Source organism: Triticum urartu, chromosome 2A (assembly GCF_056163025.1).
Source record: "Triticum urartu cultivar PI428250 chromosome 2A, HENAU_Tu73, whole genome shotgun sequence".
NCBI classification, from domain to species: domain Eukaryota; kingdom Viridiplantae; phylum Streptophyta; class Magnoliopsida; order Poales; family Poaceae; genus Triticum; species Triticum urartu.
In genome coordinates, this window is record NC_141874.1 from 503,899,645 (window position 1) to 504,043,823 (window position 144,179).

At 45.7% G+C, this 144,179-nt stretch overlaps 1 protein-coding gene across 1 annotated transcript; it reads right to left on the minus strand.

The window, feature by feature from the left end:
* Window positions 1-84,477: 84,477 nt before the first annotated feature.
* LOC125538242 (cellulose synthase-like protein H1) lies at window positions 84,478-87,813 on the minus strand. The gene is made up of 9 exons (XM_048701518.2): window positions 87,484-87,813; window positions 87,052-87,382; window positions 86,831-86,956; window positions 86,612-86,731; window positions 86,249-86,461; window positions 86,039-86,159; window positions 85,742-85,926; window positions 85,281-85,631; window positions 84,478-85,206 (listed from the first exon to the last, which is right to left on the minus strand). The coding sequence occupies exons 1-9, from the start codon at window positions 87,732-87,734 to the stop codon at window positions 84,646-84,648; spliced, it is 2,259 nt and encodes a 752-aa protein (XP_048557475.1). The 5' UTR covers window positions 87,735-87,813; the 3' UTR covers window positions 84,478-84,645.
* Window positions 87,814-144,179: the final 56,366 nt, after the last annotated feature.

Below are 144,179 nucleotides of genomic sequence, written 5' to 3' on the forward strand. Positions count from 1 at the left end.
CCCTGAACCAGGCTTCAATGACGACGAGTCCGGCGCGTAGATTGTCTTCGGCATTGCAAGGCGGGTTCCTCCTCCAAATTCTTCATAAAAGTTTGTAAACACCAAGAGTAGTGTCCGGCTCTGCAAAATAAGTTTCCACGTATTGCCACAGAGAGAATAATATTAACACAAATCTAATCTGCTGACGTATTCCGCAGCGCGTCATCACACTACGGCCAAGCCTTTATTCGAATCGTTTTCACTTTTCCACCTCAGCGTGTTTTGCGAGGCTGTTTGGCACGTCTTGTCAAAACAGAGATCGTGTCCCCCATTTACGGGATTCCCATCAATACGGACGTGGGTAACCTAACCGTGCCATTTATCACGGTGCTTGGGAGGCAAGCGAGTTTTACTAGGCTGGTGGGGACACATAGTCGCATCCGCTCATATAAGGGGATAAGGATCCACCTTTTTACCTACGCCTTCTTCCTCCTTTGCCTATCCATCTTCTGCCCACCCGAGCTCTAGCGCCCAAGCCCGCACTTCCTACCTCAACCTTCTCCAACAATGTCCGGAGCGGGAGGCAAGTGGATGGTCTCCTCCGTCACGGAGGGCCATGTCAAAAGGCTAAGGAAGGCCGGATACCTGTCCAAAGACATCGCGCACGGGCTTCCTGAGGAGGGGCAACTTCTCCCCACCCCAAGGCCCCATGAGAGGGTAGTATTTCTTCCCCACTTCCTCCGCGGATAGGGTTTTCCTCTCCACCCATTTGTCCGCGGGCTCATGTTCTACTATGGCCTAGATTTCCACAATCTGGCCCCGAACTTCATCCTCAATATCTCGGCGTTTATCATCGTGTGCGAGGCTTTCCTCTGCATCCGCCCCCATTTCGGCCTCTGGCTCAAGACTTTCAACGTCAAGCCAAAGGTGGTGCGCGGCAACCAGGCGGAGTGCGGAGGTGCCATGGCGGATGGTAACAGGAGGCAAGGGACACGATGTTTTACCCAGGTTCGGGCCCTCTTGATGGAGGTAAAACCCTACGTCCTGCTTGATTTATTCTTGATGATATGAGTATTACAAGAGTTGATCTACCACGAGATCGGAGAGGCTAAACCCTAGAAGCTAGCCTATGGTATGATTGTATGTTATTGTGTCCTACGAACTAAAACCCTCTGGTTTATATAGACACCGGAGAGGGTTAGGGTTACACAAGGTCGGTTACAAAGGAGGAGATATACATATCCGTATTGCCTAGCTTGCCTTCCACGCCAAGTAGAGTCCCATCCGGACACGAGACGAAGTCTTCAATCTTGTATCTTCATAGTCTAACAGTCCGACCAAAGGATATAGCCCGACTGTTCGGAGACCCCCTAATACAGGACTCCCTCAGTAGCCCCTGAACCAGGCTTCAATGACGATGAGTCTGGCGCGCAGTATTGTCTTCGGCATTGCAAGGCGGGTTCCTCCTCCGAATACACCATGGGAAAATTTGAATACAAGGATAGTGTCCGACCCTGCAAAATAAGTTCTACATTCCACCGTAGAGAGAATAATATTTTCACAAATCTAAGCTACTGACACGTTTTGGCAACATGACATTATGCCATGGCCCGATAATTGTTCGAACCGTTTCCTTTAACTAGCCCCGCACATAACGCGAGGCAGATCCTTGACACGTCTTGTCAAAGCAGAGATCGTGTTCCCCTTATTACGAGATTCTCATCAATACGGGCGTGGGTAACCCAACCGCGCCATCGATTACGGCGCTTGGGGGATAAGTGAGTTTTACCAGGCTAGTGGGGGCGCATAGTTTCGGCCGCCCATATAAAGGGATAAGGATTCACCTTTTCATCCACGCCTTCTTCCTTCTTTGCTCATCCATTTTCGCACACTCGAGCTCCAGCGCCCAAGTCCGCATTTCCCACCTCGACCTTCTCCAACCATGTTTGGAGCGGGAGGCAGGTGGATGGTCTCCTCTGTCACGGAGGGACACATCAAGAAGCTGAGGAGAGCCGGATACCTGCCCGACGACATCGCGCACCGGCTACCAGAGGAGGGGCAGCTCATCCCCACGCCCAGGCCCCATGAGAGGGTAGTGTTCCTTACCCATTTCCTCCGTGGAGTGGGATTCCCTCTCCACCCATTCGTCCGGGGGCTCATGTTCTACTACGGCCTGGATTTCCATGATCTGGCCCCGAACTTCATCCTCAACATCTTGGCGTTTATCGTCGTGTGCGAGGCCTTCCTCCGCATCAAGCCCCACTTCGGCTTATGGCTGAAGACCTTCAATGTCAAGCCGAAGGTAGTGAGCGGCCGCTAGGCGGAGTGCGGAGGCGCCATGGTGGTCAAGATGCCCAACGTCACATGGCTCGAGGGCTCCTTCGTGGAGACCATAAAGGGGTGGCAATCGGGGTGGTTCTACATCACCGAGCCGCGTGACCCTAAATGGGCAGCGGCCCCCGAGTTCCGATCTGGCATCCCCACGCAGCTCACCTCCTGGCAAGAGAAGGGCCTGTCCTGGGGTAGTTCGGGAGAGCTGACCGGACTCCAAACATGTATTCAAAACATGGTGAACAAGAAGCTCAAACTCGTCAACGTAGTCCAGGTCATGCTCATCCGCCGGATCCTCCCGTGCCAACAACGGGCTTTCAACTTGTGGGAGTTCGACCCGGCCCAGCACTGAACTCTGAACAGGCTCTTCGACACAACTCACGAGGATGCCTGGAAGGTGCTATTCAAGGGTGCCGAGGTTCCCCCTCCCACTACCGAGGATCGCGGATTCTGCGCGAAGCGCCAAGCCAGCGCGGTAAGCTGTTTTACCTCTCACAGGATACTTGTTTTTCATAGTTTGACTCTATGCGGGATCTAAGCTCCCGTACCTTTGACAGGATTGGCAAGAGACGGCCGGATAGATCGACTGTCCGGCTCCTTTGCCCGAAGGCCCAGCAGACGCTCTCCTGACGAAGATGCTGACTCCGGCCCCTTATAAGGTGCTGGAGAAGACCAAGAAGGCCAAGGGAACCCGAAAGAGTTCCCGACGCCAGGCGTCATCAGACTCATCGTCCGATAACTCTGCGACACACTCCCCCCTGAAGACGAGGAGGAAGAAGAAGATGCTCCCCCTTCAGTTGGGGGAGACAAGAAAAGGAAAGCCGCCCCAACCGGGGGGGGGGGGTGAAGGGTCCAAGAAGGGAAGGACTCTCCTTCCGGACAGTTCCACCACCGCCATCGAAGGCGAAGATGAGTGGCTGCTCAGGGCCAAGCCCCTGGGGAAGTCGTAAGTATTCGGATACCAGAGTAACTCATAGCATTCCTTTGTCGCACTGCTTCCCCTAACGCCGAATATGATTATGCATGCCTCCACGAGCCCGTATTGATGTATCGTCGGACGGCTCCCTGGGCTATTCAGATATGGATAGCAATCCACTTCCGACCGCCACCTCCCCTTGCCCTGCGGACGACGCCAAGGTATTGTCTCAAGAGGCACCGGGTCGAGGGGAGACAGTCTCGGAGGCACCTCAAGGCAACCTTCCGGACTCTGGGAGCAGAGGGAACAAGGCCCCTGAGGGCTCCGAGTTTGGCCCTCAGCCGAACACCGCGCCGGAGCCTCCAGTGGTTCCGGACTCGGGCAGGCGGCCTCCTTCCAAGAGGGGCAAGACGCCTGTGCCGGTGACCTCTGTCCATCCAGAGGCGCCAGACAATCTGCTGGGAGCGCTTCACAGTACTTCCATCGACGAGGAGCACCGTACTATTATGAGTGCGGTGGTCCAGAAGGTTCAATCCGCCAAGAGCGGACTGACTGAAGCCTGTGCCAGCCTTCTAACAGGCTTTGAGGTTAGTGTTTAAAATATAGGAAAAATATTACCTGATAGACAGTAGCCCCTGATGCTCTGTTCGGTGTTCACAAAGAAAAGCCGAACAGAGGATCAAACAATATCGCAGGAGTCTAATATAAGTATGTCTATATGTGTATGCAGGCTTCGCTGCTGGCCTCAGCCGCACTGACTGCGGAGGTCACCACACTGAAGCAGGACCTCGAGGGGTCCAAGAAAGAGCTCGGCCTTGCCAAGGGGCAGCTCGAGGAGAACAAGGGTAAGTAATACCCTGTCTATAGATATGTATATATAAAAGAAGACACAATTGCAAAATGACAGGATCATCTTATATTTGCCAGGGGCCACGACCAAGGTGGCGACCCTAAAGCAAATGCTATTCGAGGCCGAAGACAAAGCGGCCAAGGAGCGCACCGAGCGGGAAAGGCAAGAGGCACGGGTGGGCGAGGTGCAGCAAGAGCTCCAAGCTCTCGTGTCGAAGCATGAGGCGTTGGAGCGTGACTCGAAGACGCAAGAGTCCGAGCTTGCCGCGGCCCTCGAAAGCGCGAAAAATGCCAAGGCTGAAGCCCAGAAGGCCCTCCAGGAGATTGATGCGATGAAGAAGATAGCGGCGGGTAAGGCATTCTATATGCAAAGCAAGCATGTAAAAGTAAATTACCTGTTACTTACCCGAATCCGGAGCTCTCCAGGAGCGTTTGCAGATTTGCCCCGCAGCGTGTCAGATGCCGCAACTTTTTACCAGGCTGAGGAGGGAAGCTCAACGGAGAAGTTGTTCTGGGCCCAATATACTGGGACCGAACACCCGGTGCCGATGAGCGACCAGCTAAAGCAGCTGGTCGAGCTACACAAGGCGGCCGAACAGGCCATGAAGGGCTTTATAGTCCGGCTGTGGCCTGGCGACGCCCTTCTGAACAGCTACTTCAGCTTGGTGAGGCGGCTTGTGGATGCCTGCCCACGGCTGGAAGTCATCAAGCAGTCCGTCTGCATCGAAGGTGCACGCCGGGCTTTCGCCCGTGTGAAGGTGCAATGGGCCAAGCTAGACGCCGTGAAGCTGATCAAGGAAGGACCGCCGCAGGGCAAGGAGCATCGCACCCCCGAAATTTATTATGAGGGTGTCCTGAAGGGTGCCCGTCTTGTAGCGGACGAATGTCCAAAGGATGTAATGTTTGAGTAAACTTGCTCGTGTGATCCTGTATGATGAAAACTTGTTTCATATGCGCTATGCAACGCTTGTTTGAATTTAAAATATTACCTTCTGTTTGGCTGTTTATCCAATCTGAGAGATGGCTAGTCCTCGGCTTCTGCCCCCATGCCGCGAGTGCTGGGGTGTTCGGGATAAACCTGAGCACTCTTGTTCCCATTTTTGGGTCCTTCGAGGGAGGTGCTCAGCACAGCGAACAAGGCAACCGGACTAATAATGCTTTATCACTCTCACTTAGCCATAAATTCTATAATTTTAAATTTCGGCGAAGCCCCTGGTATTCGGAAGGCCGAATTCGGGGCGCGATACATGCCTTTAAGCCGGACAGGACCGGCTCCTCGCTCTAAGCGGCATAAGTCTTTAGGGACTCGAAACCTCGCCGAACAGCGACCAGTCTCTCACCTTATCATGACAGTCAGTTTTAGCTTTCTCTACTGAGGTGCTTAGCCCAGCAGAACCGGGGCACAATCGCAGTAGTTCTCCTAGTGCTACCTTAGCCGATAGAGCGGAACGTAAGGTACCAAAACATAGGAGCCTGGCAAACCCAACATTTGACCAAAGACATGATTCGGAGCTGATGCATATAATGCTATAAGTTTGGGGTGCCGCACTTGTGAAAGTGTTTGGACTTCTCACACCATATTGTGGGGTACTTAAGCCCCTGGTGTGTTGGCCGTACCAAAGTGTACGGTTGCAAGGCGTCATTAATGAACCCATATATATATATAAAAGAAGAATGCAATAATATTCTTAATGCTATGCATTATTTATTCAAAAAACGTACGTTAAAGCAGAATGATACAGGCAGTGCGATGAGCAAAAAGTAGGACTATGTCCCCTCCAAGGGCAAGCTGAGGAATAGTATTAAAGTATGTATTTCACTCGTTATCGTAATCCACCTAGGAGTTTCGTGGTGTGACGTAGCTTTCTGCCTCCTTGGTTGCTGCGTCATGTGTTCGGAAATCATGCTGCCGGTGAGGGTTTCCAGAGATTAAAGTCCTGAAAAGAGAAAGATAACAAAGCGGGAAGCCCCTAGTGCGGTTTAAGCCGCGTCTTGGGGCGTGCCGTAGTTGTGCCCCCCTCCCCACCTGTGCCCATGGTATTTTTAATGCGTAATTATGTACACGTGGCACGAATTTCGCCGTTTGGCTTGGGCCGGGATGGGGGCCGCATTGCTATGCGAGCTCGGGACGTGCCAGGCGGTCCAGTTGCCGATTACTCCGGGCGCGCTTGAAGGTGTTCGGGTCCTTGAACGCCGAACTAGTGGATTGCCTTAAGAGGCTGCTTTGCACTTCCGCTGTGAGGGCCGCAGTGTACTCCTCCGTTCGGAGAGAGCGCTCTGTGTTTCCATTAACTGTAATGACCCCCTGAGGTCCTGGCATCTTGAGCTTGAGGTATGCATAATGTGGTACCGCATTGAATCTCGCAAATGCGGTTCGCCCGAGCAGTGCATGATAACCACTGCGGAACGGGACTATATCGAAGATTAACTCTTCGCTTCGGAAGTTATCCGGGGATCCGAAGACCACTTCTAGTGCGACTGAGCCTGTGCAATGGGCTTCTACACCTGGTATGACGCCTTTAAAGGTCGTTTTTGTGGGTTTGATCCTTGAGGGGTTTATACCCATTTTGCGCACTGTGTCCTGATAAAGCAGGTTCAGGCTGCTGCCGCCATCCATAAGGACTCGAGTGAGGTGAAATCCGTCAATAATTGGGTCTAGGACCAGTGCGGCGAATCCGCCGTGACAGATACTAGTGGGGTGGTCCCTGCGATTGAAGGTGATCGGACAGGAGGACCATGGGTTGAACTTTGGGGCGACTGGCTCCAACGCATATACGCCCCTGAGCGCACACTTCCGCTCCCTCTTGGGGATGTGGGTTGCGTATATCATGTTCACCGTCCGCACTTGTGGGGGGAACCTCTTCTGTCCTCCGGTATTCGGCTGCTGGGGCTCCTCCTCGTCATCGCTATGTGGCCCCTTATCTTTGTTTTCGGCAATTAACTTGCCGGCCTGCTTGAACACCCAACAATCCCTGTTGGTGTGGTTGGCTGGCTTGTCGGGGGTGCCGTGTATTTGACACGAGCGATCGAGTATACGGTCCAAACTGGACGGGCCCGGAGTGCTTCTTTTGAATGCCTTTTTCCGCTGGCCGGGTTTAGAGCCTTTGAATCCAGCATTGACTGCCGTATCCTCGGTATTGTCGCTGTTAATGCGGCGATTATGTTTGTTGCGACGTGACCTGCTATTGCCGTCCTTGGTATCCAAAGTACCATGGTTTTTTGATATGTTATTACTGCGAGCCAGCCAGCTGTCCTCTCCCGCACAGAAGTGGTTCATGAGTGTCGTGAGGGCTGCCATAGATTTCAGCTTTTCCTGACCAAGGTGCCGGGCTAGCCACTCGTCGCGGATGTTGTGTTTAAAAGCTACTAGGGCCTCTGCATCCGGACAGTCGACGATTTGATTTTTATTTGTTAGGAACCGTGTCCAGAATTGCCTGGCCGATTCCTCTGGCTGCTGAATTATGTGGCTCAAGTCATCGGCATCTGGTGGTCGCACATAAGTGCCCTGAAAATTGTCGAGGAATGCGGCCTCCAGATCTTCCCAACAGCTAATGGACTCTGCTGGCAAGCTGCTAAGCCAATGCCGCGCTGGTCCTTTGAGCTTTAGTGGGAGGTATTAGATGGTGTGTAAGTCATCACCGCAGGCCATGTGGATGTGGAGGAGGAAATCATTGATCCATACCGCATGATCTGTTGTGCCGTCGTATGATTCAATATTTACGGGTTTGAAACCCTCTGGGATTTGATGATCAATTACTTCGTCTGTGAAGCATAGGGGCTGTGCGGCGCCTCTGTATTGGGCTATATCGCGACGCAGCTCGAATGGGTCTTGCCCGCTGTGTTCGGCCCGACCGGATTTACTTTTACTGTATCCGGCGTGACATTTATCGTCTCGCATAGTGGTGTGCCCTCGTGATCCGTAGATCGATCTTGCATGCTTTGCTTTGTCCTCCAGTACGTATCGTAGGTCTAGCGTATTTCCCCATGCCTTTTTATTTGAATGGCGTCGGGGTGCAGGTTGAGCTTTTGGCTGGAATGCCTCTCTATCGCGGCCGCGGGGTGGCCGATCAGCCGCATCATACGCTTCTTCCTCCAGTCGGGGTAGCAACCTGCATTTTGGGTAACTCTTGGAGGGGCATTCGAGTTTATATTCCTCGACCTCCAGGACTTCAGTCCATCTGTCAGCTAGCAGATCTTGATCAGCTTGAAGCTGCTGCTGCTTCTTCTTAAGGCTATTTGCTGTGGCTATAAGCTGGCGCTTGAAGCGCTCTTGTTCGACGGGATCCTCTGGCATGACAAATTCGTCATCGTCGAGGTTTGCCTCGTCTTTGGAGGGAGGCATGTAATTGTCATCCTCCTCCTTTGCCGCTCTCTCAGGAGGGCTGGCCTCTCCATCCTCCTGCCCTAAATCGTGCTGGAGGGGATTATTGACATCTTCGGCACTATCCGAAGTGCTATTATCTCCTGTGCCGGTATCACCGCTTTTGCTTTGGCGGGACTAAGAGCGGCACCGCTGACGTCAGCGCTTAGGTTGCTTCTTGGAGGGGTCAACCTCCGTTGTCTCGTCGCCATTGCCTTCTTTGGGTGTGTCCACCATGTATATATCGTATGATGAGGTGGCTGTCCAGTGCCCTGTGGGCAGTGGTTCCTCTTCGTCTCCTGCATCGTCGTCCATACCGTCGATGTCTTCGGAGTCGAAGTCGAGCATGTCGGTTAAGTCGTCGACAGTGGCCACTAAGTGGGTGGTGGGTGGGCAGCGAATTTCTTCGTCATCCGCATCCCAATCCTGCCGGACATAGTTCGGCCGGGATCCTCCTGACAAGGAGAGAGACCTTAATGAGTTCAGTATGTCGCCAAAGGGCGAGTGCTGAAAAATATCCGCGAAGGTAAACTCCATGATCGGCGCCCAATCGGATTCGCTAGGAACGGGCGCAGGCGGTTCGGAGTCCGTGGCCGGAGAAGGATCCGGCAGTCTGACAACACAGCTCTCGTGCAGGGTAAGGTCGATGTTCGGCTCGATCACCGCTGAGGGTAAGGCCTCCGTGGTGGGGTCCATCCACCCGTCCATGGACGACGCAACAGGCTCTGAATTGTGGGTCGGAGCGGCTGCCGGTGCGATCTCCTGAACACTGTCTGATGGTAGAGCTAAATCGTACTCATCGTGAGGCTCGAATCCATCGAAGATCAAGTCTCCATGGATATTGGCCATGTAGTTTAAGCTTCCAAACCTGACCTGGTGGCCAGGGGCGTTGTCGGTGTCAAAACCGGCGGATCTTGGGTAGGGGGTCCCGAACTGTGCGTCAAGGCCGGATGGTAACAGGAGACAAGGGACACGATGTTTTTTACCCAGGTTCGGGCCCTCTCGATGGAGGTAATACCCTACTCCTGCTTGATTAATATTGATGATATGGGTAGTACAAGAGTAGATCTACCACGAGATCAAGGAGGCTAAACCCTAGAAGCTAGCCTATGGTATGATTGTTGTATATGGAGTTGATTCCCTACGGACTACAACCCTCCGGTTTATATAGACACCGGATAGGGTTAGGGTTACATAGAGTCGGTTACAATGGTAGGAGATCTTGAATATCCGCATCACCAAGCTTGCCTTCCACGCCAAGGAAAGTCCCATCTGGACACGGGACGAAGTCTTCAATCTTGTATCTTCATAGTCCTGGAGTCCGGCTGAAGGTATAGTCCGGCTACCCGAACACCCCCTAATCCAGGACTCCCTCAGTAGCCCCCGAACCAGGCTTCAATGACGATGAGTCCGGCGCGCAGATTGTTCGGCATTGCAAGGCGGGTTCTTCTCCAAATCTTGTGTACCTGTAGGAATAATGTCCGATTTTTGTAATGTAGTGTTCCTCGGCTTCCACGCCCAATAATGGCCGTCTTCCACGTGTCAAACGAATGCGAAAAGCCAGGGCGTTTTTACATCCACACCCCTAGCCGTATAATCGAGCCGCCTATTTAACGGGATGGGGATTTAGGTCGAAACCACATCTTCTCCTCTCCGCAAGTTATCATCAGAGCGCTTCCAACAAAGGTCCATTCCAACATGACCAGCCGTCGCAGCTCCTCCCCTCGCCCCTCCGGTCCCAAACCCGGGGACTGGGAGAGTTGCACCATCCCGCATAGCGAGTTAGCGTCACTTCAGGCCAAGGGATTTCTCCCTCAGGCATACATGGTCCCGGTCCGAGCCGGCCTCGCCACCTACAATGGCGGAAAACAAGCGGAGAGCACCCCCAATCCTTATAAAGGAGAGCGGGTGTGCCTCGTCCCCTATCTAATAAGGGGACTGGGATTTCCAATTCATCCATTTCTCCGTGGGCTTCTGGAGTTCTACGGCCTCCAGCTGCACAATCTCACGCCCGCCTCCGTATTGCATATTGCGGGTTTCGTCGCCCTTTGCGAGCTATTTTTAGGCGTTGAGGCTCATTTCGCGCTGTGGAAGAGGTTATTCTGCCTGGTGCCCCGTTCTCAAAAGGGGTCTATATATCAAGTGGGCGGAGCCGAAGTATGGCGCATCGCCGGGACCGGATACCTATCCGGAACCCCAAAGAAGGCGTCCGAGGACTGGCCTTCGGAATGGTTTTATATAGATGACGTCCCGCTACCGGACCCTATCCGGGTCGGTCTCCCTGAGTTCAACAGTGCTCCATTGAAGAAACGCTTGAGCTGGCGTCCGCGGAGCTCTCAGAGAGAAAGCGACAGAGACGTCCTTTACCTGATGGGCCGGATAAGACTGTTGGCTCATTCCGGACTAACCATGATTGGAGTCAGGCCGCATGCATTATGCGGGGGGTGCAGCCGCTTCAATATAGAGGCCACCCCATGTGGGATTTCAACGGGGAGGATGACGCCACACGTTACGGTCGTAAGGGGCCGGCCTCACCGCCGCCTTAGTAAAGATCTTATCCTCTTTGTATAAGGGAGAAAAGGAGGAATTCCTCTGCGTCAATCCGCAGGCCAGATTTACTATGTACGATCCTCCAAGTTGGGTAAGTGAACAACTGCGCTTGCCCGTTTGTTTTATACTCCCACGGTTAGATATGTAGTCTAACGACTTCAATGCAGGAACTGCGACAGGTGGTAAAGGATATAAGCAGCCGCCCTCCACAGCCCGAGGACCCAGAACGGTCCCTCGATCCGGACTCCGAAGAGGATCCGGACATATCGGTGGAGCTTATCGACGGGGTGTTCCATCAGCTAAGCAAGGACAATACCTTGGTAGCCATCACGGCTGATTACCCAGGGTTAATTCCGGCCTCCCAGGTGATAGAAACCAGAGTCTCATTCCCTTGAGAGAGATTCCACTCTCACGTATTCCGGTGTTTCTGACGACAACCGTGTTTTGCAGGGGAGATTTCCGAGGCAGGAGGCCGAACCTGCGGCGGCTAGCCAACGAGGGGCCGCAGGGCCCCATGGGGCAAAAAGGAATGTAGTCCAGACTGAGATGCCGGCGCAAAGGTATAGCGCACCCTCTGTTTCCCTGGTGTTATTCTATCAGGGCATATTAACGTTCGTGCTATCTTCAGAATGAAGAGACCTCGCCGGACTACATCCGGAGAGGTTGCCAATCGCGCCTCCACCAGCCAGGCTCCAACGTCTGGCCAGGAAGCGGAGGCGAGCACAAGGCGCGCACCGGACGCTCCTCCGACAGAGGATGCGGACATGCTGTCTGCCACAAATTCTGAAGTGGAGAGTGCCATGAACCACAGGCGTCGCCGGACAGTTCTACGTGACGCTTGTTTCTCCCAAGAGGCTTTAGATGCCTTTAATTCGGGAGATGCGTACCTCCGTGCCGCTCAAAATGGTTTAGCCAGAGCCACGGAGCAGTATGTAAAAGACATACGGGTAAGAAAATTTTGGTCAAATATATATATACCAGTAGCCCCCGAGACTTGAAACAGTTAGAGCAACTGATTTAAGGATCATTTAATATGCAGGTTCTTACAGAGAAGAATACTGTACTGTCCCAGGAGCTGGAAAAGTGCAAGGCCCAACTAGAGGCCGCACTAGCCGCAGCAGGGGAGCCCAAAGAGACCCCCTCAGGTAAGATACACTTCGAAAGATTAGTATTGTGCGGTGTGGGTGCAAATCTGACAAATCATGTTGCAGATGGCGCCGGACTCGATCCGGAAAAGCAACAACTCTTACGCCGGCTAAAGGCCGGTGAGAGTACGTTGACAAAGGTGAGGCGAGAGAAGAATGATCTTCAGGATGCCAACACTAGGCTGGACGTCGAACTTAAAGATGTTCATGGCCAGCTGTCGGACTCCACGAAGGAGAATCAGCGGCTTCGACGCGGCATATTTAGTAAGTGCTTGAACGAACTTTGAAAAAAGAGTTCGGCAAGGAAGTCGACTAACAGAGTAATGTCTGTAGGTATGCTCACAGGTCGTCCTGCAGAGGAGATGCCCGGTTCTACGGGTGACCTTCTTCCCGAACTCATGCAACTGCATGAGCGAATTCGGCAGGCGATGCGAGGCGTTGCCCAAGCCTTATGGCCTGCCCACTCCATGCCCGAGGGCCTTGGAGAGCTTGCGGAGAAGCTGAAGGGAGCTCGGTGGCGCTTCCGGTTGTGGAAGATATCGGCCTGCCGACAAGGTGCTAGGGAAGCCTGGGCCATGGTGAAGACCCGTTTTATGAAGTCTGACCCAAACCACATGGCCGAGGTCGGACCAGTGGGGCCTGACGGGAAGGAGATCCCTGTGAGCTTAGTATACGGCCAAGTAGAGTTGGCCGCGAAGTATTCCCAGCAGGACTGTAAATTAGACAGCCTGTTAGATGGTATAGAAGAGGAATACAATCAGTCAGAATGACTATGTAATTTTGAATTGACATGTGTAATGCCTTCTAGCCGGATTGTAGATCGTTTGTTGTTGCCGACCTTTTCGCTTCAACCTCGGGACCTGACGGTCCGGAGTGTGTCCGAATACCATAGCGGTTATATAAGAACCGTGGTACGCGTGGAGACCAGGCGTAGGGGTCATTAGTGCTTTATCAGACAAGTGCCCAACTAGTTATGTTATATTACATGGTTAGTAAGAAACATCTTCCAGAGAGAATAGTTCCGTTAGGGGTTCCTTTCGCTGGGAGGCATGCCCTAAAGTGCATGTCCGGACTGTGTAAAAAGACGCAGAAAAAAGCATCTGGGGGCGCATAAAATGAGTAAAAAGATCATCTTTTATCTCACCGACCGAATATTCCCTTAAGAACACTAGCTTTCGGCTTCACCCAGTCTGAGGTACACATCCGGCTGACCCAGCAGTAACAATCGCAGAGGTGCTCCCTTTATCGCCTAGTCGAACAATCGGGAACGTAGGGGTAAGCACAAGAGCCAGGCAACCCAGCTTGGCCAAAACTTAAGTCATATCGATGCATATAATGGTGAAGAAAAAGGTACATGCGGAAGTTTGACGCATGTGTTGGGCGTGAAGCCCGTATAAATAAGCTTATGTTAAAGAAGCCCCCAGGTTTAATGAGCGCGAGTGGCGCGTCACTAGATGAGCCTTTAAGGGCTATAAAAGAAAAGAGGGGAAGGAGAGAAATGTAAGACAGAAAAATGCAAAAAATGGACAGAGGAAGGAGACGAACACAGAGTCCGGCGCTAGGCATAGAATCTTCGGAGACGGGTGGCGTTCCACGGGTTCGGCTCGAGTCGGTTATCCGACGCATCTCGCAGGCGGTACGCCCCGCCAGTCAGGACTTGGTCGATTATGAATGGACCTTCCCACTTGGGCTTGAGTTTGTCCTTTTTCTTATCCGGCAGGCGTAGAACTAGTTCGCCAACATTGTAACTTTTGTCCCGTACTTCTTTGCTTTGATATCTTCGGGCCTGCTGTTGATAAAATGCGGAACGGGCTTTTGCCCCATCACGCTCCTCCTCCAGGGCGTCCAAGTTGTCCTGCCGATCGAGCTCGGCTTCTCTTTCTTCGTACATGCGCACTCTAGGTGAGTCATGAATTATGTCGCAGGGCAGAACTGCCTCTGCGCCGTACACCATAAAAAATGGTGTGTATCCGGTGGTGCGATTTGGCGTGGTCCGCAGCCCCCATAGCACGGAGTCGAGCTCCTCTACCCAGTGCGTGTTAGATTCCTTGAGGGAACGCACCAGTCTGGGTTTAATGCCGCTCATGATAAGACCATTTGCACGTTCAACCTGGCCGTTTGTTTGTGGGTGATAGATGGAAGCATAATCGAGCTTGATGCCCATGTTTTTGCACCAGAGTTTTACCTCGTCGGCGGTAAAGTTTGTACCGTTATCGGTTATGATGCTGTGGGGGACGCCATAACAGTGTACAACCCCGGATATGAAGTCTATCACAGGTCCGGATTCGGCCGTTTTAACAGGCTTGGCTTCTATCCATTTGGTGAACTTATCCACCATGACCAGTAAGTATTTTTTCCTATCGGTCCCACCTTTAAGGGGTCCGACCATGTCAAGCGCCCAGACCGCAAAAGGCCAGGTGATGGGTATAGTTTGGAGTGCGGTGGGTGGCATATGGCTTTGGTTGGCAAAAACTTGGCAACCAGCGCATCGTTGGACTAGGTCCTGAGCGTCTGCCCGGGCCGTCGGCCAATAAAAGCCTGTACGGAAAGTCTTGCTAACAAGGGACTGAGCAGCGGCGTGGTGACCACCGAGTCCGGCATGAATTTCAGCCAGAAGGTTCCTCCCTTCCTCTTCGGAGATGCACCTTTGAAGGACTCCGGTAGTGCTTTTCTTATAAAGCTCTCCCTCATGGACTCTATAGGCTTTGGATCGCCGCACTATGCAGCGGGCCTCGTTTTGGTCCTCCGGGAGTTCCTGCCTAGTAAGGTAGGCTAGGAACGATTCTGTCCACGGGGCAATGACCGCCATTATTACATGGGATGAAGGTGTAATTTCATTGGCAGAGCCTCCAATTGTGTCAGATTGTTCGGCATCGAGTGGTGCGGCTGGGTCCGGGCTGTTATTTGCGGGTTCCCCCTCCCATGCTACGGATGGCTTGAACAATCTTTCCAAAAAGATGTTGGGGGGGACTGCATCGCGTTTTGCTCCGATGCGTGCCAGGACGTCCGCTGCTTGATTGTTTTCTCGGGCTATATGGTGAAACTCCAGCCCTTCGAACCGAGCTGACATTTTTAGGACGGCGTTGCGGTAAGCTGCCATTTTTGGGTCCTTGGCGTCGAAGTCTCCATTTATTTGGGATATCGCGAGGTTTGAATCCCCACGTTCCTCTAGGCGCTGGATACCCATGGATACTGCTATCCGGAGACCATGTAGGAGGGCCTCATATTCGGCTGTATTGTTGGAATCCATGTACATGATCTGGAGCACATATTGGACTGTGTCTCCTGTGGGGGACGTCAGGACGACGCCAGCCCCCAGTCCGGCCAACATTTTGGAGCCGTCGAAATGCATAATCCTGTTTGAATATGTCCCGTACTCTTTAGGGAGCTCGGCCTCCGTCCATTCTGCGACGAAGTCGGCCAAAACTTGTGATTTAATAGCTCATCGTGGCTTATAGGTTATATCGAATGGGAGAAGCTCGATGGCCCATTTTGCAATCCGGCCCGTTGCATCGCGGTTGTTGATAATATCGTTTAGTGGCACTTCCGAGGCTACTGTTATGGAACACTCTTGAAAGTAGTGTCGTAGCTTCCGGGATGCCATGAATACCGCGTATGCAATCTTTTGATAATGTGGGTACCGTGATTTGCATGGAGTGAGGACAGTGGACACGTAGTAGACCGGCCTTTGAAGGGGGAATTTGTGTCCGTCCGTTTCCCGCTCCACAACGAGCACTGCGCTGACAACTTGGTGTGTTGCTGCAATGTACAATAACATTGGTTCACCGGTGATTGGCGCGGCCAGGACTGGGTTTGTTGCCAATATGGCTTTTATTTCATCAAGTCCGGCCGTGGCGGCATCCATCCACTCAAAGTGTTCGGTGCGCCGAAGGAGGCGATAAAGGGGTGGTGCCTTTTCTCCCAAGCGGGAGATGAAGCGGCTTAAAGCCATCACGCACCCGGTTAATTTTTGTATTTGTTTAAGGTCCTTTGGGACATCCAATTGTGACAAAGCTCGGATCTTGGCTGGGTTTGCTTCAATTCCTCTACCGGATACAATGAAGCCCAAGAGCTTTCCGGCTGGAACGCCGAAGACGCATTTTTCTGGGTTGAGCTTGATGTCATATTGTCGGAGGTTATCGAATGTAAGCCTCAAGTCGTTTACTAGGGATTCGACATGTCTTGATTTGATGACCACATCATCCACATACGCCTCCACTGTTTTGCCGATCTGGTTTGCCAGACATGTCTGGATCATGCACTGATATGTTGCGCCGGCGTTTTTTAGCCCGAAGGGCATTGTGTTGAAGCAGAATGGGCCGTATGGTGTGATGAATGCTGTTGCAGCTTGGTCTGATTCTGCCATCTTGATTTGATGGTAACCGGAGTATGCGTCGAGGAAACACAACAAATCGTGTCCTGCGGTGGCATCGATAATTTGATCGATGCGGGGGAGGGGGAAGGGATCCTTTGGGCAAGCCTTGTTAAGGTCTTTAAAATCGACACACAGGCGCCAGGATTTGTCCTTCTTTGGTACCATCACCAGGTTTGCTAGCCAGTCCGGATGTTTTATGTCTCTGATGAATCCGGCCTCTAATAGCTTGGCTAGCTCCTCTCCCATAGCCTGTCTCTTGGGTTCGGAAAAACGCCGAAGGGCTTGTTTGACAGGTTTAAATCCTTTTAGGATATTTAAGCTGTGTTCGGCCAGCCTGCGTGGGATCCCTGGCATGTCTGAAGGGTGCCAGGCGAAGATGTCCCAGTTCTCTCGTAGGAATTCTCGCAGTGCGGCGTCTGCATCAGGGTTCAGTCGTGCCCCGATTGAAGCTGTTTTGTTGGGGTCCGTTGGATGGACCTGGAATTTGACTATTTCGTCAGCTGGCTTGAAGGATGTGGATTTGGATCTCTTGTCGAGTATCACATCATCCCTGTTAACCGTGGAGCGCAGCGTAGTCAGTTCCTCGGCCGCTAAGGCTTCGGATAGTGCCTCAAGGGCTAATGCGGCCGTCTTGTTTTCGGCGCGGAGTGCTATGTCCGGATCACTAGCTAGAGTGATAATTCCATTCGGCCCGGGCATCTTAAGCTTCATGTACCCGTAATGGGGTATTGCTTGGAAGATTGTGAATGCTTCCCACCCTAGTAAAGCGTGATGTCCGCTTTTAAACAGGGCCACCTGAAACGTGACTTCTTCGGACCTATAATTATCCGGCGTGCCGAACACCACATCTAGTGTGATTTTTCCTGTGCAGCGCGCTTCCCGATTGGGGATTATTCCTCTAAAGGTTGTGCTGCTTCGCTCGATGCGGTTCCAGTCTATTTCCATTTTTTGAAGGGTTTCCTCATAAATGAGGTTCAGTCCGCTGCCTCCATCCATGAGCACCTTGGTGAGGCGAAAGCCGTCCACTATGGGACTGAGGACCAATGCGGCTGGTGCTCGAGCTGTTCGGAATCTAGGTTCATCACTTGCGTTGAAGGTAATAGCAGTGTCGCTCCATGGATTTATTGTTGCAACTTGATAGACTTCGGCGAGGCTGCAGAGTGTTCTTTTTCGCATATTGTTTGATGTGAAAGTCTCGAAGACTGTGAGAACGGTACTGGTGTCCTCGGGCTGGCTTTCTGCGGCCTCCAGGATTAAGAGGTCCTCGCCAATTTTGGCCACCTGCCGGAGTATCCAACATGCTCTAAGGCTGTGAGTTAGTGTGGCTTCCTCTGTACTGTGAATTCTACAGGGTCCATCAAGCCACCTTTCCAGTACGGTTCCATGCCCTGTAGAGGGTTTTGGCTTTTTGGTGTTTATCCCGGGTGTCCTATGATGATGCACCCTCTTAGTTCGGACGAGATTACTATTCAAGGCCGGATTATCCCAAAATTTTATTTCGGTTTTCCAGGCGCTTTCCATCGCACAGTATTTTTGTACTATGGACGCCAAGTTAGCGAAGCGTGTAATATCACGACGACTTACGGCGTTAAGGATTCCCTCGTCCGTGCAATTACTACAGAAAATAGAGATTGCGTCTCCCTCGCGGCAATCCTTTATCCTGTTCATAACCAGGAGGAATTTGGCCCAGTAATGATGTACTGTTTCCTCGGGCCTCTGCCTGATTTGGGAGAGATCGCTTATGTTCGGGTGGGCGGGTGTCGTTGAATCTGAAACCTCACCAAATCCAAGATTCGGAGGCCGAAGAGTTTCCGAACTCTAAAGTTCGGATTCTTGGACGTTGTCCAACGAATCTAGCCCGTTGCCTGATCCTAAGCTCAGGTCTTGAGTTACATCCTCCTCTCCGCGGGTATTTGGCTTGGAGGAGTCAGGAATTCGGACGTAGCTAGTCCTTAAAATAGATGAAGGGTCGCCGCACCGCGCCTCTACCACGGCAACGCGGTGGGTGACTTGGGGAGAGTTAATTTCTCTTAGATCGGGTTTAAGCCCAACCTGGTCGTAATCCGTAGCGACCCCCAGGGTGGCGATGCGATCCAAGAGCTCGTTTACGGAAGAGAGCTCCATTGGATCTAGCTGCTCGACGAGCTCCGAGCTGACGTGTAGGTTGCTTTTGATGACCCGAGAGGTCACCGTCGGCGCAACAGCCGAACAGGCGGTCATGACAAAACCACCTAGCCGGAGGGTTTGGCCGACAGCCAAGGCTCCCTTAGCAACGACGCCATCTTTAAAGACGGGAGGAGGCATCCTTCCTGATTGTGACGGCACAGAGGAACTCTCAATGAAAGCACCAATGTCGGTGTCAAAACCGGCGGATCTCGGGTAGGGGGTCCCGAACTGTGCGTCAAGGCCGGATGGTAACAGGAGACAAGGGACACGATGTTTTTTACCCAGGTTCGGGCCCTCTCGATGGAGGTAATACCCTACTCCTTCTTGATTAATATTGATGATATGGGTAGTACAAGAGTAGATCTACCACGAGATCAAGGAGGCTAAACCCTAGAAGCTAGCCTATGGTATGATTGTTGTATATGGAGTTGATTCCCTACGGACTACAACCCTCCGATTTATATAGACACTGGATAGGGTTAGGGTTACATAGAGTCGGTTACACTGGTAGGAGATCTTGAACATCCGCATCGCCAAGCTTGCCTTCCACGCCAAGGAAAGTTCCATCCGGACACGGGACGAAGTCTTCAATCTTGTATCTTCATAGTCCTGGAGTCCGGCTGAAGGTATAGTCCGGCTACCCGAACACCCCCTAATCCAGGAGTCCCTCAGGCCTAACTTTCGATCTGCTCTAGATGGCCAAGCAAGTTGGCCCGCAGTGCGAAGCCGCTGAACACAAAGATCTGTCCGGGGAGAAAAGTCTCACCCTGGACTGCATCGCTATCGATGATCGTAGGAGCCATCAAGCCTAAGGGCGACGACACAGAGGAACTCTCAATGAAAGCACCAATGTCGGTGTCAAAACCGGCGGATCTCGGGTAGGGGGTCCCGAACTGTGCGTCTAAGGCGGATGGTAACAGGAGGCAGGGGACATGATGTTTTACCTAGGTTCGGGCCCTCTTGATGGAGGTAAAACCCTACGTCCTGCTTGATTTATTCTTGATGATATGAGTATTACAAGAGTTGATCTACCACGAGATCGGAGAGGCTAAACCCTAGAAGCTAGCCTATGGTATGATTGTATGTTATTATGTCCTACGGACTAAAACCCTCCGGTTTATATAGACACCGGAGAGGGTTAGGGTTACACAAGGTCGGTTACAAAGGAGGAGATATACATATCCGTATTGCCTAGCTTGCCTTCCACGCCAAGTAGAGTCCCATCTGGACACGAGACGAAGTCTTCAATCTTGTATCTTCATAGTCTAATAGTCCGGCCAAAGGATATAGTCCGGCTGTCCGGAGACCCCCTAATCCCGGACTCCCTCAGACACATTGAAAACCTCCATGACGACCGAGGTTGAAAGCATGTTTAATAAATTTCCCCCTCCGGCAGGGTGCCGGAACGGGTCTAGATTGGTTTTCGGTGGCTACGGAGGCTTCTGGCGGCGGAACTCCCGATCTATTGTGCTCTTCGATAGTTTTAGGGTATATGGATATATATAGGCGGAAGAAATACATCAGGGGAGCCACAAGGGGCCCACAAGGGTGGAGGGCGCGCCCCCTGCCTCGTTCTCTCCTCGTTGATCCCCTGACGCGCACTCCAAGTTTCCTGTATTGCTTTCTTTCCAAAAATAACTTTTTCGAAGGTTTCATTCCGTTTGGACTCCGTTTGATATTCCTTTTCTGTGAAACACCGAAACAAGGGAAAAACAGAAACTGGCACTGGGCTCTGGGTTAATAGGTTAGTCCAAAAAATCATATAAAGTAGCATATAAATGCATATAAAACATCCAAGGTTGATAATATAATAGCATGGAACAATAAAAAATTATAGATACGTTGGAGACGTATCAGCATCCCCAAGCTTAATTCCTGCTCGTCTTCGAGTAGGTAAATGATAAAAACAGAATTTTTGATGTGGAATGCTACCTAACATATTTATCCATGTAATTCTCTTTATTGTGGCAAGAATATTCAGATCCATAGGATTTAAGACAAAAGTTCAATATTGACATTGAAATAATAATACTTCAAGCATACCAACTAAGCAATTATGTCTTCTCAAAATAACATGGCCAAAGGAAGTTATCCCTAAAAAATCATATAGTCTGGCTATGCTCCATCTTCACCACACAAAATATTCACATCATGCACAACCCCGATGACAAGCCAAGCAATTGTTTCATACTTTTGATGTTCTCAAACTTTTTCAATCTTCACGCAATACATGAGCGTGAGCCATGGACATAGCACTAAAGGTGGAATAGAATGGTGGTTGTGGAAAAGACAAAAAGGAGAAGATAGTCTCACATCAACTAGGCGTATCAACGGGCTATGGAGATGCCCATTAATAGATATCAATGTGAGTGAGTAGGGATTGCCATGCAACGGATGCACTAGAGCTATGTTGTATGAAAGCTCAACAAAAGAAGCTAAGTGGGTGTGCATCCAACTTGCTTGCTCATGAAGACCTAGGGCATTTGAGGAAGCCCATTGTTGGAATATACAAGCCAAGTTCTATAATGAAAATTTCCCACTAGTATATGAAAGTGACAAAACAAGAGACTCTCTATCATGAAGATCATGGTGCTACTTTGAAGCACAAGTGTGGAAAAAAGGATAGTAGCATTGTCCCTTTTATTTTTTATTTTTTTATTTGGCCTTTCTTTTTTTGGCCTTTCCCTTTTTTTATTTGGCCTTTACCTTTTTTATTTGGCCTTTTTTTGGGACAATGCTCTATTAATGATGATCATCACACTATTTATTTACAACTCAAAAATTACAACCCGATACTAGAACAAAGTATGACTCTATATGAATGCCTCTGGCGGTGTACCGGGATGTGCAATGACTCATGAGTGACATGTATGAAAGAATTATGAACGGTGGCTTTGCCACAAATACAATGTCAACTACATGATCATGCATAGCAATATGACAATGATGGAGCGTGTCATAATAAACGGAACGATGGAAGGTTACATGGCAATATATCTCGGAATGGCTATGGAAATGCCATGATAGGTAGGTATGGTGGGTGTTTTGAGGAAGGTAAATGGTGGGTTTAAGGTACCGGCGAAAGTTGCGCGGTACTAGAGAGGCTAGCAATGGAGGAAGGGTGAGAGTGCGTATAATCCATGGACTCAACATTAGTCATAAAGGACTCACATACTTATTGCAAAAATCTATTAGTTATCGAAACAAAGTACTACGCTCATGCTCCTAGGGGGGATAGATTGGTAGTAAAAGACCATCGCTCGTCCCCGATCGCCACTCATAAGGAGGACAATCAATAAACAAATCATGCTCCGACTTCGTCACATAACGGTTCACCATACGTGCATGCTACGGGAATCACAAACTTCAACACAAGTATTTCTCAAATTCACAACTACTCAACTAGCATGACTCTAATATCACCATCTTCATATCTCAAAACAATCATCAAGTATCAAACTTCCCATAGTATTCAATGCACTTTATATGAAAGTTTTTATTATATCCCTCTTGGATGCCCATCATATTAGGACTAAATTCATAACCAAAGGAAATTACCATCCTATTTAGGACTCTCGAAATAATATAAGTGACGCATGAGAGTTCATCTATTTCTATAAAATAAAACCACCACCGTGCTCTAAAAAGATATAAGTGAAGCACTAGAGCAAATGACAAACTACTCCAAAAGATATAAGTGAAGATCAATGAGTAGTTGAATAATTATGCAACTATGTGAAGACTCTCTAACATTTAATAATTTCAGATCTTGGTATTTTATTCAAACGGAAAGCAAATCCTAACAAAATAAATTGACGCTCTAAGCAAAACACATATCATGTGGTAAATAAAAATATAGCTCCAAGTAAAGTTACCGATGAACGAAGACGAAAGAGGGGATGCCTTCCGGGGCATACTCAAGCTTAGGCTCTTGGTTGTCCTTGAATTTTACCTTGGGGTGCCATGGGCATCCCCAATCTTAGGCTCTTGACACTCCTTGTTCCATAATCCATCAAAACTTAACCCAAAACTTGAAAACTTCACAACACAAAACTCAAAATAAAAAATCTCGTGAGCTCCGTTAGCGAAAGAAAACAAAACACCACTTCAAGGTGCTGTAATGAACTCATTCTTGATTTATATTGGTGTTAAAACTACTTTATTCCAACTTCTCTATGGTTTATAAACTATTTTACTAGCCATAGATTCATCAAAATAAGCAAACAACACATAGAAAACAGAATCTGTCAAAAACAGAACAGTGTGTAGTAATCTGTAACTAACGCAAACTTCTGGAACCCCAAAAATTGTAAAATAAATTTCTTGGCGTGAGGAATTTATCTATTAATCATATTCAAAAAGAATTAACTAAATAGCACTCTCCAATAAAAATGGCAGCAATTCTCGTGAGCGCTAAAGTTTCTGTTTTTTTTACAGCATGATCGCAAAGACTTTCCCCAAGTCTTCCCAACGGTTCTACTTGGCACAAACACTAATTAAAACATAAAAACTCAATCATAAAATAGTCTAGATAAATTATTTATTACTAAACATGAACAAAAAGCAAGGAACAAAAATAAAATTGGGTTGCCTCCCAACAAGCGCTATCGTTTAACGCCCCTAGCTAGGCATGATGATTTCAATGATGCTCACATAAAGGATAAGAATTGAAACATAAAGGGAGCATCATGAAGAATATGACTAGCACATTTAAATCTAACCCACTTCCTATGCATAGGGATTTTGTCAGCAAACAACTTGTGGGAACAAGAATCAACTTGCATAGGAAGGTAAAACAAGCATAACTTCAAAACTTTAAGCACATAGAGAGGAAACTTGATATTATTGCCATTCCTACAAGCATAAGTTCCTGCCTCATAATAATTTTCAGTAGCATCATGAATGAATTCAAGAATATAACCAACACCTAAAGCATTATTTTCATGATCTACAAGCATAGAAAATTTACTACTCTCCACATAAGCAAGATTCTTCTCATTCGGAATAGTGGAAGTATCATAAGAAACTCAAATAATATAAATTGTTTCCACATTAAAAGATTAATGTTCAGAAAAAAGGTAATCATAATCATGACAAGTTCTATAAATATAATCATCACTACTTTTTATAGCATAAGTGTCATCACAATAATCATCATAGGTAGCAACTTTGTTCTCATCATAATCGATTGAAACCTCTTCCAAGATAGTGGAATTATTACTAAAAGTCATGACCTCTCCAAATCCACTTTCATAATTATCACAATGAGATTCAACATCCTCCAAAATAGTGGGATTACTACTTCCTAAAGTTGACACTCTTCCAAACCCACTTTCATCAATATAATCATCATAAGTAGGAGGCATGCTATCATCATAACAAATTTGCATATCAAAACTTAGGAGGCTAAAAGTATCATCTTCATTAAACATAGCATCCCCAAGCTTGGGCCTTTTCATATCATAAGCATAATCACTCTCATCATTAATAGTATGGATAGCACCAATAGTATAGCAATTATCATATTCTCCCAAGCAAGTGCCAAAAAGATTTTCAAGATCATAAGAAGTATCATTATCTTCCACATTTATATTTTCATGAGGCACAACAGTAATAGGAGCAACATTATTTGGGAGAGATATCTTTTTACCTCTCTTCCTTTTTCTTTTCTTCTTCTTCACCACACCATGTGTGGGATCAATCCTCTTTTTGGAGCTCCTTATTAATGAGATTGTTTGAATAGGAGGCTCCTCCTCGTTACCTGATTCATCATAAGAAATAATAGGAGGGTATTGGGAAGTCTCTTCCCTTTCGTTAGTATTCTCTCCATCTTCTATTTGTTTTCTTTTCTTTATATAATTGGCAATATAAGGATTTTCAATACAATTCACTGCACAATACATATAAATTTCCTCTAGATCAAAATCAAGAAATTTATTGAGATTAAATTTTGGAATACCCTCAGTTATACATTTCATTTCTTCATAACCCAAAATAAGACTAATCTCTTTATGATGCTCAAGGGTAATCAAGTTATCACAATTTTTGGACACGACTTGATCATGAAACAAATAGCATTGGAGCTTTGAACGACCATGTTCATTGCAAAGTTCACAAGGATGGCGATAAATATTGGATCTTTCAACACAAACATCTAGCCTTTCTTGCAACAATTTAGTTTCTAAATGCTTATGTCTCTTGCAATATCTATCTTCCCTATTTGGTGTGTACTTGCAAACCCAATGCACGCCACAAAAACTGACATGTTTATAGGAGACATTTTCATCATAACTAGTGTAATCATCATTAGTACTATGGATATTCAAGGAGTTCATACTAACAACATTGCAATCATGCTCATCATTCAAAGATTTAGTGCCAAACATTTTAACGCATTCTTCTTCTAACACTTTGGCACAATTTTCCTTTCCATCATACTCACGAAAGATATTAAAAAGATGAAGCATATGAGGCAAACTCAATTCCATATTTTTTTGTAATTTTATTTTATAAACTAAACTAGTGATACAAGAAACTAAAAGACTCGATTGCAAGATCTAAAGATATACCTTCAAGCACTCACCTCCCTGGCAACGGCGCCAGAAAAGAGCTTGATGTCTACTACACAACCTTCTTCTTGTAGACGTTGTTGGGCCTCCAAGTGCAGAGGTTTGTAGGACAGTAGCAAATTTCCCTCAAGTGGATGACCTATGGTTTATCAATCCGTGGGAGGCGTAGGATGAAGATGGTCTCTCTCAAGCAACCCTGCAACCAAATAGCAAAGAGTCTCTTGTGTCCCCAACACACCCAATACAATGGTAAATTGTATAGGTGCACTAGTTTGGCAAAGAGATGGTGATACACGTGCAATATGGATAGTAGATAAAGGTTTTTGTAATCTGAAAATATAAAAACAGCAAGGTAACTAATGATAAAAGTGAGCACAAATGGTATTGCAATGCTTTGAAACAAGGCCTAGGGTTCATACTTTCACTAGTGCAAGTTCTCTCAACAATAATAACATAATTGGATCATATAACTATCCCTCAACATGCAACAAAGAGTCACTCCAAAGTCACTGATAGCGGAGAACAAACGAAGATATTATGGTAGGGTAGGAAACCACCTCAAAGTTATTCTTTCCAATCAATCCGTTGGGCTATTCCTATAACTGTCACAAACAGCCCTAGAGTTTGTACTAGAATAACACCTTAAGACACAAATCAACCAAAACCCTTATGTCACCTAGATACTCTAATGTCACCTCAAGTATCCGTGGGTATGATTATACGATATGCATCACACAATCTCAGATTCATCTATTCAAACCAACACAAAGTACTTCAAAGAGTGCCCCAAATATTCTACCAGAGAGTCAAGACGAAAACGTGTGCCAACCCCTATGCATAGATTCCCAAGGTCATGGAACCCGCAAGTTGATCACCAAAACGTACATCAAGTGGATCAATAGAATACCCCATTGTCACCATGGGTATCCCACGCAAGACATACATCAAGTGTTCTCAAATCCTTAAAGACTCAATCCGATAAGATAACTTCAAAGGGAAAACTTAATCCATTACAAGAGAGTAGAGGGGGAGAAACATCATAAGATCCAACTATAATAGCAAAGCTCGCGATACATCAAGATCGTACCACCTCAAGAACATGAGAGAGAGAGAGATCAAACACATAGCTACTAGTACATACCCTCATCGCCGAGGGAGAACTACTCCCTCCTCGTCATGGAGAGCACCGGGATGATGAAGATGGCCACCGGGGAGGGATTCCCCCTCTGGCAGGGTGCCGGAACGGGTCTAGATTGGTTTTCCGTGGCTACGAAGGCTTCTGGCGGCGGAACTCCCGATCTATTGTGTTCTTCGATAGTTTTAGGGTATATGGATATATATAGGCTGAAAAAATACATTAGGGGAGCCACAAGGGGCCCACGAGGGTGGAGGGCACGCCCCCTGCCTTGTGCTCTCCTCGTTGATCCCCTGACGTGCACTCCAAGTCTCTGTATTGCTTTCTTTCCAAAAATAACTTTTCCGAAGGTTTCATTCCGTTTGGACTCCGTTTGATATTCCTTTTCTGTGAAACACTGAAACAAGGGAAAGACAGAAATTGGCACTGGGCTCTGGGTTAATAGGTTAGTCTCAAAAATCATGTAAAATAGCATATAAATGCATATCAAACATCCAAGGTTGATAATATAATAGCATGGAATAATAAAAAATTATAGATACGTTGGAGACGTATTATGCGGTAGTACCGCGCGAGCGGTGGTACCGCCCCAGCTTCTTTGCTACAGGCCTGGGCTAGCTCCTGCCGTGGCCACGGTAGTACCGCGGCTAGCTGCGGTAGTACTGTGAGCCCTTGCGGTAGTATGGCTGGTTTGGTGCGGTAGTACCGTAGGTTGCGGGCTGGTTAAGTGGTTAATGGTTGGATTTGTCTCTCCACTATATAAGGGGTGTCTTCTTCTCCGAGTTGACTACCTCTTCCAACCCTAAGCTCCATTGTTGCTCCAAGATCCATTTTCGCCCGATGTCTCTCCCTAGCTAATCAAGCTTATTGATTTTCTAGGTATTGGTTGAGAAGGCCTCGATCTACACTTCCACCAAGAGAAATTTGATTCCCCCCACTAATCCCTTGCGGATCTTGTTACTCTTGGGTGTTTGAGCACCCTAGACGGTTGAGGTCACCACGGAGCCATATTCCATTGTGGTGATGCTTCGTGGTGTTGTTGGGAGCCTCTGATTAAGTAGTGGAGATTGCCTCAACCTTGTTTGTAAAGTTCCGGTCGCCGCCTCCAAGGGCACCAATAATGGAATCATGGCATCTCGCATTGTGTGAGGGCGTGAGGAGAATACGGTGGCCCTAGTGGCTTCTTGGGGGGCATTGTGCTTCCACACCGCTCCAACAGAGACGTACTCCCCCTCAAAAGGAAGGAACTTCGGTAACACATCCCCGTCTCAACCGGCTCCACTCTTGGTTATCTCGTACCTTGTGCAAGCTTATTCGTGTTATTTCCCTTGCTTGCTTGTGTGCTTGTTGTTGTTGCATCATATAGGTTGCTCACCTAGTTGCATATCTAGACAACCTACTTTGTTGCAAAGTTTAATTTGGTAAAGAAAAGCTAAAAATTATTAGTTGCCTATTCACCCCCTCTAGTCAACTATATCGATCCTTTCAATTGGTATCAGAGTCTCGTCTCTTTACTAAGGACTTTGCCATCCGAAGAGTATGGTTGACTGATACGTCTCCAACGTATCTACTTTTCCAAACACTTTTGCCCTTGTTTTGGACTCTAACTTGCATGATTTGAATGGAACTAACACGGACTGACGCTGTTTTCAGAAAAATTACCATGGTGTTATTTATGTGCAGGAGCAAATGTTCTCGGAATGACCTGAAACTTCACAGAGACACTTTTCAGAAAATAATAAAAATACCTGCCAAAAATGAAGGCCGAGGGGGCACCACCTTGCCACAAGGGTGGGGGGCGCGCCCCCTACCTCATGGGCCCCCTGTTACCTCTCTGACTCCAACTCCACCTCCATATATTGAGTTTCGATGAGAAAAAAATCAGAGAGAAGAAATCATCGCGTTTTACGATACGGAGCTGCCGCCAAGCCCTAAAACCTCTCGGGAGGGCTGATCTGGAGTCCGTTCGGGGCTCCGGAGAGGGGAATCTGTCACCATCGTCATCATCAACCATCCTCCATCACCAATTTCATGATGCTCACCGCCATGCGTGAGTAATTTCATCGTAGGCTCGCTGGACGGTGATGGGCTGGATGGGATCTATCATGTAATCGAGTTAGTTTTGTTAGGGTTTGATCCCTAGTGTCCACTATGTTCTGAGATTGATGTTGCTATGACTTTGCTATGCTTAATGCTTGTCACTAGGGCCCGAGTGCCATGATTTCAAATCTGAACCTATTATGTTTTCATCAATATATGAGTGTTCTCGATCCTATCTTGCAAGTCTATAGTCACCTATTATGTGTTATGATCCGTTAACCCCGAAGTGACAATAATCGGGATACTTACCGGTGATGACGTAGTTTGAGGAGTTCATGTACTCACTATGTGTTAATGCTTTGTTCCGGTTCTCTATTAAAAGGAGGCCTTAATATCCCTTAGTTTCCGTAAGGACCCCGCTGCCACGGGAGGGTAGGACAAAAGTTGTCATGCAAGTTCTTTTCCATAAGCACGTATGACTATATTCGGAATACATGCCTTCATTATATCAACAAACTGGAGCTAGTTCTGTGTCACCCTAGGTTATGACTGTTATATGATGAACCGCATCCGGCACAATTCTCCATCACCGATCCATTGCCTACGAGCTTTCCATATATTGTTCTTCGCTTATTTACTTTTCCGTTGCTATTGCCATCATCACTACAAAATACCAAAAACATTGCTTTTACTACTGTTACCTTTTGCTACCGTTATCACCACTATCATATTACTTTGCTACTAAACACTTTGCTACAGATATTAAGTTTCCAGGTGTGGTTGAATTGACAACTCAGCTGCTAATACTTGAGAATATTCTTTGGCTCCCCTTGTGTCGAATCAATAAATTTGGGTTGAATACTCTACCCTCGAAAACTGTTGTGATCCCCTATACTTGTGGGTTATCAAGACTATTTTCTGGCACCGTTGCCGGGGAGCATAGCTCTATTCTTTGAGTCACTTGGGATATATATCTGCTTATCATTATGAAGAACTTGAGAAATCCAAAAACCAAGATCTATCCCTCAACTACGAGGGGAGGTAAGGAGCTGCCATCTAGCTCTGCACTTGATTCACCTTCTGTTTTGAGTAAGCTTGCGACACCTACACTTGCTTCTGCTATTCGTTCTGATATGTCGCATATTACTGATGATGCCACTTCTGCTATGCATGATACTTATGATGAAACTACCTCTATGCCTGATACTACTATGCCACTTAGTGCTTTTCTTGATGAACAACTTGCTAGGGCTAGAGAGATTGAAAATATTGAATCTGATGATACTGATGAAAGTGATGATGAAGAACCACTTGCCATTCCTAAGGGTTATGTTTTTGATCAAGATGCTTCTTTAGCTATTTTAGCTTGCGGAAATAGAACTGAACTTAAAAAATTATTAGCTAAATGGAGTAAGCAATCCCTAAATGATAGAATGAAACCTGACCCTGCTTTTGCTACTTCACCTATCTTTGTTAGTGATAAGGATTATGAATTCTCTGTTGATCCTGATATAATTACTTTGGTTGAATCTGATCCTTTTCATGGTTATGAATCTGAAACTGTTGTGGCACATCTTACTAAACTGAATGATATAGCTACCCTGTTCACTAAAGCTGAGAGAACTCACTACATTATATCCTTAAAATATTTCCGTTCTCATTAAAGGGTGATGCTAAGATATGGTTTAATTCTCTTGATCCTGGTTATGTGCGTAGTCCCCAGGATATGATTTATTACTTCTCTGCTAAATATTTCCCTGCTCATAAGAAACGAGCTGCTTTAAGGGATATATATAATTTTGTGCAAATTAAAGAAGAGAGTCTCCCACGAGCTTGGGGGAGGCTTCTCCAATTACTTAATGCTTTGCCTGATCATCCTCTTAAGAAAAATGAAATACTTGATATCTTTTATAATGGACTAACCGATGCCTCTAGAGATTACCTGGATAGTTGTGCTGGTTCTGTTTTTAGGGAAAGTACACCGGATGAAGCTGAAATTCTATTGAATAATATGTTGACAAATGAAAATAATTGGACACCTCCAGAGCCAATTCCTGAGCCTATTCCTAAACCAACTCCGAAGAAGAGGGGTATTCTATTTCTCAGTCCTGAAGATATGCAAGAGGCAAAGAAATCTATGAAAGAAAAGGGTATTAAAGCTGAAGATGTTAAGAATTTACCTCCTATTGAAGAAATACATGGTCTTAATTTACCGCCTGTTGAAGAAACATATAATCCAAATCCTTTACCTATTGAAGAAACTCATGGTCTTGATAACCCGACACAGGTAGTAAAGGTAAATTCTCTCTATAGATATGATAAAGCTATAATCCCATTTACTAAAATTGCTAGCCCATGCTTAGATGAGTTTGATAAATTTATGGCTAAGCAAGAAGACTTTAATGCTTATTTTGGTAGACAACTGAAATATAATTCAAATATGCTTGGACACTTGGGTGATTATATGGCTAATGTCAAGGGTGAACTTAAACTTATTAGTAAACATGCTTCTATGGTTACCACTCAAGTAGAACAAGTACTTAAAGCCCAAAATGATTTGCTCAATGAATTGAATAATAAAGATAATGATAATGCTGTTAGAGTGGCTACTAGAACTAGTAGAATGACTCAGGAACCTTTGTATTCTGAAGGCCATCCTAAGAGAATTGAGCAAGATTCTCAGAGAAATAATTTAGATGCACATAGTTCTTCTAAAAAGAAGAAAAAGAAAAATGATAAGACTTTGCATGCTTCTAGTGATCCTATTGTTGAAACACCTGAGAATCCAAATGATATTTCTATTTCTGATGCTGAAACACAATCTGGTAATGAACCTGAAACTAGTGGTAATGTTAATGATAATGTTCATAATGATGCTCAACCTAGTAATGACAATGACATTGAAATTGAACCTGCTGTTGATCTTGATAACCCACAATCAAAGAATCAACGTTATGATAAGAAAGACTTTGTTGCTAGGAAACATGGTAAAGAAAGAGAGCGTTGGGTTCAGAAACCCATGCCTTTTCCTCCCAAACCATCCAAGAAAAAGGATGATGAGGATTTTGAGCGCTTTGCTGAAATGATTAGACCTATCTTTTTGCGTATGCGATTAACTAATATGCTTAAAACAAATCCTTATGCTAAGTACATGAAAGATATTATTACAAATAAAAGAAAGATACCGGAAGCTGAAATTTCCACCATGCTTGCTAATTATACTTTTAAAGGTGGAATGCCAAAGAAACTTGGAGATCCAGGAGTACCCACTATACCATGCTCTATTAAAAGAAATTATGTTAAAACTGCTTTATGTGATTTTGGAGCCGGTGTTAGTGTTATGCCTCTCTCTTTATATCGTAGACTTGATTTGAATAAGTTGACACCTACTGAAATATCTTTGCAAATGGCTGATAAATCAACTGCTATACCTGTCGGTATTTGTGAGGATGTGCCTGTTGTAGTTGCAAACGTTACTATTTTAACGAACTTTGTTATTCTTGATATTCCCGAGGACGATAGTATGTCTATTATTCTTGGAAGATCCTTTTTGAATACTGCAGGGGCTGTTATTGATTGCACTAAAGGCAATGTCACTTTTCATGTTAACGGTAATGAGCACACGGTACACTTTCCGAGGAAACAACCTCAAGTTCATAGTATCAACTCTATTGGAAAAATTCCATCGATTATATTTGGAGGTTTTGAATTTCCTCTTCCTACTGTCAAGAAGAAATATGATATTCTTATTATTGGGGATGTGCATATCCCTGTTGAGGTAACATAGTGTTTTTCGAAATTTCTCCGGTTCCATGTTATTCGGAATGAGTTCGTTAACAAGACTTGATCAACCTTGTTAGTGGATTCCTTTTGATGATCATGAGACGGATGAAACTAGAAGGCACAACCTTCTGTACCCCACTTTTACTTTCTGTTATTTATATTAAATAAAATAAAATAAATATTTTTCTGTCTGTTATCTAATTATCCGTGCAATATAAAAATACCTCAAAAATAAAAGTTCTCCAAATGCCCTAAAAATTAAATATGATTTTTCTAGAATATTTGAGGATTTATGGAACTGAGAACACACCAGGGGGGTCAACCACCGTGCCATGAGGGTGGAGGGCGCACCCACCCCCCTAGGGCGCGCCCCCTGCCTCGTGGGCCCATGGTGGCCCTCCTCCACTTATCCTTTCACCCATACACTTCATCTTCCTCCCCCAAACACGAATAACCATCTCAAACCCGAGTCCAAGCTCGTTTGCTGCCATTTTCGATCTCCTTGCTCAAAGCACCTCTCACAAAACTGCTTGGGGAGATTGTTCCTTGGTATGTGACTCCTCCATTGGTCCAATTAGTTTTTTTCTAGTGCTTTATTCATTGCAAATTTTTGCTACTTAGGTGACCCTGTTCTTGAGCTTGCATGTCAAATTTATATGGTCAAAAGTAGTTTTGATGCTTGATATAGGCCCTAGGCACTTGTAAGAGTAGTTACTATCAATATTATTGAGTTTGGTTTACTTTTATTTTGAAGTTACTAGAAAATTTCAGAATTTTTCAGAGGAAGAAAAATGCTTAGGAAAATGTTCCAAGGTGGTTCTTCAAGGAAGCAAGGACCCAGGCTTGCAATGCGTGATGCTGACGAAGAGCCACCAAGAGATGCTCCAGTGCGTCCTTGTGAGTGGCCTTCTGAAAATTTTATGGATCGAGCGGGAATAAAAGAAGAATTCAACGCATATTTGCATAACGCTGATCTCGTGAGCTTCGAGGAAGAGAAGTGCAGTCAGTATCATGAGCTCACTAGCTCCTTTGTGAGGAGGTTTGAATTTTCAACTTCACATAATTCTCCAACTGTCCCGTTTGATCTTTATGATAAATCTTATACCATGGACTTAGAGGATTTTACCACTGCATGCAAACTTCCACAATGGGGCAATATAAGGGATCCTCGCAAATCTGAATTTAGAGATTTTCTTGCTAATATAACTGTGGGAGAATCTAGAGATATTACACAAGCCACCATAGGGAGCATTCACTTTCCCGCTATACATTATTTTGCTCTCTTCATAGGTAGATGCATAAATGGTAAGGATGAGGCATGTCACATGTGTGTCCCCGATCTTAGTATTCTTAGGAGTGATGTGTTAGAAGACAAATCATATAATTTGGGAGCCATTGTTGCACGTAGGTTGCATCTTAATAGATGTAATGGAGATTTCTTTGGTGGAATTTATGCAACCCGCATAGCTAATTTTCTTGGTATACATGTACGCGAAGATGATATTGAATTACCTCCTGCCTATCTAGATTTTAATGCTATGGTTCACCACCAGTTTGTCGAGAGGAACGAATCACCTCTCCAGTATCGACTAATCTTTGACAGACACCGTGCTGTCCGTATTACTCTCCCTGCTCCTGCCTTCTTTGATTATCAGGCAAGAGGAGGATATACTATTACCAGAGAGGAGACAGATGAGTACGAGAGGAGAGAGGAGGCCGCTCATCGCCACGCCGCAGCTCAGCAGGCGATAGCTGCTGCATCACAGTACGACCCCGGCCACTATTATGGATATCAGCCAGGCCAACCGTGGCCATAGACCAACTTAGGCCAAAAGCCTAAGCTTGGGGGAGTACGTATTTCTCACCGACATTACATTTATACTCACACACTCATTGCTAGATGTCGGTGCTCATACTTTTTTATTGTATCATCCATGCTAGTTTATTTTCCTTTTTATACTTTCTTCTTGTGTGTTTAATAAACCTTAAGAAAAACCAAAAAAATTAGTTGTAGCTTTTAATTAGTTACTTTCCATGCTTGTAGTAGTAATTAAAAGAAAACCCAAAAATATTTCCTGTTCTTCTTTTGCTTGTAGGGAGCTTTCCCGTGTAAATAGTTTTATTTCTTTTCTTTTCTTTGGGGGTCGATAGGAGAAGACCATAATTAAATTGTTGAAGTGGATCTTATATGCATTATTGTTGATCTGACAAAAGAGCCCATATTGCCTTGTCTTCTCTTGTTTATTGAATGTCTGCAGATTCTAGCTTAGTTCGATGCACGTGCACTATTATTATTATTCACATCGTTCGGTCGTGCAAGTGAAGGGCAATTATGATGTTATATGATGCACTGGCTGAGATGAGAAAAGCTGGTATGAACTCAACCTCTTTTGTTTTTGTAAATATGGTTAGTTCATCGTTCCTGATTCAGCCTATTATGAATAAACATGTTTGCAATGACAATTAGAGATCATAGTTTCTTATGCCATGCTTGATTAGCTATGAGTTATAATGGTTTACCTTGTGTGCCAACATGCTATTAAAATGGTTATGATGTGGTATGATGGGTGGTATCCTCCTCTGAATGATTTAAGTGACTTGACTTGGCACATGTTCACGCATGTAGTTGAAACAAAATCGACATAGCCTTCACGATATTTATGTTCATGGTGGATTATATCCTACTCATGCTTGCATTCAGTGTTGATTAATTTTAATGCATGTTCATGACTGTTGTCGCTCTCTAGCTGGTCGCTTCCCAGTCTTTTGCTAGCCTTCACCTGTACTAAGTGGGAATACTGCTTGTGCATCCAAACTCCTTAAACCCCAAAGTTATTCCACATGAGTCCACTATACCTACATATATACGGTATCTACCTGCCGTTCCAAGTAAATTTGTATGTGACAAACTCTAAACCTTCAAATAAATATCCTGTTTTGTATGCTCGAATAGCTCATGTATCAACTAGGGCTGTCTGTATCTTCCATGTTAGGCGGGTTATTCTCAAGAGGAGTGGACTCCGCTCCTCACTCACAAGATAAATGGCTGGTCACCGGGATGCCCAGTCCCATGCTTTATGCAAACTAAATCAAAATAATTGCAAACAAAAGTCCCCCTGGGACTCTTGTTAGTTGGAGGCACTCGTTGTTTCGAGCAGGCCATGGATTGATGCTTGTGGTGGAATGGGGAGTATAAACTTTACCATTCTGTTTGGGAACCGCCTATAATGTGTGTATCATGGAAGATATCTCCATCTCTTGGTTGTTATGTTGACAATGAAAGTATACCGCTCAAAATATTATTCACCTCTGTTTCAAAACCGAGCTCTGGCACCTCTACAAATCCCTGCTTCCCTCTGCGAAGGGCCTATCTATTTACTTTTATGCTGAGTCATCATCCTCTTATTAAAAAGCACTAGTTGGAGAGCACCGCTGTCATTTGCATTCATTACTGTTAGTTTACATTGAGTATGACTTGACTGGATCTCTTTTACCATGAATTACAATGTCTAATCAGTCCTTGGTCTTTAAAGGTGCTTTGCATTTATGTTTTGCGGTCTCAGAAAGGGCTAGTGAGATATCATCCTGTTATATCATATTATAATTGTTTTGAGAAAGTCTTGTCATCCGAGTTTTATTATTATGGCTCGCTAGTTTATTATGCTATTGATATGAGTAAACTTGAGATCTATGCGTTATTGTGAATGTGGTTAGTTATAATCTTTGCTGAAAACTTGAATGCTGGCTTTACATATTTACAACAACAAGAGCAAACAGAGTTTGTAAAAGTTTTTCTTTATCACTTTCAGTTTGTCAACTGAATTGCTTGAGGACAAGCAAAGGTTTAAGCTTGGGGGAGTTGATACGTCTCCAACATATCTACTTTTCCAAACACTTTTGCCCTTGTTTTGGACTCTAACTTGCATGATTTGAATGGAACTAACCCGGACTGACGCTGTTTTCAGCAGAATTATGGTGTTATTTATGTGCAGGAGCAAACGTTCTCGGAATGACCTAAAACTTCACGGAGACACTTTTCAGAAAATAAAAAAAATACCTGCCAAAGATGAAGGCCAGGGGGCCACCACCTTGCCACGAGGGTGGGGGCGCGCCTGCCCCCCTAGGGCGCGCCCCCCTACCTCGTGGGCCCCTTGTTGCCTCTCCGACTCCAACTCCACCTCCATATATTGAGTTTCGATGAGAAAAAAAATCAGAGAGAAGAAATCATCGTGTTTTACGATACGGAGCCGCCGCCAAGCCCTAAAACCTCTCGGGAGGGCTGGTCTGGAGTCCGTTCGGGGCTCCGGAGAGGGGAATCCGTCGCCATCGTCATCATCAACCATCCTCCATCACCAATTTCATGATGATCACCGCCGTGCGTGAGTAATTCCATCATAGGCTTGCTGGACGGTGATGGGTTGGATGGGATCTATCATGTAATCGAGTTAGTTTTGTTAGGGTTTGATCCCTAGTGTCCACTATGTTCTGAGATTGATGTTGCTATGACTTTGCTATGCTTAATGCTTGTCACTAGGGCCCGAGTGCCATGATTTCAGATCTGAACCTATTATGTTTTCATCAATATATGAGTGTTTTCTTGATCCTATCTTGCAAGTCTATAGTCACCTATTATGTGTTATGATCCATTAACCCCGAAGTGACAATAATCGAGATACTTACCGGTGATGACCATAGTTTGAGGATTTCATGTATTCACTATGTGTTAATGCTTTGTTCCGGTTCTCTATTAAAAGGAGGCCTTAATATCCCTTAGTTTCTGTAAGGACCCCGCTGCCACGGGAAGGTAGGACAAAAGATGTCATGCAAGTTCTTTTCCATAAGCACGTATGACTATATTCGGAATACATGCCTACATTATATCAACGAACTAGAGCTAGTTCTGTGTCACCCTAGGTTATGACTGTTACATGATGAACCGCATCCAGCATAATTCTCCATCACCGATCCATTGCCTACGAGCTTTCCATATATTGTTCTTCGCTTATTTACTTTTCCGTTGCTATTGCTATCATCACTACAAAATACCAAAAACATTGTTTTTACTACTGTTACCTTTTGCTACTGTTATCACCACTATCATATTACTTTGCTACTAAACACTTTGCTGCAGATATTAAGTTTCCAGGTGTGGTTGAATTGACAACTCAGCTGCTAATACTTGAGAATATTCTTTGGCTCCCCTTGTGTCGAATCAATAAATTTGGGTTGAATACTCTACCCTCGAAAACTGTTGCGATCCCCTATACTTGTGGGTTATCATTGACACCGTAGACGGTGTGGAGGAGCACTCCGGTGTAAATCCGATCTCGTCTACGGGCGATGGGGGAACCTCGGTCTCTCATGAGGAATTCAATGTGGCTTTGGACACATTGAAAACCTCCATGACGACCGAGGTTGAAAGCATGTTTAATAAATTTCTAGAAGGGCTTAAACTATCCACCGGATCGTTGAAAGTGGGTGATCCCACGAACAAGGTGAGGGATGCTAACTCCGACAAGGGGGAAGCTACTAGTGAAAAGGCTCCTTCTTCTAGTGGTAAAAATGGCACCAGCATCTTTGCCCATGTGGAACCTCCACTTGTTTATGGTGGACCGATTCCTTCCACTCATTTGAATCATGTCGTTCCTCCCCCTAAGATTGTGAAAAATGAGGACTTTGATTCTTGGGTCTATCGTTTTAAGCGTCATTTAAATCATGTGAACACTAATCTTTGGAGAATCATTGAAGAAGTTTCTATCTGCATGACCGAAGCAACTCCACTCCTAGAGAAGCCGCGGATAACCAATTCAATGAGAATGCTCTCTTCATCATCCAAGATGCAATTCCACCCGAAGATCTTCCTCACCTCCGGCCCTTCGCCATGGCCAAAGATGCATGGCACCAAGTTGTTTCCCTCTACAGGGGAAGCACAAGCATTCAACCCTCCAACTATGAAGGGGTGGAAGAAGAGGACGAAGAGGAAGAAGAGGAGAGCAACCCCGAAGATACAAAGTATGCCTATCATGAACACATGGCTCTTGCTTCAAGGCAATTTTGGAGCAAGAAGAACTCAAGGCCCAACTTCAACAAGAACAACTCAAGTGGCACAAAGGTCAAGCAACGTATGAGGACTTGCTATAATTGTGGCAATGTGAGTCATTTTGTTGCGGAATGCCCTTACGAGAAGAGGGAAGACAATGGTGGCAAGCTCATCCGAAAGGACAAAGCCAAGTCTTTCCCCAACAAGAGCAACTTCACCAAGAAGACTCATCCCAAGGCGTTGGTGGTACAAGAAGAGTACAATGAGGATGATGATGATGATGAAGATGGTGAGTCGGTTGCCATGGCCTCCGTTGCCATTGCGACAACTCCACGGGTGTCACTCTTTAACTCACCCAATGAGAACATCACCGGCAAGTGCCTCGTGGCTAAAGCCACCAACAAGGTAACCCCCAACATCAAAACCACCATCATTAATAATCCTTCTTTAATGGATTGCATTGATGAATATGAGGGATCTAATGTGGAGGAAAATGAGTTTGAGTCCTTTATGGGTAAACTCAAGGGTAAATCCAAGAAGCACTTCGTTGCTCTCTTGGAACAACTTGGTGAAGCCAATGACATGATCGAGGCTCACGAAGATACTATCTCCAAGATGGAGGGGCATAGTCGTGACTATGCCGATGAGATTTCGGATCTTTCCAATGCTCTTGAGGAAGAGCGTGGTCTTCTTTGGCTCTTGAGGAGACACACAATGTTGATCACGCTAAGTTAAAGAAAGATCTTGATCATGCTCTTGTTGTTTCTCGTGTGCTAAACTACGAGAAGGCCAAGCTTGGGGTTGATCTTGCTAGACTCAAAGAGGAGTTTGACTTACTTGACAAGGCTCATAAGGTCTTGAAGGGTGCTCATGCTAGCCTCAAGGAGTCTCATGATCAACTTCAAGTAAAGCTAACCAAGGAGAAAGCCACTTTTCCTCATATGATGTTAATTGATAATGCAAATGCTACTAACCCATGTTGTGAGCATGTGCATCTTGTTGAGGAGAATGCTAAGTTGAAGGGGCAATTTGAGAAAGGTCTTGTGTCTTGCATACAAGGCGAGAAGAACATCAACGACCTTTTGAGCAACCAAAAGGAAGTTGTGGCCAAGGAAGGGATTGGGTATGCGCCCAAGTCAAAGAACAAGAAGAAGAATGACAAGGCCAAACAACCTCCTCCTCTCAAGCAAACCTTTGTGAAGGAGGGAGACGGTGCTACTAAGGAGAAGAAGAAGAACACCGTGAAGGGTAGTGATGCCAAGAAGGGCAACGCTTCCCTTCCCAACAAAGCCGGTGACTTTAACCCTTCTTATGTGTTGTGCCGTGCTAGTGATGGGCATGTTTATGCCAAATTTGTTGGTTCTCCTTATGAGTACATTGAATGGTCTATTTGGGTTCCTAAGACCCTTGTTACTAACATCAAAGGACCCATTACAAAATGGGTACCTAAAACCAAGCATTGATCTCTTGTAGGTGTTTGCTTCCGGTGGGGGATCATGGTTGCTCGATAGTGGAGCTACTAATCATATGTCCGGAAGCAAGGACTTGGTGATGGACGTGCAAAAGATTCCATCCATGCCCACCAACATCGAGTGGGGTGACGCCTCATCCTCTAAGGTATTGGGACTCGGCAAGGTTGTCATTTCTCCTGATCTCACGATCGAGAAGGTCATGCTTGTTGAGTCCCTTGCATACAATTTACTTTCCGTTTGTCAACTTGCACTCATAGGTTTTGCTACCTTCTTTGATGTTGATACCGTGGCCCTCTTGTGGAGCAAGACTCTTAAAGTAGCCTTTGTTGGGCATGTCGAAAACGGTCTCTATGTGATTAACTTTTCGGAGCGACTCACTAAGACTGCGACATGCCTAATGGCTAAAGTTGATGTGGGATGGCTTTGGCACCGCCGTTTAGCCCATGTCAATATGAGATATTTGCAAAGTCTTCTCAAGGGGGACCATGTCCGTGGACTAACGAATGTTAGTTTTGCCAAAGATTGTGCTTGCAGTGCTTGTATCGAAGGAAAGCTACATGAAAAGGCTCACCCTCCCACGACTATCATTTACTCGAAGAGGCCTTTGGAGCTCCTTCACATGGATCTCTTTGGGCCTCCATCTTTTGATAGTCTTGGGGGTAGGAAGTATTGCTTGGTGATTGTGGATGATTATTCAAGATACACTTGGGTATATTTCTTCAAGAGGAAGAGTGAGACCCGACAAACCGTCATTGACTTTGCAAATGAAGCCCAACATCAACACAATGCAAAGATCTTGACAATAAGAAGTGACAACGACACCGAGTTCAAGAACTACACCTTGGATGAGTTTCTTAGTGATGAGGGGATCAAGCATCAATCATCCGCACCTTACATCCCTCAACAAAATGGTGTAGCAGAGAGGAAGAACCGGACGTTGATGGATGCGGCAAGGACCATGATGGCGGAGTTCAAGTCTCCATACAACTTTTGGGCCGAGGCCATCAACACCGCATGTCATGCATCCAATCGGCTCTACCTCCGCAAAGGCTTGAACAAGACTCCATATGAGATACTCACCGGTAACAAGCCCAACCTCAAGTACTTCCGGGTGTTCGGGTGTAAGTGTTTCATTCTCAAAAAGGTGTTCGTTTGTCTAAATTTGAGGCTACAACTCATGAGGGCATATTTGTTGGTTATGCTACAAACTCCCATGCTTACCATGTCCTCAATAAGTCCACATGACTTATTGAGGAGACATGTAACATGGAGTTTGATGAGAATAACGGCTCCCAAGTGGAGCAAAGTGGCACTTGTGATGTAGGTGATGAAATTCCTCCCCAAGCCATAAGAATAATGGGTGTTGGTTTTATCCTACCCATTGAGGATCCCCTTGTGGCCGAAGGAGAAGGACAATGTTCCACTCCCGTGGAGCCATCACCAACTCAAGGCCCACATGCTTCCGAAGAACAAAGTGAAGGCCCTCAACCTCATGAACAACACCAAGGGCGATCAACCTCAAGATGGTGTTGAATCACCAAGCGATGCCCAAGGTCAAGTTCTATCATCCAAGCAAGTTCAAGATCAAGAGCAAGCTCAAGATCAAGAATGAGCTCAAGATGATGCTCAAGATGATCAAGATCAAGTGATCTCTCCTCAACTTTCTCCAGAGGAGGAATTAGAGCGTTGTGCCGCCAAGATCGCATCCAAGCTATCCACCAAAGATCTTCTCATGACAAATGTGCTTGGAAGCTTAAGAAAGGGGGTAAGCACTCATAGACAATTAGCAAACTATTATGAACATCACGCGTTTGTCTCTTGTGTTGAACCCCAAAAGGTCTATGAGGCACTCGAGGATCCGGATTGGCTCAATGCCATGCATGAAGAACTCAACAACTTCGAGCACAACAAGGTGTGGGGATTGGTGCCAAGGCCAACGGGGAACCATAATGTCATTGGAACCAAGTGGATATTCAAGAACAAGCAAGATGCTCATGGGATTATCATTTGCAACAAGGCTCGTTTGGTGGCACAAGGCTACTCCCAAGTCGAGGGTATCGACTACGGTGAAACCTTTGCTCCCATTGCTCGCCTTGAATCCATTCGCGTGTTGATTGCATATGCTTCTCATCATAACTTTAAGTTACAACAAATGGATGTGAAGAGTGCTTTTCTTAATGGTCCTATTAATGAGTTGGTATATGTCAAGCAACCCCCCGGGTTCGAGGATCCCTATTTTTCCGATCATGTGTACCAACTCGATAAGGCACTCTATGGCCTTAAGCAAGCCCCACGTGCATGGTATGACCACCTTACCGAGTTGTTGCAAGATCATGGTTTTGAAATTGGGAAAATCGACCCCACTCTTTTTACTAAGAAGGTCAAAGGGGAGTTGTTTGTGTGCCAACTATATGTTGATGATATTATCTTTGGTTCCCCTAACAAAGCTTTCAATGAGGAATTTGCCGCACTCATGACCTCCAAGTTCAAGATGTCCATGATGGGAGAGTTGAAGTTCTTTCTCGGGTTCGAAGTCAAGCAACGAAGAGAAGGAACCTTCATCAACCAAGCCAAATTGTCGGTGTCAAAACCGGTGGATCTCGGGTAGGGGGTCCCGAACTGTGCGTCTAAGGCAGATGGTAACAGGAGGTAGGGGACACGATGTTTACCCAGGTTTGGGCCCTCTTGATGGAGGTAAAACCCTACGTCCTGCTTGATTGTTCTTGATGATATGAGTATTACAATAGTTGATCTACCACGAGATCGAAGAGGCTAAACCCTAAAAGCTAGCCTACGGTATGATTGTTGTTCCTACGGACTAAACCCTCCGGTTTATATAGACACCGGAGGGGGCTAGGGTTACACAGAGTCGGTTACAAGGAAGGGGATTTACATATCCGTATTGCCAAGCTTGCCTTCCACGCCAAGGAGAGTCCCATCCGGACACGGGACGAAGTCTTCAATCTTGTATCTTCATAGTCGAACAATCCGGCCAAAGGATATAATCCGGCTGTCCGGATACCCCCTAATCCAGGACTCCCTTAGTAGCCCCTGAACCAGGCTTCAATGACGATGAGTTCGGCGCGTAGATTGTTTTTGGCATTGCAAGGCGGGTTCCTCCTCGGAATACTTCATAGAAGATTTTGAACACGAGGATCGTGTCCGGCTTTGCAAAACAAGTTCCACATACAACCGTAGAGAGAATAATATTTTCACAAATCTAATCTGCCGACGCATTCCGCAGCGTGACATCACACCATAGCTAGGTCACCATTCGAATCGTTTTTCACAACCAACCTCAGCGTGTTTCGCGAGGTGGTTTCCTTGGCACGTCTTGTCGAAGCAGAGATCGTGTCCCCTTATTACGGGATTCCCATCAATACGGACGTGGGTAACCCAACCGTGCCATCAATCACGGCGCTTGGGGGATAAGCGAGTTTTACCAGGCTAGTGGGGGCGCATAGTTCAGTCCGCCCTTATAAAGGGATAAGGGTTCACCTTTTTCTACCCACGCCTTCTTCCTCCTTGCTCATCCATTCTCGCGCACTCGAGCTCCAGCGCCCAAGTCCACATCCTTCTCCTCAACCCTCTCCAAACATGTCCAGAGTGGGAGGCAAGTGGATGGTCTCCTCCGTCACGAAGGGAGACATCAAAAAGCTGCGCGGGGCCGGATACTTAGCCGCGGATATTGCGCACCGGCTGGCAGCCGCGGGGCAGATCGTCCCTACCCTGGAACCTCACGAAAGGGTGTTTTTCCTCACCCACTTTGTCCGCGGACTGGGGTTTCCCCTCCATCCATTCGTTCGTGGCCTTATGTTCTATTATGGGCTGGACTTCCATGATCTAGCCCCGAATTTCATCCTCAACATCTCAGCGTTCATCGTCGTGTGCGAGGCTTTCCTTCGCATCCGGCCCCACTTCGGCCTGTGGCTGAAGACCTTCAATGTCAAACCGAAGGTAGTAGGCGGCCAACAAGCGGAATGCGGCGGAGCCATGGTGGGAAAAATGCCCAACGTTACATGGCTCGAGGGCTCCTTCGTGGAGACCATAAAGGGGTGGCAATCGGGGTGGTTCTACATCACCGAGCCGCGCGACACCAACTGGGTGGCGGCCGCCTAATTTCGATCCGGAGTCCCCACGCGGCTCACTTCCTGGAAGGAGAAGGGCCTGTCCTGGGGCTCATCGGTGGAGCTGGAAGGACTCTAGAAGTGTATCCAGAACATGATAAGCAAGAAACTTAAGCTAGTCCAGGTCATGCTCTTTCGCCGGATCCTCCCGTGTCAACAACGGGCTTTCAACTTATGGGAGTTTGACCCGGCCCAGCACCAGACTCTATGCGAGCTCTTCGACACGACACATAAGGACGTCTGGAAGGTGCTGTTCAAGGGCGCCGAGGTCCCCCCTTACCTTACCGAGGACCGCGGGCTAAGCGCGAAGCGCCCTGCGAATCTGGTAAGTTCTGTACATCTGGTAGGGTATTTATTTCCCATAGCTTAACCATGTGCGGGGTCTGAGCTCCCATGCCTTTGACAGGACTGGGTGGAGACATCGGAGCAGATTAAATGTCCGGCCCCTCTGCCCGAAGACCCTGCAGACGCTCTCCTGACGGAGATGCGGACTCTGGCTCCTTATGAGGTGCCGGAGAAGAAGATCAAGAAGAAGGCCACGGGAACCCGAAAGAGTTTCCGGCGCCAGGTGGTATCGGACTCATCATCCGATAACTCTGAGACACACGCCCCCCCCCCCCCGTAAAAACGAGGAGGAGGAAGATGAAGATTCTCCCCCTCCAGCTAGGGGAGACAAGAAAAGGAAGGCCGCCCCAACCGGGGAGGCCGCAGGGTCCAAGAAGGGAAGGACTCTCCTTCCGGACTGTTCCACCACCGCCACCGACAGCGAAGACGAGTGGTTACTCAGGGCCAAGCCCCTGGCGAAGTCGTAAGTATTCGGATACCAGAGTAACTCATAGCATACTTTTATTGCACCGCTTCTCCTTACATCGGATATGATCATGCAGTCCGCCCCGAGCCCGTATCGACGTATCCTCGTCGGACGGTTCCTTGGACTCGTCGGATATGAATAGTGATACACTTCCAACCGCCTCCTCTCCTCGCCCTACGGACCATGTCGACGTATTGTCTCAAGAGGCACCGAGCTGGGGGAGATAGTCCCGGAGGCGCCTCAAGGCGACCTTCCGAACTCCAGGCGCAAAGGGAGCAAGACTCCCAAGGGCTCCAAGTTCGGCCCTCAGCCGAACACCGTGCCGGAACCTCCAGTGGTTCCGGACTCCGGCAGGCGGCCCCCTTCCAAGGGGGGCAAGCCGCCCGTGTCGGTGACCTCTGTCCATCCAGAGGCACCGGACAACCTGTTGGGAGCGCTTCACGGCGCTTCCATCGACGAAGAGCACCGCACTATTATGAGTGCGGTGATCAAGAAGGTTTAGTCCGCCAAGAGCGGACTGACTGAAGCCTGTGCCAGCCTTCTAACAGGCTTTGAGGTAAGTATTTAAAATATAGGAAAATATTACCGCATAGATAGTAGCCCCTGATGCTCTATTTGGGTTCACAAAGAAAAGCCAAATAGAGGATCAAATAATATCTGCAGGAGTCTAATATAAGTATGTCTGTATGCGTATGCAGGCTTCATAGCTGACCTCTGCCACAGTGACTGCGGAGGTCGCCGCACTGAAGCAGAACCTCGAGCGGTCCGAGAAAGAGTCCGGCCTTGCCAAGAGGCAACTCGAGGAGAACAAAGGTAAGTAATACCTTGTCTATATATATATGTAAAGATGTGGTTGCAAAATGACAGGATCATCATGGATGTGCCAGGGGCCATGATCGAAGTGGCGACCCTGAAGCAAACGTTGTCCGAGGCCAAAAACAAAGCGGCCAAGGAGCGCACCGAGCGGGAGAAACAAGAGGCACGGGTGGGCGAGGTGCAGCAAGAGCTCCAGGCTCTCGTGAAGAAGCACGAGACTTTGGAGCTTGACTCAAAGATGCGAGAGTCCGAGCTTGCCGCGGCCCTCAAGAGCACAAAGCATGCCCAGGCTAAAGCCCAAAAGGCCCTCCAGGAAATTGAGGCGATGAGGAAGATAGCGGCGGGTAAGGCATTCATTATGCAAAGCAAGCATGTGAAAGTAAATTACTTATTACTTACCCGAGTCCAGAGCTCTCCAGGAGCATTTGCAGATTTGCCCCGCAGCGTGTCGGATGCCGCAAAGTACTATCAGGCCAAGGAGGGAAGCTCGACAGAGAAGTTGTTTTGGTCTCAGTATACTGGGACCGAACACCCGATGCCTGTGAGCGACCAGCTGAAGCAACTGGTCGAGCTGCACAAGGCGGCCGAACAGGCCATGAGGGGCCTTATAGTCCGGATGTGGCCTGGTGACTCCCTTCCCAACAGCTACTTCGGCCCGGTGAGGTGGCTTGTGGATGCCTGCCCATGGCTGGAAGTCATAAAGCGGTCCGTCTGCATCGAAGGTGCACGCCGGGCCTTTGCCCGTGAGAAGGTGCACTGGGCCAAGATGGACGCCGAGAAGCTGGTGAAGGAGGGTCCGCCGCAGGGCAAGGAGCATCGCCACCCTGAGATGTATTATGAGGGTGTCCTGAAGGGTGCCCGTCTTGTGGCGGACGAGTGTGCGAAGGATGTAATTTTTGATTGAACTTGCTCGTGTGATCCTGTATTATGAAAACTTGTTCATGTGCGCTATGAAACGCTTGTTTGAATTTAAAATATTACCTTCTGTGCGGCTGTTTATCAAATCTGAGAGATGGCCAGTCATCGGCTTCTGCCCCCATGCCACGAGTGCTGGGGTGTTTGGGATAAATCTGAGCACTCTTTTTCCCGTTGTTGGGTCCTTCGAGGGAGGTGCTCAGCACAACGAACAAGGCAATCGGACTATAATGCTTTATCACTCTCACTTAGCCATAGAAGTCTACAATTTTAAATTTTGGCGAAGCCCCTAGTATTCAGAAGGCCGAATTCGGGGCGCTATACACGCCTAAGCCGGACAAAGCTGACTCCTCGCCCTAAGCGGCATAAGTCTTTAGGGACTCGAGACCTCTCGAACAGCGACCAACTCTCGCCTTATCATGACAGTCAGTTTTAGCTTTCTCTACTGAGGTGCTTGCCCAGATGAACCGGGGCACAATCGCAGTAGTTCTCCCAGTGCTACCTTAGCTGATATAGCGGAACATAAGGTACTAAAACATGGGAGACGGGCAAACCCAACTATTGACCCAAGACATGATTCAGAGCTGATGCATATAATGCTATAAGTTCGGGGTGCCGCACTGTCGAAAGTGTTCGGACTTCTCACGCCGTATTATGGGGTACGCTTAAGCCCCTGGAGTATTGGCCGTACCAGAGTGTACGGGTGGTGAATGTCATTAATGAACATATATATAAAAAAGAATAGAGAATGCGGTAATAGTCTAGTGCTATGCATTGTTTATTCAAAAAGGTGTGTCGAAGCAGAATGATACAAGTAGTGCGATAAGCAAAAAGTAGGACTATTTGACATGTCCCCTCCAAGGGCAAGCTGGGGAATGGTATTTAAAGCAGGTATTTTACTCGTTATCAGAGACCACCTAGGAGTTCCATGGTGCGATGTAGCTTTCTGCCTCCTTGGTTGTTGCATCGTGTGTCCGACAATCATACTGACGGATGGGGTTTTCAGAGAGTAAAGTCCTGAAAGAGAGAAAAATAACAAAGTGGGAAGCCCCTAGTGCGGTTGAGCCGCGTCTTGGGGCATGCCGTAGTCGTGCCCCCCTCCCCACCTATGCCCATGGTATTTTCAATGCGTAATTATGTACGCGTGGCACGGATTTCGCCGTTTGGCTAGGACTGGGGTGGGGGCCGCATTGCTATGCGAGCTCGGAACGTGCCAGGCGGTCTTGTTGCCGATTACTCCGGGCGCACTTGAAGGTGTCCGGGTGTTTAATCGCCGAACTGGTGGATTGCCTTAAGAGGCTGCTTTGTGCTTCTGCTGCGAGGGCCGCAGTGTGCTCCTCCGTGCGAAGAGAGCGCTCTGTGTTTCCATTGACTGTGATGACCCCCCCGAGGTCCTGGCATCTTAAGCTTGAGGTATGCATAATGCGGTACTGCATTGAATCTCGCAAATGTGGTTCGCCCGAGTAGTGCATGATAGCCACTGCGGAACGGGACTATATCGAAGATTAACTCCTCGCTTCGGAAGTTATCCGGGGATCCGAAGACCACTTCCAGTGTGACTGAGCCTGTGCAATGGGCATCTACACCTGGTATGACACCTTTGAAGGTCGTTTTTGTGGGTTTGATCCTTGAGGGGTCTATACCCATTTTGCGCACTGTGTCCTGATAAAGAAGGTTCAGGCTGCTACCGCCGTCCATAAGGACTCGAGTGAGGTGAAATCCGTCGATGATTGGGTCTAGGACCAGTGCGGCGAATCCACCATGAAGGATACTAGTGGGGTGGTCCCTGTGATCGAAGGTGATCGGACAGGAGGACCATGGGTTGAACTTTGGGGCGACTGGCTCCAACGCATATACGTCCCTTAGCGTACGCTTCCGCTCCCTCTTGGGGATGTGGGTTGCGTATATCATGTTCACCGTCCGCACTTGTGGGGGGAACCTCTTCTGTCCTCCGGTGTTCGGCGGCCGAGGCTCTTCCTCGTCATCGCTATGTAGCCCCTTATCTTTGTTTTCGGTATTTAATTTGCCGGCCTGCTTGAACACCCAACATTCTTTGTTGGTGTGGTTGGCTGGCTTGTCGGGGGTGCCGTGTATTTGGCACAAGCGATCGAGTATACGGTCCAAACTGGACGGGCCCAGAGTGCTTCTTTTGAATGGCTTTTTCCGCTGACCGGGTTTAGAGCCTCTGAATCCGGCATTGACTGCCGTATCCTCGGTATTGTCGTTGTTGATGCGGCGCTTGTGTTTGTTGCGACGTGACCTGCCATTGCTATCCTTGGTATCTGAAGTACCATGGTTCTTTGATATGTTATTGCTTCAAGCCAGCCAGCTGTCCTCTCCCGCGCAAAAGCGGGTCATTAGTGTAGTGAGGGCTGCCATAGATTTCGGCTTTTCCTGGCCAAGGTGCCGGGCGAGCCACTCGTCGCGGATGTTGTGCTTAAAAGCTACTAGGGCCTCTGCATCCGGACAGTCGATGATTTGATTTTTCTTTGTTAGGAACCGTGTCCAGAATTGCCTGGCCGATTCCTCTGGCTGCTGAATTATGTGGCTCAAGTCATCGACATCTGGTGGTCGCACATAAGTGCCCTGGAAGTTGTTGAGGAATGCGGCTTCCAGATCCTCCCAACAGCCAATGGATTCTGCTGGCAGGCTGTTGAGCCAATGTCGAGCTGGTCCTTTGAGTTTGAGTGGGAGGTATTTGATGGCGTGTAGATCATCACCGCGGGCCATGTGGATGTGCAGGAGGAAGTCCTTGATCCATACCGCAGGATCTGTTGTGCCGTCGTATGATTCGATATTTATGGGTTTGAAACCCTCTAGGATTTGGTGATCCATTACTTCGTCTGTGAAGCATAGGGGGTGTGCGGCGCCTCTGTACTAGGCTATATCGCGACGCAGCTCAAATGAGTCTTGTCCGCTGTGTTCGGCCCGACCGGATTTACTCTTACTGTATCCGGCGTGACGGTTATCGTCTCACGTAGTGGCGCGCCCTCGTGATCCATAGATCGATCTTGCGTTTTTTGTTTTGTCCTCCAATACGTCTCGCAGGTCTAGCGTGTTTCCCTGTGCCTTGACATTTTTATTTGAGTGGCGTCGGGGTGCGGGCTGAGCTTTTGGCTGAAATGCCTCTTCGTCGCGGCCACGAGGTGGACGATCAGCCGCGTCATACACTGGAGATGTAGGTTTTAATGCTTCCTCCTCCAGTCGGGGTAGCAACCTGCGCTTTGGGTAACTCTTGGAGGGGCGTTCGAGTTCATATTCCTCGGCCGCAAGGACTTCAGTCCATCTGTCAGCTAGCAAATCTTGATCAGCTTGAAGCTGCTGTTGCTTTTTCTTAAGGCTATTTGCCATGGCTATAAGCCGGCGATGGAAGCGCTCTTGCTGGACGGGATCCTCAGGCACGACAAATTCGTCATCGTCGAGGCTTGCCTCGTCTTCGGAGGGAGGCATGTAATTATCATCCTCCGCCTCTCCATTTGTCGCTCCCTCGGGAGGGCTGGCTTCTCCGTCCTCTTGCTCTAAATCTTGCTGGAGGGGATTGTCGTTATCTTCGGCACTGTCCGGGGTGCTATTATATCCTGTGCCGGTATCACCGCTTTTGCTTTGGCGAGACTTAGATCGGCGCCGTTGACGTCGGCGCTTGGGTTGCTTCTTGGAGGGGTCATCCTCTGTTGTCCCGACGCCATTGCCTTCTTTAGGTGTGTCCACCATATATATATCATATGATGAGGTGGCTGTCCAGTGCCCTATGGGCAGTGGTTCTTGTTCATCTCCTTAATCGTCGTCCATATCATCGATGTCTTTGGAGTCGAAGTTGAGCATGTCGGTCAAATTGTCGACAGTGGCTACTCACCATATATATATCATATGATGAGGTGGCTGTCCAGTGCCCTATGGGCAGTGGTTCTTGTTCATCTCCTGCATCGTCGTCCATATCATCAATGTCTTTGGAGTCGAAGTTGAGCATGTCGGTCAAATTGTCGACAATGGCTACTAAGTGGGTGGTGGGTGGGCGACGAATTTCTTCGTCATCCGCATCCCAATCCTGCCGGACATAGTTCGGCCAGGACTCTCCTGACAAGGAGAGAGACCTTAATGAGTTCAGTATGTCGCCAAAGGGCGAGTGCTGAAAGATATCCGCGGAGGTGAACTCCATGATCGGCGCCCAGTCGGATTCGATAGGTACGGGCGCAGGCGGTTCGAAGTCCATGGCCGGGGAAGAATCTGGCAGTTCGGCGTCACGGCTCCCGTGAAGGGTAAGGTCGATACTCGGCTCGATCGCCGCTGAGGATGCGGCCTCCATGGCGGGGTCTATCCACCCATCCATGGATGGCGCAATTGGCTCCGAATTGAGGGTCGGAGCGGTTGCCGGTGCGATCTCCCGAACACTGTCCGATGGTAGAGCTAAATCATGCTCATCGTGACCATGTGGCGCACTCGGCAGGGGCTCGAATCCGTCAAAGATCAAGTCTCCGCGGATATCGGCCATGTAGTTTAAGCTTCCAAACCTGACCTGGTGGCTATGGGCATAACTCTCGATCTGCTCCAGATGGCCAAGCGAGTTGGCCCGTAGTGTGAAGCCGCCGAATACAAAGATCTGTCCGAGGAGAAAAGTCTCACCCTGGACCGCATCGCTATCGATGATTGAAGGAGCCATCAAGCCTAATGATGACGACATAGAGGAACTCTCAATGAAAGCACCAATGTCGGTGTCAAAACCAGCGGATCTCGGGTAGGGGGTCCCGAAGTGTGCGTCTAAGGCGGATGGTAACAGGAGGCATGGGACACGATGGTTACCCAGGTTCGGGCCCTCTTGATGGAGGTAAAACCCTACGTCCTGCTTGATTGATCTCGATGATATGAGTATTACAAGAGTTGATCTACCACGAGATCGAAGAGGCTAAACCCTAAAAGCTAGCCTACGGTATGATTGTTGTTCCTACGGACTAAACCCTCCGGTTTATATAGACACCAGAGGGGGCTAGGGTTACAGAGTCGGTTACAAGGAAGGAGATCTACATATCCGTATTGCCAAGCTTGCCTTCCACGCCAAGGAGAGTCCCATCCGGACACGGGACGAAGTCTTCAATCTTGTATCTTCATAGTCCAACAGTCCGGCCAAAGGATATAATCCGGCTGTCCGGATACCCCCTAATCCAGGACTCCCTCACAAATATACTCAAGACATGCTCAAGAGATTCAAGCTAAGTGATGTCAAGCCGGCGTCCACTCCTATGCCCGTCAAATGCCAACTTGACGTAGATCCCAATGGTAAAGTGGTGGATCAAAAGGTATATCGCTCCATGATTGGCTCCTTGCTTTACTTTTGTGCATCTAGACCGGATATCATGTTGAGTGTGGGAATTTGTGCATGGTTTCAAGCCACCCCTAAGGAAAGTCACTATGCGGCGGTCAAGCGAATCTTTTGATATTTGGCTCATACCCCAAACTTTGGCTTATGGTATCCAAGAGGATCTAACTTCAATCTTGTGGGCTATTCAGACTCCGATTGGGCGGGGGACAAAGTGGATAGGAAGTCAACTTCCGGAGGGTGCAAATTTCTTGGTTGCTCTTTGGTGAGTTGGTCTTCCAAGAAGCAAAGTTGCGTGTCTCGCTCGTCCATGGAAGCGGAGTATGTGGCTGCCGGTAGTTGTTGTGCACAACTTCTATGGATGAGGCAAACTTTAAAGGATTACAAAGTCATTTGTGACAAAGTGCCTCTTTAGTGTGACAATGAAAGTGCCATCAAAATCTCTCTCAACCCGGTGCAACACTTCAAGACAAAGCATATTGAGATTCGGTATCACTTCATCCAGGATCATATTAGGCGAGGGGAGATCGAGCTCAACTATGTCAACACTCTGGATAACCTTGCAGATATCTTCACGAAGCCCTTGGATGAAGCAAGATTTCGTGAGTTAAGGCATGAGCTAAATATCATTGATTCGAGCAATGTTGCTTGAACCCGTGCACATCTGACCATACTCAACTTGTTATCTCGTTTAGGTGTAGGCATGGACATAGGGGGAGTGTTGTTCTCTCAATGAACTCTCCCTCCCCCCATTATGCATAAATTAATCAACTCTTTCACATTAGCCATTTTTGATGGTACTTGTGCTTTAAAGACGAGTTTTGGTCATGGGCCCAAGGATAATTCTTCGCGGTGCCATACCAATTGACTCAAACATAGGTGGCTCCGGCCACCGCCCTCTCTTTAGAGAGGTTGTGTTGAGTGTCTTAGTCCTTCTCGTCTCTTGTCTTTCGTTCATCGTGTCGTTCTTGTTTGAGTTGTCTCGTGTGTCAGCCTTTTGGTGTGTCCGTTCGCTTGAAGGTTGCCTTGCAAAGGCTTCGTTTTCCCCTTCTTGAAACTTGCATCTTCTTGAGCACATGGTACTACCGCGGCCTGCCATGGTACTACCACGTGAGGAGTGCACGGTACTTCCGCACCCAGCGCGGCAGTAATTTTTTACTGTCGCCTGGGGGAGCGGTACTACCGTCCTTAGTGCGGTGCTTCCGCTCGGGTGGTACTACCGCGATGACGTGCGGTACTACCGCGCTGCCGAGGGCGCGTGGGGGTTAAGAGCGGGCAGTGGGAGTTCCAACCCCCCCATACCCATTCATCCTTTTCTCTCTGCGTGGTCTCTCTCTCTCTCTCTCGCTCAAGAACAGTGCCGGAGACCCTTATCGGATCTCTGTCTCCGGCCGCTCTCCTTGGATTCCAACCGGTGGGATCGTTCCCCACCACTTTCTCTTGCCATGAAACAAGGTTTCTCCCCAAATCCCTCTCTCTTTTGTTCGTGCTTTCGCTTCTAGGTTTTTGGGGAGATGCATGTTGTTCTTGAGATTTTAGGCCAAATCTTTGCAAGAGTAGGATGTAGGAGAGTAGTGATGCGTAGAAATTGTACTTGATATGTTGTCCCGTGGTAGATTTGATCAACCGTAGTACCGCCTCGTTGTCGCAGTTGTTCTCAGATTCAGTTGGTTCGGATCTGATGCCGTGCGGTACTACCGCATAATAGTTGCGGTACTACTGCTCGTGCGGTACTACCGCTCCTCAGGCGCAGTACTACCATGCAAGCCGCGGTACTAGAGTTCTACTCCTGCTGAGGGAGTCCTGGATTAGGGGGTGTTCGGGTAGCCGGACTATACCTTCAGCTGGACTCCTTGACTATGAAGATACAAGATTGAAGATTTCGTCCCGTGTCCGGATGGGACTTTCCTTGGCGTGGAAGGCAAGCTTGGCGATGCGGATATTCAAGATCTCCTACCATTGTAACCGACTTTATGTAACCCTAACCCTATCCGGTGTCTATATAAACCGGAGGGTTGTAGTCCGTAGGCAATCAACTCCATACACAACAATCATACCATAGGCTAGCTTCTAGGGTTTAGCCTCCTTGATCTCGTGGTAGATCTACTCTTGTACTACCCATATCATCAATATGAATCAAGCAGGAGTAGGGTATTACCTCCATCGAGAGGGCCCGAACCTGGGTAAAAACATCGTGTCCCTTGTCTCCTGTTACCATCCGGCCTAGACGCACAGTTCGGGACCCCCTACCCGAGATTCGCCGGTTTTGACACCGACATTGGTGCTTTCATTGAGAGTTCCTCTGTGTCGTCGCCTTTAGGCCCGATGGCTCCTTTGATCATCAACAACGATGCGGTCCAGGGTGAGACTTTGCTCCCTGGACAGATCTTCGCTCTGTGAGCCAATTCCCTTGGCCACCTTGAGCAGATCGAAAGCTACGCCCCTGGCCATCAGGTCAGGTTTGTAAGCCTAAACTACACGGCTGACATCCATGGGGACTTGATCTTCGACGGATTCGAGCCACAGCCAAGCGCGCCGCACTGTCTCGATGGGCATGATATAGCTCTGCCGCCGAACAGCGCCTTGGAGGCCGCACACGCATCGGTTCTGACCCCTAACTCGGAGCCTATTGCGCCAATCGAGGATCAGTGGTTGGACGCTGCCTCAGGGGCTGCGATCTCAGAGGCGATCGAGCTGAACTCCGGCCCCGCACTCCGCATGGCCCGTGACTCCGAGGATCCGGACTCCTCCCCGGACTCCGAACCCCCCGCGCCCCTGCCAATTGAATCCGATTGGGCGCCGATAATGGAGTTCACCGCCGCAGACATCTTTCAGCACTCGCCTTGTGGCGATATCCTGAACTCTCTCAAGACTCTCTCCTTATCAGGAGAGCCCTGGCCGAACTACGGTCAGCGAGGATGGGATACGGACGATGAAGAAATTCAAAGCCCACCCACCACCCACTTGGTAGCCACTGTCGACAATTTAAACGACGTGCTAAACTTCGACTCCGGAGACATCGACAGCATGGATGACGATGCAGGAGATACCGACGAACCAACGCCCATAGGGGATTGGACAGCCACCTCATCTCACGATGTGTAAATGGTGGATACCCCTAAAGGAAGCGACAACGAGGAAAAAGGGGATGGGACGGGAGATCGACCCCCCGAAAAGCAATCAAAGCGTTGGCGTAAACGCTGACCCAAGCCCTGCCTCAACAAAAACCCAGCCATAGAGCAGGACAAGCCGGTAGACGACGAGCAGGCCTTAGAGCAACCGTCCGAACAGGGCAACACGGATAAAGAAACCGAATATCCCTCCTCCGGTGAAAACGGAATTCCAGACGACCTCACGCCGAATAAACCTATGGAGCAGAAGAATCTCCACGAGAGGCTCGTTGCAACTGCATGCAGCCTAAAGAAGCAGAAGCGGAAGCTAAAAACAGCGGAAGATGCACTCCGGATTAGATGGAGCAAAGTAATCAATACCACAGATAAGTAAACGACAGTCGCCGCACTAAAAGCTATCCGAAAAGAAAGCCACTGCCTGAATTCGACGAAGAGGCCCTAGAGCCCTCGCATTCAAAAAATGAAAAAGCCACACGGTCGGATAGACGACCCCACAAAGCGGCAAGCGGCGCCGCACCTAAATCGGCATGCGACCCACTTAAGGATTCGCATCATGGCCCAGTCAGGTCCATTTATGGGCCAAGAAAGCAAGCTCTCGTAAGCAACGCTATGAAGCCATCATCAGAATCCGGCACACCCAAATACAGGGGCGCCGCACACCCCCTATGTTTCACCGATGAGGTCCTGGACTATGAATTCCCAGAGGGATTCAAACCCGTAAACATAGAGGCATATGATGGAACAACAGACCCTGGAGTCTGGATTGAGGATTATATCCTCCACATACACATGGCTAGAGGAGATGATCTCCACGCCATAAAATATCTACCCCTTAAGCTTAAAGGGCTAGCCTGGCATTGGCTTAAAAGCCTTCCCGATAACACAATTGGAAGCTGGGAAGAGCTCGAGGATGCTTTCCGAGCAAACTTTCAGGGGACCTATGTCCGCCCTCCGGATGCAGACGATCTTAGTCACATAACTCAACAACCCGGAGAATCAGCTCGGCAGTTCTGGAATAGATTCCTCACTAAAAAGAATCAGATAGTCGACTGTCCGGACGCCGAAGCCTTAGCAGCTTTCAGGCATAACGTCTGAGACGAATGGCTCGCCAGACACCTCGGCCAAGAAAAGCCAAGAACAATGGCCGCACTAACAAGCCTCATGACCCGCTTTTGTGCAGGGGAGGACAGCTGGTTGGCAAGGTGCAGCCCCAGCAACCCAAGTACATCCGAAACTAGGGATGGAAACGGAAAACCGCGACGCAACAAGGACCGTCGCTGGACTAAGGACAAAAGTCCGAAGAGCACGGCAGTCAATGCCGGATTCAAAGGCTCACGACAAAATCAGGAAAAATCGCTCCCCCGGATAACAGGGACGATCCATCCAACCTAAATAAAATCCTGGACAGGATATGTCAGATACACAGTACTCCCGGGAAGCCTGCTAACCATACCCACAGAGACTGTTGGGTTTTCAAACAATCCGGCAGACTCAATGCCGAACACAAGGGGCTCGACACACCAAGCGAAGACGAGGACGAACCCCAAAAGCAGAGCACCAGGAAACAAAAGAACTTCCCACAAGAAGTAAAAACAGTGAACTCACTTCACATAACAAAATGTGCGGCGCCCGTAAAGGTACGCACCACACGGCCCATCCCCAAAGGGTCCTGCCACTGGTTGTCAAAACCGATCATCTTCGATCAGCTAGATTATTCTAGGAATATCAAGAATGTAGGCTGGACTGCCTTGATACTCGATCCAATAATTGGCGGACTCCAGTTTTCAAATGTCCTTATGGACGGCGGCAGCGGACTAAACCTGATATATCAGGATACAATCCAACACATGGGGATAAACCCAGCAAGAATCCGCCGCAGCAAAACCTCCTTTCAAGGGGTAACACCTGGTCCGGACACCCATTGTATGGGTTTTCTCCGGCTCGAAGTTATATTCGGCTCTGCCGATAACTTCCGCCATGAAAAGCTGACCTTCCATATCGTCCCGTTCTCAAGTCGCTATCAAGCACTACTGGGATGCGAAGCTTTCGCCCGCTTTAACGCAATACCGCATTATGCATCTCTCACGCTTAAGATGCCTGGTCCACAAGGCATCATCTCTTTGAAGGGGAAGCACTAAAGTGCGCCTCCCCAAGTGGGGGACTGTGCGGCCGCTTTAACAGCCCCACAGTAAAATGGCCTCATCGACCAAAAAACTTTGAAATAGGTCATTAAAGACCACGAACGCGGATAGACGAGTTCGGTACAAAATCATCATTGATGCAGGCTTAGTGGCCATATACCCCCCGCACTAGGGGCTCCATGCATATACAATAAGAGACAATAAAGCTCAATTTTATATATTTTACTTTACACTTTGTTTATTTTAAACTTTTGTTCGGCACGACCCGTTTTCAACTCAGTTCCTCTCTTTTACAGATGAACGTCGTGCGGCGCCCGTCCAGGATACGGCACAACGGAGACACAGGCGCAGACGTGCAGTAGGGACCCATCCTAAAGGATTCTTTTTAGATTAAGACCCTGCGTAAACCTTTTTTACTGTCTCTTGTTGCTACACATCCCCTGGTTTTTTCTGATATAACCAAGGAGGAGGCTGGCGTCTTGGCATGTGGCCACGTCAGAAATTTTTGCACGTACCTGGACACTAGGGGCTTTTTTAATAAAGAGTGTTGTTTCGCCCGCACTCATAAAGACCGAACACCTTAGGGAGTGTTCGGCGTCGCGAGTTTTGGCATTATATGCATCAGCTCCGAATCATGTCTTTGGTCAAATGTTGGGTTGCCCGACTCCTGAGTTCGGCTACCTTACGTTCCGCTCTATCGGCTAAGGTAGCACCAGGAGAACTACTGCGATTGTGCCCCCGGTTCGGCCGGGCGAGCACCTCAGTAGAGAAAGCCGAAAACTGACTGTCATGATGTAGCGTGAGACTGGTCAGCCACTCGATGACCTATCGGAATCTATCGGATTCCTCCGCTTTAACAAAGGGCCGCTTCCTGGTCAGGCACATACGCGCCCCGAATTCGGACGAGCGCAGTTGCCACCAAGGAGCTACCTAAAGAGTCTCATTGTCAAACTCCTATGGCTAAGTGAAAGTGTTAAAGCATTATAGTGCGGTTGCCTGGCCCGCTGCGCTATCACCTCCTTTGTAGGACCAAGATGTTGGGTTAAGTGTGAAAATGCGTCTTCTGCGAGCACCCCCGCACTATGTGCGTGGGGGCTCAAGCCAACGACTGCCATCTTTCAGATTCTATATATATATATATATATCTTAAAACGGCCGCACAGGAAGTGTTCCCAATACTTGGAGGCACAAGTATAAAAAAAAGGCCACTACAGTTTATCAAAATATTACTTTATAATTACATATGCTATCATAACATAGCATCTTTCGGGCACTGCGTCTCTATTACACGAGCGCCTTCAAGGACTTCCTGAAAATAGTGCTCGGAAGGTACTCGGCTTTTGTCTGAATCTCGGGACGCAACAACGGTGGTCTCCATCTCTGCCCAGTATGTCTTAACACGAGCAAGAGCCATCCTTGCACCCTCTATGCATGCTGACCTCTTCATTGCATTAATACGCGGCACTGCGTCAAGGAATTGCTGCACCAAGCTGAAATAACTCTTCGGCTCCAATCTCCCCGGCCACAGATGACCCATGACGTACTTCATGAGTCCGGACAACCTATTCAGTTCGGCCCATTGAGCCAAACGATCATCCACTGCCAGTGGATGCTCTGGATTGTGAAACTGCGACCAGAAAAGCTTTTCCACTTCGCGATCTTTCTGATCTCGAAAGTGTTCGGTCGCATCAGCAGCACTCGCTGCCAAGTCCAGATAGGTGTCCTCCACACTCCACATTCGGTCCAACGGAGCAAACTTCGGATCACAAAACTTCCTCCGCAGCATAAAGGGCTTTCCAGCCGCAATCTGTTCGGCCTGACGCAGCTCCTCCTTCGCAGCTCTCATCACAGAGTGAGCGTCCTTGGCATCGGCAATGGCCTTCTCTAAGTCCATCTGTCTCGCCCGGTCTTCTTTCTCAAGAAGTTTGCAACGGTCTGCAGCGCTCTTTAACTTCTCGGCCATCTCTTCTTTGCTTCGACAGTGAGCAGCCTGTTCGGCTCTCAGCTCTTCAAGGGCCTTCTCGGCAGCCGCATCGCTTTTTCTAGCTTGCTCCTTAGCTCGGGCAAGTTCTGCCCTAAGATTCTCCATGGCGGCCGTACCATCTGTGTCAAGCACACACATTGTAACACACTGGCATGAAGCTCCTCTTACCTAATGCCGCCCGAAGAATTACATACCTTGAGCCTCATCAAGCCGCTTGTTGACAAGCGCGATGTCGGCATCTGCCATGTCCAGTTGCCGCTTTAGTTCGGCCACATCATCAGTTCAGCTTGATTCCGGACACCTCGCCACCTACATTCAAAGGCGACATCTTAGACCTGGGATTATGATCCTCTGTGTGCCGTCATTTCTTGAAAACGCGCAGAGTCTCAGGGGCTACTATCTACACAGGGCGCATCTTACTTATGCGCAACTGACAAAAGTGTACATTATCTAACGTACCTCAAAACCCGTCAGTAAACTTTTGACGGCCTCATGCAATCCGCTTTCTGCGGATGAAATCCTTTCAATCACCGTGCCCATCAATGCACGGTGCTCCTCTGAGATAGAAGCTCGCCCCAGCAGAATCTTTAGCTCCTCCGGCCAATCACCAGACGATGCCGGACTTGTCCTATGGCCTCCTTCGAAGGCCGGACGCGGAGAGCCTTGGGGGGCCACATAGCTATCTTCCGCCCCTGCCGGATTCAGAGAAACCCTCCGCGACGACACCTCAGGGTCGCCCGCCTTGCTAGGCGGTACGGCAGGGGGAGGTGTCCCGCTCTCCATCATCTCCGGAAGAAGATCCCCCGAGGACGAGCTCTACTGAGAGGGGCTGATGTCCGAGCTACAAGGTAAAATTTTGGTTAATCTTCTCAGATATAAGTCAAGGATTTCTCTCATCCCTCAAAAGGAAAACCTCTCTCTACTTACGGCTCGTTGGAGGGCTGATCCCCTTGAGGGCGTAGTCCGGCCGAGTAACTCCCCGACGTCGGACCCTCTGACGAGGATTTTCTCCCCCGCTTCGGGGCCATGGTCTCCGGGTCGTCAGAGGCGGCCCTCTTCTTCCCCTTGGGAGAGGAATGGTCGGTTCCTCCCTTCGGAGCAGCCCCCTTCGAGGAGGCCATAGCTTCCTTGTCCTCCCCCTCCAAAGGCATTATCTTCAACATCCTGACAAGCACAGGATCCGGCCTGGTTTCGGGAAGAGGAGCCGGACACCTGATCAGCTTTGCCTTCGCTATCCACTCCTGTTTAAAAGGACAGCTCTTTTAGGGGCAAGTTTATGACAATTATACGGATAGAAGGTCCGGGCACAAGGTTGCTTACTTGAGTATCCGGGCGATTGCAACTTAGGCCTGCGTCCTCGGTTAAATCCAGACACATCTCTTGTGATCCGAAGAACAGTCTATACATCTCCGCGGGCGTTGCGCCCATAAAGTTCTAGAGAGCTCGCGGTCCCTCTGGATTAAACTCCCACAGGCGAAGGGGGCGACGTTTGCCGGGCAATGTTCGACGAATCATCATGACATGCGTCACCTTGACCAGGTTGAGGTCTCTTTCTAAGAGATCCCTGATGCGGCCCTGCAACAAGGGCACGTCTTTGGATAACCCCCAATCTAATCCTTTGTTGACCCATGACGCTAGCCGTGATGGGGGACCCGAGCGAAAGGCAGGAGGCGCCATCCACTTGGCGCTCCTAGGAGTGGTGATATAGAACCATTCTCGTTGCCACAAGCCGAGCTCCTCTTGAAAGGAGCCCTCGGGCCATGGAGCATCAGCATTCTTACTTATGACAGCGCCTCCGCACTCTGCGTGCCGTCCCTTGATCATCTTCGGCTCCACTCCAAAAGTCTTGAGCCATAATCCGAAGTGAGGAGTAACACTGAGGAACGCTTCGCACACAATGATGAATGAGTAAATGTGGAGGATGGACTCCGGAGCTAAGTCATGAAATTCCAGCCCGTAATAAAATAGCAGCCTCCTCACGAAGGGATCCATCGGGAAGCCTAACCCCCGAAGGAAGTGAGACACGAACACTACGCTCTCACTGGGCTGGGGACTGGGAATAGCCTGCCTTTGAGCAGGCAACCTATGCGGAATTTCGGCGGTCAAGAACTTAGCCTCTCTCAACTTTAGCACGTCCTCCTCCGTGACGGAGGAGGGCATCCATCGGCCTTGAAGGTCGGAACCGGACATTGTCGAAGGTCCGAAGCGCCTGGAATCTGGAGCCTGGGGTGTTGGAACTCGAGGCGACGGGCAAACTCGTTTGAGATTGGAAAAAGGAGTAAGGCCTTGGTCTCTTTATAAGAGGTTGAATACCAGGAGCCCTCCCCGTAACCGTTTGGGACTCGCCTTTAGTCGAGAAAACATGCTAACGGGCATGATTGGGTTACCCACGTCCGTATTGATGAGAATCCCGTAAAAGGGGGGCACACGATCTCTACTTTGACAAGACGTGCCAAGGAAACCGCCTCGCAAAACATGCTGAGGTGGAAAAGTAAAAACGATTCGAGTAAAGGACTTGGCCGTAGTGTGATGACGCACTGCGGAATACGTCGGCAGATTTGATTTGTGTTAATATTATTCTCTCTATGGCAATATGTGGAAACTTATTTTGCAGAGCCGGACACTACTATTGGTGTTTACAATCTTCTATGAAGGACTTGGTGGAGGAACCCGCCTTGCAATGCCGAAGACAATTTGCACGCGGACTCATCGTCATTGAAGCCTGGTTCAGGGGCTACTGAGGGAGTCCTGGATTAGGGGGTGTTCGGGTAGCCGGACTATACCTTCAGCCGGACTCCTGGACTATGAAGATACAAGATTGAAGATTTCGTCCCGTGTCTGGATGGGACTTTCCTTGGCGTGGAAGGCAAGCTTGGCGATACGGATATTCAAGATCTCCTACCATTGTAACTGACTTTATGTAACCCTAACCCTATCCGGTGTCTATATAAACCGGAGGGTTGTAGTCCGTAGGCAATCAACTCCATACACAACAATCATACCATAGGCTAGCTTCTAGGGTTTAGCCTCCTTGATCTCGTGGTAGATCTACTCTTGTACTACCCATATCATCAATATTAATCAAGCAGGAGTAGGATATTACCTCCATCGAGAGGGCCCGAACCTGGGTAAAAAACATCATGTCCCTTGTCTCCTGTTACCATCCGGCCTAGACGCACAGTTCGGGACCCCCTACCCAAGATCCGCCGGTTTTGACACCGACACCCGCCCCGAGCCCCGGTACTACCATGCCACCGCGCCGTACTACCGTGACTAGGAGCGGCACTAAAATTTTAGTACCGCGCGAACAGGCAGTACTACCGCTGCTGCCAAATCTTCTTCATGGCAATTACCATATGCACTTTCTACTTGTTTCACCTGTTTTGATGTGGTCTTTGCATTGATCCTTCTCGCCTCTCGTGTGTGTTTGTGTTTTGTGTGTGTCTTAGGTGGTGGCTCCGGTGTCCCTGCTCGTCGTTCCAATCCAAGCCATGACACGGGCTCCAAACGTCTGTGCAACCAAGAGGATGTTCCAGAGGGCTCCAATGCCCCCAAGCGCAATGTCAAGACCACTGCTAGCAAGTACAAGGAACCGTCAAAGGGCATGGATGAGATACGTCTTGCTGAGTTTGTTTCTCAAAGGAAGATCAACCCCTATGTAAATCCTCGTGCAAACTTCAGAGGGAATGAACTGTTCTGGACCAAGCAGCAGAATCTCATTTACCTGGATGTGATCAAGGCCAAGCAGAATATGTATGTGGATGTGCACTGGATTGACATGCATCACATGAGGGATGCTAAGTATCGTGACTACTTTGGTGAGGCCTTGGATCTCGTGGAGCAGTTTGCTATTGAGGATGTGATCTCTTTCCACCTGGACTTTGACCCCGAGCTGGTGGCCCAGTTCTTTGCTTCGGTCCACTTCCATACTGGTGAGGATCAGAGGATGACCTGGATGACCAATGGATGTCAGTTGACTGCTACTTGGAAGGAGTTCATGGATTTGCTCAAAGTTCCTGATGAGGGGCTCCACACGCCTATTGGTGTTCGCCCTCATGCCAATGCCGAGTCAGCTAGCAAGGACAAGCTTCAGTCGTTCTATGTTGAGAAGAAACTGGCCAATGACAAGACGACGTGGGTGCTCAACCCATTCCTTGACATCATGCACCAGATCTTCCACCACTCCCTCTTTCCTCGCATTGGGGACAAGGACAAGGTGCATGCCTATCTTGTGGACATGTTGCTCATTTGTGAGGAGGTGCGCGTTTCTCAGACACAACCACTTGATGTCTCACATATCATGTGGTGCGAGCTTCGGTTCACAGTGTTCACCCGCAAGGTACCCATCTATGGTCCATATCTGTTCCTCCTGATATCGAAGACTTGGGAGAAGCTCTATCCCAATGAGGAGTTTTTGGCCCCTGACTGGATCCGTCATGACCCCATCAGACTCCGCATCAAGCCCCAGTGGGCTAACACTACTACTCGTGCCGAAGCTGAGGCTGCTAAGAGGGTTGTTGATGAGGTGGAGATTGAGGAGGAGAATGTAGCTGAGGACAGCTCTTCTGGATATGCACCTCCCTCCACTGAGCCCTCATGGGCGAAGAAGCTGAAGGCCAAGATGAAGGCCTTGTTCTGCATGCAGGCCAAGGGGCAGTACCGGACTCACGTTGCCTCCAAGGAGATTTGCCGCCGCGACAAGAAGATCATGAGGGTGTTTGGAGAGGATGTTTCTAGCGGCTCCGAGGATCACATCACTCCAGAGGCCGAATGGATGGGAAAACAAGGCTACAAGTGGACTGATTCTGAGGAGGAGCCCATCCCCGCTGCCGAGTCCGACAAAGAGTGTGCGAGCGATTACTCCGCTTGAGCCACCACTTATGTTGTAGGTGTCCTCTCTGCCTTTTTGGCATCTCGATGCCAAAGGGGGAGAGAGTGTAGGGATTTGCGTGTCGTGTCGTGTTTGCTTTGTGTGTGTTTGTTCCGTTTGCTTCGCGTGTGTTTGTTCCATTTGCTTCGCTTGTGTTTGTTCTGTCGAACCTTGTTTGCTTCGGTTTGGTTTGAGCTTGTTTGAGCTTGTGAGACTTATATTTCATATGGTGTAAGACATATGCACTCTATCTATCGCACCCTATTGAGCTTATGATATATTGTGCTACATATATTATGCTCTTATTTATTATCTTGCTTAGTATTAGCTTTATTATTGCAAGATATGCCATGTCTATAAAATATAGGGGGAGTGTTGATCCTAGTATGTGTGCCGTGCAGTCCAAAGCACTTATCTAAATAGCACACATCTAGGGAGAGCCCGTCTATATTTTAGAGATGTGTGGTTTGCTCATGTTCTATATTTTCTCCCTTGTGCAAATCCCATATTGTCATCAATCCACCAAAAAGGGGGAGATTGTAAGGGCATATTTATCCCTAAGGTGTTTTGGTGATTGATGACAATGCATTTGTGGACTAATCGTGTGCCTTGAGTATTTCGGATATTTCATTACTAGGCACAAGACGGTTTGGTGCCCCTCGAAGATTATTGAAGACAGCATTTTTCTACGTTCCTTTTTCGGTGGATTTGAGTCGTAGGAAAGCCGTACTATTAAGAGGGGGTCCGCTTTGGAAAGGTTTGGGTGGAATCATCACGTACATGTTTTACTCCTCTTTGCACCGCCTTTCCCTTAGCACTATGGAGCATCCTCCGTTTCTTCGTGTATGTGCAAAAAGAACTCCTAGTGTTGCTGTTCTGGGGCATGCGGTAGTACTGCTCTTCGAAGCGGTAGTACCGCAGGCCTTTGCGGTAGTACCGCAGGTGGTCACGGTAGTACCGCTCCTTGGGAGCCGTAGTACCGTGAGTCCTGGTCCGGCACAGCACCATAAGCGGAAGTAGGGGCGGATGTAATTTTTTACATCTGCTCCTTGCGCGGTAGTACCGCGTGCCTTGTGCGGTAGTACCGTGTCGGATTTTTGCACTGTTTGAAAGTCAGCGGAAGTTGCTACGGGCGTTTTTTTATTTGTCCGTGCCCTTCCCAGGCTAGTCCAATCCTGCCTTGCGGTAGTACCGCAAGGGGGTGCAGTAGTACCGCCCCAGCTTCTTTGCTACAGGCCTGGGCTAGCTCCTGCCGTGGCCACGGTAGTACCGCGGCTAGCTGCGGTAGTACCGCTAGTTTGGTGCGGTAGTACCGTAGGTGAAGGAAATATGCCCTAGAGGCAATAATAAAGTTATTATTTATTTCCTTGTATCATGATAAAAGTTTATTATTCATGCTAGAATTGTATTAACCGGAAACATAATACATGTGTGAATACATAGACAAACAGAGTGTCACTAGTATGCCTCTACTAGACTAGCTTGTTAATCAAATATGGTTATGTTTCCTAACCATGGAAAAAGAGTTGTCATTTGATTAACAGGATCACATCATTAGTTGAATGATCTGATTGACATGACCCATTCCATTAGCTTAGCACCCGATTGTTTAGTATGTTGCTATTGCTTTCTTCATGACTTATACATGTTCCTATGACTATGAGATTATGCAACTCCCGTTTGCCAGAGGAACACTTTGTGTGCTACCAAACGTCACAACGTAACTGGGTGATTATAAAGGAGCTCTACACGTGTCTCCAAAGGTACATGTTGGGTTGGCGTATTTCGAGATTAGGATTTGTCACTCCGATTGTCGGAGAGGTATCTCTGGGCCCTCTCGGTAATGCACATCACTTAAGCCTTGCAAGCATTGCAACTAATGAGTTAGTTGCGGGATGATGTATTACAGAACGAGTAAAGAGACTTGCCGGTAACGAGATTGAACTAGGTATAGGATACCGACGATCGAATCTCGGGCAAGTAACATACCGATGACAAAGGGAACAACGTATGTTATTATGCGGTCTGACCGATAAAAGATCTTCGTAGAAAATGTAGGAGCCAATATGAGCATCCAGGTTCCGCTATTGGTTATTTACCGGAGACGTTTCTCGGTCATGTCTACATTGTTCTCGAACCCGTAAGGTCCGCACGCTTAAGGTTACGATGACAGTTATATTATGAGTTTATGCATTTTGATGTACCAAAGGTTGTTCGGAGTCCCGGATGTGATCACGGACATGACGAGGAGTCTCGAAATGGTCGAGACATAAAGATTGATATATTGGAAGCCTATGTTTGGATATCGGAAGTGTTCCGGGTGAAATCGGGATTTTACCGGAGTACCGGGAGGTTACCGGAACCCCCTGGGAGGTATATGGGCCTTAGTGGGCCTTAGTGGAAGAAGAGAAGAGGCAGCCAGGGCTGGGCAGCGCGCCCCTCACCCCTAATCCGAATAGGACAAGGAGAGAGGGGGCCGGCGCCCCCCTCCTTCTCTCTCTCTCTTTTCCCACCCCACGAATCCTATTCCAACTAGGAAAGGGGGGAGTCCTACTCCCAGAGGGAGTAGGACTCCTCCTGGCGCGCCACACCTTGGCCGGCCGGCCCCCCTCCCTTGAACCTTTATATACGGAGGCAGGGGCACCCCTAGAGACACAAGTTGATCCACGTGATCATACTCTTAGCCGTGTGCGGTGCCCCCTTCCACCATAGTCCTCGATAATATTGTAGCGGTGCTTAGGCGAAGCCCTACGACGGTAGTACATCAAGATCGTCACCACGCCGTCGTGCTGACGGAACTCTTCCCCAACACTTTGCTGGATCGGAGTCCGGGGATCGTCATCGAGCTGAACGTGTGCTAGAACTCGGAGGTGCCGTAGTTTCGGTGCTTGATCGGTCGGGCCGTGGAGACGTACGACTACATCAACCAAACGCTTCCGTTGTCGATCTACAAGGGTACGTAGATCATACTCTCCCCTCTCATTGCTATGCATCACCATGATCTTGCGTGAGCGTAGGAATTTTTTTGAAATTACTACGAAACCCAACAGTGGCATCCGAGCCTAGGTTTTATATGTTGATGTTATATTCACGAGTAGAACACAAGTGAGTTGTGGGCGATATAAGTCATACTGCTTACCAGCATGTCATACTTTGGTTCGGCGGTATTGTTGGACGAAGCGGCCCGGACCGACATTACGCGTACGCTTACGCGAGACCGGTTCTCCCGACGTGCTCTGCACATAGGTGGCTTGCGGGTGACAGTTTCTCCAACTTTAGTTGAACCAAGTGTGGCTACGCCCGGTCCTTGCGAAGGTTAAAACAGCACCAACTTGACAAACTATCGTTGTGGTTTTGATGCGTAGGTAAGATTGGTTCTTGCTTAAGCCCGTAGCAGCCACGTAAAACATGCAACAACAAAGTAGAGGACGTCTAACTTGTTTTTGCAGGGCATGTTGTGATGTGATATGGTCAAGACATGATGCTAAATTTTATTGTATGAGATGATCATGTTTTGTAACCGAGTTATCGGCAACTGGCAGGAGCCATATGGTTGTCGCTTTATTGTATGCAATGCAATCGCGCTGTAATGCTTTACTTTATCACTAAGCGGTAGTGATAGTCGTGGAAGCATAAGATTGGCGAGACGACAACGATGCTACGATGGAGATCAAGGTGTCGCGCCGGTGACGATGGTGATCATGACGGTGCTTGGAAGATGGAGATCACAAGCACAAGATGATGATGGCCATATCATATCACTTATATTGATTGCATGTGATGTTTATCTTTTATGCATCTTATCTTGCTTTGATTGACGGTAGCATTATAAGATGATCTCTCACTAAATTATAAAGAAGTGTTCTCCCTGAGTATGCACCGTTGCGAAAGTTCTTCGTGCTGAGACACCACGTGATGATCGGGTGTGATAGGCTCTACGTTCAAATACAACGGGTGCAAAACAGTTGCACACGCAGAATACTCAGGTTATACTTGATGAGCCAAGCATATACAGATATGGCCTCGGAACACGGAGACCGAAAGGTCGAGCGTGAATCATATAGTAGATATGATCAACATAGTGATGTTCACCAATGAAACTACTCCATCTCACGTGATGATCGGACATGGTTTAGTTGATTTGGATCACGTAATCACTTAGAGGATTAGAGGGATGTCTATCTAAGTGGGAGTTCTTTAAGTAATATGATTAATTGAACCTAAATTTATCATGAACTTAGTACCTGATAGTATCTTGCTTGTTTATGTATGATTGTAGATAAATGGCCCGTGTTGTTGTTCCGTTGAATTTTAATGCGTTCCTTGAGAAAGCAAAGTTGAAAGATGATGGTAGCAATTACACAGACTGGGTCCGTAACTTGAGGATTATCCTCATTGCTGCACAGAAGAATTACGTCCTGGAAGCACCGCTGGGTGCCAGGCCTGCTGCTGGAGCAACACCAGATGTTGTGAACGTCTGGCAAAGCAAAGCTGATGACTACTCGATAGTTTAGTGTGCCATGCTTTACGGCTTAGAACCGGGACTTCAACGACGTTTTGAACGTCATGGAGCATATGAGATGTTCCAGGAGTTGAAGTTAATATTTCAAGCAAATGCCCGGATTGAGAGATATGAAGTCTCCAATAAGTTCTATAGCTGCAACATGGAGGAGAACAGTTCTGTCAGTGAGCGTATACTCAAAATGTCTGGGTATAATAATCACTTGATTCAAATGGGAGTTAATCTTCCAGATGATTGCGTCATTGACAGAATTCTCCAATCACTGCCACCAAGCTACAAGAGCTTCGTGATGAACTATAATATGCAAGGGATGAATAAGACTATTCCCGAGCTCTTCGCAATGCTGAAAGCTGCGGAGGTAGAAATCAAAAAGGAGCATCAAGTGTTGATGGTCAACAAGACCACTAGTTTCAAGAAAAAGGGCAAAGGGAAGAAGAAGGGGAACTTCAAGAAGAACAGCAAGCAAGTTGCTGCTCAAGAGAAGAAACCAAAGTCTGGACCTAAGCCTGAAACTGAGTGCTTCTACTGTAAGCAGACTGGTCACTGGAAGCGGAATTGCCCCAAGTATTTGGCGGATAAGAAGGATGGCAAGGTGAACAAAGGTATATGTGATATACATGTTATTGATGTGTACCTTACTAATGCTCGCAGTAGCACCTGGGTATTTGATACTGGTTCTGTTGCTAATATTTGCAACTCGAAACAGGGACTACGGACTAAGCGAAGATTGGCTAAGGACGAGGTGACGATGCGCGTGGGAAACGGTTCCAAAGTCGATGTGATCGCGGTCGGCACGCTACCTCTACATCTACCTTCGGGATTAATATTAGACCTAAATAATTGTTATTTGGTGCCAGCGTTAAGCATGAACATTATATCTGGATCTTGTTTGATGCGAGACGGTTATTCATTTAAATCAGAGAATAATGGTTGTTCTATTTATATGAGTAATATCTTTTATGGTCATGCACCCTTGAAGAGTGGTCTATTCTTATTGAATCTCGATAGTAGTAACACACATATTCATAATGTTGAAGCCAAAAGATGCAGAGTTGATAATGATAGTGCAACTTATTTGTGGCACTGCCGTTTAGGTCATATCGGTGTAAAGCGCATGAAGAAACTCCATACTGATGGACTTTTGGAACCACTTGATTATGAATCAATTGGTACTTGTGAACCGTGCCTCATGGGCAAGATGACTAAAACGCCGTTCTCCAGTACTATGGAGAGAGCAACAGATTTGTTGGAAATCATACATACAGATGTATGTGGTCCGATGAATATTGAGGCTCGTGGCGGATATCGTTATTTTCTCACCTTCACAGATGATTTAAACAGATATGGGTATATCTACTTAATGAAACATAAGTCTGAAACGTTTGAAAAGTTCAAAGAATTTCAGAGTGAAGTTGAAAATCATCGTAACAAGAAAATAAAGTTTCTACGATCTGATCGTGGAGGAGAATATTTGAGTTACGAGTTTGGTGTACATTTGAAACAATGCGGAATAGTTCCGCAACTCACGCCACCCGGAACACCACAGCGTAATGGTGTGTCCGAACGTCGTAATCGTACTTTACTAGATATGGTGCGATCTATGATGTCTCTTACTGATTTATCGCTATCGTTTTGGGGTTATGCTTTGGAGACGGCCGCATTCACGTTAAATAGGGCACCATCAAAATCCGTTGAGACGACGCCTTATGAACTATGGTTTGGCAAGAAACCAAAGTTGTCGTTTCTGAAAGTTTGGGGCTGCGATGCTTATGTGAAAAAGCTTCAACCTGATAAGCTCGAACCCAAATCGGAGAAATGTGTCTTCATAGGATATCCAAAGGAGACTATTGGATACACCTTCTATCACAGATCCGAAGGCAAGACTTTTGTTGCTAAGTTCGGAAACTTTCTAGAGAAGGAGTTTCTCTCGAAAGAAGTGAGTGGGAGGAAAGTAGAACTTGACGAGGTAACTGTACCTGCTCCCTTATTGGAAAGTAGTGCATCACAGAAAACTGTTTCTGTGACACCTACACCAATTAGTGAGGAAGCTAATGATAATGATCATGAAACTTCAGAACAAGATACTACTGAACCTCGTAGATCAACCAGAGTGAGATCCGCACCAGAGTGGTACGGTAATCCTGTTCTGGAAGTCATGCTACTAGATCATGATGAACCTACGAACTATGAAGAAGCGATGGTGAGCCCAGATTCCGCAAAATGGCTTGAAGCCATGAAATCTGAGATGGGATCCATGTATGAGAACAAAGTATGGACTTTGGTTGACTTGCCCAATGATCGGCAAGCAATTGAGAATAAATGGATCTTCAAGAAGAATACTGACGCCGACGGTAATATTACTGTCTACAAAGCTCGACTTGTCGCAAAAGGGTTTCGGCAAGTTCAAGGGATTGACTACGATGAGACCTTCTCACCCGTAGCGATGCTAAAGTCTGTCCAAATCATGTTAGCAATTGCCGCATTTTATGATTATGAAATTTGGCAGATGGATGTCAAAACTGCATTCCTGAATGGATTTCTGGAAGAAGAGTTGTATATGATGCAACCGGAAGGTTTTGTCGATCCAAAGGGAGCTAGCAAAGTGTGCAAGCTCCAGCGATCCATTTATGGACTGGTGCAAGCCTCTCGGAGTTGGAATAAACGCTTTGATAGTGTGATCAAAGTATTTGGTTTTATACAGACTTTTGGAGAAGTCTGTATTTACAAGAAAGTGAGTGGGAGCTCTGTAGCATTTCTGATATTATATGTGGATGACATATTACTGATTGGAAATGATATAGAATTTCTGGATAGCATAAAGGGATACTTGAATAAGAGTTTTTCAATGAAAGACCTCGGTGAAGCTGCTTACATATTAGGCATAAAGATCTATAGAGATAGATCGAGACGTTTAATTGGACTGTCACAAAGCACATACCTTGACAAGATTTTGAAGAAGTTCAAAATGGATCAAGCAAAGAAAGGGTTCTTGCCTATGTTACAAGGTGTGAAGTTGAGTCGGACTCAATGCCCGACCACTGCAGAAGATAGAGAGAAGATGAAAGATGTTCCCTATGCTTCAGCCATAGGCTCTATCATGTATGCAATGCTGTGTACCAGACCTGATGTGTGCCTTGCTATAAGTCTAGCAGGAAGGTACCAAAGTAATCCAGAAGTGGATCACTGGACAGCGGTCAAGAACATCCTGAAGTACCTGAAAAGGACTAAGGATATGTTTCTTGTATATGGAGGTGACAAAGAGCTCATCGTAAACGGTTACGTTAATGCAAGCTTTGACACTGATCCGGACGATTCTAAATCGCAAACCGGATACGTGTTTACATTAAACGGTGGAGCTGTCAGTTGGTGCAGTTCTAAACAAAGCGTCGTGGCGGGATCTACGTGTGAAGCGGAATACATAGCTGCTTCGGAAGCAGCAAATGAAGGAGTCTGGATGAAGGAGTTCATATCCGATCTAGGTGTCATACCTAGTGCACCGGGTCCAATGAAAATCTTTTGTGACAATACTGGTGTAATTGCCTTGGCGAAGGAATCCAGATTTCACAAGAGAACCAAGTACATCAAGAGACGCTTCAATTCCATCCGGGATCTAGTCCAGGTGGGAGACATGAAGGAAATATGCCCTAGAGGCAATAATAAAGTTATTATTTATTTCCTTATATCATGATAAATGTTTATTATTCATGCTAGAATTGTATTAACCGGAAACATAATACATGTGTGAATACATAGACAAACAGAGTGTCACTAGTATGCCTCTACTTGACTAGCTCGTTAATCAAAGATGGTTATGTTTCCTAACCATAGACAAAAAAGAGTTGTTATTTGATTAACGGGATCACATCATTAGTTGAATGATCTGATTGACATGACCCATTCCATTAGCTTAGCACCCGATCGTTTAGTATGTTGCTATTGCTTTCTTCATGACTTATACATGTTCCTATGACTATGAGATTATGCAACTCCCGTTTGCCGGAGGAACACTTTGTGTGCTACCAAACGTCACAACGTAAATGGGTGATTATAAAGGTGCTCTACAGGTGTCTCCAAAGGTACATGTTGGGTTGGCGTATTTCGAGATTAGGATTTGTCACTCCGATTGTCAGAGAGGTATCTCTGGGCCCTCTCGGTAATGCACATCACATAAGCCTTGCAAGCATTGCAACTAATGAGTTAGTTGCAAGATGATGTATTACGGAACGAGTAAAGAGACTTGCCGGTAACGAGATTGAACTAGGTATTGAGGTACCGACGATCGAATCTCGGGCAAGTAACATACCGATGACAAAGGGAACAACGTATGTTGTTATGCGGTCTGACCGATAAAGATCTTCGTAGAATATGTAGGAGCCAATATGAGCATCCAGGTTCCGCTAGTGGTTATTGACTGGAGACGTGTCTCGGTCATGTCTACATTGTTCTCGAACCCGTAGGGTCCGCACGCTTAAGGTTTCGATGACAGTTATATTATGAGTTTATGAGTTTTGATGTACCGAAGGAGTTTGGAGTCCCGGATGAGATCGGGGACATGACGAGGAGTCTCGAAATGGTCGAGACGTAAAGATCGATATATTGGACGACTATATTCGGACATCAGAAAGGTTCCGAGTGATTCGGGTATTTTTCGGAGTACCGGGTAGTTACAGGAGAAGCAATGGGCCTTGATGGGCTTTAGTGGGAAGAGGACAAAGGGCCAAGGGGCTGCTGCGCCCCCCCTCCCCTTTGGTCCGAATTGGACTAGGGAAAAGGGGGCCGGCCACCTTTCCTTCTCCTCCACTTCCTTCTCCCTTCCTCCCCTCTTGGTGGACTCCTACTAGGACTTGGAATCCTAGTAGGACTCCACATCCTGGCCGCACCAATTGCCTTGGCCGGCCTCCTCCTCCTCCATCCTTTATATACTGAGGCAAGGGGCACCCCATAGACACAAGTTGATCCACGTGATCTTATTCTTAGCCGTGTGCGACGCCCCAGCCACCATAGTCCTCGATCATATTGTAGCGATGCTTAGGCGAAGCCCTGCGACAGTAGTACATCAAGATCGTCACCACGCCGTCGTGCTAACGGAACTCTTCCTCGACACTTTGCTGGATCGGAGTCCGGGGATCGTCATCGAGCTGAACGTGTGCTAAAACTCGGAGGTGTCGTAGTTTCGGTGCTTGATCGGTCGGGCCGTGAAGACGTACGACTACATCAACCAAACGCTTCCGTTGTCGATCTACAAGGGTACGTAGATCACACTCTTCCCTCGTTGCTATGTATCACCATGATCTTGCGTGTGCGTAGGAAATTTTTGAAATTACTACGTTCCCCATCAGTGGCATCCGAGCCTAGGTTTTATGTGTTGATGTTATATGCACGAGTAGAACACAAGTGAGTTGTGGGCGATATAAGTCATACTGCTTACCAGCATGTCATACTTTGGTTCGGCGGTATTGTTGGATGAAGCGGCCCGGACCGACATTACGCGTACGCTTACGCGAGACCGGTTCTCCCGACGTGCTTTGCACAAAGGTGGCTAGCGGGTGACAGTTTCTCCAACTTTAGTTGAACCGAGTGTGGCTACGCCCGGTCCTTGCGAAGGTTAAAACAGCACCAACTTGACAAACTATCGTTGTAGTTTTGATGCGTAGGTAAGATTGGTTCTTGCTTAAGCCCGTAGCAGCCACGTAAAACTTGCAACAACAAAGTAGAGGACGTCTAACTTGTTTTTGCAGGGCATGTTGTGATGTGATATGGTCAAGACGTGATGAGATATAAGTTGTTGTATGAGATGATCATGTTTTGTTGAAGTTATCGGCAACTGGAAAAATCCTTATGGTTGTCTCTTTATTGCATAAGATGCAAGCGCCAAATAATTGCTTTACTTTATTGCTATGCGATAGCAATAGTTGCAAGAGCAGTAGTTGGTGAGACGACGATGTGACGACACATTGATATAGATCAAGATGATGGAGATCATGGTGTCATGCCAGTGACGATGGAAATCATGACGATACTTTGGAGTTAGAGATCAAAGGCACAAGATGATGATGGCCATATCATGTCACATATTTTGATTGCATGTGATGTTTATCTTTTATGCATCTTATCTTGCTTTGATTGACGGTAGCATTTTAAGATGATCTCTCGCTAATTATCAAGAAGTGTTCTCCCAGAGTATGCACCGTTGCGAAAGTTCTTCGTGCTGAGACACCACGTGATGATCGGGTGTGATAGGCTCTACGTTCAAATACAACGGGTGCAAAATAGTTGCACACGCGGAATACTCAGGTTATACTTGACGAGCCAAGCATATACAGATATGGCCTCGGAACACGGAGACCGAAAGGTCGAGCGTGAATCATATAGTAGATATGATCAACATAGTGATGTTCACCAATGAAACTACTCCATCTCACGTGATGATCGGACATGGTTTAGTTGATTTGGATCACGTAATCACTTAGAGGATTAGAGGGATGTCTATCTAAGTGGGAGTTCTTTAAGTAATATGATTAATTGAACTTAAATTTATCATGAACTTAGTCCTGGTAGTATTTTGCAAATTATGTTATAGATCAATAGCTCGCGTTGTTGTTTCCCTGTGTTTATTTTGATATGTTCCTAGAGAAAATTGTGTTGAAAGATGTTAGTAGCAATGATGCGGATTGGATCCGTGATATGAGGTTTATCCTCATTGCTGCATAGAAGAATTATGTCCTTGATGCACCGCTAGGTGACAGACCTATTGCAGGAGCAGATGCAGACGTTATGAACGTTTGGCTAGCTCAATATGATGACTACTTGATAGTTTAGTGCACCATGCTTAATGTCTTAGAATCGGGACTTCAAAGACGTTTTGAACGTCATGAAGCATATGAGATGTTCCAGGAGTTGAAGTTAATATTTCAAGCAAATACCCGAGTTGGGAGATATGAAGTCTCCAACAAGTTCTATAGCTAAAAGATGGAGGAGAATCGCTCAACTAGTGAGCATGTGCCCAGATTGTCTGAGTACAACAATCGCTTGAATCAAGTGGGAGTTAATCTTCCAGATAAGATAGTGATTGACAGAATTCTCTAGTCATCATCACCAAGTTAGTAGAACTTCATGATGAACTATGATATGCAAGGGATAACGGAAACGATTCCCAAGCTCTTCGTAATGCGGAAATTGACGAAGGTAGAAATCGAGAAAAACATCAAGTCTTGATGGTAGACAAGACCACTAGTTTCAAGAAAAGGGCAGAGGGAAGAAGGGGAACTTCAAGAAGAACAGCAAGCAAGTTGCTGCTCAGGTGAAGAAGCCCAAGTCTGGTCCTAAGCCTGAGACTAAGTGTTTCTACTGCAAAGGGACTGGTCACTGGAAGCGGAACTACCCCAAGTGATTGGCAGATAAGAAGGATGGCAAAGTGAACATAAGTATATTTGATATACATGTTATTGATGTGTACTTTACTAGTGTTTATAGTAACCCCTCAGTATTTGATACTAGTTCAGTTGCTAAGATTAGTAACTCGAAACGGGAGTTGCAGAATAAACAGAGACTAGTTAAGGGTAAAGTGACGATGTGTGTTGGAAGTGGTTCCAAGATTGATATGATCATCATCGCACACTCCCTATACTTTCGGGATTAGTGTTGAACCTGAATAAGTGTTATTTGGTGTTTGCGTTAAGCATGAATATGATTTGATCATGTTTATTGTAATACGGTTATTCATTTAAGTAAGAGAATAAATTGTTGTTCTGTTTACATGAATAAAACCTTATATGGTTACACACCCAATGAAAATAGTTCGTTGGATCTCGATCGTAGTGATACACATAATCATAATATTGAAACCAAAAGATGCAAAGTTAATAATGATAGTGCAACTTATTTGTAGCACTGTCGTTTAGGTCATATTGGTGTAAAGCGCATGAAGAAACTCCATGCTGATGGGATTTTGGAATCACTTGATTATGAATCACTTGATGCTTGCGAACCATGCCTCATGGGCAAGATGACTAAGACTCCGTTCTCCGGAGCGAGCAACTGACTTATTGGAAATAATACATACTGATGTATGTGGTCCGATGAGTGTTAAGGCTCACGGCAAGTATCGTTATTTTCTAAACTTCACAGATGATTTGAGCAGATATGGGTATATCTACTTGATGAAACATAAGTCTGAAACATTTGAAAAGTTCAAAGAATTTCAGAGTGAAGTGGAAAATCATCATGACAAGAAAATAAAGTTTCTACGATCTGATCGCGGAGACAAATATTTGAGTTACGAGTTTGGTCTTCAATTAAAACAATGTGGAATAGTTTCACAAACTCATGCCACATGGAACACCACAGCATAATGGTGTGTCCGAACATCATAACCGTACTTTATTGGATATAGTGCAATCTATGATGTCTCTTACCGATCTACCACTATCGTTTTGGGGTTATGCATTAGAGACAGCTGCATTCACGTTAAAAGGGCACCATCTAAATCTGTTAAGACGACACCGTATGAACTGTGGTTTGGCAAGAAACCAAAGTTGTTGTTTCTTAAAGTTTGGGGTTGCGATGCTTATATGAAAAAGTTTCATCCTGATAAGCTCAAACTCAAATCGGAGAAGTGCGTCTTCATAGGATACCCAAAAGAAAATGTTGGGTACGCCTTCTATCATAGATCCGAAGGAAAGATATTCGTTGCTTAGAATGGATCCTTTCCAGAGAAGGAGTTTCTCTCGAAAGAAGTGAGTGGGGGGAAAGTAGAACTTGATGAGGTAACTGTACCTGCTCCCTTATTGGAAAGTAGTTCATCACAGAAATCTGTTCCTGTGACTACTACACCAATTAGTGAGGAAGCTAATGATGATGATCATGTAACTTCAGATCAAGTTACTACCAAATCTCGTAGGTAAACCAGAGTGAGATCCACACCAGAGTGGTACGGTAATCCTATTCTAGAAGTCATGTTACTAGACCATGACGAACTTGCGAACTATGAGGAAGCGATGATGAGCCCAGATTCCGCGAAATGGTTTGAGGCCATGAAATCTGAGATATGATCCATGTATGAGAACAAAGTATGGACTTTGATGGATTTGCCCGATGATCGGCAAGCCATAGAAAATAAATGGATCTTCAAGAGGAAGACGGACGTTGATAGTAGTGTTACTATCTACAAAGCTAGAATTGTCGCAAAAGGTTTTCGACAAGTTCAAGGTGTTGACTACGATGAGATTTTCTCACTCATATCTATGCTTAAGTCTATCCGAATCATGTTAGCAATTGCCGCATTTTATGAAATCTGGCAAATGGATAAACAAAACTGCATTCCTTAATGGATTTACTAAAGAAGAGTTGTATACGATGCAACTAGAAGGTTTTGTCGATCCTAAAGGTGTTAACTAAATATGCAAGCTCCAGCGATCCATCTATGGACTGGTGCAAGAATCTCGGAGTTGGAATATACGCTTTGATAAGTTGATCAAAGCATATAGTTTTATACAGACTTGCGGTGAAGCCTGTATTTACAAGAAAGTGAGTGGGAGCACTACATCATTTCTGATAAGTATATGTGTATGACATATTGTTGATCAGAAATAATGTAGAATTATTCTGCAAAGCATAAAGGAGTGTTTGAAAGGAGTTTTTCAAAGAAAGACCTCGGTAAAGCTGCTTACATATTGAGCATCAAGATCTATAGAGATAGATCAAGACGCTTGATAAGTTTTTTCAATGAGTACATACCTTGACAAGATTTTGAAGTAGTTCAAAATGGAACAGTCAAAGAAAGAGTTCTTGCCTGTGTTGCAAGGTGTGAAATTGAGTAAGACTCAAAGCCCGACCACGGCAGAAGATAGAAATAGAATGAAAGTCATTCCCTATGCCTCAGCCATAGGTTCTATAAAGTATGCCATGCTGTGTACCAGATCTATTGTATACCCTACATTGTGTTAAGCAAGGGAGTACAATAGTGATCTAAGAGTAGATCACTAGACAGCGGTCAAAATTATCCTTAGTGGAATAAGGAAATATTTCTCAATTATGGAGGTGACAAAAAGGTTCGTCGTAAAAAGTTACGTCGATGCAAGTTTTGACACGGATCTGGATGACTCTAAGTCTCGATCTAGATACATATTGAAAGTGGGAGCAATAAGCTAGAGTAGCTCCGTGCAGAGCATTGTTGACATAGAAATTCGCAAAATACTTACGGATCTGAATGTGACAGACCCGTTGACTAAGATTCTCTCACAAGCAAAACATGATCACACCTTAGTACTCCTTGGGTGTTAATCACATAGCGATGTGAACTAGATTACTGAATCTAGTAAACCCTTTGGGTGTTGATCACATATCGATGTGAACTATGGGTGTTAATCACATGCTGATGTGAACTATTGCTGTTAAATCACATGGCTGTGTAATCTAGATTATTGACTCTAGTGCAAGTGGGAGACTGAAGGAAATATGCCCTAGAGGCAATAATAAAGTTATTATTTATTTCCTTATATCATGATAAATTTTTATTATTCATGCTAGAATTGTATTAACCGGAAACATAATACATGTGTGAATACATAGACAAACAGAGTGTCACTAGTATGCCTCTACTTGACTAGCTCGTTAATCAAAGATGGTTATGTTTCCTAACCATAGACAAAAGAGTTGTTATTTGATTAACGGGATCACATCATTAGTTGAATGATTTGATTGACATGACCCATTCCATTAGCTTAGCACCCGATCGTTTAGTATGTTGCTATTGCTTTCTTCATGACTTATACATGTTCCTATGACTATGAGATTATGCAACTCCCGTTTGCCGGAGGAACACTTTGTGTGCTACCAAACGTCACAACGTAAATGGGTGATTATAAAGGTGCTCTACAGGTGTCTCCAAAGGTACATGTTGGGTTGGCGTATTTCGAGATTAGGATTTGTCACTCCGATTGTCGGAGAGGTATCTCTGGGCCCTCTCGGTAATGCACATCACATAAGCCTTGCAAGCATTGCAACTAATGAGTTAGTTGCGAGATGATGTATTACGGAACGAGTAAAGAGACTTGCCGGTAACGAGATTGAACTAGGTATTGAGGTACCGACGATCGGATCTCGGGCAAGTAACATACAATGACAAAGGGAACAACGTATGTTGTTATGCGGTCTGACCGATAAAGATCTTCGTCGAATATGTAGGAGCCAATATGAGCATCCAGGTTCCGCTTTGGTTATTGACCGGAGACGTGTCTCGGTCATGTCTACATTGTTCTCGAACCCGTAGGGTCCGCACGCTTAAGGTTTCGATGACAGTTATATTATGAGTTTATGAGTTTTGATGTACCGAAGGAGTTCGGAGTCCCGGATGAGATCGGGGACATGACGAGGAGTCTCGAAATGGTCGATACGTAAAGATCGATATATTGGACGACTATATTCGGACATCGGAAAGGTTCCGAGTGATTCGGGTATTTTTCGGAGTACCGGGTAGTTACGGGAGAAGCAATGGGCCTTGATGGGCTTTAGTGGGAAGAGGAGAAAGGGCCAAGGGGCTGCTGCGCCCCCCCTCCCCTCTGGTCCGAATTGGACTAGGGAAAAGGGGGCCGACCACCTTTCCTTCTCCTCCACTTCCTTCTCCCTTCCTCCCCTCTTGGTGGACTCCTACTAGGACTTGGAATCCTAGTAGGACTCCACATCCTGGCCGCACCAATTGCCTTGGCCGGCCTCCTCCTCCTCCATCCTTTATATACTGAGGCAAGGGGCACCCCATAGACACAAGTTGATCCACGTGATCTTATTCTTAGCCGTGTGCGGCGCCCCAGCCACCATAGTCCTCGGTCATATTGTAGCGGTGCTTAAGCGAAGCCCTGCGACAGTAGTACATCAAGATCATCACCACGCCGTCGTGCTGACGGAACTCTTCCCCGACACTTTGCTGGATCAGAGTTCGGGGATCGTCATCGAGCTGAACGTGTGCTAAAACTCGGAGGTGCCGTAGTTTCGGTGCTTGATCGGTCGGGCCGTGAAGACGTACGACTACATCAACCAAACGCTTCCGTTGTCGATCTACAAGGGTACGTAGATCACACTCTTCCCTCGTTGCTATGCATCACCATGATCTTGCGTGTGCATAGGAAATTTTTGAAATTACTACGTTCCCCATCAAGACATAGAGATTTTCAAGATACATACGGATCTGAATGTTGTAGACCCGTTGACTAAGCCTCTTCCACGAGCAAAACATGATCAGCACCAAGGCTCCATGGGTGTTAGAATCATTACTGTGTAATCTAGATTATTGACTCTAGTGCAAGTGGGAGACTGAAGGAAATATGCCCTAGAGGCAATAATAAAGTTATTATTTATTTCCTTGTATCATGATAAAAGTTTATTATTCATGCTAGAATTGTATTAACCGGAAACATAATACATGTGTGAATACATAGACAAACAGAGTGTCACTAGTATGCCTCTACTAGACTAGCTTGTTAATCAAAGATGGTTATGTTTCCTAACCATGGACAAAGAGTTGTCATTTGATTAACAGGATCATATCATTAGTTGAATGATCTGATTGACATGACCCATTCCATTAGCTTAGCACCCGATCGTTTAGTATGTTGCTATTGCTTTCTTCATGACTTATACATGTTCCTATGACTATGAGATTATGCAACTCCCGTTTGCCAGAGGAACACTTTGTGTGCTACCAAACATCACAACGTAACTGGGTGATTATAAAGGAGCTCTACAGGTGTCCCCAAAGGTACATGTTGGGTTGGCGTATTTCGAGATTAGGATTTGTCACTCCGATTGTCGGAGAGGTATCTCTGGGCCCTCTCGGTAATGCACATCACTTAAGCCTTGCAAGCATTGCAACTAATGAGTTAGTTGCGGGATGATGTATTACAGAACGAGTAAAGAGACTTGCCGGTAACGAGATTGAACTAGGTATAGGATACCGACGATCGAATCTCGGGCAAGTAACATACCGATGACAAAGGGAACAACGTATGTTGTTATGCGGTCTGACCGATAAAAGATCTTCGTAGAAAATGTAGGAGCCAATATGAGCATCCAGGTTCTGCTATTGGTTATTGACCGGAGACGTGTCTCGGTCATGTCTACATTGTTCTCGAACCCGTAGGGTCCGCACGCTTAAGGTTACGATGACAGTTATATTATGAGTTTATGCATTTTGATGTACCAAAGGTTGTTCGGAGTCCCGGATGTGATCACGGACATGACGAGGAGTCTCGAAATGGTCGAGACATAAAGATTGATATATTGGAAGCCTATGTTTGGATATCGGAAGTGTTCCGGGTGAAATCAGGATTTTACCGGAGTACCGGGAGGTTACCGGAACCCCCCGGGAGGTATATGGGCCTTAGTGGAAGAAGAGAAGAGGCAGCCAGGGCTGGGCAGCGCGCCCCTCACCCCTAGTCTGAATAGGACAAGGAGAGAGGGGGTCGGCGCCCCCCTCCTTCTCTCTCTCTCTCTTTTCCCACCCCACGAATCCTATTCCAACTAGGAAAGGGGGGGAGTCCTACTCCCAGAGGGAGTAGGACTCCTCCTGGCGCGCCACACCTTGGCCGGCCGGCCCCCCTCCCTTGAACCTTTATATACGGAGGCAGGGGCACCCCTAGAGACACAAGTTGATCCACGTGATCATACTCTTAGCCGTGTGCGGTGCCCCCTTCCACCATAGTCCTCGATAATATTGTAGCGGTGCTTAGGCGAAGCCCTACGACGGTAATACATCAAGATCGTCACCACGCCGTCGTGCTGACGGAACTCTTCCCCGACACATTGCTGGATTGGAGTCCGGGGATTGTCATCGAGCTGAACGTGTGCTAGAACTCGGAGGTGCCGTAGTTTCGGTGCTTGATCGGTCGGGCCGTGGAGACGTACGACTACATCAACCAAACGCTTCCGTTGTCGATCTACAAGGGTACGTAGATCATACTCTCCCCTCTCGTTGCTATGCATCACCATGATCTTGCGTGAGCGTAGGAATTTTTTTGAAATTACTACGAAACCCAACAGTAGGTTGCGGGCTGGTTAAGTGGATAACAGTTGGATTTGTCTCTCCACTATATAAGGGGTGTCTTCTTCTCCGAGTTACTAAGCTCCATTGTTGCTCCAAGGTCCATTTTCGCCCAATCTCTCTCCCTAGCCAATCAAACTTGTTGATTTTCTAGGGATTGGTTGAGAAGGCCTCGATCTACACTTCCACCAAGAGAAATTCGATCCCCCCCACTAATCCCTTGCGGATCTTGGTACTCTTGGGTGTTTGAGCACCCTAGACGGTTGAGGTCACCGTGGAGCCATATTTCATTGTGGTGAAGCTTCGTGGTGTTGTTGGGAGCCTCCGATTAAGTTGTGGAGATTGCCCCAACCTTGTTTGTAAAGGTCCGGTCGCCGCCTCCAAGGGCACCAATAGTGGAATCACGGCATCTCGCATTGTGTGAGGGCGTGAGGAGAATATGGTGGCCCTAGTGGCTTCTTGAGGAGCATTGTGCCTCCACACCGCTCCAACGGAGACGTACTTCCCCTCAAAAGGAAGGAACTTCGGTAACACATCCTCGTCTTCACCGGCTCCACTCTTGGTTATCTCGTACCTTTACTTGTGCAAGCTTATTCGTGTTATTTCCCTTGCTTGCTTGTGTGCTTGTTGTTGTTGCATCATATAGGTTGCTCACCTAGTTGCATATCTAGACAACCTACTTAGTTGCAAAGTTTAATTTGGTAAAGAAAAGCTAAAAAAAATTAGTTGCATATTCACCCCCCTCTAGTCAACTATATCGATCCTTTCAGCGACACTCCGTGAAGGTGAGCGCGGAAATGTTCAGCATTGACAGGGCCATGACCGGGATGAAATCGGGCGCAGAGTCGAAGGTGAACAGCCCAGGATCGGCCTCGTCGGTGCCTACGCCGCCATCGGATGTGCTTCTCTCCTTGCGGGTGACCTCTAACACGGTCTCGAAGAGCCCTAGTGTCTTGAGGATCACAGTGAGGAAGGCGAGAAGCCAGGCGGAGGCCGAGGTGATGCGTTGCATCCTGTGGTTGTTCCACCAGCATGGGATGAGAGCCCGCACTTCTTGTACTCCATCACGTGGTATATGTTGTAGGTCAAGAATAGAGCCACTGGGATGCGAAAACCTTCATCCGATGCCTGCAAAACAACAAATGTACAAATCACGATATATCTATATTTACATATTGATGTGGAAGAAGAAGACGGTGATTCCCTTCCGGTGGAGCGCAAAAACATGACTATTGATTTCGCGCCTTGAATGCCCAAGTGGCGACCGCAAAAAAATCATGGTAATCTGAAGAAGGGTTTCGGGGATATTTATGAGTTAGAGGCAAGAAACTTAAGGTGATAGACCTCCCTAGGCCCCACGTGTCCTCGGCTGCAGCTACCGCACTAACGTTGCCCCTCACAAAAAAACCTACTAACTACATCGTTGCCGCCAGCTATGAGGGCTTTGTCTGGTGGTGTATATTGGCACGATGGGCTAGAGCACGATCTTGCCACCGCCCATGTCGCCCGCAAGGACGACGCAAGGCTAGTTAAGTTTTTTTGGACTCGACAGAAAAAGATGCAGACATCATGTAACAAATTTTGGGTGTGGCTAGCTCTAATCATCACCATAGAATTTATTTGCTATTTTTTCTCTTTCACTTCTACTTTGTTTTCCTTTTATTTTTTATTCTCAACATTTTTATTGTATTACTTTTAAAAAGATACGCAAAATATAATTGCACTCAGTCAGTAGGTGTGCACTGTAGTTGTGTGTGAGCGATGGACATGCAGTTGTGCACATGTACACAGGGATGCAACCGCAAGTGTGCACAACTGATGGACATGTTGCTGCGGGAAACCGGTAGACATGTAATTTTGTGCAACCATTGGACATGCGGTTGCACGCGACTAGTGGACATGCAACTACAGGTGACCAGTGGGCATGTAGTTGCACACAACCAACAGGTGAAAAGAAAGTGTAGAGAAAGAAAAAAGGGAATCCAAAGTAGAGTAATAAAAAAAATCATAAATCAACTAAATGAAAAACTGGGAAAAATCACACGAAGCCCCGCACAAAACCAAATGGCACAGGAGTTAGATAAGACATTGCTAAGTCTGATCAAAATCACGATCAACAAATCCATATTTCCTTTCAGTTTAGTCATTTGTTGTGTTTTGAAAGAATTGGATCAAACTTTCCTTAACAACAAGCTTTTAATTACAAATGTGGTAGGAGTAGTTCTGCACAGAACCGAAATTACGCTTCAAATATTTCGATGGCCAGCCCCGCCGGTTAGTTCCTTGTGCAGAGGTGCACGAACGCAGCCACAATCAACCCAGCCTTCACCCTGACACTCCACGGGATCCCATACTTTCCACTACTGACAAGCCCTCTCACGAATGGCCAGAAGCACAACACCATCCAGCCACAGCACATGAACTCTCCGACGCCCGGGCCACCATGAACGCCCGCCACCGTCCCGACGACGGCGCGCCATGCCGCGACGGTGAGGGCGACAATGTTCAACACTGAGAGCGCCGTCACTGGGATGAAAACGGGCGCCGAGTCAAAGGTGAACAACCCAGGATCGGCATCGTCGGTGCCCGCGCCGCCATCGGATGACGTGCTGCTCTCCTTGCGGGTGACCTCGAACACGGTCTCGGAGAGCCCTAGCGTCTTGAGGATGACGGTGAGGAAGGCGAGGAGCCAGGCGGAGGCCGAGGTGATGCGTTGCATCCTATGGTTGTTCCACCAGGCGCGGACCGAGAGCCCGCACTCCTTGTACTCCATCAGGTGGTATATGTTGTAAGTCAAAAATAGAGCCGCTGGGATGTGAAAACCTTCATCTGATGCCTGCAAAACGGAAAATGCACTAAAATTTCAGCTATGAGCAATGTAGTAATGGGTCATGGCAAAAATGTGTGTACCGTTGGTAAGAAGGATTGGTTTGTGAGAAGGCAGAAAGGTCCCAAGAGCGCATAGCACAGCTCGAAAGGCGCCCTCACGGGCCACGCGTCTACGATGAGATAGGCAAGGCATTGCCGGAGTTGGAGGCGCTTGAAGATGGTGCTGAGGATGGGGCTGTTCCGGCTGAGGAGTATCTCCAGAAGCCCTGTTGCCCATCTCTTGAACTGGGTCAAGCTGGCTGGTCCACCGGTCGGAGCACATCCCAGGAATGCCGGTGGGTCGGTGTCCAACAAGGCCGATTCCCAACCCGCCGCCTGGATCCGTTGACCGGTCAAAATGTCCTCTGTCATTGATCCATAGACCCACCCAATCTGCAAAAATACATGGAAGAAACTGTAATAGAGAGAAACTGCAGAAGGTGTGTAGATGTGGCCGTACTGTAGCAAAACCTGCAAAAATACGGCAACGAAGCTAAGCACACCTCTTGGCCCCAACATGTGCCAGCCTCATAGTTGCAGTCGCCTACTTGTTTTGCCATTTCGACACGACTCGATATATCTACGGTTGGTCTAGCGAGCAGGTCCCCTGAGATGATGTTCCTAGATGATTCGATCAACTCCTTTGAGCTCCCAAACTTGGCTTGCAGCTCCTTGTAAGATGGTGAACCTGGCAAATTCAGAACAGCCATTTGATATGCCCTAGTGGAACTGAAATGCACTGACCAAATACTTCAATTTACGTCGGATGATCTCATCTTGTGCGTGCCCAGTTTTATTACCTCTTGTCTCGTGCTTGACGGTGTCCGGAGGCGGCATGCCGTAGATGACCTTCCTGCGGTGAAAACAGCCCGTGCCGCCGTAGAAGGTGCCTTGGATCCCGGCGAGCCCACCTCCAATTTTCTGAACATGCCAGAAAAACCAGTGCAACTGTAACACTACCCTAGTGGTGCACTACCACAACAGCACTTGTGCACATGCATATGTAGTACCTTGGTTATAACCTGCATCTGGTTGCCAAAGGGGTCATCCTTGAGGCCACCGTAGAACTTCTGTGGCGCCTGGACGAACCCGCTGTGGATCTCGTCGTCGAACCCCAACAGGAGGCACATCGCGTGCAGGGCGACCTGCGGGTTGTTGGCGAACATGTCGCAGTCCACATTCAGCATGATTGGAGCGTTGGTCATCACGGCCGACACCCTTGTCTGCACCACGAAACGCTCAGCTTAATTATTTGCTTGCAAATTATCAAGCGCATTGTACACATGTCTGAACTTTCAACTGCCACTTATTGTGCTGTTTGTGTGACACACTGATTACCAGTGAAACACTGTTGTGTACAAGAGAGTGCTCACCAGAACATTCATGGCACCGGCCTTGAAGTTGTGGCGATGTCTGGGGCTTTTCTCTCGAGAGAGGTACACCAGATGTGGGAATCCTTCCCCTGCTTTGCTCTTGCTGTTATCCCAGAGAACCTGAACTCACACAGGTTAACCGTGACGATATTAGCACGAGACGGATTTGCTACGCGTTTGGCATGACACGATGTACATGGACATGGTCAGTGCGGCGACCTTAACGATGGTAGGATGGTTCCCGCGCTCGGCGTCGATGAACTCGGCGAACTCTTCGCCGCCGTCACGCAGAATGGAGACCTCGTCGGCGTTCTCGATCCGGCTGGCCAGCTTCTCATATTCGGTCTGAAAGTCACACGTACACGAGGAAGATGCATGGTCATGACGACGATGGACGACCAAACATTATGGAAACTGAAATGGTCACCATGGCGCCTAACCTTCATGAGTGCCCAGCTTTCCAGGAACTCGTGGTCGGCTGTACCGGTGCCAACCTCCGGCGCGGAAGAGAAGTACATGAAAGGGGCCCTCACACCAATGTCATACCTCTTGCAGAAGGGAATCCAGAGGCTGGCGAACTTGGCGGCCTCGCGCAGCGCGTAGCACGTCACCGGGGAGCAGCCGTCGTCGGAGACGTAGCACGCCAGCTTGCCGACGTCCGGGTAGTCCAGGGCGAGCAGCGAGAGCACCGTGTTCACCGTGATCAACGGCGGCTCCAGCGCCGGGTCCGCTGTCGTGACGAACATGTCCACCGCCGGGAGCTCCTCCAGCCTAGCAAAATCATCACAGACACGACACAGTTTAAGGAAGAAGCTGCACGAAGCTGTAGGTCAACATTATTTTGCAGTTAGTGTGCACAAGAACGTACGTACCTGTGGGAGAGGTTCTCGGGGTAGGTGTCGAACCGGACGGGGCTCCACTTGCCGTTCATGTTGAGGATCCAGACGAAGGCGAACCACGCCTCGCAGACGAGCGCCGCCAGCCACGTCCCGCCGCGCTCCCCGAGCGACGCGGCGCGGCGGGCCACGAGGGCGAGGAGGAGGAGGAGGATCACGAAGTCGGCCAGCATCCACGCAGTTCTCCCCAGGGCGACCCTCTCGTGCAGCTTCTTGCCGCCCGCCATGGCCGCGGCCGAGAGGTAGCAGACTAGCTAGCTAGCACGACACCACAGCTCCACCCACAACCACAAGCAAACGAGTGCTAGAGTGCATTTATAAAGACCGGATAAACTATCCTCTCCTCGGTGCATTTCCGATCGGGACAAAAGGAAAACTACTCTATGATTTTGTGATGTGGTCTGGGAGAGTCGGAGGACAAGAGAAAGTTATCTTTACTTGGTCTCTGCCATGAACCACCGTATGATAATCTTTGGGATAGGGATGGTGCTCTTGTCTCTTTGCTACGGAGGTGTGTGTTCGCTGCTCACTTGGTCCTCGGCGTACCACCCAGCCCAGCCAGATCCAATCAAAACCATGGCGTGTGGAGAACAGGAGTCCAGTTTGGATCCACGCGGGAGAATGGGAACGAGCACGTTGTTATCCCTGACCCTGACGACATCACTCACGTACGTACGGTGAATTATTGTATGGCGGCCGGCGAGCGAGCTTGGACCCATGCACGTCACGCCTAGCGAGCTCGCCGAGTCGCCAGCGACTATTTTTTGTTACACAATTTTTTTTTTGAGAAATTGTTACACAAATGCTCGGTACAACGTTATGTGAGCCGTCCAGTCCAGTGATAGATGTACCTACGGCTGGGATCGATTCACGGCTCCTTCCGAGATTAACAAGTCGACCAGCGAATGGTGCCCCGGCCGGCTACGTTGAATTGGTACCGGCCGCAAGAGTTTCATACAGCAAAGGCAAATGGCGCGAACTAATCTGTACTTGGTTCAAAGGACAATGATATCCCAAACCCATCAGAATCAAGTATTACACTTAACATCGGTGCTCGTATTTTTCTAAGAGTCCAGCTTCGATACAACCTTCGCAATAAGATCTTTGCCAAATCATACCCACCTTCATATATATGATGGGTCGTCCGTCGAAACGTGTATATATCTTATGTTCCGGAAGTGAAAGAACACAATTAAGTGTAGAACAACACGTAGCACAGTTGAATGTAGAACAACGTGTATACTATAAGAACGAACTACAGCCGTGGACCATGTTCTGTTGGGAACCGGAATCTATCACTGTAGCAACAGTAAAAAATTAGATTTTTTTTTAAGTGTATATTTTGAAAAAGTGCAATTTTTTTAACTTGTGAACAAATTTATGAAAACTGGAACATTGTTTAAAAAATCAAAACAAATTTTCAAATCACGAACATTCTTTAGAAAAAAGCGCAAACAAATGTTGCAGAAATGCGAGCATTTTTTTAAAAAGTGCAAACAAATGTTGAAAAAATGTGAACATTTTTTTGAAGTTGTGAACAATTTTTGAAACCGTGATTTTTTTGAATTTGTGAACAATAATTTTAAAAATTGAATATTAGATGAAATTACAAACAAAAAAATTTAAACTGCAAACACTTTTGATTTTTGAGCAAAGTTTAAAAAATTGAACATTTGATGAAATTATGAACAAAAATTTGGAACTGCGAACATTTTTTGAAAGTCCTGAACATTTTTTAAATTTGTGAACAAATTGTGAGACCACAAACTTTTCTGAAATTTCTAAACATTTTTGAATTTGTTATCAAATTTTGAAACCATGAACATGTTTTAAAATTTCTGAACATTAGTTCAAATGTGAACATATTTTGATTTTGTGTACAATTTCTGAAAAAGAAGAACATTTTTTTTTTGAAATTTGAAGCAATATTTGGTCGAACGTGTCACAACTTGCATACGTTGTTGGAAGTCATTCAAACCTGGCATGGATGCCTACCATGGATATGCCCATATGGTGGTAAAAGTTGAGGTCATTTCAATGATGCACAAAAGCACCATGCTCAATGGACGGTGTTCGGGTAAGCTAGAAGGATCCGCCTGATAGCACGTTGTTTTTTGACATCCTTGAAATGGCCCTATTTTTTCATGGCCTTGTAAGACCAATACAAGGCATACAAGGCATCATGTCAAGTTATTTTGGTTTTTTAAAATTGTATTTTCTGGAGTTTTCTCGGTCAAAAAAGACCAATAAATGGCCAGACATGTCGCAACTTGCGTACAGTGTCGAAAATCATTCAACCATGACATGGATGCCTATCATGGGCATGCCCATGTTCTTGCAAAAGTCGGCGTCATTTTAAGGATGTTCAAAAATAGACCATGTTGAACGGACGGTATTCGGGTAGGTCAGAAAGCTCCGTCTGAGAGCACGTTATTTCTCGACGTCCTTGAAATGGCCCCGATTGTTTTTCATGGCGTTGTATGACCAATTCAAGGCACCATGCCGAATTGTTTGTTTTTTTTACAAGATTTGCATTTTTCGGAGTTTTCTCGGTGAAAAAAGACTGATAAATGGTTGGACGTCTCGCAATGTGCATATGGTATCGAAAATCATTCAAACCTGACATGGATGCCTGCCATGGGCATGTCCACATGCTTGAAAAAGTAGGGGTCATTCGAAGAATGTCCAAAATAGACCATGTTCAACGGAGGGTGTTCGGGTTTTTCGACATCCTTGGAATGACATTGCTTTTTTTTCATGACCTTGTATGACCAATTCAAGGCACCATGCCAAGTTGTTTGGGTTTTGGACAATTTTTGCATTTTCTGAAGTTTTCTCGGTGAGAAAAGGCTGAAAAATGGTCGGATGTGTCGCAACTTGCAAACGGTGTCGAAATTCCTTCGAACCTGTCATGGATGCCTACCATGGGCATGCCCACCTCCTTGAAAAAGTTGGGTTCATTTCAAGGATTTCCAAATATAGACCATGTTGAATGAATGGTGTTCGGGTAGGCTAGAAGGCTCCGTCTGAGAGCATATTTTTTCTCGACATCCTTGAAATTGCCCTAGTTTTTTGTGTGGCCTTGTATGACCAGTTTAAGGCACCATGCCAAGTTATTTGGGTTTTCGACCAATTTTGTATTTTCTGGAGTTTTCTTGGTGAAAAAATAGCGATAAATGGGTTGACGTGTCTCAACATGCATACGGTATCAGATGCCATTCAAACTAGGCATGGATGCCTAACATGGGCATGCCCACCTGCTTGCAGAAGTTGCATGTTCAATGGAGAGTGTTCAGGTAGTCCAGAAGGGTCCGTCTGAGAGCACTCGTTTCTCGACATCCCTTTAATGTCCCCAATATTTGTCCATGACCTTGTATGACCAGTTCAATGCACCATGCCAAGCTGTCCGGGTATTCGACAACTTTTACATTTTCTGTAGTTTTATTGAATTAAAAACATCGATAAATGACCAGACGTGTCGCAACTTGCTGCCCAGAGCCTGCGACGTATTTACTGGTGTCGAAAGTCATTCAAACCAGACATGGATTTCTACCATGGGCGCGCCCATCTGCTTGCCAAAGTTGGGGCCATTTCAAAGATGTCTAAAAATAGATCATGTTCAACGAAGGGAGTTTAGTTTGGTCAGAAGGGGTCGTTTGAAAGCACGTTGTTTTTTAATATCCATCAAATGACCCCAATTTTTTTCCACCAACTTTTATTACCACTTCAAGGCATCGTGCCATATTTTTTAGATTTTTGATAAGTTTTGCATTTTATAAAGTTTTTTCGATAAAAAAGGACCGATAAATGGTCGAACGCGTCGCAACATGCAAACAATGTTAGGAGCCATTCAACCCCCGCCATGAATGCCTCATATGTCCGTGGTAGGCTACCCCAAAAAGTTGGGGTCATTTATCCATAGTCCTAAAAATACCACCAATTAAGAGTAGTGTGCTAGAGTAGGCCAAACGGTTGCATCTGCGAGCATGTAGTTTTTCCTAATTATATTTGCAATTTCTATCATTACCACAACATGAAATTTTTGTTATGTCCTGACCATTTCTTGAAATTTATCAACAATTTCGAAATTTTAAATTGTGGATGAAAATTTTACAAACTTGAACGCTTCTCCTAAAATCGTTAAAAAAATTCAACAATTGATGAAAGTTTGAAACAAATTACAATCCACGTATAAATTTATGAATTTTTTTTGAAACACAAACATATCTCTAATTTGCGAACAAAAAATTCAAAAACATGAACATCTATTGAAATTGCATGTAGCGACCCGACCCGAATGGATCGAAGTATCTGTGCTTAAGTGGCATCCCTATATCGGTATGCTGACACACACAGTACTCGAAGATTTATAACAGAGTGCAATCACATGTCAAAAGTAACGAAAATACTATTACCTCAATCCATATAGCGGAAGTAATATCAATATTGTTGAGTCCCAACAACACCAACGGCAAAGTTGAGTGTAGACATCGTAACCCTAATGTATCACTTACTCGTCGCAGAATTCCTGCAACATGAGACGTTGCAGCTATGTAGGTCAGTACATTGAATGTATTGGCAATTTCACACCATAGAGTAATAATGAAAATGCCTATCTCTATATGCATATTTGGCTGGTAGAGGCTCTAAGTTTATTTTTTTTGCATAAAGCTAATTTTTTCCTACAAGAAAGAAAAAAATTTATTTTACTACCAAGTTTATGCCATTGTTGAGAAGGTTCCTCCAACTCAACCCCAAAATTCCCAAGTCATTAAAAACTCAATACATTAATTAAGTGATATGATGAGATCAACACATAATTCACTTCTAGATACTCAAAGTTGTCCATAACCGGGGACATGGCTAATCATGATTAGTTTGTACACTCTGCAGAGGTTTGCGCACTTTTCCCCACAAGACTCGATCTCCTTCGTTGAATTCCTCGCACTACCTGATGTTTGAGAACCGGATGATTGAGACATTGTCTTTTCGAAGAGGTCCCCTTAACCGATATATAGGCCGGTACACCTACAATCCCCTACATCTGCTAGCCTATCATGGAAAGGTTTCCCACAACTTACTCAACTACGCCAGAGCTCATATTAGCTTGTGGCTCCACACGGAAGCGTCTAGGCATGAAATATCGTATGATCCCTTTGAGCCTAGGTGGCATTTCATAGGGTGATCCCACGGGTCCTCCGGGATCCCCTTGGGCAAGCACTGGTTTCTCCAGGTGCCCGGGCAAGCCACTGGTTTCTCCAGGGTGCCCCAACCATTTCACCCAGATGTGTGTTGATGTTGCACCTTAAGTTATCCTTAATTATTATTTTTCCCATAACTTGCATGAATCTCACATACCAATCCCCGTCTACGAGGTTGGCTAAGCAATATATGACATAACGAATAATCCCGGGGTAATCAAAGGTAATAGGTTCCTACCTCATGAACTACATAGCAATTCCCCAATTCCCAATCCTACTCATGCAAATTTGTAAGGGTGAACTAATGCATAGTAAAAGATGGGTATAGAAAATTATGATCAAGATGTGAACTTGCCTTGTACTGTTGATGAAGATTCTTCGCACTCAAAATTCTGGTAGTTCTACTCGCCACACTCCGATCAATCTATCGTAAGCAATTATTTGCACACATAAGCAATCACTCAAAGATCCAAAAGAAAAGGCAAAGAAACATTGCAAAAACTCCAAATGAACCAAATCAAATTATTTTACAAAATCAAATCCTAATTTCGTTGAAAAAGTATGGTGATGGCTCAAGATGATAGATTACGTCCAGTGATTCAATTGCAAAAGGAATCAATTGAAAATGCGCTACAGTTTACAAGATATGATCAAATGAAGGTTCGAATAGTTTGAAAGGTTTGAATAGTTTGAAGCTAATGATGCTACTGGATATAGGAAGTCAATATGAAAATGTAGGAAAAAGAATTACTAGATTGAAAATAACAGATCAAGTAATTCAACATAGCATTGAATCTGCTTCGAATGTTGTGTAACAACTCTTTGGTGGACTAGCAGAGTAACTGGCTAAGATCAAAATTATATGTTGGAAAGATGACACTAATTGTGCGAACGGAAAGATTACTTCAATACGAATCCGATGCAGTTGTGTTCATTGGAAACGGAGGTACGGATAAAAAGATATGATCGAAAATTTCAAAATTTGAAAGTTGCAAAAAGTTTATTTGATATATTCAGTAGATAGGTGAAATTAAGACAAAAATATTGACGTTGGTTTTATCTAATTTGGATGAACGAGTAAAAAGTTATGGCTATCTGAAAAATTAGGATCAAGCTGTTTTACAGAAGAAAAAAAGAGCTATAGCTAAAAGAATTCTAGGTGTAATATATAAATAAAAAGACTAATTGATAATCTAATTATTTTACCATACGCTAGTCTAAAAATAATAAGCTATGGTGGTATAAAAAATTACGAAGAAAGATACCTTTATAAGGTAGAGAAAAGACGACTTCGAAGAGAGTAGACAATTTTGAGAAGTCCCGCCAGAGAGAAGGAATATATTTTTTCTTTAGTGAATCTAGTCAAATCAAAATATTGATTTAAACCGAATCGAATGATTTTTGAAGGCTTTATGACTCTATATTTATAGATTAAAAAGAGACTTAGGAGTCAAAAACTAGGCAATGTGGGAGAAAAGATATACATACATAGATGAAATTGAAAAAAATCATGCGCATGGGCTAAGAGTTTGGCCCGGCCGTGCGCATACACTGCGCGGAAGTTTTTTAAATATTTTTCTTTCCTGAAATTTTTATTTTTTAGAAAAATAAATAAATAAAGTAAAATTGTAAACCTTAACGAAAATAAAAAGAGAACAAGAAATATACGGACCGGCCTGTCTACTATGCTGCGCATGTGGGTGACAAATAATTATGAGCCGCACGTACATTTTTTTAAGTAGAAACAGAAAGGAAAACTTAATAAAGAAAATAAAACAAAATATTATATAGGCATATTATATATAAACATTTTCGGAAAAATATTTACTAAAATATGAACATATTTTCAGCGGCAAATAAATTCCGCAAAAAATTACATAAAGCAAATAGTACTAGTGGTTCATTTAAAAACCAAATAAAAATATTTTAAAATACTAAAATGATTTCAAACTCATTTTTATCTACTTTTATACTATAGGGAATCATTTTACCCTATTTTTTATATATTTTATTTTTGCAGAAAAATAATTTGAATAAAACCAAATAACTCCAAATTGAAAGGGGGTTTCAAAATAACTTCAAAGGGACTTTCAATTTTGATTCTTTGAAACTTCCAACCCTCTTTCTTAGTATTTGAAGAAGTCATTTTATCTTCTCTCATGAAACTCATTGAGTTGCATAAAGTTTCCGAATTTGGAATATTCCAAATGGAACTCAAATCTTTTCAAAACCCTTTTCATTTACTTAAATGGAAGAAGTCATATCATCTTCACTGTAGGGTTTTGTGATGAAATTAATTTTAATTCATGGAGATCATAAATGCAAGGTGAAAGTTTGGGAAAGTCATTTCATTTCCTTCTCATTCAACTTTCAAAAAGTTTCAAATTTCACTCAATTTCACACAACAAATCACTCAAGCAATCATTATCACTTAATTAATATAACATTCCAAAATTTAGAATTTTGTGATGTTACATTGCAGAATATTTTTTAAAATTGTAAACAGTAATTGAAAACAAAAACATTTTTTGGTATTTCAAACAAGTTTTTTAACAGGTTTCCAAAATAATAATAAAGTTAAAAAAGAGAAAAATGAATTAATGAAAAACAAAAGAAAAATGAAAAAAGAGAAAAGAGAAAAATGCTCAGACCTTGGCAATACTAGGCGACTGTTGTGGGAAAACCCTATTTGACGCTTGTTGTGTCAAACAATCACTGTTTCGCCCAATCCGATCGATACAAGTGAACATGGGCCAACCCGTTTTAATCTGTTCATTGCCTCTGCAGATGCCAGTTTTGGGAACCTTCTAGATGGTTCTATGTCGGTTTTACCAGTTTGGGAACCTTCTAGAACCTTTTAGAAGGTTCGAATATATTTGTTTTCTTGTTTTCTTCCTTTTTCTTTTTCAAAATTGCAAAGTTCAAAAAAGTCAACATATTTATTTATTTATTCATATTTTTCATAAAAGTTTGAAACTTACAAAAAATTGTTGTGTTATAAAAAAGGTTCAAAGTTTCAAAATTGTTTGTATTTTTAAAAGTTGTTTGGAACTTCAATTTTTCCTTCTCATTTGTCAAAATTTGTTCGGAGTTTCAAAATGTGTTGCACTTTTTGAAAAAAAAATTGCATTTCCAATTTTTTGTTCAATTTTGAAAATATTCTCGTTTAAAAGAAGTTATAGAGGGTGTAGTTGGTTGCATTTATTAGCCCGAAGACTTTTTTTTAAACGCTTTGTGATGTTACCATCGTCATTTCTTTTCTCATTTAATACTATGGCACTTTATGTATGGACTCAGTTCGAATATATTTCTATGTGGTTTATTGAAGCAATTTTAGTAGCTAAGAACATGCCCCCAAAAGGCCACAAAGTTTCATACTACTAAGATGAGAGTGGACGATCTGCACACGGGGGCATCTACACCTGCTTTTCAAAAATGTACTTTTTACGTGTTTTGTAATGTTGAAAAATTCTAAAAAAAATATGCATACATGTTGACAAAGATATGTTCACGACACAAAGTTTTGTGTAAAAAAGTATTTTTGTTTTGTCTCAGTAAAAAAGACAAAATTTACTGCTTCTAAATAGCGTTTCACGGCATAAAATTTTGTCTTTTTTGCACAGGCTACAAAAAAAGTTGTTTTTCTGTGAAATTTTCTGCACACACATAGAATATGGAGATGTCCGCGTGCACCTTTTTCAGAATTTTTTGACATTGCAAAATGTGTTTTCCAAAATGGGTTCATATGTATCCGGGTTCATCCATGCACTTCTCCTACTAAGATCCCACGACTAAATTAATGAAGATAGTTTAGCTAAAAGAAGCTAAGAACCTATCCATTAGGGAGTTTAGTTGCTAAGTCCTTTAATACTCTTAGTACCTCACCTAAGCACGCATGCATCAGAACCAGCCTAATATGCCTATTTGGCATTGCATTAGAATACATGTTACTCCTGGTACGACTAGTCTTACAATCTCTACAAGTCATCAATTTGACTTACAAACATAAACGTACTTGGGCATTATGCCACCAAGTCTTTTCGTTCTTTTTGACAAGAGGTGTTCTGCCTTTTTCATTGCAACAATAACAAGGAAGAGAAAAGTTAAACAAAAAGGATGCAAAGAACAACCATCTTGGCTTTTTTTCGGGTTTAAGAGAGTTCTATCCAAGAAGTTATAGGAGTAATATTCATAAGTCGAGTTTCTTTCTAAGATACTAGTTGGTTCAACCTAGTCAAAAGCGGGTGTTTTCCTTCAACTGCAAGTACTTGACATGGATCTAGATGCTAGCTCTGGATTAGCTCTCTCTCAACTCTTGAATATCAGTCACAAGGGTTTGTAGTAGTAGCGAGAAGGGGATCTGATGGATAATTCTTTGGGCCTAGGGTTAGGCGACTCGGGGGTGGGGCGAATGCCGCCAATGACGCATCCACCTTTCATCGTGCATGATGGCGCTATCACCACACCCAGCCAACGACAATAGGGTGGCCTTGTTGCGACGCAGGTCGCCCGTGTGTAGGAGGAAGGTGGAGATTGTATGGACGTCGTTGGACAAAACCAAATGATAAGAGGAGTCGTTAACTTGGAGGCGACACGGGAGGGAGAGAAGATGCACATACCAACAGTTGATAGACCGAAGGATTTTGTGGAAGGAGAGGCTTCGGGGGAAGAGGATGACCTGGCTACACTTAATCTCGAAGAGCCAAGGGCTGTGAAGGAGCAAGAGCATTCACAGACACTGATAGTGATCTCCAAGTGCAAGGAATTGTGGTAGCACTTTCCAAAAATGAAGGTGATAAGTATGAATTGTTGAACCCACAATAAACTAAAGGTATGATTGGTATTCTTCGGGTCCTATTTGTCACTGATATGATCCTACACACACCGAACATTTCTTTTATCTAGAAACAATGAATAAATCTACTTTGCAAGTATAAAGAGATATCTTTTTAAAATAATAAAGAACTTATAAATAAAAGTTAGGTGTTGTTTAAGTGAAAATATAGTAAAATAAAGATAACGAGTGTGGAGTAGTGGGGTAGTAATAGTGGTCCATGTGCGTGCGTGAGGCTCGGCTATATAATAGTCGTGTCCTTTTTTTAACACAATACAGAGATAGACGCTCATACATACACACATATACACACATATACTCACCCATAGGAACGCAAACATGCACCTCTATCCCTATGAGTACCTCCGAGACACTGAACCGGCACATCATCTTAAAAAAGTCATCACAGACGTCTTCATAGTCGACAGGAACATCACCGAATGCCCTGAAATAAATCCATGAAAATGCGGGCACTAGTGTCAAATCTAGGACTTGAACACTGGTGAATTGGGAATATCACTGTCTTTCTAACCATCCAATCACAGATTGGTTCACGAAACATGCATGTTGAGATAATTAGAAGTAACGAGGATGACTCTCTTAGGTTTGAAGTAGTGGAGATTACTCTATAGGATTCTAAAACATTACTGAAAATACATAAAAAATATATTTTATTAGAGTACTAGAAATCTTTTAGAAATTGTGAACTTTTTAAAGTTTGAACATTTTTAGAAATCTATGACATTTTTCATTTCAATAATAACTTGTTTTTTGTTTTTCTGAAATACTTTTTTACTAAATATAACATTTTCCGAAATAAAGGAAGCCCATGCTGAATTCAGCTAAAAAAGGCTGATCATTGATTGGCCCAGCTCACTAGGCACGACACGATATGCACGTCTGGGCACATTAATGACCTCACATGCAAAAAGCAGGCTACTTGGGTCTTCATCGATCGTCCTATCGGGAGTAACGGACCTGGCCACCCTCAAGATATTAGTTTGCCGTGAAGCGTTGGTCTTAGCAAAAGATCTATCGCTGTCAAAGTTCATTATTACATGTGATAGCAAGAATGTAGTAGACGATATCAAGGAAGGTAGAGGAAGAGTCTATTCGGCAATTGTCAAAGAGTTCAATTCCAGAGCTAGTATTTTGATAATGGTCTAGTTATTTTCGAAGGTAGAGCGTCAAATAGCGAAGTTCACAATCTTGCCAAACACTTTGCTATACTTGATCAGGATCCTTATCTGTGGCTTATTCATCTTCATGACCGAGTATGTGTTTCTATGAACATTCATATTGATCAATAAAGTGTTGGCAAAAAATATACGGAAATACTAACGTCCATGTGGGCGTTTCCCAACTGGCCCACACGCCTAGATCGTCGTTCATTATCTTTTGCACGAATCTTGACACGAAAAGATGGATTTGATGTGTCACGTAGGACGGGGCTGGTGTGTAGGCGTTGGAGACTTTGCCCACACACCCGCACCATGCTGTTTGCCAGTTGCGCTGTGTGGGCGAACTAGTTTCTGCCCACACAGCCACCACCTAGGTCATGCGCGTGTGTGCGAACTGCTTTTCGCCCACACGACATTCTTACGTTGTGGATGGCAACTGCAGTTACGCGAACGTGACAACTAGGTCAATACACATGGCAACTGTGATTCTTTGCTAGACGGCAACTGCAGTTGCGCGTACGTGGCAACCAGATAAACACACATGGCAACTGTGATTAACAATACATGGCAACTATGGTTGAACCACACGTGGCAACTAGGTAAACACACATGGCAATTACTGTTTGACCATATGTGGCAAGTAGTTAATCACACACGACAACTACTATTTGATTACACGCGGCAACTACCATAAATTAGACATGGCAACTATAGTTAATCAAAACAGATAGAGTTGCCATGCTTTTACAACCACACTTGCCATCCCAGATAACTACATCTGCCAACCAGGATGACAACTAAATCGCCATCCCGCGGGGTACCTAACGTAGCTGCGCCAGGACATGTGGGCATTTTTGCTTCGTGCCACACGCGCGGGGTGAAGATGAGTAGTACTTATTGGACGTGTGGCACGAAGTAGTCGCGCCCACACGTGTGGGCAATTCTAATGTCCGTCCACATACAACCCGTGTGAGCTGCCTCCTGCTCACACCACACACGGTGTGTGGGCGCATGTCGAATATACCATACGTGTGGCAGTTATTGGCGTTCAAAATATATGCAAAAGTAAGCTTTCTAAAAAAACATGCAGAAAGAAGCTGATTTGAATGGCCAAGTATCGAACGTGGTTTCCGCACGGGCACATTAGTTTTCGCCAAAAGTTCAAGGTGATCTCACATGCAGAAAGGAAAGAAGGCGAAAAAAGGTGAAAGGACCACATGTAGCATATTCGATGTATGAAAATTGAGAACTTTAAAACCATCGCTTATAGAGAAATAAACATAGAACATTCGCTGTAGCGGAGACAAATATGATCACTGCAACCTTGTGTGAGTGTTGTGGTGTGGTCTCTTCCGAGAAAACAAAGGTCAAGAGCTGCATTGTGATGTACGGCGCCTCAAGGTGCATATTCCGACCCTGATACGCGCAGCCGCAGCCAGATATTTCACGGACCATATAGTAATGCAGAGACAGGCACAGGTGTCCAGTACCGACGTAGACCTCGTTTTCACGTCACGCTCCTGATGGATCCTTGAAGCTAGCAAAGCGTCTGCAAACAGGTTCCTCACAAAATGTATCTGTTGGATGATGTCGCAGCATGTACCCACCTCCTGTCATCAAGCTGTACCTGTTTATTCGGGAGAATTGTTTGTGCCTATTCGCACTTTGAAGAAAATAGGGGGAAATGATAAGAGGAGCAGTGAGGAGACCATGAAAGCTACACTTGTTGCTGTGGTTGGACTTGGAGGATTTGCTTTTGACTATGACATGGTCGATGGTGCATTAGTTTTCCACTGGATAAACATGATGATGGAGACGTTTCATCACATATATACACCAGAATTAAGGAATACATATCTTCTCCGGCTTCACGGCCATCGGATTGGAAAAACTGGCACGGTCGACCGGGGCTGCAGCAAAACACTGTTATAGCATTTAATAAGACAATATATATACATTCGGCAATCGACGTGTGAGCCCAGGCTCAGATGCTCCATATGAACAACATATTGCGAAAAGATAAAAAAAAAGCGAACCAATCGATTGTTGAACTGTTAGAAGGACAATTGTATCCTCGGCCCATCAGGGTTCAAGTCCCGGTGCTCGCATTTATTTTTTGATTTATTTTAGAATTTTCGGCGATACACTTTCAGTGAGGGTAGACGTTTTCATCGACTACGAGGCGTCTACGGTGGCTTCGTAAATGTCAAGATGATATGCCGGCTCAGTCTCTCGAAGGTACTCATAGGGATGGGTGTGCGTGTATACGTTAATAGGGGTGAGTGTATGCGCGTATATATGAGCGCTTCCGTCTGTACTGTGTACAAAAAAAATAGCAAAAAATAATAATAATAAAGTTCAAACTTTTTGGCATTCAAGATACTTGAGTTTTCTAAGAGCATGCAAATTTTTGTGCCCAAATGACATTTGAGGAGCTCATCCAGAAAAATATCAGGTCTAAACAGTACAATTTTCCAAAGTTTCTTTGAGGGGCATTTTTTTGCCACGAGCTCCTCGAATATCCTAACACAATGAAAATTTGCAAGCACATTGCGCACTCAAGCATCTCAGATGTCAAATGTATTATTTTGCTATTTTTATAAATTTATTCTTCACGTGCGGGTGCAAATGAGTCCGGGCTCAAATAGCCGCTCCCAATACACATCAAGTTAGAGCATTTGTAGCAGATCCGCTAAAATCTCGTAATACGAAATTGTTTTAGGATTCCCCCCAAAACAGCTTTGCGGTAACGCGAAAGCTCCGGTGAAGCAGAATCTGTAAATCCGTACTGCATATTTATAAACATATTCACGCTAGAAAATAGTTAATCACAACCATAGTTCATACATAGGAAATACAAACTTCACGCTACAAATTTAACCCTAAATCTACGGTCACTCATCGACACCGAGGCAGAACTTGGCGGCGGTCTTGTGAAGTGTGTGGGCGAGGTCGTGCTCCTCCTTGGCGACAATAACACGGTTGGCGACACCTTATCCGGCCGCCAAAGCTTTCTCCGCGGACGAGCTCTGCATCAGCCTCCTGGCACCTCCGGAAGTGCGGAAACAAGTGGTCGTGGAGCGTGTGGAAGACGGCCCAAGGGCTCCGCCCGCCACTCCGGGAGAGCCGGCCGGCTGGAGCTGCCGGCGTCCGGGTCGTGTCGTGTGAGCTTACGGAGGCGACCTGCCATGGCTGCCAGCACTGTCGGCCATCAAGGAAGGAAAAGCGGAGGAGATTTGACATAATTTGTCGCCAGAGTTGGGGAGGGCTAGCGGCGGGGCTAGCCGGATTGTGGCACGGATAGGGTTTGCTAACCCTAAAAGACGTCTGGCCCCATACATATAGCACCAGAGGGATGGATATGTGGGTCGCCTGTAAAAAAATTACGGGACATGCTTCTTTTAGCGGATTTGTTTGGTCCAGAAAAGTAAGAACCTACAAAATGGCCGCAATTTTATGGGCCGAAGAGCTTTTGCGAGATCTGCTAGAGATGCTTTTACTTGATCTAATCCTATATACCTAAGAGAGTCATCCCACTAGCTTATTTATCTCAATATGCAAGCATATCACCTTACTAAAAATTATGAATGGGATAAGATCTCCCTCAACATGCAATCATGCATGGAAAATGACCCACTACAACATTCAACCATGCAAGGGCAAATATTTTTCATTCAGTTGTTCTACTTATATTGAATAAATAGCTACAACTGTATACAATCAAATATATTAATAATTCATATGTATTTTAAATTTTGCTTCTTATGTTATCAACCCATTGTTTCATGAATCAAATCCTGTAGCAATGCACTGGGTATCTATTGGGTTCTGCCCTAGGTGCATCGGCTACAATATACAATTTTTCTACGCGGATCAACCAGGAACATGCTATGGGAAATGGATCATGGATCGTTACCAATAGACGCATAGTGTCGTGCAGCAGAAGTGGAGTTGAGGCAGCGCATCGCCAGAGCCGTCTCCTCCTCGTCGATCTCCCAAGTAGCTGATTGGATCCCACGAACAGGTTTGCCGGAGTGGCACAGGTGCACGGCCTCTAACTGTATTCGCGTGCAGGAGGAACATCGTGCGGCAGACTGCTAGATCCGATCACACAACCGGCGTCGAGTGGAGGTGGCTAGTTGCAACACATGCAAAGCCCTAGTGATGGCGCCGAAGCGATCAATTGAATGAGTGTGCGGCACATCCACTATATATAGGCATCGTCGCGGGCTCAACACTTGGACCTCACATGGATCCTAAAGCCCAAAGTCTGTTCGGCCTGTATCCGAGTCCGAGTAGGATCATATCTGACTCGTGGAGTCGGTTCCGGCCTCATAGCTTCCTTCCCTTTAGAGCGCGACCCATTAGGTTCAAGTCAGCTTGGTCGCAGGCCAGATCACCTCTGACCTACTCGATTGGTAGCGGCCTCTAGCAAGGCGTACCGACCACCAAGTAGATAATGAAGCCGTTTTACAAGCTGCACAACATGTCACACTTTTGTTCCCTTTGCCACACGATATATGTTGCTGGACTCAAGGCGAGTCTGTCATCCTTGTGCTAGCCTGACCTCTTTCTCATTCCAGTGATGCTGACCACAAACCAGATTATCTCATAATCCTTGTCGCATGGCCATGCTTATCTTGGTCGGATCACACGAGGGGCCCAGAGTATATATCTCCCGATCGAAGGGGTAAATCCCATCTTGCTTGACCATATCTCGCAGCATGGGTCTGGACAAGCCCGAAACCTACCTTTATAACTACCCAGTTACGGAGTAGCATTTGGTCGGCCCAAAGCAAGTTTGTAACCATCCCGAGTACATGCGACAACTCAGGTCTTAAGAAGTAGAACACATGTTGTACTAGAGACTCACATGTTACATATCGCTGCGTCTCATAGTTGGGTCTGTCCAACTCAGTCCTTATCTGGACTCGGATCCGATTTTGTTGAATCCGACCAGATCCTTCCGAGTTCATATTATCCGGCTAGCATCCAATGCTCCATAGCTAGTGAGACCGAGCCATCCATCTTGTCATATGCTAGTCTAGTTGGTTGCGCATCCACACAACCCTTTGATTAGGGACCTTTTAGGTCAGTCAACATACAATGCATAGTCCCACAAACAAGTCACGTACTCGCTGATACACATCATCGATAATGGCCAGGGACTATCTTTATTCATAAACACATAGGAAATATTATCGTACATGATTTCCTCTAGGGCATATCTCCAACAATATCATCTAGTATATATGTATGGGGAAAACCCATATACACAAACACACACTCACATGGTGAGCGTGTCTTTAAATCACATGTAGTTTTGATGGAAACAAAGGATAAATTAGCAAATCTCACAAAAATCCACACAAAATACCTAGTAATTTGGTTTGGAGCTCATGTGGTCACCCCAACTCTCAGGGCATTAACTATGGTGGCAGCATGAAGGTTATGCCCCATGCATTCCATGTAGATATTTGTTTTGAAGCTGCTATCCAAGCCTACCATTGCTCAATGGTAGCAATGGTCCATTTGTAAGTCTCTTGTCACTAGTTCTTCCCATTTTCTTCATTGTTTTATCCCAAAGTGGTCCCTTTGTAAGTCTCTTGTCATTAGTTCTTCCCTTTTTCTTCATTGTTTTCTCCCAAAGCAAGAAAAGCATGCTAACATATAGAGCAACACTTGCCTCATCCCACACTTTTGTCAGTGAGAAACAAGACTCCTCTGCCAGAGCCCTTTAGCCTCTGCATGCATCACCTTTTAATTGAGGTGTACCGATTGAGTCAATGTGGCAGCTGGGTCATCGGTCCAACATGTAGCGTTGGCCCTGATACGTCTCGAACGTATCTATAATTTTTTATTGTTTCATGCTATTATATTATTAATTTTATATAGTTTATATGTAATTTTATGTCATTTTTGGGAACTAACCTATTAACCTAGTGCCTAGTGCCACTTGTTGTTTCTACTTATTTTTTGTTTTGCATAAAATCCATACCAAACAAGGTCCAAACATGACAAAACTTTTTGACGATTTTTTCTGGACCAAAAGAGACCTGGAAGCTTCGGAGGGAGTCCAGAAGAGAAATGATGAGACGACAAGACATCAAGGTGCGCCGTGTTGTCTTGTGGGACCCTCGTGACTCCGTCTGACCTAATTCCAGCGCTATAAATTCTAAAATATTGGAAAACCCCCAGAAGAACAAACAAAACATTTTTTTTGCCGCTGCAAGTCTCTATTCTTCCGCGATCCCATCTGGAGGCGTTCGTTGGTACTTTGCTGGAGAAGGAATCGATCATGGAGGGCTTCTACATCAACCTTGTTGCACCTTTGATGATGTGTGAGTAGTTCCCACATGACCTATGGGTCCATAGTGATTAGCTAGATAGCTTTCTCTCTCTCTCTTTGATCTTCAATACAATGTTCTCTTTGGAGATAGATTCGATGTAATCTTTTGCGGTGCGTTTGTTGGGATCCGATGAATTGTGGGTTTATGATCAGATTATTCATTGAAAGTAATCGAGTCATTTCTGAACTTTACTATGTGTGATTGTTATAGCTTTGTATTTCTCTCTGATCTATCAGTTTGGTTTAGCCAACTAGATTGATTTATTTTTAGTGGAAGGGGTGCTTTGTGGTAGGTTCCATCTTGCGGTGACCTCACTTTGTGATGGGAGATGTAGCGAGGCACGTATTTGTATTGTTGCTACTAAGGATAAAACGAGTGGATTTAATCATATTGCATGGTTTTATTCTGTCTACGTCATGTCATCATACTTCATGCATTACTCTATTTGTCATGAACTTAATACGTAGAGAGGCAAGGATAGAAGTGCTACTTGTGAGCTGCGTCGGGATTTCCTCAAAGAGGAGAGGATGAAGCAGTACAATAGAGACAAGTATTTCCCTTAGTTAAGAACCAAGGTTACCAGTCCACTAGGAGAACCACACGGAACCTCGTTAGCATCACCTACACACAAAAGCAAATACTTGCACCCAACAGAAACAAGGGGGTTGTCCATCCCCTCGGCGGTTATTTCCAAGGATCAAATCTTGTAGTGGTAGGTGATAAGATAAATTGTAAAAAAGTACACCAAGGTATTTTTGTGTTTTTATATATGATACAAGTTGACCTGGGGGCATAGTTTTCACTAGAGGCTTTTCTCTCGAGCACATAACATACAATGGGTGAGCAAATTACTGTTGGGCAATTGATAGAAAAGCGCATAGTTATGACGATATTCAAGGCACTGATCATGTATATAAGCATCACATCCGAGACAAGTAGGCCGACTCCTGCCTGCATATACTACTACTACTCCACCCATCGACCACTATCCAGCATGCATCTAGGGTATTAAGTTAATAAAAATAGAGTAACGCCTTAAGCACGATGACATGATGTAGACAAAGTAAACCCAAGAAATATGAATAAACCCCATGTCTTATCCTTCATGGCAACAATACAAATACGTGTCATGTCTCTTTCTATCATTGGCATTGAGCACCGCAAGATTAAACCCATACAAATACGTGTCAGATGGAGCCACGTGGGGCCCACAAGGCATCAGGGCGTACCTACCCCTTGGGTGCGCCCTGCTACCTTATCGTCTCCTTGCTTCTCATCTGGTCTCCTCCCGAAACTTCTAGGGTCTCTCTTGCCTGGAAAGAATGACAAAAGGTTTCATAGCATTTGGACCCTGTTTGGTACTGTTTTCCTAGAAAACCATAAACAAGCAGAAAACAACAACTGGCACTTGGCACTGGGTTAATAGGTTAGTCCTAGAAAATGAGCACAAAAAGTTACATAGAACATCCAAGATTGCTATGATACGTCTTCGTCGTATCTACTTTTCCTAACGCTTTTCCTCTTGTTTTGGACTCTAATTTGCATGATTTGAATGAAACTAGCCCGGACTGACATTGTTTTCAGCAGAACTACCATGGTGTTATTTTTGTGCAGAAATAAAAGTTCTTGGATTAGGACGAAACTTTGCGGGGAATTTTTATATGAATAAAGATAATTTTTGGAGCCAAGAACCACCTGAGGGGGGCACCTGGGCAGGCACACCCACCAAGGCGCCCCCCTCCAGGCGCGCCCAGGTGGGTTGCCCCACCTGGTGGCCCCGCAGACCCTGAAACCGGTGCTGTAAAATCACATTTTTCCAGAAAAAAAACAAGGAGAAAGAATTATCATGTTTCACGAGACGGAGCTGCTGTCACCTCCTTTTCCTCGTCGGGAGGCCAGATCTGAAGTCCGTTTGGGGCTCCAGAGAGGGGGATCTTTGATCTTTGTCATCACCAACCCTTCTTCATCGCCAATTCCATGATGCTCTCCACCGGGGGTGAGTAATTCCTTTGTAGGCTCGGTGGTTGGTGAGGAGTTGGATGAGATTCATCATGTAATCAAGTTAGTTTTGTTAGGGCTTGATCCCTAGTATCCATTATGTTTTGAGATTGATGTTGCTATGACTTTGCCATGCTTAATGCTTGTCACTTTGGGCCTAGGTGCCATGATTTTAGATTTGAACCGTTTATGTTATCACCATTATATCTACTACATGTTATGATCCGACCTTGCAAGTTATAGTCACCTACTACGTGTTATGATCCGGCAACTCCGGAGTGACAATAGTCAGGACACTTCCCGGTGATGACCATAGTTTGAGGATTTCATGTTTTCACCGTGTGTTAATGCTTTGTTCCAGTTCTCTACTAAAAGGAGGCCTTAATATCCCTTAGTTTCCAATAGGACTCCGCTGCCATGGGAGGGTAGGACAAAAGATGTCATGCCAGTTCTTTCCATAAGCATGTATGACTATTTACGGAATACATGCCTACATTATATTTATGAACTGGAGCTCATGCCGTATTGCCCTAGGTTATAACTGTCACATGATGAATATCATCCAACAAATCACCGATCCAATGCCTACGATTTTCCTACATATTAGTCTTGCTAAGTTACTACTGCTGCTGTTACTATTGTCACTGCTACAAAATCACTGTTATCACTATTACGTTACTATTGTTGTTGCTACTACTATCAAAACTATCATACTACTTTGCTGGAGATAATTAATCTCCAGGTGGGGTTGAATTGACAACTCGTCTACTAATACTTACAAATATTCTTTGGCTCCCCTTGTGTCGAATCTATAAATTTGGGTTGAATACTCTACCCTCGAAAACTATTGCGATCCCCTATACTTGTGGGTTATCAAGACCTTTTTCTGGCGCCGTTGCCGGGGAGCATATCTATATTTGTCACTTGCGATTATTATCAAATTGTCACTATGAAGAATCTGAAGGATGCTTAGACTAATATTTTTCCCTCTAAGACGAGGGAAGGTAAGGAACTGCCATCTAGCTCTGCTTTAGATTCACCTTCTATTATAAGTAGACTTGCAACACCACCACATGCTATTAATCCTAATATGTCGCAATTTATTGATGATGCTACTTCTGCTATGAATGATATTTATGATGATGCTAGTACCTTGCATGATGATAATGTGCCACTAGGTGAATTTCTTGATGAACAACTTGCTAGAACTAAAGCTTTTGAGAATGTTGAAGCTGATGAAGAGCTTGAAACTGAAAATCTTAAAACACATATTAGAAATAGTCCTCCTAGATATGAATTGCCTAAGGTACCGGAAGGTTATGTTATGGATGAGGAGGCAACTAGTGATATTCTTGCTTGTAAGGATAGAGATGATCTAGAAAAATTATTATGCAAGTTTAAAGAAAAGACTTTGAATGCTAAAATGAAATGTGATCCTCATATTGCTACTTCACCTATCTTTGTCGACGATAAGGATTATAAATTCTCTATCCACCCAGAGTTGATAACTTTGGTTGAATCTGATCCTTTCCATGGTTATGAAACTAAAACTGTAGTGACACATCTTACTAAGTTGAATGACATAGCCACCATGTCCATGATGAGAAAATTCGCTATTATTATATTCTCAAATTATTTCCGTTCTCATTAAAGGGTAATGCTAAAGCTTGGTACAATACTCTTGATCCTGGTTGTGTGCGTAGTCCCCAGGATATGATTTATTACTTCTCTGAAAAATATTTTCCTGCCCATAAGAAACAAGCTGCCTTACAGGAAATATTTAACTTTGTGCAAGTTGGAGAAGAGAGTCTCCCACAAGCTTGGGGGAGGCTTCTCCAATTGCTTAATGCTTTTCCGGATGATCCTCTTAAGAAAAATGAAATACTTGATATCTTCTATAATGGACTAACCGATGCTTCTAGGGATTCCTAGATAGTTGTGCTAGTTGTCTTTTCAGGGAACAAACTATTGGGAAAGCTGAAGAATTATTGAATAACATATTAAAAAATTATGATGATTGACTCTTCCTTAACCACCTCTTAAATCCACTGCAAAGAAGAGGGGTATGTTATATCTCAATCCTGAAGATATGCAAGAGGCAAAGAAATCTATGAGAGAAAAATGTATTAAAGCCGAGGATGTCGAAAATTTACCTCCTATTGAAGAAATACATGGGCTTGATACACCACCACCGTCTAAGGTGGTAGAGGTAAACTCTCTAATGAAATTCAATGATAATGATAATCCTCACAATATGCACCCTAGTCAATGCCTTTATGAGTTTGAAAATTACATTAGAAAGCAAGATCACTTCAATGCAAATATTATGAAACAATTGAAATATGGTTCTGATATGATTGCTCGCTTTAGTGACTTGTTATTTAGAATCTCAAATGATGTTAGAGGTGTGCGGAAGCATGCTTCTATGGTTCAAACTCAGTTAGAACAAGTTGCTAAATCTCAAAGAGAGTTGCTAGATGAAATGAATAATAATATCAATGGTCATGCTGTTAGAGTAATGACTAGAGGAGGTAGGATGACTCAGGAACCACTTTATCCTGAGGGATGCCCAAAAAGAATTGAACAAGACTCTTAAAGAGTTAACACTGATGCACATAGTCCTTCTAAAAAGAAAAACAAGAAGAAAAATGATAGGACTTTGCATACCTCTAGTGAACCTGAAGTAGAAAAACCTCCTAATAATGATAAAGAAGTTTTTTATCTCTGATGCTGAAACTCAATCTGGTAGTGAAAACTCACCTTCTGATAATGAAAAAGATAATGATGAGGTTCATGAAGATTACTCAAACAAATAATAAAGAACCAGACAATGATGTTGAGATAGAACCAGGAGTTGATCTTGATAACCCACAACCCAAGAATAAAAGATACGATAAAAGAGACTTTGTTGCTAGAAAACACGGTAAGGAAAGAGAACCATGGATTCAAAAACCTATGCCCTTTCCACCTAAGTCAACTAAAAAGAAAGATGATGAAGAATTTGAAGGCTTTGTTGAAATGTTGAGGCCAGTCTTTTTGCGTACGCGCTTGACTGATATCTTGAAAATGCCTCCTTATGCAAAGTACATGAAAGACATCATCACTAATAAGAGAAAAATAACGGAAGCTGAAATATCCACCATGCTTGCTGATTATACTTTTAAAGATGGAGTACCCAAAAAACTTGGAGATCCAGGAATACCAACTATACCTTGCTCCATAAAAAGAAACTATGTGAAAACTACTTTATGTGATTTGGGAGCTAGTGTTAGTGTTATGCCTTTCTCTTTATATAAAAGACTTGATTTGAATAAACTCACACCTACTGAAATATCTTTGCAAATGGATGATAAATCAACTACCATACCTATCGGTATTTGTGAGGATGTGCCCGTTGTTGTCGTTAATGTTACTATTTTGACCGACTTTGTTATGCTTGAGATGCCCGAGGACGACAACATGTCGATTATCCTTGGTAGACCCTTCTTGAATACTGCAGGGGCTGTTATTGATTGCAATAAAAGCAAGGTCACTTTTAATATAAATGGTAATGAGCATACGGTGCACTTTCCAAAGAAACAATTCCAAGTGAATGGTATTAATGTTATTGAAAAATCTCCGACAATCACTATTGGAAGTTTTCAACTACCTCTACCTACTGTTAAAAAGAAATATGAAGTGCTTATTGTTGGGGACATTCATATCCCCGTGGAGGTAACTTAGTGATTTACGAAAGTTCTTCGGTTTCATGCTAATCGAAAGTGGTTGTTAATAAGACTTGATCAACCTTATTAATGGATCATTTTTGAGAGGTATGAAGTTGATGAATTTAGTGAGCACTACCTTCTGTCCCTACCTTTTGTTTTCTATTTTTATTAGTTAAATAAAATGAAATGCCATGTTTTGTCTGTTTTCTAAATTTCTCGTGCAATAAAAAATGACCCAAAAATAAAAGTTCTCAGAATGCTCTGAAAATTTAATACGTTTTTTCTGAATATTTAAGAATTTTTGGTGCAAATAACATCAGAGGGAGGTGCACCAGGTGGGCACAACCCACTTGGGCACGCCAGGACCCCCAGGAGTGCCCTGGTGGGTTGTGGTCCCCACATGGCCCCCCTCACTTATCTCTTCATCCCACATCACCACTTACCTCCAGAAAAAATCACCATTGCTCTCTCTCTCTCTCTCTCTCTCTCTCTCTCTCGTGTTCTTGCTCTCAAACCCGCGGATTTCGATCTCTTTGCTCGAAGCTCCGTTTCTGAAACTGTTTCGGGGATTGTTGCTTGGTATGTGACTCCTCCGTTGGTACAATTAGTTTTTGCTTTAGTGGTTTATATTTTGAATAATTAGCTACTCTTGGTGCTGCTGTAGATGAGCTTGCATGTTGAATTCTTAGAGTTCTAAGTAGTTTGAATGCTTGCTATGTCCTCTATGCATCCTTATGAGCAGTTGCTTTCAATCTTGTGAAGTTCCGTTAACAAATTTTTGTGGCCCAATTTTTTTTAGAAAATTGTATGTGAATATGATGAACCTCTTTGGAAGGAGTTCTTTGAGGAGGAGATCCTCGGAGGCATCTTCTAGCAGCAGCTTTGCTCGTCGGTCTTATGTTGAACCAAGTGAAAGTTCCATACGAGATGCTGCCACCAAAACATGCTTATGGCCATGCAACGATTATATGGTGCGTGTGGGCATTAAGGAGGAATTTAAGCAATATGTTCACAATGTCGAGCTCGCTCCCTACATTTCAGATAAGTGCAACCAACACCTCACTCTCACTGAATCATTTACCAAAGGATTCAAATTCCATCCCCGTGAGTCTAGGGTGTCATTTAAACTATATGAAAATCCATTTACCATATCTCTAGAGAGATTTGCCTACTACTGCAAAATCCCATTCTGGGGTTCACTTGACGAACCACCAAGATCTGAGTTTGAGATATTCTTGACTAGTCTTTACTATGGTGAGACTAGGGGAGTGACCCAGGGTAGAATAGAGAGCATTCATTTTCCCTCAATCCAGTACTTTGCATTATTTAATGGAAAATGTATTGTAGGTAAACAAGATTGCAGTACACTTTGTGCTCCAGACTTGAGCCTCATACGCACCGCTCTCACCGGTGACAAAAGTTATAACCTTGGAGCAGTTGTTTCACACAGGTTGCAACACAACGCTGGTAGTGGGTATTTTTATGGTGGAATCTATGCCACACGCTTAGCAAGAGAGTTGGGTGTTCCACCTTTGCCCTATGACCCTATTTTACCCATGTAGTACTTAGACTTTGATGCTTTGAAACGTCATAAGATCCTTAGTGGTGAACCCCATAATTTCACTTATAACCTGTTGTTTAATAAAAGATCCGTTGTGGACACATATTTGCCTGCACCTGCTCTCTTTGATGTTCACAGTAGGGGAAGATATTTTGTTCTTGAGAGTGAGGCCCGAGCCCATAACACGACAGTTGTGGCCACACGGCAGGTTGCAGCATCCGCACCGAGAGCCTCCATGAGCTATCACTCCGACCATTATGCAGGCTACTGACCGATTACCAAGTTAGGCTAAAAGCCTAAGCTTGGAGGAGTACGTATTTCCACCGACATTACATTCATGTTCACACATTTCATTTCAGTTGTCGGTGTCCACTCTCTTTCATTGTATTATCCATGTTAAATTTATTTTCTCGCTTTCTTCTTGTGTGTTTGAAAACTTTGAGAAAATCCAAAATTATATTTCCTGCTTCTTTTCGGGTTTTCTTCCTAGCTTAAATTGTTGTAGTACTAAAAAGAAAACCCAAAAAGATTTCCTTGTTCTTGTTTTGCTTGTTGGGAGCTTTCCCGTGTAAATAGTTTTTCTCATTTTTGCTTTTCCCCTTTTGCTTGTTCAAGAAAAACCAAAAACTCCAAAAATATATCAGTGTGTTTCTCTGAATTTCTTTTTCTTTATATTGAGTCAACCGAGGATGAAAATGTTGAGTGGCTCTCATATGCATTATTGTAGATCTAACAAAGAGCCCATATTACTTTATCTTCTCCTTTTGAATAAAATGTTTGTAGATTCCAGCTTAGTCCATGACTCTCTTGCATTATTATTATTTTCATATCGTTTGGTCGTGCAAGTGAAAGGCAATAATGACGATAGTTGACGAACTGGTTGTGGCAGAGAGAAACGGGTATGAACTCGACTTATTCTGTTTTGTAAACATGATTAACCTAGTATCCATGATTCACCCTATTATAATCAAACATGTTTGCAATGACAATTAGAGATTATAGTTTCTCATGCCATGCATAAGTAGCTAGGAGTGGATAATGATTTATCTTGGATGTCAACATTGCGTTAAAATGATTGTGATGTAGTATGATGATATGGCATCCTCCTCTGAATGTTCGAGTGTCTTGACTTGGCACATGTTCATGCATGTAGTTGAATCAAAACCAACATAGCCTCTATGATATTTATGTTCATGGTGTTCATTACCTAATCACACTACTAGAATCAGGATCTTTGCCGTCAGCCAGTTCTTTGTCGTCCGCTAGCTTACAGCAAAGGAGGTCTTTGCCCTCAACATACAGAAAGCTGACGACAAAGAAAGAGCGGACGGCAAAGATGATGTTTGCCGTCAGCTAGTTCTTTGCTGTCCGCTAGCAGACGACATATAAGCTTTGTTTTCCGCTAGCGGACGACAAAGAGGGAGGGTGGCGTACCAGCGAGGCCTCCTAACGGCCACTTTCTTTGCCGTCAGCTAGCGGACAGCTAAGAATCTTTGCCGTCGGCTAGCGGACGACAAAGAAAGTGGCCAACTAATGTACGTTAGCTAGGCTCTTTGCCGTCCGCTAGCGAACGGCAAAGAGCTGTGACCTAAACTAAAAAGTCACCAGCCCCACGCCCCCTCTCTCCCTCCCTCATCACACCCGCGCCGCCGCCCCGTGCCCGAGCCGGCCCGGCCCGACCGCCCCGGCCCGGCCGCCCCGCCCTTCCGCCCCGCCCCTCCGCCCCGGCTCGGCCGCCTCGCCACCCCACCCCGCCACCCCCTCCCCCCCGAGGCGCCCCGGCCGACCCGAAGCCCTGCCCTGGCACCCCGCCCCGGCCCCCTCCTCCATCTGGCACCCCCTGCCGCGCGTGAAGGTGACATCCCTCTTTTTTCTGTTTTTTAGATTTAGTTTAATTAGGTTTAGTTTAATTTAGGCTTGGTTTAGTTTAGGTTTTTTTAGGTTTAGATTTAGTTTAGTTTAGGTATAGTTTATTAGGTTTAGTTTAGGTTAAGAAGAAAGAAGAAAGATGAAAAAGAAGAAGAAAAAGAACAAGAAGAAAAGGAGGAAGAAGAAGATTAGGGATGCATCAACGATGAAACCAGGTCGAGCGGGTTAGGGGGTTCCTCGATGTCGATGGAACCCTAAATAGCAAGTATCATCGGTGCGAGATACATGTGGCCGTCGGTGTCGAACACTACATCCACGTCCCACAAGTGACGCCGGTGTTCGACGTCCGACAACAACAGTTCTCGGCGTCGATGGCGGTCGAACACCATTGCGAATTTGTCTGGCAGCCTCCGCGATGACGATTAAAAGGCAAGTGTTGAAACATGAAACACACAAACTGACTCAAGTCGGTTTGGTTGTTTGAAATTCCAAAACTTGGCTTTAATCCTCATCATAGAGGTTGCCAGACAAATTCGCCAAGGTGTTCGACCGTCATCGGCCACCAGAACTATTGTTGTGGGACGCCGGGCGCCGGCTTCACTTGTGGGATGTGGATCTAGTGTTCAACGCCGAGCGCCACATGTATCTCGCACCGATGATACTTGCTATTTAGGGTTCCATCGACGCCAAGGAACCCCCTAACCCGCTCTTCCTGTTGTAAATATTTAGTTAGATGGACGAAAAAAACAAAATTGCTATGTTACTCATCTTTCGATTTAAATGTGCAGTTATTTCGTCGCTGTGAGGGTCTAGTGTTCGACGAGCTTTGCCCCTGCGTTTGTGGGTGAGCACAAATGACATCTCCTCCTCCCCCTTCATTTGCTCTGTTCCGGTCTTCGTGTCGATGAAACTTGCTAGCTATAGTTGTCTTCAATCATCAGTATGCGTGACCACTATGCGTCTCCCATTTGAAAGGGTTATATCTATAAATATGCATGCATTTGCATATTTATAACCGTGATTCTTTCAAATTGTCCAACATTATCCATGGATATCCCGAGTATGTGTAGATTCAGTTTGTTTTCCCATATGCTCTATACGCATCCGATGCAGAATTTCGTCAGTGCCTCCCTGTTGTTCTCTGGGTACACATCCTCTCTACTTATTGCCGAGACATGTATCAGGAGAATAGCAGGGAGGTGCTGCCCAAATTTTGCGTTGGATCCGGAGCAGAGCATGGGAAAACGAACCCAATCTACTCATACTCGGGTGGGATTAGGACCTATCTTTACCTATTAGCGTCTAGGTTGCATGGACGTAATAAAAGTGATGAACTCCATTAACTGATGAATATATACATGCTAAATTATATATATATATTTCTTATGTGTCCAGTAGCTAGGCAAGATGACTGATCATGCATGGATGTACACCGACCACACTAGTCGGAAAGACATGACCATTGAATGGTTAACAAAAACCAAGGGGTTTCTGAGAGTCGCATTTGCAAATGGACAGAGGACAACATGGTGCCCTTGTGCCGGGTGCAACAATTGGCACAAGAGGACAGATGATGAAATGGGCAAACACCTGCAGAAGTGGGGTTTTACGCCAGATTATACGGTGTGGACATTTCATGGCGAGTTTGCCCAATGTGCGAGAGCTGAGGTGCTTCGCCGTCGCACTGACAAACATGGTACCGGGATGCAAGACATGGTGCAAGACTTTTATGATGCTCGGGACTCAGACGGTGAGATGGTGGAATCTGCAGAGGCCTTCAATGAAATGTTGGAGTCTTCAAAATGTCCTCTCCACGAGCACACCGAGCTTTGTCAGCTGGATGCCATCTCACAAATAATGGGTCTGAAGGCTCAATTCAACTTGGGCAGAGAATGCTACGACACAATGATGACAATATTTGGACGTTTTCTACCCAAAGGCCATGTACTACCCGCAAACCTGTACCAGTCAGACAAAATCCTCCGTGCTCTTAAGATGCCCTATGAGAAGATACATGCCTATGAGAAAGGATGAGCCTTATTTAGGCTTTAGTATGCGGACTTGAACTATTGTCCCATTTACAAGTCATCCAGGTATGTTGTGGTAGACAACGATATGGGTGAGAAGACGCAAACCAAAATCCCCGTTAATATTCTTCGGTATATGCCAATCGTACCAAGACTTCAACATCTTTTTATGGTCTAAGAGACGGTCAGACAGATGACATGGCACAAAACAGGCAAAAGAACCCAACTAGATGCAGATGGGAAGCACACATCAGACGGTGAAGCATGGAAGAGCTTCGATGCATTACATGATGACAAAGCGGCAGATCCGAGGCATCCTCGAGTCGGCATCGGCACAGATGGGTTCAGTGTGTTTGGTCTGACGGCATCCCAATACAGTTGTTGGCCCGTATTTGTCTTTCCACTCAATCTCCCCCCCTGGACAGATTATGCGAAGAAAGAACATTTTCCTGATGTTGATAATTCCAGGGCCCAACTATCCGGTGAAGAATATGAATGTGTACATGCAGCCGCTGAAGGACGAATTGCAAGAAGCCTGGGATAATGGGTTCAAGACATACGACGCCTTTAGCAAATGGAACTTCATAATGCGTGTCTGGTACATGTACTCGACGCATGACTTGCCGGAATATGCACTATTCATTGGCTGGTATGTGCATGGAAGGTTCCCCGATGGGTATCCATTGAATGTAAAGAGGGGAGCGAGTCTTGATAAATTGAAGATATTTGGTCTCAAGAGTCATGATTGGCACATATGGATTGAGCGAGTAATGCCGGTGATGTTGTGTGGCTTCATCCCTAAGGATGAGTGACTAGTACTGGCAGAGCTGAGCTATTTCTTCTGTGTTCTTTGTGCGAAAGAACTATCGCCTGGCCTGCTAGAAAAAATGGAAGAGTTGGCGCCGGAGTTGATCTGCAAGTTAGATAAGATCTTTCTACCGGGCTTCTTTAATCCAATGCAGTACTTGATTTTGCATCTCCCAACTAAGGCAAGATTGGGGGGGGGGGGGGGGGGCGTGCAGCTACGCCACTGAGAGGATGCAGAAGACGCTATGAGAAAAATGTAAAAATAAATATAGAATTGAAGCATCGATGGCCGAGGCATTCATTACTGAGGAGGCGGCAAACTTCGTGACAACACACTACGAAGCCAAAAAATTTCATTTGCATAATCCGAAGCCTCGGTACAATGCTGACGAACCTAAAAAGGGTGGATCTAGCCTCAGCCTATTCAAAGGGGATCTCGCACCAGCCGGTGCTTCTAGTTCCTTAACGTTGGATTTCGAAGAATGGCAGATCATTTCGTTGTATATCTTCACCAACCTAACAGAAGTGCGGCCGTACATCGAGTAAGTTCTTGGTACATTGTTTCGCAACTTCTAATTCCTTTGAACTGCTCCTATTCCCGGATAAATTTGATACAATTGATACGCCACCAAATTCTCGTATGGAGCGGTGATCCAAAAGGATTCCGTCGAAGAGTATGAGCTTCTGGCAAAGCATGGAGGCGGCTATCCCGGTTTCATCTCTTGGTTCAAACAAATGGTAATTTCCATTAGACAATTTCATTTCTTCGTCTAATTTGTGGCTAATGCAACAATCCCTTTCACATTAAACTTGTAGGCTAATTCAGAGTTAACGGACGCCGAATTGAGACAAGTCGCTAATGGTTTTGACTTTAAGGTCCGTTCATTTAACTACGACATCAATGGGTATCGCTTTCGTACCTATGACAAAGAGCTATCTATGACCGACTGAAAGTCTACAAATTGTTGTCTGTCCTATCGGCGAAGGAGATACCGAGTATTATGGAAGAGTTGAAGTAGTTTATGAACTTCAATTCTATGGTGCAAACCCACCGACGTCGTAGTCTTCAAATGTTATTGGTTCTAGCAGAAGGAGACTAGAAGGACTCATGAACACTTAGGGCTAGTGGAAATCAAACAAAGCACCCATTTGGATGTTCCCGATGTCTATATTATGGCTCAACAGGCAACCCAAGTTTCTATCTACCGTGGTTCTGTCAAAGTATCCAAATCTCAATGGTTGGGATGTCGTTTATGAAGTGCCGCCATGTGTTAGACCACCTCCCCCCAATGAAGAGGATTATGAACCTCACATTAACCCAAACACATATGAAGGAGAATTCTTCCAAGAAACACGTCTTTCCAAAAAAACGTTTCAAGAACCGCTCTACTTCACCCTAGAACATTGAAGTAGACAGTGACAGTGAACCCGACTTCACCCCTGAGCCGGAACAAGAAGAGCCTAAACTAGAAGAGGTTACTGCTGCGGATGACCTGTCAATGCTTGACTGATTATGTAAAGGTGTCCTTCCACATGATGATGATGCATTTATTAATGATGATGATGAGCACGTCATTACCGATAGTGATGATGATGCATTTATTGATCCCGGAGCATTTATTGAACCCGACGATCCAGATTATTATTAGGTATTCAATTTTTTATGTTGTACTTGATTTATATAGTTGGTATGTATAATTTTCTTACTTTGTATGATTGTTTCTTATATGTAGCGCCATGATCTTGATGTCCGTCCCCGTCGGCCCTCGCCCGCTTTATGATTCGGATGTGGTAAATTCTCTTTCATAACTATTTGTTGCATTTCGCATTTATGACAATTATGGCCATCAAGTTGACATAGAGATCATTTAATCTAGGAGGTATGTGAATCGGAATTTGAAACCGACCCTCTTGTGGAGAAGTTCAATTTAGTTGAAAAAGAAAATGAGTATTTGAAAGAAAAAAATTAAAATAATTGAAGAAGAGAAGATGACATTGGAGTTGTATGTTGCCGATGTCGTCGATGATCACAAGATGAAGATTAATGCAATGCGCTTGAAGATGGATGCAATGCGCCTGAATCTTAAGAAGATTAGAAAATATGCCATTTATACTGAGGCTTGGTATCATTATGCCGTTGGATCAATTGTTACCTTAGTTGCGATCTTCATCACATTTGTTGTGATGAGGGTAAGTTTTCTCTAGTGTTTTGCTTTACAAATGGATACTTAGCTTATTTTCCTCCTAAATGGCATAATTACCTAAGTTAGATAAAAAATGAGCTATACTTAGCTTCTTCAGTTCAGTTACGACATACTTAGCATACGTAGGTCAAAAATGGCATGATAATCTTTGTTACCTCCAAAATGATATAGACTTAGCTTATTTTCCTTGAAAATGACATAATAACCTTACTAAGCTCCAAAATGACCTATTTACCTAGCTTAGCTCTAAAATGACCTACACTTGGCATTTTTACCTAGCTTAGCAATAAAATGACATTTTTACCTACCTTATTTAGAAGAAGAAGAAGATAAAGAAGGGGAGAGGAGAAAAAGAAAGAGAAGAAAAAAAATCTTCTTCTTCTTCTTCTTCTTCTAACTAGTCTTCTTCTTCTTCTAACTTTCTTCTTTCCCAAATTGCAGATTTGCTTTAGATGAGGAAGCTTGCGTTGATGGAGTCTACTCTTCTATTTATGCTTCCTTCTTGTTTTAATTTTGTAGGATGAACAATGTGAAACTTGCTACCTATATATGTATGTATGGATGAAACCATTGTATGCTTGTTGTTGGATATGTTGCTAGCTATATATGTTGCATACAGACTTTTGATTTGCTATGTATATGTGTTTGATGATCATATCCATATGGCAGGGATATGAGTTGGTATGTATATGTGTTGGTATGCTTGTTGAAAGTATTTTCATATGTGAAATTGAACGAACTAAAGAAAAATCAGAAAAAACAAGGGCTATACAGGCTCTTTGCCGCCTGTTGGCAGACGACAACGAGCTTTGCCATCAGCTAGCAGACGGCAAATATGCCACGTGGCGGCTACCTGTGCAGCCTGGGGGTACTGGGCTGCCCTATATGGTTGCTTTGCCAAAGACCATTGCATCTTTGCCGTCAGCCAGCGGACGACAAAGAAATCAAATAGGCCAGCCCCCCAGGTGTTGCCACGTGGACAGCTATGCCGTCCGCTGGCTGACGGCAAATATGCAAAGGTCTTTGCCATCCGCCAGCGGACGTCAAATATGCAAAGGTCTTTGCCATCAGCCAGCGGATGGCAAAGAACGCCGTTAACCCACTAACGACCTGTAGCTGACATGTCTACCATCCAGGTCCTTTGCCGTCCACTGGCGGATGGCAAAGACCATTTCATCTTTGCCATCCGCCAGCAGACGTCAAAGATGCCTTTGTCGTAGCTTGTTCAGTCAGACCTGTTGTCGTCCGCCAGGCATGTCTTTGCCGTCCGCCATGGCAGATGGCAAAGTTCCTGATTCTTGTAGTGTCATGCTAGTATCCAATGTTACTTATGCATAATGCATGTTCATGACCGTTTTCGCTCTCTAGCTGGTCGCTTCTCAACCTATTTGCTAGCCTTCACCTATACTAAGCGGGAATTATGCTTGTGCATCAAAAACCTTAAACCCAAGTCATTCCAGATGAGTCCACCATACCTACCTATATGCGGTATCACCCTCCCGTCCTAAGTAAATTTGCATGTGCCACCTCTAAAAACTTCAAATAAATATCCTTTTTTGTGTGCCTGGATTGTTCATAGAGCGGCAGGAGGTAGTCAGTATCTTCCATGCTAAGCGGGTTATTCTCATGATGAGTGTTTATTCACTCATCCTTGCACGAGAGGGGCGGTGATAGGGATTCCTAGTCTCAAACTACAAAAAGAATAGATCTTACAAATAATCAAACAAAAACTCCTATGGAGTAATAACCTTTAGTTTATCGCTTGGGAACCACCGCTAATGTGTTTAGCATGGAAGATACCGATAACTAATGGTCGCGAAGTAAACAGGAAGGGTGCATTTCTCAAAATTTCATTTACCCCTATTTTAAAAACTTGAGCACTAGCACCGCTGCAAATCACTGCTTCCCTCTGCGAAGGGACTATCTATTTACTTTTATGGTGCGTCATCACCTTCTCAAATAAGCGCCAGAACCTGAGAGCACTATTGTCATGCTCATGCATTGCGTGTAGCTAATGTTGGGTGCATCATGACTGGATCTTTTCTACCATGAATTACAATGTTTAGTCGCTGCTTGAACTTTGGAGGTGCTCTGCATTTATGTTTTGCGGTTTCAGAAAGGGCTAGCGAGATACCACTATTGTCATATTATATCATGGTTGTTTTGACAACGTGTTGCGGTCTGAGATATCTTATTAATTGCTTGCTAGCTAATTATGTCATTGATATGAGTTAATATAATTTTTAAGAGTTATTGTCAATATGGTTAGTTATAATCTTGGCTGAAAACCTGGGTGTTGTTTAAGCTTATTTATGCAAACAAGAGCAAAAGAGTTTGTAAAAGTTTTTCTTTTTCACTTTCAGTTTATCAATTAAATTGCTTGAGGACAAGCAAAGGTTTAAGCTTGGGGGAGTTGATACATCTCCGTCGTATCTACTTTTCCTAACGCTTTTACTCTTGTTTTGGACTCTAATTTGCATGATTTGAATGAAACTAACCCAGACTAGCACTATTTTCAGCAGAACTACCATGGTGTTGTTTTTGTGCAGAAATAGAAGTTCTCGGATTGGAACGAAACTTTACGGGGAATTTTTCGGTGCAAAAAACCCTGGGTCTATTGCCCAGACTGTGCACAGGCACGGGAACAAGAATAAAGCACCGACCCAAGTCATAATACAAGGAACCAAGAGATTCAAAGAACCAACATGCAGATCAGAGGGACCAAGATCAAGCCAGAGAAGTAAGGTATCATCAAGAGAAAAGCCTTCCTTGCCGGGCAGGCAAGCCCGGCAAGGGGCGAGGCCACCCCCAGAAGCAGACAGCCAAAACACCCCGGCAGGGCCTGCCGGGGCTCCGGAGGCAAAGCTACCTCACCAAGCACTCCACGGTGACCCACATTGTCGATCAGTGCGGTGTCGAGCCGCAAAGTGATTAAGTGGTAGCCATTTCCTACAGAAGAAACCCATAGATGATGCCCGTCCTACAACGTGTCAGGAGAACATGCGCGGAGCTGGCAAGATAGCCCGGCAAGCCTTGCCAGGCAACCAACAATGTGACGTTAAGTGGTGCATTTAATGCGTCCTGTCAGCCCGCAGAGTTAGGTATGATAGCACTGTTTGCTATCTTATCAGTGCGTAATGACCACTTCGCCACTGTGGTTACCCCTTGATCTATAAAAGGAGGCCCATGGCAACCGTAAAAAGGGTTAGAAGGTTGGATAACTCACACCCCCATACGCGCCTAGTCGCTGCTGCCTGAGGCAACCCTGCCGGGCAAGTGTACTATGCACCACCACCACCTTTTCCACCATCAATCCACCAAAGCAGGAGTAGGGTTTTACGCCTCGTGGCGGCCCGAACCTGGGTAAAATTGCCCATGTGATCTCTGTTGCGCTGCCCCATGCTCGTCTGCTCTTTGTGCAACATGTCGCCCCCTGCCAAACTAGCAAGGGACCGCCTAGTCCCATAGGTGGTTGTGGTTTCCCGCGACATCTTTGGCACACCATGTAGGGAGCTTGCTTGCGCGAACCTAAAGGCGTGTGTAGCGCATCATCTTCATCACCATTTTCATCTTCGGCGACGCCATCGACCATGGCGCCTAAGAAGAAGCCCGGTCCTCCAACTCATCCATCCACCTCGAAGGCCCCACCGCCCATGGCCTCTAACGATGTGGGGGGGGGGGTGCGGAGGCGCACGAGGGTGCAGACGCTGCTAGGGAAGTGGTCGGAGCAGGAGGTGCCGGAGAAGAGCCACATCGGCAGCACCCCGACAGCCACGCTCCCCAAGGTACGGGTGAGGGAGCCACTCTATCTGCGCCCTCTCCCCCACCGACGGGCATAGCCGCAGCAACGGTGCTTGGACCGGGGCGAACTGCCGCCCTCCGGCCGCCCCCACCACGGGTGCGGTCGTAGCACGTACACCTTCCTCGGGACGGGCCGACCAAGCCACTGCCCGACGGAGCCATTGGCCCTCAAGCGCTTTCACTGCACCACGTCCAGGTAGTCACCCCGCAGCAGCAGTGGGGGCGCAGTGCTACCGCCGTTGGCACTGTCAGGAGCCGAGCGGCGGTACGATAGACTTCATCAACATCTATGCCACGTACGGTTTTGGAGGCCATGACGCGAGCTCAGCTACTGCTGAGGTTTCCGCTGGCGGACGAGCAGATGAACGAATGGCGTGCCACCATCCAAAGCCTGCTCAGTTTTGCCGAAGCCGGGGGCTCACAGCAAGCTGGTCCGCCACAACCTCCCCAAGTGACGGCAACATCTCGTGCTATTGACCACACGAAAGGGGCCATCCCCACGGTGCAATCCCCGCCGCGACAGCCAATACGAGCACAATAGAATCAAGACCCCGACGACGTCTTGATGGCCTCTTCTGACCCTCGAGCACATCCAGGCCAACATCGAGTCCAAGAGGATAGGCGGAGAGGAGACACACGTGTCATCAAGCAATGCCGTAATGACCTCCGTCGGACCGACGAGTACGACGACCTGAACATCGACGAGCCTGCGCTCGGTGTTGGCGGGTGCCTACCTTTCGAGGTTGGCTGCCCTGACTTTACATGAGATCTGCGGCAAGTCCGTTGGCCGTCCGTTCGCACGTTCAAGCCAGAGATACCTGAGAAGTACAGCGGGAGGCTGAACCCAGTAGAGTTCTTGAGCATCTACACCATCGCTGTTCAGCCTGCCGGGGGAAGAGATGAGAAGGTGTTCATCAACTACTTCCCTTTGGCCCACCAAGTAAAATGTGAGGTCTTGGCTGATGCACCTACCGGAGAACTCCATTTCATCACGGGCTGACCTGTGCCACGAGTTCATTGGAGCCTTCTCTAACACCCACAATGCGGCTATATCTCCCACGTGTCGGGGCACGACTTAGAGGCATAGCCGCATGGTAGGTTTGTCGCAAGAGGAGTAACATTCACACAATCCCATGTACTGAATAAGAAAGGGATAAAGAGTTGGCTTACAATCACCACTTCACACAAATACAAGTTAAACATACATCATCCAGAATACAAACAAGGTCCGACTACGGAACCAAAATAAAGGAAGACACCCCCAAATGCTAGATCCCCGATCGTCCCAACTGGGCTCCACTACTGATCAACAGGAAACGAAAGATAACAACGACCAAGATCTTCATTGAGCTCCCACTTGAGCTCGGTTGCATCACCTGCACTGGTATCATCGGCACCTGCAACTGTTTGGAAGTATCTATGAGTCACGAGGACTCGGCAATCTCACACCCGCGAGATCAAGACTATTTAAGCTAATGGGTAGGAGAAGGTAGTGAGGTGGAGCTGTAGCACTAAGCATATATGGTGGCTAACGTACGCAAATAAGAGCGAGAAGAGAAGCAACGCAACGGTCGTGAAGCTAGAAGTGATCAAGAAGTGATCCTGAAACTACTAACGCACAACCATAACACAAGAACCGTGTTCACTTCCTGGACTCCGCCGGAAAGAGACCATCACGGCTACACACGCGGTTGATGCATTTTAATAAAGTCAAGTGTCAAGTTCTCTACAACTGGATATTAACAAATTCCCATCTGCCACATAACCGCGGGCACGGCTCTCGAAAGTTTAAACCCTGCAGGGGTGTCCCAACTTAGCCCATCACAAGCTCCCGCGGTCAACGAAGGATATTCCTTCTCCTGGGAAGACCCGATCAGGCTCGGAATCCCGGTTACAAGACATTTCGACAATGGTAAAACAAGACCAGCAAAGCCGCCCGAATGTGCCGACAAATCCCGATAGGAGCTACACATATCTCGTTCTCAGAGCACACCGGATGAGCAGTCCGTACAACTAAAACCAACCCTCAAGTTTCCCCGAGGTAGCACTGCAAGGGGCTCTAGTTTGGACCAACACTCAGAGGAGCACTAGCCCGGGGGGTTAAAATAAAGATGACCCTCGGGCTCCGGAAACCCAAGGGAAAAGGCTTAGGTTGTTAGGCAAATGTAAAACCAAGGTTGGGCCTTGCTGGGAGTTTTATTCAAAGCGAACTATCAAGGGGTTCCCATAACACCCAACCACGTAAGGAACGCAAAATCAAGGAACATAACACCGGTATGACGGAAACTAAGGCGGCAAGAGTGGAACGAAACACCAGGCATAAGGCCGAGCCTTCCACCCTTTACCAAGTATATAGATGCATTAATTAAAATAAGAGATATTGTGCTATCCCAACATATCCATGTTCCAACATGGAACAAACTTCAGCTTCACCTACAACTAACAACGCTATAAGAGGGGCTGAGCAAAAGCGGTAACTTAGCCAAACAACGGTTTGCTAGGAAAGGTGGGTTAGAGGCTTGACATGGCAATATGGGAGGCATGATATAACAAGTGGTAGGTAGCGCGACATAGCGATAGAACGAACAACTAGCAAGCAAAGATAGAAGTGACTTTGAGGGTATGGTCATCTTGCCTAAAATCCCGCAAGGAAGAAGAACGAGTCCATGAAGAAGACAAACGGATGTAGTTGAACGGATCCTCACAAACGCGACGTTACCAGAACTAACAAGAATAAGCAACACCCGAAAGAAGCAAACAACATGGTAAACAACCAAGCATAAACATGGCATGATGCACAATCAAGTATGATGCATGTCCGGTTTAATGAAACATGACATGGCAAAGTGCACAAACAATACTACAAATTAAGTGGAGCTCAATATGCAACAAGTTGCATATTGATGAAACACCACATGTAACATCCCAAATTTGCAATTTGGAATGTTATACACTAGATCATCTTGCATAGCATATTTTATTGCATTTTGGTCGATCCTAGAAATTTCACGCAACTCAAGGACCTTCGGAGAGAGTTGGAGATTTTGTTATTTTCATATTTGAGAGTTTTCTCAAATTTGAAAAGAGGATCATTTGACTTATTTATTTCATCTTCAATTATTTTTCCAATATCAAAAAAATGAGAGAGGGAATAATATGACTTTCCCAAATTTAGGGAAAATGAAGATTTAATGAATAAGTCAAGTTTTGGTTTTTCCGGAGTTTATTTGCATTTTATTTGGATTAGGAAAAAATGCGTGTTTTCAAAAAATTGCATCTAGGTCCGGAGGAAAGTTCATTTTGTTCGGCTCATTTTTAGGAGTCGGGGAAAATTTACTTTAGTTTTTTTGGAGCTCGTTTAGATTTTCTTTCTTTTGTTTTTCTGTGCGCGTAACCGATTTAAAAAAAAAGAGCAGCGCCCCGCCTGGGCCAAGGGCCCAGCCGGCCGGCCCAGCCGCCAGCTGCCCTGCGCGCCAGCGCCAGCTGCCAGCCTCGCCCGAGTCCTGGAAGGACTCCAGGCCGCCGCCGCCGCCCTTGCCCCTTGCCCCTTCCCCAAGTCTCTAGCCCCCCCCTCTTTCCTTGTTTCTTTTTCTTTTGCTTCCACCTACCCCAAGTCTCCTCTCCCCTCACCTATATAAATACCAACACCCCCCCTCTCCTCACATCAAAACCCCAAGCCCCTCTCCTCCTAAGCCGCAGCAAGCAGCAGCGCGCAGCCCCAAGCCGCCGCCTTAGCCGCGCCGCCGCCGCCATAGCCGCGCCGCCCCGCGCCTAAGCCGCCGCCACCGCCCTTAGCCGCCGCCGCCCGGAGCCCGCCTCCCGAGGTAGCCGCGCCTCTGTTTTTCTTCCCCGGTCCGGTTTTTCCTAAAAGAACCGTTTCGTTTTCTCTCCGATTCTTCTCTTTTTCTTCCGGTTTTTGTTTCGGTTTTCTTCCGAAACCCTAGATCGGTTTTCCGTTTCTTTTTTGGTTTCTTTTCCGAAAACCCTAGATCGGTTTTCGTTCTTCTTTCGGACCGTTCGTCTCAACGAACGTGATCACCGATTCTTCCCCGGTTAACGACGCCCGTTCGTTTAACCGTTCGCCTCTTTCTTTTCGTCAGATTTATTCCGCGATCGTGATCTCAGATTCGATCTTCGTTCTAGTCTTTCTTCTCGCTCGTTTATCGGAATCAGGTGATTCAAGCGCCTGGAGTTTCGTTTCGAAACCGCCATTCCGACTAATCAACTTGAACAAGCCTTTGCTACAGTAAAATTTGACCTAGTTTCAACTTGCTAGAACCGAGTTGTTTTCTTCCGCCGTTTGTTTTCCGTTTCTTTGTTCGGTTTGTTCTTTCTTTGCAACCGGAGTTCTTAAGTTGAACTTTCTGGTTTGTTCTCTTGTTCGAGTTTTACCTGTGCATTAGATGAGTACTTATTGTGTGCTTGTTGTTTGTCTGCGATAGATCACCCGGATTGCGCTGCTTGTTACTTCAAAACCCTAGGTCTCGCGGATCATCAGCAAGGCAAGTAACACTTTGATCATACCTTTTCTACAACCCATGTTTTATTGCATTAGATCAATCCTCTCACATTGCATGATTAGGGTCTAATTAAACTGTGGGATGGGAAGTAGATGATGTAGTACCTATTACCTGTATTATTATGAAACCTTTGGGAGTTACTTCTATGTTTGCTTATTATGCCATGCTATGCTAGTAGACGTGGATTGGGTGAGTGATATCCATGACAGATGTGAGTTTGTTAATTTTAAAGGTTTATCTAAGGTGGCAACTTAAACACACATCTGGGTGGATTGAGGCACCTGATGTCTATCAGGACTTGCCTATTTTTATTTCGGACCGCCACCCAGGCTCAAAGGGATCATAAGATCATTCATGCTAGTAACTTCCGTGTGCAGCCACAAGCCATTATGGGCTCTGGCATAGTTGACTAAGTTGTGCGAACTCTTACGGGTGGACTAGCAGATGTAGGGGAAAGTAGGTGTACCGGTCTACCCACATGTAAGGTGCTAGCGCTTCTGAAAGACTGTGTCTCGGTCATCCGTCTTCTCAAACACCCTGTAGTGCGAGAAACCAAACGGAGGCGATCGAGTCTTGTGGGGAAAAGTGCGCAAACCTCTGTAGAGTGTACAAACTAATCATGATTAGCCGTGTCCCCGGTTATGGACAACTTGAGTATCTAGTACTTGAATATCATGTGAATCTCATCACGTTACTTCTAAATTAATGTTGTTGGGTTTTAATTACTTAATTGGGATCGGAATGCTGTCAACCATTCTCGATGTTTAACCACCACCATGATAGTTAAATAAATTTATTCCTTTGCAGTAGGGAAAAATTGGCTTTACGCAAAACTGTAACCATAGAGCTTTCCACCAGCCATATATGCATGTAGTATAGCTGTTTCATTCCATTACTCTCTATGTGTTACTTTGCCAGCATATTCCATGTGCTGACCCGTTTTCGGGCTGCAACTTCTCATGTTGCAGACTTTTCAGACGATGAGTAAGGTGCTTTTAGGTCGTGGTTCTATACTCAGTGATGCCGTTGGAGTTGATGGACCCATTTATCTTCCGAGTCTTCCGCTGTTATCGTTATTAGATGGCCTTAAGCCATTTTTATTGTAATAAGTTCTCTTTGAGACAACGATGTAATAAGTGTGTGATTGCCACTCTGCTATAAATCCTTCGATGTACTGTGTGGTGTCAGCATTACTGATCCAGGGATGACACCTGAGCACAGAGCGCTTGATCCATTCGGGTCGGGTCGCCACAGAGATGGTATCAGAGAACACGCTGACTGTAGGACACGACCACTAAGTTAAAGCCATAGATCACCATTCTCTTCTCATTTTCTAACTCCTCATCTTTTCTACTCTTTTAGGATGACGAACGCGAAGATTAAGTATGCTCAACCGGATGAAGGCACACCATTTGGATTTCACCTGAAGGAAGTCACCAAGTACCTGAACATTGGATTACCAAGCTTCACGGGAACCTTCAACGCCACTCTGCCTGAAGAGGAGCGCTGGAAGATTCAAGCTCACGTTCCGGGAAGGACATTCGCGCCAATCACGAAGCCTATAGATAGTGTTTTCAATGCACCAACCTGGAGCCTGGGAAGGAGCATGGCAGCTCATATCACCATAGGACGCATTGGAGAAGTTTATCAAGAAGACCTTAAGGACACTATCTACCTTATTTGCGGACGCCGAGATGAACAATGGGATTTAGTCAGCACCAAGAAGGATAGATCCATTGCATCTTTCATCCAGGAGTTAAATCAGCACATTCGACGCCACGAGAACCAGATGTGCAATGATATGATAGAGTTGAAGAATGCGAAGGCAAGGATCATCGAGCTAGAAGGAGAACTGAAGTCTACACGCAAGGCCTACATGGACGAGATCGTAGCTCTAGCTAGACATAATGGCGATCTTAAGCAGGAGATTGAAGAACTCAAGGGGAAGTTAGCATCCAGGAAGGAAGACGAGTACGTCGCATGTCCGGACAACTACATCATCATCGACGACACCGATTCGGATCCAAGTGAACCCGACTTTGAAGACGAAGCTGGAGCAGATATCATGGAGTCTTTCACCGGTTCAAATTTCTAGATGACCACCAGATAGTAGTAGTATTCCCCCCATGTAAACATTATAGTCAAGCACTTTTGCGATAGTTTTAGACCGATTGTAAGCCCTTGTTTGATTGAATGAAGTGATTTTGTGTGCATTTGCTCATGTGCATTGGGGTAGTGTTTTCTCTTTAGACCTCACTCTATTCTTAATTCTTGTCTTTTCTAAACCCTCAGATGCCTCCGAGACGTGACAATGGATTCCCACCGGAGCTCACTCAGTTGATCCAGCAACAGAATCAATTGATGCAGATGTTAGTCCAGAACCAGCAGAACAACAACAACAACAACCCACCACCACCAACACCACCTGTTGACCACTTAGCCCGTTTCCTTAGGCTGAATCCGCCGGTGTTTTCCAGTAGCACCGAGCCAATAGTAGCAGACGATTGGCTCCGCAAGATAGGAAGGGAGTTGACCACTGCAGGATGCACAGATGGTGAGAAAGTGAAGTTTGCCGCACATCAGCTAGACGGACCTGCGGCAGCATGGTGGGAGAATTTCACAGCCACTTACCCAGTTGACACTGTCACATGGGATCAGTTTCAGCAAGCTTTCCGCACTGCCCATGTTTCAGCAGGAGCTATGGCCATGAAGAAGCGTGAGTTTCACAACTTACGCCAAGGAGGAAGGACAGTTGGCCAGTACGTTGACGACTTCAGCAAGTTAGCACGTTATGCCCCAGATGACGTTGCTACGGATGCAGCTAAGCAGGAGAAGTTTCTGGAAGGACTGAATGATGAACTAAGCATGAAATTGATGGTAGCAAGTTTCAACAACTACCAGGAGTTGGTAGATCGTGCCATCATGATTGAAGGAAAGCAACAGCAGATTGAGAACCGTAAGAGGAAGTATGGACAGGGGAAGTATAACTCTGGAGCCCAGCAGAAGCCCCGTTTTACCCCTAAACCGGGATTTCAGTTTCAGCACACCCATGGAGGAGGTAGCTCGCACAACCATAATGGCCACAAGAATGGTAATGGGAATGGAGGAAGCAACGGCCAGAACCAGACCACCCCATCGACCCCAACCAAGAGAGATCTGAGTCAAGTCACTTGTTTCAAGTGTTCCAAGACCGGACATTATGCCAATGAATGTCCCGAAGGCCAGAATGGAAATGGCAATGGAAGCTCTGGGAAGAAGCCGAACCCTTTCAATAGAGGACAGGTGAACCACGTTAATGTGGAGGAGGTTGAAGATCAGCCTGATGCAGTAATCGGTAAGTTTTTGGTTAAGACATTTACCGCACTCGTTCTTTTTGATACTGGTGCATCGCATTCATACATATCAAGGGGATTTGTGGAAAAGTATAGCCTGCCCACTAGGATTCTTAAAACGCCTATGTTAGTAAGCTTGCCAGGAGCAGAGTACATGGCCAGACAAGGATGTTTCCAAGTACCATTAAGTATAGGAAGGCATGTTTTCCCAACGGATTTAATTATTCTGGAATCCCAAGGTCTGGATGTGATTCTTGGTATGGATTGGCTGTCGATGTATGGAGGAAACATCGATTGCGCCAGTAAGACAATTTTGCTTACCACACCAGAAGGAAGAAGGATCAAGTATGTATCCCGGCATGTGCCAAACAGGACACAAGTAAACTGCCTAACAGGAGTTGTGCAAGAAGAAGTACCAGTGGTAAAGGATTTTCCTGATGTATTTCCTGAGGAATTACCAGGCATGCCACCGGATAGAGACATTGAGTTTTTGATTGAGTTATTGCCAGGTACAGGCCCAATATCGAAGCAACCGTACCGGATGCCAGCAAAGGATTTGGTGGAAATTAAGAATCAGATTAAGGAGTTATTAGATAAAGGTTACATTCGCCCAAGTTCTTCGCCTTGGGGATCACCCGTACTTCTAGTGGAAAAGAAGGATGGATCATTAAGGATGGTTGTAGATTATCGGGGATTGAATGAAGTAACCATCAAGAACAAGTACCCACTGCCAATGATCAACGATCTATTTGATCGGTTGCAAGGAGCTAAAGTGTTTTCCAAGATCGATTTGTGATCAGGGTACCATCAGTTGAAGATTCGAGAGCAGGACATACCTAAGACATCATTCACCACGAGATATGGACTGTATGAGTATACCGTTATGTCATTTGGATTGACTAACACACCTGCCTATTTTATGAACCTGATGAACAAAGTGTTTATGGAGTTTTTGGATAAGTTCGTCGTAGTGTTCATTGATGACATCCTGGTTTATTCAAAGAATGAAGAGGAGCATAAGGAACATTTGCGTTTGGTTTTGGAGAAACTAAGGGAACATCAGTTATACGCCAAATTCAGCAAATGTGAGTTTTGGTTGAAGGAAGTTGGATTCCTCGGACACGTTATATCCGGAGAAGGTATAGAAGTTGACCCCACTAAGGTTGAGACCGTAACCGAATGGGAATCACCAACGACAGTTGGAGAGATCCGGAGTTTTCTTGGACTCGCAGGATACTACCGGAGATTCATTGAGAACTTTTCAAAGATTGCAAAGCCTATGATGGAGTTGTTGAAGAAGGATACTAAGTTCAAATGGACTGAGGAATGTGAGGCTAGTTTCCAGGAATTGAAGAAACGCTTGGTTACCTCACCCGTATTGATTTTGCCAGATCAGACCAAGGATTATGAGGTGTATTGCGACGCTTCATGTCGAGGACTTGGAGCAGTGCTTATGCAGGAAGGGAGAGTTGTTTCGTATGCTTCACGACAACTGAAGCCTCATGAGTTGAATTATGCCACGCATGATTTGGAGTTAGCAGCCGTAGTGCATGCATTGAAAACGTGGAGACATTTCCTCATTGGAAATCATTGTGAGGTGTACACGGATCACAAGAGTTTGAAGTAAATTTTCACGCAGAAGGAGTTGAACCTCAGACAAAGGAGATGGTTGGAGCTCATCAAGGATTATGACATGAGATTGCCTTATCATCCCTGAAAAGCTAATGTAGTAGCTGACGCATTGAGCCGTAAGAGCCATGTCAACACCCTAGTGACGGGAGAAGTACCAAAGGAGTTAGCAGAAAACCTTCGAGAGCTATGTTTGGAAATAGTTCCGAGAGGCTAGGTAGCAGCATTGGAGATTCAGTCAACATTGATGGATAAGATCAGAGAAGCTCAGAAATCTGACAAGGAGATTGCTGCTATAAAAGAGAAATTGAGCGAAGGAAAAGCAAAGGGATTTCATGAGGATGAGCACGATACCCTATGGTTTGAGGACCGTGTTTATGTGCCCAATGACCCGGAGATCAGGAAGTTGATTTTGCACGAGGCACATGATTCATCGTATTCGATTCACCCCGGGAATACCAAGATGTATTTGGATTTGAAGGAAACATTCTAGTGGACCGGAATGAAAAAGGATATTGCAGCATATGTAGCAGTTTGTGACGTATGTCAGAGAGTAAAGGCAGAGCATCAGAAGCCAGCAGGATTGTTACAACCATTGCCGATACCCGAATGGAAGTGGGATAAGATAGGCATGGATTTTATCACAGGACTACCCAGGACGAAAGCAGGCTACGACTCGATATGGGTAGTAGTTGATCGTTTGACAAAGGTAGCACATTTTATTCCAGTTAAGACCACTTACACCAGTGCTAAGTTGGCAAAGATATACATGACTAGGATCATTTGTTTGCATGGAGTTCCGAGGATTATAGTATCAGATAGAGGAACCCAATTTACCTCAAAATTTTGGAATCAGTTGCATGAAACTTTAGGAACCAGACTAGAGTTCAGTACAGCTTTTCATCCGCAGACAGATGGACAGACTGAGAGAGTCAATCAGATTTTGGAAGATATGCTGAGAGCTTGTGCACTAGATTATGGATCTAGTTGGGACGATAACTTGCCGTATGCGGAGTTTTCTTATAACAACAGTTACCAAACCAGTTTGAAGATGGCACCTTTCGAAGCTTTATACGGAAGGAGGTGCAGGACACCGTTGTCATGGGACGAAGTAGGAGACCGTCAGTTCTTTGGACCAGATTTGATTAAGGAGTCTGAACGGAAGGTTAAGTTGATTCGCGATAGGCTCAAGGTATCCTAGTCCAGACAAAAGAGCTACGCAGATTCTAAACGCAAGGAGACAGTTTACGAAACTGGAGACAGAGTTTATCTTCGAGTATCCCCAGTTCGAGGAGTTAAGCGCTTTGGAGTTAAGGGAAAATTAGCACCGCGTTTCGTTGGACCGTATAAGATCTTGCAACGTATGGGAGAAGTCGCTTATAAGTTGGAATTAGCAGAGGGACTGTCAGGAGTTCATGATGTATTCCATGTTTCTCAGCTGAAGAAATGTCATGCCGAGATGGCGGAGGTACCGCTAAGAGATACCATGCCACTCGAAGCGATTCAGTTGAAGGACGACTTAACGTATGAGGAAAAGCCAGTCAAGGTTCTCGATTATGCCAGCAGAGTCACCCGCAACAAGGTTATCAAGTTTTGCAAAGTTCAGTGGAACCACCACTCAGAGGATGAAGCCACCTGGGAGAGAGAAGAAGATTTGCTCAAGGACCACCCTCACCTATTTTCTAGCCAACCCGAATCTCGAGGGCGAGATTCATCTTAAGGGGGGTAGGTTTGTAACATCCCAAATTTGCAATTTGGAATGTTATACACTAGATCATCTTGCATAGCATATTTTATTGCATTTTGGTCGATCCTAGAAATTTCACGCAACTCAAGGACCTTCGGAGAGAGTTGGAGATTTCGTTATTTTCATATTTGAGAGTTTTTCAAATTTGAAAAGAGGATCATTTGACTTATTTATTTCATCTTCAATTATTTTTCCAATATCAAAAAAATGAGAGAGGGAATAATATGACTTTCCCAAATTTAGGGAAAATGAAGATTTAATGAATAAGTCAAGTTTTGGTTTCTTCGGAGTTTATTTGCATTTTATTTGGATTAGGAAAAAAATGCGTGTTTTCAAAAAATTGCATCTAGGTCCGGAGGAAAGTTCATTTTGTTCGGCTCATTTTTAGGAGTCGGGGAAAATTTACTTTAGTTTTTTTGGAGCTCGTTTAGATTTTCTTTCTTTTGTTTTTCTGCGCGCGTAACCGATTTTTTTTTAAAAAAAGAGCAGCGCCCTGCCTGGGCCAAGGGCCCAGCCGGCCGGCCCAGCCGCCAGCCGCCCTGCGCGCCAGCGCCAGCCGCCAGCCTCGCCCGACTCCTGGAAGGACTCCAGGCCGCCGCCGCCCTTGCCCCTTGCCCCTTCCCCAAGTCTCTAGCCCCCCCTCTTTCCTTGTTTCTTTTTCTTTTGCTTGCCCCCTACCCCAAGTCTCCTCTCCCCTCACCTATATAAATACCAACACCCCCCTCTCCTCACATCAAAACCCCAAGCCCCTCTCCTCCTAAGCCGCAGCAAGCAGCAGCGTGCAGCCCCAAGATGCCGCCTTAGCCGCGGCGCCGCCGCCATAGCCGCGCCGCCCCGCGCCTAAGCCGCCGCCGCCGCCCTTAGCCGCCGCCGCCCGGAGCCTGCCTCCCGAGGTAGCCGCGCCTCTCTTTTTCTTCCCCGGTCCAGTTTTTCCTAAAAGAACCGTTCTGTTTTCTCTCCGATTCTTTTCTTTTTCTTCCGGTTTTTGTTTCGGTTTTCTTCCGAAACCCTAGATCGGTTTTCCGTTTCTTTTTCGGTTTCTTTTCCGAAAACCCTAGATCGGTTTTCATTCTTCTTTCGGACCGTTCGTCTCAACGAACGTGATCACCGATTCTTCCCCGGTTAACGACGCCCGTTCGTTTAACCGTTCGCCTCTTTCTTTTCGTCGGATTTATTCCGCGATCGTGATCTCAGATTCGATCTTCGTTCTAGTCTTTCTTCTCGCTCGTTTATTGGAATCAGGTGATTCAAGCGCCTGGAGTTTCATTTCGAAACCGCCGTTCCGACTAATCAACTTGAACAAGCCTTTGCTACAGTAAAATTTGACCTAGTTTCAACTTGCTAGAACCGAGTTGTTTTCTTCCGCCGTTTGTTTTCCGTTTCTTTGTTCGGTTCGTTCTTTCTTTGCAACCGGAGTTCTTAAGTTGAACTTTCTGGTTCGTTCTCTTGTTCGAGTTTTACCTGTGCATTAGATGAGTACTTATTGTGTGCTTGTTGTTTGTCTATGATAGATCACCCGGATTGCGCTGCTTGTTACTTTGAAACCCTAGGTCTCGCGGATCATCAGCAAGGCAAGTAACACTTTGATCATACCTTTTCTACAACCCATGTTTTATTGCATTAGATCAATCCTCTCACATTGCATGATTAGGGTCTAATTAAACTGTGGGATGGGAAGTAGATGAGGTAGTACCTATTACCTGTATTATTATGAAACCTTTGGGAGTTACTTCTACGTTTGCTTATTATGCCATGCTATGCTAGTAGACGTGGATTGGGTGAGTGATATCCATGACAGATGTGAGTTTGTTAATTTTAAAGGTTTATCTAAGGTGGCAACTTAAACACACATCTGGGTGGATTGAGGCACCTGATGTCTATCAGGACTTGCCTATTTTTATTTCGGACCGCCACCCAGGCTCAAAGGGATCATAAGATCATTCATGCTAGTAACTTCCGTGTGCAGCCACAAGCCATTATGGGCTCTGGCATAGTTGACTAAGTTGTGCGAACTCTTACGGGTGGACTAGCAGATGTAGGGGAAAGTAGGTGTACCGGTCTACCCACATGTAAGGTGCTAGCGCTTCTGAAAGACTGTGTCTCGGTCATCCGTCTTCTCAAACACCCTATAGTGCGAGAAACCAAATGGAGGCGATCGAGTCTTGTGGGGAAAAGTGCGCAAACCTCTGCAGAGTGTACAAACTAATCATGATTAGCCGTGTCCCCGGTTATGGACAACTTGAGTATCTAGTACTTGAATATCATGTGAATCTCATCACGTTACTTCTAAATTAATGTTGTTGGGTTTTAATTACTTAATTGGGATCGGAATGCCGTCAACCATTCTCGATGTTTAACCACCACCATGATAGTTAAATAAATTTATTCCTTTGCAGTAGGGAAAAATTGGCTTTATGCAAAACTGTAACCATAGAGCTTTCCACCAGCCATATATGCATGTAGTATAGCTGTTTCATTCCATTACTCTCTATGTGTTACTTTGCCAGCATATTCCATGTGCTGACCCGTTTTTGGGCTGCAACTTCTCATGTTGCAGACTTTTCAGACGATGAGTAAGGTGCTTTTAGGTCGTGGTTCTATACTCAGTGATGCCGTTGGAGTTGATGGACCCATTTATCTTCCGAGTCTTCCGCTGTTATCGTTATTAGATGGCCTTAAGCCATTTTTATTGTAATAAGTTCTCTTTGAGACAACGATGTAATAAGTGTGTGATTGCCACTCTGCTATAAATCCTTCGATGTACTGTGTGGTGTCAGGGATGACACCTGAGCACAGAGCGCTTGATCCATTCGGGTCGGGTCGCCACACCACATCTAGTTACTTAGTTCTCTCTCGTTTATGTACCCAGCAATATTAAATGTTATTAAACATGGCAAGGGGTGAAGCATATGAAAACTACCTATCTAGACAAGTTTAAATGGGGCCGGATATAGCAAACAACAAATTCGGAAAATCCTCATGGGCATAATATGAATTTGGTACTGTTCTACCCTAAACCATATTTTAGAGTTGTTTAACATGCAAAGTAATGTCACCACGTTAAACTAGGCATTTTTTCACCCCATTTACATATAAAGTTTGTTAGGTTTATATGTAAGGTTATTTAGTTATCAAATAAAGCATTTTAACATGGCATTATGCAAAATAACCACAAACAGCATTTTAAACATTTTAAACACGGAAGAAAGTGACATATTATGAAACTAGACGAAATCTAAGCCTTTTACATATTAAGTTTGTTCAAATTGGATGCACGGTTGGTGAGATATTAAATGCATGATGTTTTGGGGCTAAACTGCAAAATTGCACCTCTCTGGATAATTCGAAAATTCGTCCTGGCAGGAAAAAAACATCACAGGCCGAAACTAGCAGGCCCGATAGGAACAGGGGAACTGGAGGGGCCTCTCACCCATGGGCTCGGCCCAGTTGGAAGCAGAGGAGGCCGGCGGTTGCGTTGCTGGGACGGGAGGCCGAGCGCTGGGCTGGTCAACGCGCGCTGCAGCCCAGGCGCATGACGAGGAAGCGCTCGTCCTCTGTTCGAACGAGGACGAGGCAGAAATAGGGCAGGGGCGCAGGGACTTGGTGACGGCGGGACTTGCAGACGCGGCGAGGGGCTCCAGGAAGACGTGGTGGCTCGCATGGGCTTGCGAGGTGGAGAAGGCGAGGGGAGACCGGATCTGGTGGGTCAGCGCTGGAACCGGCCGGTGGCGGAGCTCCATGGAGAGTAGTGGTAGCTGCTGTTGCCTGAACAAAGGAAGGACAGAGCGATTCAGAGAGGGAGCAGTGGAAGGAAGCAGAGAGAGATGGCGGGAGGAGAGGAGCGGAATGAGGCCGGTCCTGGTCGTTGTCGCCGAAGGCGGGGTCGCCGGAGGGCGCGGCCTGCGGTGTCGGCGAGGTGCAGGCGTCGGTAAGGGGGCATATGGAAGGAGTGGGCACGAGGAGATCCTTCCCTCGGGTGTAGCGAGGCTGTGGCCTCGATCCCAAACTGGATCGAGCGCTGGCTGAGGAGGATCTGGCAGGGACGAGAAGACAGCGAGCAGGGACGCTCGGGCATGGGGCTGCTCCATGGCGCTGCGGCTCCTGCACGGAGGACAAGAGAGAGAGGGAACCAGGTGAGAGAGAGAGAGAGCAACGAGGGAGAGAAGAGAAGGAGAATACCGGAAGGGAGGCAGAGGAGCGCAGGGCAGTGGTGCTCCGGTGACGCAGCTTCTCCAGCTGGTTGGCTCGAGCAGGAGATGATTTTTGGATCGGGGGCACGGGCGTCTGGTTGGCCTGGTGCTGAAGACGAGGTGGAGCGGTGGTTGGCTGATGGGGATCTGGGAGCATCCCGAGGTGGGAGGAGGTGACTGTGGTCTCGATGCTTGGCTGAAAGGTGGAGGGCACCGGTTGGGCAGGGAAGAAAACGAGGAGGGACAAACTGGGGGTGGTGGCGGAGGGATTTGGAGGATGGGACAACTCTCCTAGAAACTAGGGTTTGGACAGATAATTATAGTAGGTGGTCAAAGGTGGGACTATTTGGTCCCTCCGATTATAATCGGATGATACGAGATAAAAAGGTTAGGAAGCCCAAATAATAAACCGACGATGTTATAGGATGTCTGGGGATGAACCGAATCCAACGGTGACGACTGTCGGGTTCGGGTTCGGGGGAGTTTCGGACACGCGTGAGGGGTCGATGCATTGTGCAAAGAGGGGTTAGCCAAACAAGGTTAAGTGTGTGGTTGGACTGAGAAAAGAGAGGGGGAATGCAACCCGGCAACCGTTTCCGGAGACCGGAAACGTCCAACGATAGACTGACTATAATGCCGCTATAGTTAACCGTTGGGGCGTCAAACGGACTCCGAATGCGATGAAACTTGGCAGGCGACCTACTCACAACATAACAACACCGCATGCCAACTTTCAACCCATTCTGAGAACATTTTCCGGCCACTTATAAAATAATATTTCGGACGTGCCCCTGGCGCGTGCAAGTGTGTCTGGGCTCAGAACGGACAACGGACGGAACTGGGGAACCCGGACGGATGCAAGTTTTGAAAACATGATGATGCAATGCACATGATGACATGGCAAGAAGCAACATGCAAGCAAAATACAAGGCAACAACAACGAATAACTGGAAGACACCTGGCGCATCGGTCTTGGGGCGTTACAACACTCCACCACTACAAGAGGATCTCGTCCCGAGATCTAAGGATGGCACCGGAGAGAAAAAGAAGAGGAAGAGAAGAGGTAAAACTAAGTTGCTTCGAAAAACGAGTGAAACCAGCGAACCTTGCGAGGTTGAACAAATTGAAAGAAAGAATACAACGAAGATGAACAAAGTTGAAAACACCCCGTTAGAAAAGAGGAACAAGGAACATTACTAGAACCTTGTAGGTTGAAAGACATAAGAAAAAGGGTTGCAATGGACAAGAAGCACATGCAAGCACTCCGGTTGGAACGAGATGTACACGGAGCGATAAGGATCAATTACGACAACACTCCGGTTGGAAAAAGAAGGCATAGAATATGAACTTGGCAAAATGAAAGCACTTGGATGAGAGTCCGGTTAGAAGAGGAATGATAGACACAACACTCCGGTTAAAACAAGATAGAGAAGGAATAAGAATGATATTCTTTGGACAACACTCCAACTGTAAATGGAAGGAATTGAACATGATCTTGACAAAACAAGATGATCGGTCGAAGAGAGCAATATCACAATGCCTTCGGAATGAAGGAATAGAAGTTAGATCATTGGAATAACAGAATGGATAAGAAAATGCCAGCTTCTACCACAAATGAACTTGGAAAGCATCCTTGCAAAGAAGGATTGAATAGAGTTGTTGGAAAAATCAACAACAAAAGAATATGATTTCGAAAGGTCTTATGGAATATATCCCAAAATTATGAGGTGAAGACCAACCACAACCGGAACCAATTGCTTGCTTGAGAGCGACGAAGAGATGAAAACATCTTTCGTCGCGAGAATAGGAGGAAACTTGGATTATTGATAAGCACCGCAATAGCAACATTCCTCAGGGAAGATTTTAGGTGAAATATAACCCAAGATAACTCCAATGAAGAGATTGATGGATTTAAAATACCTCATTCTTGACAACTTGTGAATCATGAAACACGAAGGGACATTTTCAAGAATGACATAACACCATCTCAAGAGATAAGGTAGGAAGAAGTGCACTTTGGAATGCACGATGAAGAATACTTGAACTCCTCAAAACAAAACATGTGTTGAGCACCATGTTTTTTTGAGAGCTGTATAGCTTGGAGGATCATAACTTCGAGAAAAATCTTGAAGAATGAACGAAGAATGAAAGGAATCCTTGATGAGCCACCATGTTGAGTCTCCATGAAGAACTTCGGTAATAAAAGAATGATCAAACGAAAGGAAAGAGAAGTTGAAAACACAAGGTGAATCCTTGCAATGATTTAGATGAATCTTCGCCATGAGATAATGCAGAAAACTTGGAACTCCGAAAAAGAAAGATGAGCAATTGAAACCAAGAATTTTGATGAACCTTCGTAATAAAGAATTGAATTTACTCGGGGAAAATAAGAATACGAATTACTGTATGTTTATCCTTCATCAATTTAAATTGATGAGAAGCAATGGATTTGGCATACTGCTTATTCTCGTAGAGAGGATTAAGAGAGATATAGCGCAAACTTGAGAAGGACTTCAACGAACCACCGGTAGGATTTGGAAAGAACGAATGAATTGATATGATAACGAAGGAAGAGAACTGTTGAACGAACCACCGTAAGGATTGAACATGAAAGTAGCAAAAGCACAATTCACCGGGAAGAATTGGAAAATGAATGAAGATACTTGAGGGAATTTAGATACATGAGAACGAAGAGATCACGAGCTGGTTAGAGAACACTTGAATGATGCACCGGTATGATTTGGAGAATGATAGCTGAAAGCTGAGAATGAATAAATCCGAAATGATGGTCTTTGGAGAATCAAACTGAAAAGACTCCTGAATTGCTCTGGATGGGTGAAAAGAATATTTCACAATCGAAAACAATTATGAGAGGATGGCAACAAGCTAGAATCACGAATCTTTGAAAGAACGGATAAGGATTTAAGAGGAACTCTTCTTCGGTCTTCAAAATCCGAGAATGACGACGAGAAACAACACCATGAATTGTTGAGACACTCCGGAATAATGAAGAATATAAAGGTTGAATCAATAACAAAAAGAATTTGAAAGATCTTGGAGAAAGACATTTGACTGATGAGAATTCATTCTTACATCAAACTTTGAAATGAATTTGAGAATAACTCTGGAAAAAAAAGTCGGGTAAGATCCTGGAAAAAAACCTGTGGGTTAGGTCCCACTCAAAAGAAACACCGTTGAACGATTACTTGAAAGGGAGATTGCACCGGCTGAATTAAATGGCTTGAATGAGATAACAACCTCGAAATAGCTAGAAAGGATTAAGAATAGAAACTTGAATCTTCTGAGATAATCTTAAGCACTTCGGAACAAATGAATAACAAGAAGTGGAAAATTATGAAGTGCATCGGTATGGAAAAATATTTGAAACGAGGAAAAAGGATATGATCAACAAAGCTTGAAATGAATCCACCGGAGAAGAAAAAGAATGACGAATGTTGAACTTGTAGATTCCTTAGCATCTTCCTGAGAATCACTGGATAAGAACATTGAAGCAAAATATTGAAGAGATTTCACAGCAATAAAAATGGATGCTTGATTAAGATATATGAGTCCTTGAATAAAAAAGGTGGGAGGGCGGTAAAAACAAAGACAACTTGGGAACTGATGAAACAAACAACGTTGAGAAGACTTTGAGTTGATCTTGCGGATGTTGAAAATGATCGGATGCACTTGAAGAGAAACACGTCGATTGAAAAAGGATTGACATGGCAATCTCAATTATCAAGAAGGATTGGTATTCACATAGAAGTATGAGAACACTGCTTAGGAAAAGGTATGGCATCAACACTTGACTTCGAAGCAAGTCGAATACCACAACTCAAAACAAAACAAAGGATTTGCTTAGAAAATAAGCCAGAACAAACATATGATAGATCCCATATCGTGTCATGTGTCTGTTGGAAAGATATCCTACGTGATACTTGAATTCCCACTTATAAACTCCCGAAACTTTCTGGTTATGCAATCAGGTGTTGGGGATACAGGGGAAGCAATATATCTCACCCAAAATAACAATTCCTACATCCAGCTGTATCCATCCTTCAACACATAACCAAGAAACCTTCGGAAATCATGTACCTCAACCTTCGAAAAGCATCCGTTATACGAGTTATGGCAATACTCCCAAACTCCCGCCCCAGTACTGGGTGGCATCGAGGTTATCTCACCAACAACTGCATAAAAGAGATTTTCGATGTCGGCGAGCTCAGGTATTCCAGAAGTGCAACGATAAAATTGTGACGACAACACCTCGGAGCTCAACTCCCTGGGACACTGCCACAACCCCTAAATGTCAGGAGGCACTAAGAACAATGTTCTTGTCACAAGACTATCGGAACGATTCCAAGATACCCGCGTGATCCTAATTTTTTTCATGAAATTTGAGGAGAGAAGAGTCAAAACTTCTACGTCAGGAGGCCTCACCAGAGCGACGAAGGGACTGCGGAGTAAAAATAATCCTAATCTTCGATATATATACTCCTCAGACTCAAAACATTTTGTTCTAGACTCAACAGCGTCAGCGATTCGATCAAGAAGGGGGCTCCTAAGTCAGGGATGGCTCTGATTACCAACTTGTAACACCCACAATGCGGCTATATCTCCCACGTGTCGGGGCACGACTTAGAGGCATAGCCGCATGGTAGGTTTGTCGCAAGAGGGGTAATCTTCACACAATCCCATGTACCGAATAAGAAAGGGATAAAGAGTTGGCTTACAATCACCACTTCACACAAAATACAAGTTAAACATACATCATCCAGAATACAAACAAGGTCCGACTACAGAACCAAAATAAAGGAAGACAACCCCAAATGCTAGATCCCCGATCGTCGCAACTGGGATCCACTACTGATCAACAAGAAATGAAAGATAACAACAACGAAGATCTTCATTGAGCTCCCACCTGAGCTCGGTTGCGTCACCTGCACTGGTATCATCGGCACCTGCAACTGTTTGGAAGTATCTGTGAGTCACGAGGACTCAGCAATCTCACACCCGCGAGATCAAGACTATTTAAGCTTATGGGTAGGAGAAGGTAGTGAGGTGGAGCTGCAACACTAAGCATATATGGTGGCTAACGTACGCAAATAAGAGCGAGAAGAGAAGCAACGCAACAGTCGTGAAGCTAGACGTGATCAAGAAGTGATCCTGAAACTACTTACGTACAACCATAACACAAGAACCGTGTTCACTTCCCGGACTCCGTCGGAAAGAGACCATCACGGCTACACACGCGGTTGATGCATTTTAATAAAGTCAAGTGTCAAGTTCTCTACAACCGGATATTAACAAATTCCCGTCTGCCACATAACCGTGGGCACGGCTCTCGAAAGTTTAAACCCTGCAGGGGTGTCCCAACTTAGCCCATCACAAGCTCTCACGGTCAACGAAGGTAAAACAAGACCAACAAAGCCGCCCGAATGTGCCGACAAATCCTGATAGGAGCTGCACATATCTCGTTCTTAGGGCACACCGGATGAGCAGTCCATACAACTAAAACCAAACCACAAGTTTCCCCGAGGTGGCGCTGCAAGGGGCTCTAGTTTGGACCAACACTCAGAGGAGCACTGGCCCGGGGGGTTAAAATAAAGATGACCCTCGGGCTCCGGAAACCCAAGGGAAAAAGGCTTAGGTCGTTAGGCAAATGTAAAACCAAGGTTGGACCTTGCTGGAGGAGTTTTATTCAAAGCAAA

What these genes read in the sequence shown, in the direction of transcription:
- LOC125538242 (XM_048701518.2), bottom strand. Translation starts at nt 87,734, where the DNA reads ATGGCGGGCGGCAAGAAGCTGCACGAGAGGGTCGCCCTGGGGAGAACT. An exon ending in ACCATCCTACCATCGTTAAG is followed by an intron (nt 86,732 to 86,830) that starts GTCGCCGCACTG and finishes GTGTGAGTTCAG; the next exon opens with GTTCTCTGGGATAACAGCAA. An exon ending in ACCAATCCTTCTTACCAACG is followed by an intron (nt 85,207 to 85,280) that starts GTACACACATTT and finishes TCCGTTTTGCAG; the next exon opens with GCATCAGATGAAGGTTTTCA.